Genomic DNA, 142292 nt, shown 5'->3' on the forward strand with positions numbered 1-142292 from the left:
AATTTTGCTATGGCGATGTCCAAGTAGACGTCGCTCGCAATACCTCTTCCACACATCGCTTTAAGCTTTACTTTCCATAAGCACACATCACTTTTAATTTGTTCAGTTTAGAGTCGCTGACGCTACATGTAACATAAATCACACTCTTATGTGTGTCTCGTAAAGTAAACCACAGCGTACTGTTGATGATGCGAGGAGAGGCCATGATGAAAGCCTGCCTTACAAGTCGTAACTGGTTGTTGTCATAGTTGCAGGATACATTTTAGGATATTTCTCACCTACTCTTACAATCCACATGGTTTTAGTTTTTCAGCACAGAACAGTAACAGAAAATGTAACTAAAAAAAATGGTTTGTCAGACAACTTATGACCAATATAACACAAAATAAAAATATTAAACACTTTACGACGGGGGGTAGGGGGAAGGTTTGCCTTCAAACACCATGCCTGTCGTGCTGAATTGTAATGACCAGTGCATTAGCAGCTGCTGGGTTGTTTAGTAGACTGAAGGTAATTGGAAAATCAATGGTCATCATTCAACATGTTTAAAGCTTATAATCGAATATGCTTTTTAAAAAAATAATAATAATAATCTTCTCAGTAAGCACTTCTTAGATTCCACACAGTAAAGTAGTTCTTTTTCAGGCGAATGTGATTTATAACCCAAAGTTACAATTTCTCCCTCTGTTATAGAGTGCCATAAACAGATGATCAATACTGACTTGTGTTAGCCTGTAGGCTTCAGTTAAATTCAACCATTTACCCACCATTTATTTGATGAGTGCTTGACCAGTTACATTTCTTTCTCATTTGTTCATCAACTGTAGTATTTTTCTTTTTTCCCTCATTTTTCACAGTCAAATTAGGAGAAATAGTCATAGTAAAAAGAAATTACATTCTGTCATGTCTATTTTATCAATCCGATGAATAAAATCGGAAAAATAGGGAGGCAAATCATTATCTTAAATTACCATAACAAAGATGGTTTGAATTGGGGTTTTTTTCTTCTTGGAAAATAAGAATTAGATATTGTCCCTGGTTTATTTTGTGTCATTTAGTGACCTTTGCACTGTTTGTGATGAAGTCTCTCAGCTAATTCATTGCACTTGCTAAAGGTTTGTCACAGATAACATTTAGATTACCTTTCTGCAATCAGCAGACCTTACATTCCAGTGGCTCATTGTTCAGATTGATCCAGTTTGATGCTTCTTGCTTTAATTTTCAGCAAATTGTAAATGTATAAAGCTGACTGTCATGGTCAGGACTTGCCAGTTTTGCTTACATTTACAGGAATAAAATAGCAGAGCGTTCTCATGGCCTTTTGACTTTGCCGTGACCTTTCCTCATAATGTAAAGAGGTGAGGAAGAGAAATTTATGAGGAAATTAGAACATTTCAACAGTTCGGTCACAGTGTGTTCAGCAGTTCACAAAACTTCATTACATTTACATGACAATGTGGACTTAAGTCGTGCAATTCAGACAATATACATTTTAGAATGAGTCTATTTCGCAAAACTGCAATGGAAACACTTTTTTTTTACTACTGCCAGAAAAGACGAAGAAGACAACAGGAAGTAGGACGATGTGATAAGTTTTTAAGGGCTTATCGCATGAACAAACTTAACGTGCGATTTTTAATTGTTTCTTATTATGTAATGGAAGAACAACAATTACAAAATAGTGTTTTTCTTCGACTTTTGTGGAATATCAACAAAGTTTTGCGCACATTTATAATGTAAATGCAGCCAGTGCCATTTATCATTACAGACATAACTCTTCTTTGATACAACACAACCTCCCAAGACATTTTTTTTCTTCCACTGCAGTCAATAGTTAAATGGGTTGTTAAAAAAACATGAAACATGTAATTTGTGAAAAGCGTTATTTTACTGCCATCATTTTTGTTTATGCATTTCATTTTCCATTTACGTCTTTCTTTGTGGAAATTTCCGGGTGGGAGCTATTTTACAGGATGTCGGTTCCGCTGGTGCACATAAAAGAGATTAATCACATTAATGACAACTTCACTCCAGTAAAATGAACTCTTTAATAGGTGTAAGTGACTTATTCACTGTTTACATTGACACAATGCTAAATCTTCGACTTCTTTACATATTACAACCACAACCTTCAAAGCGTTTTCAGGAGATTTTAGGTGGTGGACCGACAATGAAAAAGGATGGATGCATTTACAAGTTTATTGTTTCAGAATCTGGTGCAAGTGACCTAAAAATCGCCTTATTTGTAAGTAGAACAATGCATTCTATCACATTAATCCTTCATGTTTTGCAATTCGTCATGACGTGACAAAATGTGGAATAAGGTCAGGAGGTATGAAGACGACCCTGTGCTCTACTGCTCTGCTTTTCTTTGCCTTTCCCACAAAGTGATTTTATTTGCAAGTGCACACTCTGTCTGGGGAAGATTGCCAAAAGGGGAACTCCTCCTTCACATCCACTTTGTCAGACTTCCATCATGACATCCTCATGATTACATGATGTGTCACAGCGGATGCTCTCAATACCTCAAAACTTGGATGTACCTGCCTTGGAAAAAATAAAATATAAAATAAAAAAAAAGCTAGTCTGTCAGACAGAATCCGTATGTATTTGTTAAATAATAATTGTTTGTTTGTTTGTTTTCTCTGACATGTTACACCTTTAGGTTTGAAGTTTATACATTAAACCTAGAACTCCAGAGTGCCGGCTGCTTGGTGTGTCAGCTGCAAAATAGAAATTGTAGTGTTTTTCTTTTTGGAAATGAAAATTCACCCTCATTATTCATGACATCAAACGGGGGCCGGCTAATTTGCAGCTGAATGTGTGCGGCGGCGATGGCGGCCTGTTTAGCATGTGCTTGTGTCACAAAGGTGGCGGAGGGACGGAGGAGGAGAAGGCACCAGTGGGCCGCAGCTGGTGTGCCACAGTGTAAACCTCCTACCTGCTGCTCATCCGACTGATAGACAGGCTGGGTGATAATCTGAGATTAACAGTACAAGCTTGAGCGGTGGGCTGAGATTCTTTCTGTATCGGTCCATCTTTCTGATTACAACTTGTGTCCTTCCCTCGTTGCCTGTCCGCCTACAGCAATGTGCACACATGCCAACATGCATCCTCCTCGTTGCTGTTTTCTTCTTGTATCTGTGTGCTTCATCCCTCTACTTTGCTCTGCGAAACCAGCTGCATGTGTTTACTCTACCTGACTTACCTGCTCCGAGACAACCAGGCCGCCAGCGGAGCTGCCGTCATTTTAAATCCGCTCCCTCCGTCTGTCCCTGGCTGCGTGGGCGTACTGCCGGCGCGGCGGGTTCGCACGCACGTGAAGTCATTTGTTCCATCTCTTCCGACCTCGATCCGACCAGTTGTGCACGTTGACTTTACCTGCACAGATTTCACGGTCTACCTGTTCCGGAGGAGCGGAGGCCGCCGGCCGTGAAGCGGTCTGGAAACGTCAACGCTGTCCGAGTCGAAGCCGACTGAGTGACTGAGACAAGCTCTCATGGCCTGTTTCCCAGAGACAAGCTGTTGTTTCATCGGCCATGCTTGATCTCATTCTGGTATGATCCGGTTCAACAACCCCCATACACTAGCGATGTTCGACGCCACCGATTTCCGTTACGATCCGACGCTGAGTAAAATTCCGGCTGGTATCGTAGACACCGATCCTATACTGATACAAGCCAGTCGAATAATGTGTCTGGTAAATCTGAAAGAAGTGTTACGACAATGAAATACCACAATGACCTTTAAAATATACAATAAAAGTTCACAAACATAATGTTTCAAATCTACAAATCTGACTCAGTTCTGTCAGGAATGGGCCAAAATTCCACCAAACTACTGTGGAAAGTTTGTCGAAAGACAACTATATTTCTGAATTGAATAGTATATAACATAATCCTTTGAAAAATCTTTCTCTCAGTATTCTGGCATTGGATAACTTGAATAATTTCTGTAACTGACCTAAAACATCAGAAAGTTTATTCTGATTTACAGTCGGACATTAAAAGAAAAAGTTGATGGTGTTACACAGTGCAGGTCAATGTCTGGTTTCAGGTGTGATTGCATGGCATGATAAACACTTTCTCGTAGCACTTTTGAAAAATTTGAACTACTTTTGTGCTCTTGAAACACGTTAGATGTGGCAATTTGTGGCTGAAAGCCAAAGTTTTATATTTTCAATCCTTTTTTTTTTTAATTAACATCCTCAAAGATGTTTCAGAAGTTTCTCTTTAAACACAAATAGTTGGAGGGGGAAAAGAAAGGGTGCTTTCATTCGTTTCAAATGGCTCTTCCATTCACCATCCCTTACTATCCAAACATTCACACAAAGACCCAAAGTCACTTGAGGTGTGCTGCCGGTCGTCTTATTGTGACCGATTTCGACATCTATCTGTACGCCTCCGAAAGAGAAATTAACCAATTCACGTGTAACATCAAGTTGGTGTCAAAAGAAATCTTTGAACATCAAAACCTTCTCCTTGCCTATTTCAAATGTTTTTTTTTTTTCTTTTATTGTTTTGATTTCATGAAGAAGCTCGTGAAAGACGATACAGTTAAACATGCAGGGGGAAAAAAATCTTCTAAGGTCCAGCTTTCTTGTGCGAACTGTTCCAGTGCCAATATGTTTTATGTGAAAAAGGAGATGAATAAATGGCACAAAACATCTGACCTACAACTATTCATCATTACCATATTATTATATCCAGTCCAACATTACCTCTTTTCTTCTTTCAAGTCTACAGATTCTCTGTCCTTGCTGTGGCTTTCTTCTTATTTTAGTCTCCACAGATCCTCAGCGCTATTGATTGCTTTATCGGCTCTAGGCTTAGAAAAGCTTTGGGTTTGAATGAATATTTTATGAACAAAAAAAAAAAAAAAGATTTCCTTTCACAATGGACTAAGACCATGTCAGTATTTCACATTCATTTCTTTCAAACCGTGCAGGGACGCTGTGCCATCCTTGTCAATGCAGTCGATAATGGCTGCACTTGTCCGGTTCCCCGATGTGAGCATGAAGAAACGGTCACCTTTATCACGTCTAATCTGCTGCTTGGTGAGCAAGATTAAGAAGATGAAAAAAATTCCTTAATCAAGAAAGTCGTGTGTGTATGTATGTATGTATATATATATATATATATATATATATATATATATATATATATATATATATATATATATATATACCATTACTTTACATCATATATATACATATACAGTATATGTAAAGTAATGATAATAAAAGACCGCTGCATGTGCAAGTCGGCCTTGCGGGTTTTTTCTGCCAATGAAGTTAGGTTTTTGATTGGGTTGAGAGTCAAACTTCTTTTTTTTTTCGGCCTCCTGCAGTGTTCTCACTAATGATCAGCACTAATTGATTGAAAACGCTGAGCTGCAGCAAACAGGTCAGGGAGGAAACTTAAAGCTTTGATCATCTTACAAAGCAATGTTTAATTCATGATTTGAAAACATAAAGAGTGATGACAAGACATGGCTGTGCACTTTGCCTGACAGGTCAGCAAGAGACAGAAGGGTATCAATCAGAAAAGAACTGCAGAGATTCACACCTCAGGTGGGAGGATCAGTCAACAGGTGAACTATTGGTCATGCACTCTGCAAACCGGATCTTGGTGGGACATTGTCCAGAAGGAAACCACTGCTGGTAAAAAGCAATAGCACATTCTTTCTTCAGAATGTGTTATTCAAGTCATCAAGGGCAATGTTTCTCCAAACCACAGTATTTTGGCCCTCTGTTCTTTATGTTCTAGATGTTTCTCTACTCCAGCATATCCAGTTCAAACCCTGCACCAATTTATTTGGAAGCAAAGAAACACCTAAATCTCAACATTGAGTCCGGAAGACTACGACTGAGAGCCGCTGATGCAGAGGACACAGGAAATGTGTAAAAAACTATGTTCTTGTCAGTTTGGTCTACATGTAAAAAGCTTTGTTTGGTGGAAAACTTAACAGTGCACAATGTCATGATGCAAATGTCCCTAGAGCGATACATGGTGAAGGCAGCATCACCGTGTTTAGACACTACAGCTGATGTGTCTTGTTCAGGTTTGGTTTCAGCCATCTTTACTTTGGCCATGTCTCTGAGCTACAGCAGTTCTGGAATATTACAGAACTGGAAGATAATGGGTTCCTGATGGTGTCACGCTTACTTCTCCTCATGTCCAGAATAGATATATCTACTACATTCTGTCCTTTGCAGTTCCTTTGCATCCTGTTTTCTCAGCACGTTTCTTGCAACCCTGTTGATTATCTGTAAAACAAACACACACAAAAAATGTTCTGTGATCGCACCCCAACATTTCCACAAGACTACAGCATCCCTCTGGGAGACTTTTGAGTATTTTTAACTTTTCATAGTCAGTTGAATTTCTTTTTGGACCATTTTTCCTAAAGAAAAATGTCTGCCACATAGACCCACCTTAACAAAGAGCGCTGGTGCCCTATGTCAAGGTGCCGATCCTCGATGGCCAGCATCCTGCATGTTTTAGCTCTTCTCTCCCTGGTTTAACGCACCTGGATCCAACGATGGCTCATCAGAAGGCCTAAGAAGAACATTGACTTGCTGAAAAGGCAGTTACTACCACTAGGGAGAGAACTAAAGCATGGACCAACTTTGGACAACCCTGACATAGGGTGTTGATATCCTATGGTCATTCCACAGATATGCATCACCTGCCATTAAAACCATTAAGAATTCAAGTTTATCTAGGTTGGAGTTATAAAATACGCCTACAAATAATGATATGGTCAAAACACTCACTTACCTAATAATTTTGCACACAGTGATATGAATTTTTCTTACCTACTAAAAGATAAGCTAAGCAAGCAATATTTTAATTCAACAAAGATCTTTTTTTTCTATAGAGATGTGTGAGAAATTGTTGATCCAAAGCTCAAATTTGTTCATGTGTATTTTGGTTAAGTGTCTTTCTTTTTTTTCTTTTTTTTTCATTTGTTTATGTTGGTTGTTTTATTTAGATATTTGGAGGACCATCTTGGACATCGGCTCTTGGCTTCCTTATGTTTTTATCCTTGATGATGACACCTGACAGTGGTCTTAAAGTCCAAATGTTTCACTGAGTTGTGCTATAACAAAAAAAGAATAATCAATTTTTTTCAAAGTTTTTTTTATTTTTTATTTCTGCTTTATTAAGGCTTCCAGTTTTCAAATAATCTTGATCTTGATTTTAAAAAAATATCTATTTTCAGCAGTAAGAACAAAATTTGTTATAACTGTTCCTTTCTTCCTGTATTTAGCCAAGTTCAATACTTTACTGAAAAGCAGATTTGGGTGCACCAAAGTCTGCTTTTTTGAATAGGAGACACTGGTCAAATGTGGTCATATTTACTATGAAAATAAGCAGAATGTAAAAAGGCAGTTAACAAAACATATATATTTTGTGTTGTACATATTTTCTATTGCAAGAATTGTAAAGTATTAATTTTTGCCCTAATTAAAAATAAAAAAATTCTCCACCTCCATTTTTGAAATGCGAGAGAGCCAGAATCAATAAGGTTTAAATATCCACACTAGAGTTTACATTTGTAATGCAGTACTTCACTTTTTCTATTTTACAATTCTTTGCCGTGTTTTATTTTAACAATGTAATTATGTGGTTCTGGTAACGGTGTCGTTTATCTTGCACAGTTTTCATTAATTTTATATATTATTCTTAAGCTAAAAAAAGTCACAAAGCAGTAGCTAAAATGTTTAACATTATTGCATATGCATTTATCCAAAAGTTCTAAATATGTTTCATTAATGACAATATATTTTATTAATGACATGCCTTAGATAAGATTTTCAAAGTTCCCTTTGAGCGAATTTGTCTTGTAAATTATGATCTGAATAGTTATTTTTTTAGATTATTGTGTAATAATTGAATAAATTCTGTTTATATAAAGAATTATTTAAAAAAAATTGTATTAAATAGAGTGGGGGGGGAATAATTTTGCATTTTTTGTAAGTAGGATCGGAAAAAAATGATGCAGTGCAGTGTTACAACTTCAACCATTTTCAAACTGAAGCCAAAGCTCAGTGTGAACTATTAAAAATTGTGGAGAAAGAAAAAAATGTGGAAAACTAAAAAAAAAAAAAAAAAAAAACGCATTTCTTCAAATCTGGTTGGAAAATTTCGTCTCATTTGACAGAACACTTCATACACATTTTTATTCTTCAAATTTAATTTATTCCAATGGGAGAGAAAAAAAAACATCCATTTAATAATTAGGAGTATATTACTGTCCTCTCAGACAAACAGCACGTATAAACACACATACACAACTTCTCCAGCGGAATGCGAAATATCATCTTCTTCTTCATTTACAGCTTCTTTACATTTTGTATGACTGAAAACAATAGCTACATTTTTTTTTCTCTGGCAATAAATCCTTAAGTAAACCGGAAGCTGCTCGGTGCTCCCGTAAGAAGAACGGGTCGGAAAAAAAGTGCAAATTGAAGTACGGAGTCAAGTTCGGAAAGAGGTGGAGCTGGGAAATTATTTTGCAGCTTAGCAGTGGAGATGGTTTGTTTTTAAAGTGCAAAATGGAAAATTCGAGTAAGATTCACAATACGAACAAATTTTTCAAAAGTTGGGAGTCACGCTGATTTCTTGAATACATGACTGTGGACTTTATCCAGATTATTTTTTCCTCAAGAAGAAAAAGCAAACTTCACAAATGTCTTAGTCAACCTTGGCAGGTTTTTTTCTGTTTTGTTTTTGTGGCTTGAAATAAAAAATAAATAAATTTTAAAAAACGAAACATCTGTTACTGATTGCTTTTTGTTTTGCGCGCAGGTGGATTCAGCGTCTGTCTGCATGAAAACAATGTTTTTGTTTCGATTTAAAAGAAAAAGTGATGATTTGTAAATAAAATAAAACAGAACGGCTGCTGCACTGAGCTGCTACATTTTTTAATTATTATTTGATACTTTTTTTATCGTAAGAAACCTAAATGGCCTACTGAACGCATTCCAGAAACAACCGAGAGTGATAAAAAAAAATTATGAAAAAACTTGGATAGTTTATTTGAATATATTTTTCCCATATGTAACGGAAAATAACGATCAAGAAGTGACATTTCTTTTGCAGATATTACTTCATGCAACACCAAAGAGCAGGAGTGGGGGGAAGTTCCCATTAAATCGTCTCTGACAAAACTAAGTCATTGTTTTTGCTCGATTCCTGGTCGCTCTGGTCGTCGGTGAAGCACACGTCCACGTCGCTGTCGTTGTCGCTCTTGTGGTCGGCGTCGTCGAACGGGCCGCCCGGTTTGTCGTCCAGCTTCTTCAGAGTCTGTCCGGGGTGCCTGGACTTCACGTGCCGCTCCAGGTCCCGCCTCCGCACGAGCACCTTCCCGCAAAAGTCGCACCTGTAGGGCGTGTTGCCCTCCGCGTGCAGCCGGATGTGCTTGTTCAGGTTGCTCGGGTCTCCAAAGGGCCTGAAGCACACTTTACATTTGAGAGGCTTGTACCCCGTGTGAGTCCTCATGTGGATCTTCAGGCCGTACTTCCGGGAGTACAGCTTCCCGCAGTAGAGACACAGGTGGCCCTTCTTGGGTTTGCCTGAGCCTGTGGAGCCGGTGCTCCCGGCGGGCACCGAGTCCAGCCGAGCCCGACTCTTATCCGAGCTGATCTCCGACAGCTGCTGCGTGTGCATGGCGATCTCCCGGTCAATGTTCGTGATGGAGCCCAGGTCCTGGCTCAGCGGGGGGGCGCCAAAGTAGGGCACAGAGTCCGGGTACTTGAGGAGGTTGCTGAAGTGGAATTTGAGCGGGTAATAGGGGGAGCTGTACAGGAGCTCCCCGTTGTAGACGGTGAAGGGCATCAGCGGGATGTTACAGTCTCCGCCGTACGTCTTCACGCCGTCGAAGTGAGGAAGTGAGAACCTTTCAAAGTGCAGACCGGGGGGGATCTGGGGGTACCGGGAGGGGGACAACCCGGTGTGTATTCGACTCTCGACGTGCTTGAAAGCCGACGTTTCCTCCACGTGCGGCAGCAGTGGGAACCCCCGCATGGGATTCCCGCACGGTACCATCGGAGACGTGGAGTCCACGATGGCGGGCGCGCACTTTGGTGGGTGGCTCCCGGCCCCGTTAAGGCCCTCGCCCAGGTTGCGGATTGGCTTCATGTTCCCGATGAGTTTACTGAATCCGAGACCGCTCAGCTTGCCGCCGGCCTCCTCTCTGGACGACTCTGCGCCCGGGACTTTAGAGACCCCCGTCGGCTTGAAAGCGGAGCGCACGCCCGGATGGAAACCCATGCTACCCAGCACTGAAGACGCGGCTCCCAGTCCGAGCAGGTGTCCCTGGTTCCTGGCTGACGCGACGCTCATGTCAAGGGCCCGGTCCTGCTCCTCGGCGCTGCTTTTCTTTGACAGACCGCCTTTGTTGCTCGGGAAAGGCAAGGAGGACACCGTCCGCCGGTTAGAGTCCGAGGAGTTGCTGTGGCCGGAGGTGTTGGGGATGTCTCCGGACTTGGGCGACCTGCTGTAGGACTCGGTACCTCTGGCCTGTTCGCCGCTCACGAACCCCCGCCCGTTGCTCAGAGCACAGTGGAAGTGGACGTGGGCCTTGAGGGTGTTGGGGTATTTGAATATTCTCCAGCAATACCAGCAGATGTAACGCTCCTCACCTGTGGAGGAAAACACCACATTGACAACAAGGTCACCGCAGATCCAACGAGACAAAGTGGAGACTCTGAAATATGTTCACAACACATCCGGACATAAGCGACCTAAGATGCCCCAACACAGGCCTGTGTGAAGGGCGCATAACTTCACACAGAGAATCTTAAGACATGACATTTGTAAATGTATTTATTCAGTATAAAATTTAAACGTTTTTCCACTTTAAAATGTCATTTTTAAATGCTTTTTAGAAACTGACAAATGTTCTGCAGGGAGAACTCCTTACACTTTGGTTGTTATGTCAACCAGTGGCAATTTTATATGTGGTCCCTATGGCTCTCCGCCTTGGGAGAAACGTTAAAGGGGGCGACAGAGCAATTGTTTCACCTTTTTTCTATTGTTTCATTGCTTTTCCAGTCAAAGTAAGGAAGTGTCCCAGTGTGCTCTGTACAGTGGTGATAAAAGCAGTGACTTAGGCGCTGAAACTGGTATACGATTTGACAAGCCTTAGGCTGTCAAATTAAATGGAACATTTTTTCTGTTTTAGGGTTTCCAGAGCAAATTTGTTCAAAATCTAAAACACTTAGACTGATCAAACCTGAACTGGATCATTTCACACTGAAAGCAGATTTCTTAGAATAACAACAAAGACTGATTTTATTCCATGCACACCGTGACTGCAAAACATTAAAACAACTGAATAAATGATACATTTATTTAATTAGTGAGCACAGCTCAGTAAACTTGACCACTCTTCACCTAATCTACAGAGTTCGTATTGACTCAGACATAACAATCACATCAAAAGAGTAAATAAGAGAAATCTGAAAATGTGTTAATAAAACACATGAAGTTATTAATATTAAGGCTGAAGAAAATTATGTGAATTTACTTATTTGTTTTTGTTTTTTTTAGTTTAGGTTTCTCTTGTTTGTTCATGTGTTAAATGCAATTTAAATGACATTAGCATTAGGGTTGGTGGCTTCTGCTTTGGGCCCCCACATTTTTTCGGACTGGCTTTGCTGCGTAATTCAATTTTAAAATAAAAATAATCCGAGGGTAAATTTCATATAACTGTTTTGTTTACCTGTGAAACATTACAGCTCTTCAGAAGTATTATCAATAAATCACTACATCATCAAAATGACTAAAAATACATTTAAAAAATAAAGATCTCCACCCCCGCGTTGCACACCACGGGTAACGAAATCCGCTCCTAAGATCTGGTGCCAAATGGTAATAGACTCCGGGAGCCATTCTAATGGCCCCCAGTCGGGCACTCAAAAGATAATATAGATGTAATGATTTTGTAATCCTCATACGGGCCATTGTTTATGATCACCATCAAAAGGGCAAACGCCCTGCCCAATCTGGCGCTCCGGAGCTGGGACCCATTGAACGCGAGCCCTCTCCCTCTCTGCGCGCTTTCCCGTGGAAGTGACAGCAGCTGTTGCTTGAAATCGCAAGTCTCCAGAAACAATGGCGCAGGCCCATCTGTTGACGCCTCAATAATGGGGGACGGGGGGTGGAGGTGGGGGGTGAGCGCCTATGTCCAGGAGCGCACACACGGTGCGCGCTGCGCCAGAGAATCCGGGCAATATACACCCGACATAAAAGTTCGCATTCATTAGGCCACAATACCTTAACGCAGCCACCTAATTCAGCGTGAAGCACTTGTTTTTGAATTATTTGCTTTTGAATACATGAATATTAACGACGGGGTGACATTCGTTAACCTCCGATGAGCGACTGAATCGCTTCTTCCTCGACGCTCACCGAGGCGCGTCGGTTTCAGCGTTTAATTGCTTTTTATTATTATTATTCAAGCACCGTAATTACATCGCCACAATTTTTTGCCTTTTTCTTTTTTTTAATATACTGACTCTGATATCATATCAGTTTTATGAGGACTTCCCAGTTCGGAACAATACGTGTCATTGTCTGATGAAGGAATTTCCATGGAAGTATCTGTTGATAATCTGCTCTGTAATAGGATTAGGCTCTGATGAGGCGCTAATCCCCCAAGCGCAAACATCGGATTATTAATATTAACAGGCCGAACAAGAGGATTAACCACAAGAGCATTTGCTGATTCTCAAATCCCCGTTTGTTATCATTATTATTATTATTATTATTATTATCATTTGTCGTTGTTTTTACCGTATTTATCTGTGGAACAACAAAATATCCCCTCTATTTGGACGGGATTTTTTTTTCATTATCTGCGCGAAATTTCTTTTATTTTTCGATTAGAAACGTTTTTTTTTCTTTTTTTTGTTTCATTTTATTTTTGCTTAATCAAAATTAAACTGCAGCGGAAGTCGATAATTTACGCTCTCATTAAAATCAACAAATAAGTGGGAAATAAAATTGACCTGATGGATAAACGACAGGAAGCAATTCATTACCTCCTATTGGCAATACAGCGACAAAATTCACCGACTAATTGCGCAATGATGCCTAATAATAAAAAAATATATTATTTCTTGTTGCGTAAAAACACATATGCATGAAAAATTAACATAATTATTTTTGCACATAGCGATCTCGCTCACCTTTTTCGTCGTGCGTGGGAGTGGCCGTGGTGGGGATGTCGTACCACTGGGCGAGAGGGTTGGAGTACCACACACTCAGCTCCTCTCCCGCTGGGATTTCTCTCAGAACTCGGTAAAAAATCTAAATGAAAACAATAAAAATAATATTGATTTTTTTTTTCTCTGTATATTTTTTATGTGACTTTATTCCCGCTTAAAATCCACAGAATAAAGTGGGACGTCGTGGCATTAAAAATTCACCTGTTCGCCAGGTAAGTCCGACACTGCCTCCAGGTTTTGCTCCTGGCTATTCCTGGCGGCACGGATGAATCCGATCCAATCGGGCACAGGACAGCCCGACTCGTCCACGAACTCTCCGCGGACCAAACGGATCTGAGCCAGGAGAGGGAGAAACAAGTTGGGCAAATCCGAAAACACTAAAAAAAAAAAAAAAGAAGAAGAAGAAGAAGGCCGAAACGAGCCTAACGCACATAACCTAACGACAACTTGATTTGTTTCGATTTTCCGCGCCTTTCCTCTTCAAGATCACCTTTTCATTTAGAATTTTAAATAACACGTCTTTTTTCTTTTCTTCCCCCCCCCCCCCCAAATATCACGACTTTGCAGCCGGACGTGGAGGTGGAGGTGTTGCGGCCGCTGTTAGGAGCAAAGCGCACTTAACGCGTCTTTTATCCGCTCTGCTGATAATGTCCTAAAGAGAGCGGCGGACGGGCCTAATTGACTTGATATGGGAAACGAATTTGAAGAGTGTCAGAGCGTTTCTAAACTATTCTAGGAGATTAGGGATCGAGGCGTGACATTTGACACAGACATTGCACCTGATGATCCCCCTCTTCGCCGCGCCCCCCGGGGCCACGCATTTAGACGCATCAATCACAGTCACTGACAGCTTTCTGCGATTAAAAAAAGAAAACAAGCGAAACAAACACTCGTTTTGAATCGCAAAATAAAGGCGAGATTTTTTTTAATGAAAAACTTTTTTTTTTTTACAGAAAATAGTTTCTTGTAATTTTTTTTAACTATCAAATATTTTTGTTAACATTTCAATTTTTAAAAAGATTCAATATTTGTAACGCAATGCATGTGGACGCAGCTGAATAACCCATAGCAGTTTGTTTTTTCTTTTCTAGCATTTTTCCGCTTAATTTTTCGCCGCCTGCAGGCGGAGGCCCGACCCGGACACGCTGGCATCTTTCTGTGGCCGGATCCCATTAACAGTAAACGGCTCATCGGAATAACAGGCCCGGCAGGCTGGGAAACGTGAGGGCGCACACCCGGGGCTGCCCATTAGGCCGGTTAAGCTGACAAGTCGGCCACTAATGGAGCTCAATTATTTCTAACCTGACAGGCCAAACCAATTAATAAATCGCGGCTCAATGAAGTTTGACAAATCAGTTACAAAGAAAAAGAAAAGAAAAAAAGGATAAATTTTATTTTTCATCTATTATTTTGAACAGATTAATATAAACTGAAATGTCCAATATTTAATTTTTAAAATAGCAGCTATATAAATAGAAATAAATAATACTGCATAATATCTTTAAATACACACACACACACACATATACATATATATATATATATATATATATATATATATATATATATATATATATATATATGAAAAGTAATGCCAATTTCAAACCTTAACTGTCAATTATGCATATTGAGAGTTTACGGCTTACTTTTTTTTTCGGTCCGACGTCCTTGCGGTCCGACAGGTACTTCCCCAGCTTGAAGACGCCCGGTACCGGTCCTATCCGGAGCCCGGCCGGAACGCTGCAGTCCGCAAACACACTGACGGTGGTGGACACCCGGGTGGCTTGCATGGCGCGGGGTGAGATCAGAACCATGAAGACTGATGGAGACCCGAATGCGACAGAGCGCGCGCATGCAAGGGACGGGAGGAAGAGGAGGAGGAGAAGTAAGAAGAAGGTGATGATGATGAGGACAGGCCGATGTCCGCCCTCAAAGTGACGCGGTGGCGTTATGCTCTCCGGCTTTTCTAGTAATGGAGCACACCCCTGACACCCCTCTCTGTACACACACACCAATATACACACACACGCACATACACACACTCAAGATTATCTGAGGATGCAATGGGAAGAAGAACAGAGTGGGTGTTGCAGGAAGGTGATGCTGGTTTGCGTGGCGGTTTGGGGTGGAGCGCTCCTGAGTTTGCAGCAGCGGTGAGAAGGTGTGTGTGTGTGTGTGTGTGTGTGTGTGTGTGTGTGTGTGTGTGTGTGTGTGTGTGTGTGTGTGTGTGTGTGTGTGTGTGTGTGTGTGAGTGAGTGAGTGAGTGAGTGAGTGTGAGAGAGTTGGGCTCTCCCAGCAGCTGTGTGCAGAGGGGAAAACGGGCCGGGCCTGCGCTCACATGGAGACTTTCCCTCACTCCGCCGCATAATGAATTGCTCCCAAAACGGTCAAGACACACAAAAGAGCCCAGCGACCCTTCCCATCCCCGAAATCCAATTTGTCAAGGCCAGAGAAAGGAGAGCGCGGAATCAAAGGTCCGGAGCGGCCATTAATCCTCACCACGCGGCTTTGTCCTCCGGACAGTTCCGATATTTTCACTGACAAATCCACTGTATAATTCCTCCATAAATCCTCACCCTTCTCCATTCAGGTTTTTTTTTTCTTTGGCCATACTTTAAATCTACTTGGCTGCCATTCTTACGGCTTCTACTTACTTCAAAGGGCTCCTATCCCCTCCTCTTCCTCCTCCTTTTTTTTGTCCTTACTGTGAACAAAAGGAGCAGGAAAGTTTAGAGGACTTGTTAACTTCTATTGACTCTCGGCGTGTGCCGGGTTGAGATCGGGCAGGTACTGAAAGGGAAGGACCAGCAGCAGTAGGAGAGAGAGAGGGAGAGGCAGAAAAAAAACACATTTTCCCAGCTCACGCGCACACACGCGCGCGCACACACACTTGTGGTTTTCTTGTCTCCTTGTACAATGCGTTCAGCTGTTTCATTCTGCACTTTGACAAAGACAAGGAGGGAATAATCATTGCATGATTTTAATAATCCCCATCGGATAATATAAGTTGCAATTTATTTCGACTTCAAGATCGATCATCGGCTGGTTTCCGAAATGTAAATAACTGTTGTATAGACTTTTTCAAGAAGGCATTTTAAAATCGGCACCATTGCGATGTGAACGGACCATGTAGTAAATAGAAAAGTGTTTAAATGTAACAAATTTACTGTTTGGACATATTTTCTAGTGATTTCAACAAATATTTAAAACTAGGAGAGGGAAAAAAAAATCAGGATTAGCCATTAGGAGAGTGACACAGAGACTCGATTGACAAATTAATTGGTTGATGGATCGATTTGTTTTTGCAATTAACTTCTGAACAAAAAAAATCCTGGGAGCTGGGAGAGCCACTTAGTTGATTTATTTATATATTTGCAGGTTCTTGCATGGTGAGGTGAGAGGTTTTATCGAAAAATATTCGTGGAAGAGAAAAGATTAAATGACCGTAGTTTCGACATCAACACGTGGCCTTCAAAGGAGGATTTCCGATGTAAAAATTTCCGTCAGAGCAACTGCTTACTCTGTTTAGTTCTTGAAACTATGAGTTTTTGCGCTATTTGATTAATCTAGCAGAGTTTATTTATTTATTTATTTATTTATTTATTTATTAAAAAGCCACTTATTCGGAAAGAAAATGATGATAATCAAAGTGTAATTAAGATGAGAACGTGTGATTTAAGGGTTTGTTGTCGGGTCAGAGAGGAGCAACAACAACCTGTAGGCGGTCAGTCCAGACCATGCCTAAACTGACCTCTGACCTCTCCACTCTGGCCTCCCAATTAAAGTAAAACCTACTGAGAAAACCAGACTGGAGGAACGACAGACACTACACACTGTAAAAAAACGACTTTGGAAGCGTGTTACATTGTAGTCATTTAAATATGGTAACAATTCCTACACAGTAAAAAATGCTGGGTTATTTTCATAACCCAATTTCTGGGTTGGGTCAAAGGTTGGGTTAGTTTGACCAAATATTGGGTCAAAATTCATAACTCAAGAGTTGGGACAGAAATTTACCGGAAGTCTACAGCTTGAACACTTATGTTGGGTCAGGGGTTGAGTAGATTTACCCATCGGTTGGGTTAAAGATGAAACTTGGAAGAAGCCACGCCCCTCTTCACAAGCCTCCATTTACAACAAGATACCAAAAACATTTTCACAAATGTTGGTTCATTCATGTGTGCTGCATAAAATGGCTGATGTATTTACATGAGTAAAAGTAAATCGTACAAGCCTTGCAGTTGAGAACATTTCTGAGTTTGGATCATGAATTTAAGAAGTGGCTCTTTAGTTTGGCTGTAAATCTTAAAGTTGCTCTTGTAAGGACAGTCCTTGCCAACGAATGTCTTATCAGTGTCCGTCACAAAGGTTAGCCTTATTCATATATAATTTTATGCTCTAATTGCATCCGCTAATTTTTGTTGTCTGTTTCTGCTACTAAAATTGACATTTAAATTGACTTATTTGACCATCTTTCAGCTGCTAAATGTACATCTTACATCTTTTTTTTAATTCAGAAAAATCGATTACAGCCTAAAAGAAGTATGCACAGTAACAAGTTGTGTTTAATGGTTAATTCAATTTTTATGTATAAATGAATTCAGAAAAAGAAAAAAAAATCTATCGCCATATCTTATTTATCTAAAAGCGAGCCTTTGTCAGATTGTCCATTCTCCTCCCTGCGCCCTTTCAAAAACCATCCGAACGACACGCGAACAACCTAGTCAATGGTCGCAATGTTTGCGCCCGGCTGAGCGGAGGGGTTATTTATTATTGCCCGGCCTTTTGCGACTGGTTCTCATCCCATGCGTCCCGCACCTTACTCCACAGTGAAATTAATTAATCTCCTAAAGAAGGGGGCGGAGGGTGAGAGGATAGGAGGAGGAGAACAGAGAGAGAGAGAGAGAGAGAGAGAGAGAGAGAGAGAGAGAGAGAGAGAGAGAGAGAGAGAGAGAGAGAGAGAGAGATTTCCTTTCTGTTTTGCGGAGAATCCTCTGTGGTGAATCCCCGTCGCACAGTGCGCCTTGGAGCCCCGAGGAGCGGCCAAAAGACTCGGTGTGAGAGTTAAGGCAGCATTGGGAGCAAATGGGATGGAAAATTAAATGAAATTAAATGGCCTCACCAGGGGTATTGTTCATCCTCTCTTTTATTAAAAAAAAGACATTAATTACATGCTTGGATCTTTATTCGGGAACAATATTGTGGAGTCAATTAAATGCGCTTCTATATGCAGGAGCTCAATCTCTTTAATGAACTTAAATAACGATCTGAGAGAAGAATCGGAGCTGGGAGAAGGAGGGCGACGTTTTTATGGGCGGCTCTGTCCACTCCGGCCAGCTCCCCCCCACGATTTTTTTTTTTTTTTTTTTTTTTTTAAGGGGGAGGGGAATTCATCTGTCTAAACGGTGGGGCTCGCTGATTTAACTGGTTGGCCCATTAATGAGCCATGAATATAGAGGAACAACCTGCCTGCAAAGCAACGCGGTAAATACAGACCGCAATGCCCCACCAGGGATCTCCATTCAGACTCCGTGACTGCGGGGCCTTACTTCACTTGTGCCAAAGGTTCACCACCAACAACAACCACCTCTCCTGTTCCGCCTTTATTGGCCTTCCATTTGAGACCTTCCTGAGCCGCAGGAGAGAAAACACATTTTTTATGTCGACCCCATAAACTCTATTCAGGACGTTGGAAGGGCCCAATCATTGTCCCAGTTTACAGCGCGGCCCGTTTCCCACGTTGCAGAGATCCCTCCGCGTTTGTCCCAGATTCGGTTTATTTGCCACACATCTATTTCCCTGCATTGAAGCGAAGAAAACCTAAATCTTCGGTGCTTTTCGAACAACCAGAAGTTATTATCGTTCGCTTCAGATGTAGGAAAAGAGAAAAGAGATGGATGGAAGTGTTGGGTGGGAGAAGGGGTGGGGATTACACCACTTTGGTCTGACCAGATTTAAATCAGTATTTCTGAAATTATGTACATTTAACGGTGAAAAAAAATCACTCGGTTTTATAATCACGTTGTTTCTATTGCATTGTGTATCCTCCTTTGTTAAACAAGATAAATTGCAACATTAAACATTAAATGGTTATGAACTTTCATACACTTTTATACTGTCTGCAACAATGAATGGCAACGTTTGACAGAATCAATATTCATACAAAATATTTAGAATTTATTATCAAAAAAGTAGCTGTTATTCAAATTAAACCATTGTTGAGCATTGTATTTCCAAACTAAAACACTTCATTAAGACAATAAATATATATGTTTTGGAATAAAAGTGTTAAAAGTTCTTGTAACAATGAGGCATGCTAGCAAGCTTGACTTTAGTGTTAGCATAATCTAAGTTATCTAAAATGATATGCTCTCTGCTAGATGTTAAAACAATTTTTTCCCTTGGATATTAGATTCACAAACTAATAGCCTTTTAGAAATTCAAATTCAGCTGCTAATACTCAATACTGTTCAAAATATTAATTTTATAGCATACCTTGCTAGCAAATTTGACTACAGCTTTTTGCACTGATATTAAACATGTTAAAGATTTCAATTTTGTTACAGTCCTTAAATTTGACTAAGTTGATATAATTAATACAACTCACATTTTGCCTTACTGTTTCCTAGCACACGCCAAACAACAACATGGTGGTTGTCACCAAGATATATATATTTTTTTAATTAAAGAGGTTTGACTTTAGCTTTAGTGCTTTCACTGGACGGGTTAAAGCTTAGATGTAAACTTTCATTTTGCTCCATCAGGTTTCTCAAGCACGACTTTGAAGCTTTGCTAAAATTTTAAGCATTTTAATGACAACTATTTCATAGCAATTATTAGTCTGTGAAAGATTCCTTTTCACAGAATACTGTAAAAAGTCTGGCTTTAGGATCACTGCTAACGCTAAGCTAGTCAAAGCTATAACTTATATCTAAAATAGGGGACACGATACGGGAAAGTTGGCGATGCTATGTAATAAGGTTTTGCTCTGACACAGAAGCCTTCACAACCATAAGTTTTATGGCAGTTCTTAACGCTTAATTGACCCATGTGAATGTATCACTCACCTCCTGACTGCACATAATTGAAAAACACCTGACAACAATTTATGATAGAATTGTAGAGTCTCTGAAATTAGCCAGTGTTTGACCTGAATTATTATTGATTAAAGCATTGCACACCAATAGGCTTAATTGAAATCTTAATGGCACATTATTAAACACCCACATATAGTTTCTTTTTAATAGTGCATTGAACCCAAAGCATTGACTTAAAGATGTTTTGCTCCCTGGGAATCCAGGGGAAAGATGCAGCCTGCGCCCCGCAGGAGCAGACCAGCTGCCTGGGTGCGGGTGGGACATTAGCGACGCGTTTGAATAGTAATTATGCTTGTATGGGACTCCCACCAGATGACATGATTGGGATTTTAAGGCCAGACTAATATTCAAAATCGCATTAGAGAGCGGCCGAGTAAACGTCACCTGATTCAGCGCTGTTCATGCGTGATGTCATTCAGAATGCCTCCCCTCTCTCTGTTATTTTTTCCTCCTTCTTCTTCATCGCCTCCTTGAAGTGGGCTGCACCGCTTTGCATTCAAAGTCTGAACAAAGTTCCTCACTTAAGGCCGCTTCCTCTCGCATGAGGAGACGCGGATAAAGACGCGTGAGAAGTTGCGTGAATTGATATGTTTCGGTGTTTCCTTATAAATTCATACCTTTTCTCACTCGAGCGCCTCAGAAAGCAAGTGTCACTCAGGCCGATTCTCTCTGCTGTCCGGCGCATTTAGCGGCGGGCCCATTTAAAGGAGTTCGTTCCTAAGGCAAATTGTATGCAGGCATGGCTGCCGGTGAATGGAGCGGCGTGTCAGCCGACCCTAATTGGGGGATTTTTTTTTTAAAGTCACCCAAAGCATGTCCACAAAGTGACAGAAAATGGCTGGTTTCAAAGAGAACTCTCAACTTTTGCCCTCTTTGGAGAATATTCTAAGTAAATCCGCATGTTTCTCATGGGGATGGAGGTTATTGACCCAGCTGGGACTTTTGGGTTGTTTCTGCAACCTAAAAGTGAGAGCAAAACAAACTCCAGTGGCAAAGAGCACGTTTAGAGACATGCTGCTTTGACTTCCGTGTGACTGATTGGGTGTGTGATGAAAAAAATATATTGACCAGAATTAAGAATTTACGCTTGGAAATAACAGTCCTTATTGTTTCAGGGTTATATAGAGAGAGACTTATCTATACTAAAATTATGATTACAAACGTTCGAACGCGTTCAATGAAAAGATGCATGAGAGGAGAGCTGTGCGCAAAAAAAAGTGACAATTTGCGTCCTAGACAAAGCACCACGGAGAGCTCCATGCACGCAAGCACGCACACTCTGTTTACTTAGTCGCATCACTTACATTAAAGCGACGTCTCACTCTGTAATTTTGTAACCCAGACCGGTATTGTTGTTTTTGGACGTCCTTCGGGTTGGCTGCACACCGCACTCCTAATACGCTGCAACAAAATGTTATCTAATGGCTGCACCGTCCACAGACTCCTCATTATGCGGGGCCTGTATGCGCGACTGACAGTTCTGGGTTCAAACTAATTGACTCATCAGAGTTCAGGTGGGGTGAGCTTGTGGAAGTGACGCATGAGTGAAGTATGCAGGCTAATCTTGCAAATGATTTCCATGCACATGCAATGGATCAAACAGTGCAGTTTTAATGTGCTCCGTATATCTGTCTTTAAATTATGGCAAGCCCATAAGGCAACAAATAATGTTAATTTAAAACTAGGCATATTCAAGAAGGATGAAACAACTTAAAAACCTCTTTAAACGTAAAGCTTATTTTGAGTTATTTATGTATTTAATAATGTGAACTAACTTTGATTGGCTTAGCAATCATGAAACTAAGGGGATTTTATGTATAAAAATATTATAATAATAATAATCAAACTGCGACAAATTAAAAGTGATTTTAGGGTGACGGTTGGTTGGTTGTATGTGGGTAGAGGTGGACTTTACTGAAGTTGGACCACAAAACCCAATCCTGTTTGTGACTCCATGCGATCTTGGGCAGGCTCTGATTTAAATAGAATATAAAATAAATTATAAAAAATATTTTGTAATTGAATAATCTTTGTTTATATCTAGCGTGTGATTAAACTAAAAGTATTAAATGTTCTTTTTAAGATAATTTATTTACAAACACATTTTTTTTGCAAATAGCCCCCTCCCCCGACAATGCCTAGAATAAAAAAAAACCATAAACCTTTTTTTCTTTTTCTTCTTTTTTTTTTTGTCATTGTACAGTTTTAGAATCAAACATGAATTCTGCTTTTACGTGATTTTGATGATTTTAAAAATAAGTAATTAAATAAATGAATGACAGCCAGAGAAATCTCCCTCCGCCCTAACATTGATCGTCTAGCTCTTGGGGTTTGTTGCATTTCTCCACTCTGTGTCCCCGGAGCCGGACGCTAAGCGTGTTTGGCACATGGCGCCCAGATCCAATCTCTCCCAATCAGCAGCAGGAGAAGAAGGTGTGGATGTGGATGGAATGAGGACAGAAAACGGCTGTGAGCCGTCACTTCTCACGGCCCGGGATTTGACTGACTGATTCTTCAGCCCACCGGGAAGTGTCAGGACGTCCCCCCGCGACCCTCAGGTGTCTCTGGTCGCGTCTGTCTGCTCCCTCGCAATTTCCTCACCCTTTATCAGTCCACAGCCTCATGCAGCGCTTTGCTGAAGTACTCACACACCTTCAGTACTTCTTGAAGCTGACCTCTTTATGTTACATTACAACCACAAAACTCAGTACAGTTTATTGAGATCTTATGTGTCGGCCAAACACAAAGTAGTGCAGAACTGTAAAGGTCAAGGAAAATGACGGTTTTCAACAATTTTACAAATAAAAATCTACAGAAAAATGTGCAATCATATCAAGCTTCCTTTACTCTGATAACTATAAATGATATCCAGTGCATTCAGTAGCCTTTAGACATAAACCACTGAATTTAAAAAATAAAAAAATTGTAACTTTTTTTCCTCAGAATTCTGACTTTTAAACTTCGGAGAGAAAAAAATTAAAATTCTGAGATAGACAGAATTCTTTTTTTTTCAGTGGCCCTAGTTCTCTTTTGCATTTATAAGTCGTTTAAATTAATCAGATTTTTACAACTGGTTAAGGAATATTGGTGTACATCATTTAGCATCCCATAGACAAATAGGAACACAGTACATGGGTTGTGTTTGAGGAAAAAAACTAACCAAAACTTTAGACATCTCACAGTTTCATCCGTCATCTGTGCATCACCCTGAAGTCACTCTTCCACAGTAAAACACAGTTGAGGTAGAATCATGTTGTGAGGATGTTTTGTTATTTGTAAGGATGAGAGAATAGATTTGGCAAGTTGACGGTTGTAACATGACCAGTTGTGAATTTTGTTTAATGAACATAGCTTTGCAAAAGCACTGTATCTCTTTATGTTTAAAAAATTATCACCACTAGGTCAATTCACTAAACAGTCTTCTCAGTCCCGAACCAAAATTCTTTCTTGAAGAAATCAAATAAAAGAAAGACACGGTTATTGAATGCTGGTAACTTTATTTATGGCAGGTGGGAAACAAGGAGGGGGGAGTATAAGGCACATAAAAGTTGAGAAGTCATGGCTTTTTTTGTGTGTTTTGTGTGTGTGTGTATATATATATATATATATATATATATATATATATATATATATATATATATATATATATATAATATATATATATATATATATATATATATATCTTCAGTGTGTAGCAAGGGGTCATTCATGGTTCTCTTGTCCAGGCCATATGGCAAAGGTCAGCACCCAAACATGGGACCTTTTTTTTTTGGTCAGTGCAAAGCTCAAAAGGTAAGGAGGTTTAAGGGTGAGAGGAGGTCACTGGGGAGTTTGTGATCCTCACTCGACATCGGAGTCATCAGCAGCGCCAGTGATGGTGTATTTCTGTTCCTGGTGGTCCATCTCCAGCACATCATCCTCCTTTTTAACTGTTCTGTAGCGGAGGAGAAAAGACGAGACAGCATAATGAGGAATACTCTGATAACTGGTGGAGCTGTAGTTAAACTCATATGAACCATGAGGATCAGTGTTACCAAATTAGTTTGGTTACAGTGTCCGAGTTTGAGTCATGCGTTTTAAAGAGGGTTTATTCAAAAAGTTGAGAGCAACGGTACTTTTACCTAATAAGCACTGTTCTTCTCTCTGTCAGCTCCACAGCCTGCTCCACATAGGACTTGGTGTTGCTGTCAAAGCCATCCGATCCAGATCCAATCTTGACACCACATATGTCATCCTTCCCTCCACCAATCCTACCAACTCCACCACCACCTGACAGAGCAACACCCACATCGTCCCCACCCCTCGCTGCAGGTCCAGCAGCACCTGAGATTCCTCTTTGGGTTTCAGAAAGTGCCACTCCACGGGCTGTACCTCCATCACCACCCATTCCACCATCAGCCCTAGTGCCCTTGCCCTCAGTTGCACCACCTCTTCCAAGTCCCAATCCAGCTCCACTCACGCCACCTGAGATGTCACCATCCAATTGTGTGCCAACCCCACCGCTGCCACCCATTCCTCTGGAAGTAAGTGCCACACCACTAACACCAGTGTCCAGCCCAACACCCTTAATCTCAGCTTCAGCTGCATGTATACCACCTACTGAGCTCAAGATGTCTCCATCTGCACCTGTTTCAACTCCACTGCTGTCACCTACCCCCCCAGAGCCAAATCCTACCCCACCAACACCAGTATCCAAACCAGAACTTCTGCCTTCCTTCTCACCGCCGTATCCTCTTTTGAATCCAACTCCAGCGGCACCCACACCACCTGCTAACCCTGAGATGTCACCATCTGCATGTGCTCCGATTCCACTTCTGTCCCCCATTCCTCTTTGGATAGATCCCTCACCACCAACGTCAGTACCTAAATCTGGAGTGCCAAAACCTGAACCCTCTGGACCAGCGCCTAAAACACCAGCACCAGAGCCAACTGTACCCACTTTACCAGAACCAGGACCAAAGCTACCAGAGCCAAAACCACTAGCACCAGAAGCACTCATTCTTCCATCAGTGCCAAGGCTCCCATCACCAGCTCTGACACCTACACCTCCCTGTTCATGACCACCATGCATGCCGGCAATACCTGCTCTGCCAGCGGGACCTTTCATATCGCCGGTACTCCTGCCATCCGCAACTTTTCCATCGCCAGGGCGTGATCCCGTGACTCCAGCAACCATATCCACACTCAACCCCAAACCACCCGTTATGCCTCCAACTCCTCCTCTACTGCCTCCTATTGGTCCACCACCCAAACCGCCAACACCTTCAATGCTTCCTCCGCTAATGCTCACTCGAGTACCAATGGTGCTCATGCTACAACTGGTAACAGAGAGAGAAGTCATCATGCCAGAGAGCCGCTGGTCTTCCCCCTCAATTAATTTTCTGCAAAGAGAAAACAAAATGATTTCTTTGTCTCACAGTTTACTTCAATACACAGAGTTCATTGGAAAACCTTGCTGCTTGGGATGTACCTGTATGTGGTAATCTCAATCTCCAAAGCCATCTTGATGTTTAAAAGTTCTTGGTACTCACGCAGGTGCAGGGCAATTTTTGTCTTGGTGGATTTTAGCTCAAGCTGCAGGGCCTCAATCCGAGCCTGTGGAAACAGATGTGCTGAGGTGGTTATGTGATCGCTGCGGTGCAATCAGGTGTCCACCCAGGGACCACATGAGCCAACGTTTACCTGCAGCTCTTCCAGTTCCTTCTTGTGCTTTTCCAGTGTCTCTCGAATCCGTGCTTCAAGGGCTTCGTTTTTGGTCCTCAGGGAGTCCAAGCCACGTTCTTTGTTTTGGATCTAGCAGTGTTTTGCAATGAATGATGCAAAGTGCAGACAGAAGGCAGAATTTATTTTCTATTTGCGTATATCAAATTAAGATACTCACATCCTTCTTGGCCCCGGCTATTTCTTCCCTGACACTTCGAACTTTGTCTACGTGTCTTGATGTCTTTTTTGTTAAATCTTCAAACTTGTTCTTGTACCATGAATCCATTTCCTAAGGTAGGAAATTAAACTAATTTTAGGTATCAGTCTAAAACACAGTGCAGATTTGTCTTTTTGCACTTAGCAGCAACTCACTTGAAGGTTTTTGGCTGCGATATCGTCATACTGGGTTTGGATTTGCTTCAAAGCCCCAGCCAGGTCGGGCAGAGAGAAGGCGCTCTCGGCTGAGACCTGGGCGGCGTAGATCTGCTTCATGAGCTCTTCAATTTCCTATGCAAAAAGGAGACATTTAGGAATCATTTGGGCAGGAATCATTTCTCCCGCAGACACTTCATCTACCTGCTGATGGATCCGTTTCAAGAATTCAATTTCAACCTCCAGCTGCTCCAGCTTTTTCTCCAAAGCAATGCGGGAGGAAGTGGCTTTGTCTACATCCTAGAGAAAGCCATTGATTGTAACGTGTTTATGATTGCAGGCTTGTTGTTACAAGCAGAGATTCTGGATAGCGATAAAATAGCACTTACTGGACGGAAGGCTTCGATCTCTAACTCAGCCTTCTTTCTCAGCTCCAAGGCCTCCTCATATCGGATTTTGATTGCCTCTAGTTGACCAGCTGCAGCCTCTTTAGCAGCAAAAGAGATGTCCTGAAAATAACCAGAAGTAACTCCCTTGTGCATTAAAGGGGCAGTATTATTCTTCCAAACACATAGTGCCATATTATAGCAGAATCAAATAATTATGTTACCATCAGTTGTATACAATTACTTTATATAGCAAATATGACATTGTAATTTAACGCCTGCAAATTGGGCTTCTGTCTCTTTAAGAAGCTCCTGCTCTTTCCAATGCTCTGCCTTGAGCAGGACATTGCAAAATCTTCTTCTTCCTTTAGTGTTTTTTGGCGGTTTGCAAAAAACCTGAGGAGTCCACTACCACCACCAACTGGAATGGAGTGTGCACTGAAACAGCACTCTTTGTCAATGGCGGCACTTGATTATACCACCAGTGTTGCACAGTTGAATAGTTGCCAGTATTAAAGGATTTCTCAAACATGCATGAGTCCAGGCAGCACTCCAAGTATATGTTTTTGATGAGGGAATAATGTAAAGCTCCAAAAAAGTCAATCTGACATAATACTGCCCATTAAATTTGAAGGTGAACCTAAGGAGGTGTGCGGAATGTAGCTCATGCAACTCCATTTGCGCCTCCATCCCTTCTGCGTCTGGGTGACTGTGTGCGAGCGAATGCATGAGCAAGTCATCATCTGTGCATAAAGCATAACCGATGACAGCTGTACTCTGTGACACCCAAACGCACCGAGGCACCTCTACATTTGCCTGCCAGAAATCGACATGTTTTACCAGGTAAAGAACCCTGAAAACACCAAGTTGACGTCTTGTAGTGTCGTTCGAGCAGAGCTTCTAAGTCAGCGAGGTGTAAAGCTTCATGCCTTGCTGAACATTTGAAATGTAGAGGGAAAAAAAGAAAAAAGAAAAAAGGGGATGCAGTGTAAAATATTTTTTGCCTTACCCGTTGGACTCTCATCTGATCAGCAATCTTTTTCAGCTCCTTCAGCTGCTCCTCGTAGAGCAAGCGCAGACCCGTAGGCTTCTCAAACCTGTTCTGGTAGGCCTCAATCTCTGCTTCCACCAATTTGTTCTTCTGTTCAAGCATTCGAACCTGCCGGAACAAAAGCAAAGCTTTACTGAGATCAGCAATCAGTCTTCAAAATAGTCATTTTATTCTAGCCTGGTGTAACTAATTTAACACCCTGCCAAATAAAAATCTGAAAGTATGGCTAACGTTTTGAGCCATTTTTCTTTGTGTACAGTTGGTGTCTTTTGAAGTGGGTCTCTTCCAGCTTTGCTCATCTGGAGACTGGCATTTTTCCATGTTCTTTTTTGTAAAATAGAACATCTATAAAAACCATTTTTGAAGTACTGCCACTCTATTTGATTGGATTTAAATTTGGATTTTGACTCAACGCTGAGCACTTTACCTGACCTTGATGAAATCATATTTGGATTATATACATACAATTGTGCATGCTGGCCAAAATGAGATGTTGTTATGGCGTTCGTCTACCCACAATGGATTTGTGGAGCACACCAATCAAAATTAGCCTTTTGACTTTATGGGGTGTGTTTAAATTTTTATTTTTTAATATTCATTAATGGAAACTGTCCCTCTTTAGCAAAGAAAACAGTGAATCCTGCTTTAAATTTCTTCACAACTCTCTCCCTACCCTGTCTGTTGTGTTACTTGGTCGTCATGTCACCGTTTCTTCTCCTAAGGTTCTACAAAAAATAAAAAAATAAACAAATCTGAGACCTTCACAGAATAGTTGGCTTTATTCTGAGATTACATAACACAAAGATGCTCTATTTTCCATTCGCTGACTTCTGAAAGGCTTGGCTTTCAATTAGGGGTATCAGAGTAAAAGTGGATGAATTCAAAAGCACTCTAAACCTTTCAGTACTTTGTTTGTGAAAAAAAAATTGTGAAAACTTTCTTTAATTTTCCCTCCATCTGCCAGGTATGTGCTACTTTGTGTGGATTTATGAAACATCCCAGTTTGATAAATTTAACTTTTTGGGATGTAACATAGAAAATGATTTCAGTGATGGAAACATTCTACCTTGTCGATGTAAACAGCCAGTCTGTCATTCAGGACGATCATCTCCTGTCTTTCGTTTGTGCGGGTGCTGAGGAACTCCTGGTTCTCTGCTGCAGCAGTGTCCAGATCCATGGGAGCTTCTCCACTTGGCCCAACACACACCATGGCTCCTGCGCTTACGCTGACAACACACATCGGTAAAGCACCAGACAGTTTATATTAAACAAGAGCAGATGGGGATAAAATATCCCACACGGACTTGATTAGAGAGAGAAAAAAAAACACTGCAAAAAATCTTACCAAGTATTTTTAGTCTAGTTTCTAGAGCAAATGTCCTACTACATTTGAAATAAGACAAAACTAACTTATAAGTAACTGTTTTGTATGATATTGAAGCTTGTTTTAAGTAAATAATCACTTAATATTGATAAAAACTAATTCCATTAGGAGATTATTTCACTTATAACAAGGGATTTCCCCCATTTTGTGAGTGAAATAATATGCCAAACTACTCCATCAACATTAAGGAGTTACTTATTTAAAACAAGCTCCTATTTGCTAAAAAGTTATTTGTGAGTTAAGTTTTGTCTTATTCCAAGTATGCAAAAAATAAAAAAATAAAAAAAAATAAAAAATAATAAAAACTAGACTAAAACACCTGTTAAAATTGTGTGTTTTTACAGTGTAATTCAGCCACATTGCGTTTTTGTTGCTCTTTACCCAACTCCAGCAATGCGTGACCTCCGTGCCGCAGACACGTTCCTTCGTCCCACCGAGTCCACGCGCATGCTGCTGGACCCGGCTCTGGCAGAGTAGCCTGCGGAGGCATGGCGGACCTCCCTCCGGGTCGGGGACGGGCTGGACACCCTGACCTGGTAGGTCGAGCTGCTGCTGGTGTCCTCAAAGTGACGGCGGTAAGATGACATTCTCTCCGGGCTGCGACTCATTGTGTAAACTAAACTCAGCCGGGGTTTAACTGTGTAGAAATCCTTCGTTCTCCGTCCTGTCGGCCAGGAGTCGGGTTTTATACCGCCTTCATTGTCAGCGATGCTTCTGGGACCAGCAGAACCGCCCCGGCACATGAGATAACACCTTTGGAATCTCGAACCTCAGCACCAGGACGGGCAGCTCAGATATCTGTCAGCAGCCTGTGAGGAGCGGAGCTGGACTGGGAAAGCGGTTCGTAATGTCAAATGTTTCCTCAGAATGCTCATTGTGAGCATAAGGCTGGTTTTTAATAGAAACGTTGGTAATCTGTGGGTTGCAGTGCCGCGCACTATCAGCAGGATGACACATAGGGATCCAGTGAGAGAGGATGAAATTACACAGTACACTAGGTCTGGACGATATAGCTGCAAAGTATCACGATATACGTTTCATACCGGTCATATCAGTAATTTTTGATTAGTTTTTTTTTTCTCTCGGTTTGGTTAAATATCTGAAATACACGTGTGGCGTCACTTTTTGTGTCTTGTCCACAGTTTTCGATCCTGCTGTTTTCTTAATTTCAACAATTATGGGATGGTGAAACCTTAAACTGCTGCTGAAGGTTGTTGCTAGGTAACCAAAGAGCGAGTGAGTTAAGTTGATGCCACCAACCTCGGTTAGGTTGGTGGGAGTTTGAGAGGGAGTTGAGAGTTTGAGCAATTAAAGAAGGGGTGTCCAAATTGCGGCTCAGGGGCCATTTGTGGCCCATACACTGATTTTATGCGGTCCTCAGCTGCAATTAAAAAATTATACAGGTTTGTCCCGTAGATGCAGATGGAGACTTTTTATTCATAATCGGTGTAAAAATTGTTGCCAACATAATTTCTTACACAGGAAAATGAAAAACCCAACTTTGCTGCATCCAAATCAGCTTTTATTCTTGCTTAAACTCTGCTAAATATAGCAAACATTTTTGAAAGAATGTGACCCAAATCCTCTTCTTACTACTGAAAATAAATTTATTCAACAGAACCCAAAATAAACTGAAAACTAGACTTCTTTTTTTTTAATACAGCAAAGATACAAAATCTGCTATGGCGTACTATGGTGAAAAAAATTGAGAGTAATCAAAAAAAAAAACACTTGGAGATTTACTAGAATTTTTTTTTTAGATTAATATCAGAAATTTTCTACACAAAATGTGAAAAATTTTGAATTTCAAATGTTGAAAAAATGTTTTTATTTTTTTTCTAGAAGGTTTACAAGTTTTCTAGAAAATTTCTGAATTTTTGGGGAAAATTTCTCCTTTTTTTCTATCTACAAACGCTCTAATACACCTTGGTAAAACATTCCCTTTTTCCTGGTTTTGGGTCTACAATTTTTTTCCCATGTGACAAAAAGTTTGGATACCCTTGAAATAAAGACTTTCCTCTGCCTACATCCCCCAGAATGCTGTGCGGTTCTGGATCAGAGTTCAGTGAAATTATTGAACATTCTATCAGACGTGTTATCGATTTATATTGATTACGTGTCTGTCACGACACATATTGTTATTGATTTATTGTCCAGCCCTACAGTAGGTGCAGCTCTGATGAGCTCTGATTAGACCTGGTTGAATGCCGAGCAGAAGCTGGAGCAGTGTTTCTCAACCCTGGTCCTCACCGACCCCCTGCTCTGTATGTTTTAGATGTGCCTCTATTCCAGAACAGCTGATTCAATGGTTGCATGACCATCAAGTAATGCAGAAGCCTGTTAATCACGCAGAGGTACAATTTAGGTGTGTGGCAGAAGGGGAATACCTAAAACATGCAGAACAGGGGGGCGGTGAGGACCAGGGTTGAGAAACACTGAGCAAGAGGACGACCTGAGGTGTTGTAAAAGAGCCAGGTCAAGATTTGACGTGAATTACAACTTATTAGTCTGTTCTGTTTGAAACATATTAAAACTTGGCTGTGCAGAAAAAAAGAGATTAGAATTAACAGCTACAAACCACGTTTTGTAAGCAGTAAGCGGGCGGCCGTTCCTTCCCCATGACCTCATGTCTTACAGCAGCATGGAACACTGGAGGAGGAGACCGAATCTTTCAGCCATGTGTACTATCATCCTACTACTCGCCAGCTTGCAGTCATACAATGTTGCACATCACTATGATATTTTCCAATGTAGTTATTAAATATTTTAAGCTTCTAATTTAGTGAAGAACCTTACGTATGCGCTTTGGGTCGACTACAGACATGGAGTAGCTTCATGCGTCCTGGTGATATTGTGTAAAGCTGCTTGTGCACTTACCACACTTTTTCCTTCCTCTTAACTTTCCATGATTATGTTTGGACGCAGCACTTTGTGTACAGCTAGCTTCTTTAGCAATAATCCTTTATGAATGAAATCAGTGACCGGATATCAGCATTCTTCCATGTGATTATGTAAGCTGTCAAATCCCGTTTTTGCATTAAAATTTCTGGCTTTAGTCAGAATCATCGAAATTAACAGAAACTAATACGCAGAACACAACACTACGTGCGCAATCAATACAAGTTTCAGTAAGAGAATTAAAAAACTGAAAATGCTCCTTGTGTTCGAAACATTGAAGTCACAATAAATTGACAATTTTATGACACTACAGGTTAAGATTCTTTGTTGCCAATCACACGGAAAGATAACATTAAGAATAGTTAGCTAGTTTATAAGAAAAACAGGACAAAATCAAATCAAGATAAGCCAATAAATGAAGAAAGATTATGGTAGAAAGGCTACATCTTATTTAGACTTTACAGACGTGTTTTAGGCAAACCCAAAGTTGTCTTTCTTTAACTTCCTTTTGCAACAGTTGTTCCCAAAATTACACAAACCCCCAGCAGATTGAGGTTTAAAGCTCAATTAATTTGGACATAATGTAAAAAGAAGCCTTTACATTATTAACTCAAACTGAAGTCCAAATAAAATAACTTCATCTACAAAGCAAAATAAAGAGCAAATCTCATATAAAATACCAAATGATTTCTTTTTTCCGTATGCGCTTGTGAATGAAAGCAGTTTAATAATCACATTCCGCACCTGTGGCGTTTAACGTGGTCAGGAATAGTATCGGTGCAACAGAGCCAGATTATTTGCTCATATATCTGGGAAGTCACGCCGAGTTCATTTTCATTTCACTGCCAATGACTCAGAGTCAACAAGCTGCCTCTAAGATTAGGAATAAACAGAAACAATGACCAGAATAAACTAGACTGAGATTACCATTTGAGCTCTTCTTTGGGATTTTAAACTCTAGAGTGAACAACAGAATGACACCCCGTGTGTTTTATTTCAAAGACAAACTAGTCAGCCGAAGACAAACCTGGTGGTTGATGGGGGAACCTGTTTACGGTTCCTGGTGGGTCAGTGGTAAATTCATCCCCACGCGCACAGCGGCTATTAGATATGAACCTTCAACACAGTAGATCATCACGGCAACAGCGGCTGTCACCCCACAGCCTCTCCACGTCTATTTATATCTAACTCTGGACACTAAATGTCCTCTCAGGTCAGCTCCACTGGACACGTCCAACAATGTCCCACAAATGACCGGGGGAAAAAAGAAAAGACTAATCATTTTTTTTCATTGTTAAAATATGGATTTTATTAAATTGTTTGCTTTGGTAGAAGATACAGAGATTGTTTACTTTTTACATATTTAACAGCCAAAATTTCATACGTTTGTAGTGCTTTTTTTCTATGGTTTTTTGTAACACTGAACATTGGAAGATAAATATTCATCTGGAATAAGTAAGATAGCATATTAGGGCCGCGTTAAAAACACTTGCGAGAAAAAAAAATCTTAATATAGAAATTTTCTCGTAAATTTTCGACTTTTGGAGCACAGAAATTTCTGAGTTTTTTTTTTTTTTTTTCAAAAATTATCTGAGATTGATCCAAAAACTTCTTCACTTTTTTTTTTGCAAATTTTAAACTTTTGGAGGTCAGAAATGTACCAATTTTTTCTAGAAAATATCTAAGATTAATCTAAACATTTCTGAGTTTTTTCTCACAAATGTGCCCTATCGCGTCATCGTAAATAACCATCTCTTCTAGAAATAAAACAAAGAGCTAAAACCGGGTTTCAGAATGCTCCTTAGAGCCATTTCCCAGTTTTATTTTTGGCACTTGAACCGACTTTTAAACTCTAACTCTAACAAATCGGAAACATGGAGAGTTCCAATATTAATGCTAATTCTGTCAAGATGAGTTGGTGAATTTTGGTGCCTTTATGTCGTAAAGTTGACTCCATCCTGCCTGTTCAGTCTGTTCAACTGGGTCAGTTCAACCTGAGTATGAGTACGAAGGTTTCAAAAATTAGTGTGCATTTAGTAAGTAAGTGAATAAAAGAAACAAAAAAAAAATCAACAAAAAACTGATGGGTAAAATATTAAAATCAAGGTACAATGTGGCAAATCAAGCATAAAGTATAGCAATTAAAAATAAATACATGTGAAAATCACTGCAAATTACAGAGCATTGTTAGAGGTTTCTTTTAGCCTGTAAGAAAATTCTAGAAAAAAAAAGAATTTTCACAATCAGTTTCAGTTTCCAGAATTATCTAGACTTGAAAGATGATTGAATAAATTCCAAAACAAAAAAAGATAATTTCATGCAGTTATTCACCAACAAGAACATGTGAAAACAAATCAAGTAATTTCTTTCAACAATGTAAAGAGCTACATGGATAAATCTTCTTAGTGAAATTGTCAAGTGCAAAAAAAAAAAAAAAAAAAAAAAACATTGCAAGTGACTTCAAGTAGAAATAGATTGGATCCAAAACGTTCAGCAGCAGACATGTTTATTGAGCCCTCTGGTTTTTACTCTTTGGATTCACAGTCGGGTAAAATTTAAGCTCTCACACACACATGCAAACACACACACATTTTCAAGTAAAGTTGAAATATGAATTACATTCTTAAGTATGTGACTCTCCAATACGAGGTGAAACCTCCATAACTAGAGGGAGAATAAAATATCACATAGTTTATTAATGTCTTTTTTTCTTTTTTACAAATACAAATCTGAAAAGTGTGGCATGCATTTCTATTCAGCCCGATGAATACTGATACCTTAAAATGAAATTCCAGCGCAATTCACTCCTAAAGCCCTTTTATGATATTATTGTATAGCAGTAAATAGAATGCCACCTGCCTGGTCAACCGCAAGAACTCGGACTGAAGTTTGGAGGAACTGGGTTTCAATCCCTACAGCGGCGCTCCAGAGAACCGATACTGAGGTGGCAGAAAGCAGAGGAACTAGGTCACCAGTTTGTCTCGGCTGTGATCACACTCATCGTACACACTCAACTTCCTGTTTCCAAAATTTGTGGATCACTTCAGCTGTTCCTGTTCCGCCCAGTCTTGCCATCCACCGGGATAATGCTGAACACTGCAATGAAAGAAAAAAAAAAAAAAACCTTGAAGGAAATCACTCAAGTCTTTCTCAATGTTCACTGCTGATTAAAATAGGTTTCAGTTCAGTAACGAAAAAAATGAATTCTCAAGTAGTCTCTTTTTTGAAAGGCAATTTTATTACTTCGCGGTCCATTTCATTTAGAGTTTTATTTATTTAGTTCGAATATTTAAAATGTCTTCCAGTTAAATGTTTTATTATCATTTATCGCGATAATTTCAACAATTTATTGTCCAGCAAAATGTGTTATCGTGACAAGCCTAACTGCACATGCTTTGATGGCATGTCCTCTACCATTTCTCATAGTGGGAAGAGCAGAAGAAAAATGGTGGCTTTGTTACACATTTATAATTCTGATATAACAATTAGATGAAAACCCTGTGACACTTTGAGCAAGTTAAATTTTTATTTCTTTATTTCCAGTGTGAAGTTATTCTACAATAAAAATAAACTTAAGGTTTTTTCCTGTTACTAAGTGTTGTGGCTCCATTTGTTTGCTCTACTTTTTGGCTTGACGTGTAACAGATGTGTCGCATCTTTCCAAAGAACACCACATAATAAAGCTTTGTGCAACAACAGGGTGAAACCACAATAAAACACAGTCTCACATGACACTGCAAGGCAGCCTTTGGTCAGATAGGGAAAAAGATTAACGTCAGGGAGATCTGGAGTATCACTGGACACCACATTTTCAGATTTTTACTTCTAAACCAAATTTAAAATCACGTTTTCTTTAAAAATACAACTTTATTTTTTCTTCAAGTTTGTAGTTGTAACACAGGTTTAAAAAAAGTTGGATGAGTATGAATTTTTTTTTGCATTGCACTTTTAAATTTGGAGGTTTCAAAACAATCACTTACTCTGTAAAACCCAGCGAAGCAGCTGTGTTGAGGGCAGTCTTGCTTCTGACCCCGGCCAGACACATGAACACGATGTTATCCTTCTGCCTGGGCATTTCACCGTCATACTTTTCTTTGAATTCCTCCGGAGCAAGCTGGAGGGCAGTGTTCACCTGTCCCACTGGGCAGTGAAGGCAGCGCAAAGAGGTCAAGAGAAAGAGAAAGCGCCCTTAGATAAAAATAACACATTTATGAAGCTAGCTGCTTTTAAAGAACATTCACTTAAAGTATTTTCAGATTTTAAACCATTAATACCATATAATGACGATTAAATTAGCTTTTTCAACTCACGTGGGACGTTGACAGATCCGGGGATGAAGCCGTACTCTCGGAGCTCCCAGGGTTCCCGGACATCCACAAGTACAGTTTTGCCGACAGCCAGGAGCTGCTTCAGCTGCGCATAACTCACATCTGTGTTCCGTCCTTCAGAGCTGAATCTGCGGAGATGGAACTCTGTTTCTGAAAGCCAAACAAACACGGGGGGATATAAAGATTATGCATGGGCCTCGTTGCAAAACAAGGAGTCGTTTAGTGTTAAACTCACTTTTGCAGCCCCGGTAAGTGTCGACAAAGCAGGACACAGCTAGCCGTCCCACAGGGGAAGAAGACCCACGAGGAACGGGGAGTCTCGAGAGAACACCGGTCAACCTCCAGCATCTTCTAAGCGCCATAATAACCAGTGTGTGAACAGAAAACCACGTTACCGCACAAAACTAACACCAGAATGATTCTTCTGCGCTTGCGCAGTAGTGCAGATCATTTAAAGGACAAACTTCTGTAAATAATATCACCTGTGAATATTTAGTAATTCATTTATTTATTTATAAGCACATATTTAGGACAAAACCCCATTGAAAGTTTTAGAAAGAACATTTAACGCTGATTAATTCTGAAAGAAACGTTTTCCACTTTACGCGAATCCTTCATTTGATCAAGCTGCGCTCCCGTAGTTGCGTCACATGTTGACTTCTGCGGCTAAAGTTGGAGCTACCGATAGCTTAGCAACATCTTCTGGTGAAAGGGAAACCGACAGAGAGAAAAACACCGAGTCTGTGGCTTGTTCGCTCGTCGCTAGCGTAAACATTTGGGAGGTCGTAAAGTGAAAGTATTGTTCTGTGTGAAAGTTACGTGTTAGTTGCTGTATTTGTTGCGACATGCTAATCCAGCTAGCTGGTTAGCTAGCCAGGAAGAGTTGAGACATAACTGTTGGCTTCAGCCAACATAGACAGCAAAGGAGCGAGCTGAGAGAGGTAAGTTTAAACTGCTTTCTTCGCGTCTGGTCATGAAAGGAGGGGTTGTGCTTGAGGTGTAGGTTGTTCATGTTAACGATGGGAAGTTTTTAATGCATAAATCTGGACTGTCCACACTGTGTAGGCCTCTTATCTGTGTTCTTGCCCATTGTAGAGTAGGTATTCACTGTGAATTCACTCTCTTTGTTCACCCATCCTTTTTTTTTTTACTCTAACGTATTCATTACTTGTTCAGATAGGATAGAATCATTAGATTTTACATAAATATATAAAAACTCTAAATATCACGAGCAAATATTGGATAAATCATTTAAGGAAAGATCTCTTGGATTCCTGTGGCAACATGAGAATATGGTTGAAGTACTTGCTTTTAGCAACACCAGAAAAAGCAGTGAAGGTTTTTGTTGTATTAATTCATTCATCTGAATTATCCATTACTTGTTTATCTGTCTGTCATCCATCTATCCCTCTCTACAATACATTTGCCCAACATCCATAAGTACATCTGTTTGTCTATCCATTCATTCATTTCCTGAGACTGTTTTTTGTTTCATATCCCACATTTTAAAAAATGACAAGAAACATTTTTATGCTTTTAAATGTAATGTATTACAGAAATCTAAATGTGGAGAAATTTAAAATTTCATCATGGAAACTTGTTTAACTTCCCACAACTTCGTGATTAACATGGATATCTTCATCCGAAGTTTGGCGTTTATTCAACTTTATGTTGAATAAACAATGTGTTTTTATTAATTTTGGCTCAGTATCAGATAATAACTTTTGCTTTCACGCTCCAGTTTTTTCTTTGGCCTGGTTTTGGAGGCAGAGGAAGGGTGGGCTTAGACTAAATTATCTGCATTTGATCCATAAACTGTTGAAACAGCCTCATGTAGGAATCATAGTCAGGAGGATAACTTGTCAAAGCAATGATTCTCTGTTTTTCATATAAGAAAATGGGCTATGTCACACTTTCATAATTTTCTCTCCCCAATGTCTCATCGATGTGTTATCAGGATTGTCTGTGGACTTTTGATTCTCTTAGTGGAACAAATTAAAGAACACATATCCAAATAATTGTCCAATATTCACAAATTCTTAGACAGTTGACAAGAAATAGATGTCCCAGCAAATTCATCCCAAATTCCAGAGAAGTGACAAAAACCCAGAGCTCCTTCTCTGACTTTAAGGTCCTCAATGAATGTGTTAAATATTAAAGTTAACCTTGGTGCAATAAGAAAAAGACTAAACAAACTTTAGATGTAGCAGAACCAAGGTGCTTTGAAGTTAAAAGTGAAATCTCTTTCCAGTTTGTTCTTAAATGGACAGGATAACTCACTATAAGACTGGTTTATATAATAGTGGAGTGCTTCAAAACACAGCTGGAAGTCTGTGATCGACTGAAAAAGACATGGATCAACGTGCTGCAATGGTCCAGTCAAAGTCTAACTTACAACCTGATTGAAATGCTGTGGTAGGAGCTTAATGGAGCTCGCGGAATGAACTGAAGCAGCAATGTGTAAGGAAGACCGTTTCAACATTTCTCCATATTTATGATGAAGAATAATAATGACCATCTACTGAAACATGGAGATTTTTTAGCTCCCTAAATCATCATATTTTACTGTTCTGACTTATGAGCGGTTTGGGATTTTGGTTTTTAAGTTTTGTTGAGACATTTTTGCTCTTTTTAGCAAAAAACACCCAAACAACAACAACAACAACAAAAACTAACCTGAGCTCATTTTCCATCTGCACTTTCAGAGCTCCAGATGCGGCTAAAGGATCCCTTTTCTTTGAAAGCCGCCGACATGACAAAGCGGACTAATAAACCACGGAAACCTCGAGATGAGGAATCATCAGATGAAGTCAGTGGTAAGTCGAAAGCACTCAGCTTAAAACCAAACCTGCCATTAATGATCAGGTTTGGTTTTAACTGCTAACAAAATATTAACGTTTTCTGAACAGACAGTAAAGTAGACAGAAATCTGAAATGTTAGTTTTCTTTTGCTGTTGCTCCACTTTTGAAACTGCTACTACTTTCTATGTTTTTCTGGAGCTAAAACGATTAATTGCATCAGCAGTGATTAATCGGTTATTGAAATAACCATCAACTAATTTAGTAATCGATTAATCGTTAACTGGAGTATACAGCCTAAAAAAAACGGCAGATTTTAGAAAGAACAACTCACAGCAATAATTGAGCCAAAATTGTACAAAAAAATAATAAATTTTGCATTTAATTTGAAAAATGCATTATTTGTTTGTAACTATGTTTTACCAAGTGGCAAATTTTAGTTCTGTAAATTATTCAATAATCAATAAAATAATTGATTTACTGAAACAATTGTTAGTTGCAGCCTTAATTTTATCTAACTTTATTTTAGTTATGATCTGTTAAAGATTTTTTTTTCCAACTCCATAATTTGAATAAACATAACTGTAATTTGCATTTAGACTTGCATTCATAGCTGTTTTTAGAGTTTTCTTTTCTTTTCTGATGACTTATTTTGAAACCTTAATTGATTTTGACTAAAACCTTGACTCTAGTAAATGTGTTTATAACAGTTTTTAAAGGCCATGGTTCAAATTATCACTCCCATTTTGTTACTATTCTAAAATGTTGTTTTTAAGTTTCAGGCGGTTATTTGCTAAAACCATTCATGAACTGGTATTTCAAGCTTTTAGGAGCACTCTGTAAATTTGATCACTTTTTTAATAAGTGGTCCCCCTTTAAAAGTCCACGTATAGAAAACCTTTAACCGACTGAATGTTGTTTGTCGACCAGGGTTGACATGCCAACATGTTAACAAAGCAGTGGACCTGAGCTCGGTGAAGAAGTCGGTCCTGTCAAGTGTGTGGTTGGTCTGCTCCGAGTGTCTGAGGGAGAGGACGATGATCGACGGCGAGTCGGCAGCGTCCCACGACATCCTGGTCTGCCTCAAGTGTGGCTTTCAGGTCTGATTTGCTTCTCTTACATAAAACATTGTAAAAACATGATCAAGAACATTGTCTTTTTTTTAATCTTGCAGTATGTTTGAAGTTGGCCATTTATTTACTGCTTTTTTTGACTAAAAAAATCCAATTTTTTTTATTAAGGCTTTAACTAACAATTATTTTAGTAATTGGATGTGAATATAAGCGCATGGTCTGTTTTTAAGCTTTTTATTTGTGAATAATAATAATAATAATAATAATAATAATAATAATAAACATATTTCTTCCTTCCATTTCCCAAATCTGCATTACATTTTTGTCAGCCTGTCACATTAAATCCCTTTAAAATACACAGTAGTTTGAGGTTGTAATGTGAGAAAATGCACATACAAGTCTAATTTTTTTCAATCAGTAGAATGATATTTTAAACTTAAGCTGTCTCAATGAACTGTCTTACAGGGCTGTAACCAATCAGGAATCCAGCATGCCGTCAAGCATCACCAGACTTTTCATCCAGAGTCGCACTGTATCACGATCAGCCTGAACACGTGGAAGGCCTGGTGAGAATCCCTGCAGGTTACTGTGACGAGGAAAAAGTAACGCTGCACAACCAAAGGGCTGATTTATGACAATGTGTTTGACTTGCATAGATACTAAACAAATTTAGACTATTTTTAGTCAAAATTCACATCAACAGCTTTTACCAAACAATTTTCTTCCACTCATACCAAATTGTTGTTAAAATGATCAGCGCATCTGTTTTTGTCTGCTTAGCTGTGCATTTTTGTCATATTCTTAATGAAATATATTTTTTAATTGTCAACAGGTGCTTTGAATGTAACGAAGAGCTCTCTACACACTGCAACAAGAAGGCTTTGGCTCAGACTCTCGACTTTTTGCAGAAGCATTCTGTCAAGGCGACATCAGGTAATACTTACAGTTTTATTCATGAAGCTCTTTAAAACAACACCGTTGGTTGGTGCTGCACATAAAACAAACATGTCTACATCCCCGAAGTTTACTGATGTTGAACGCAGCTGTTTGTCATTTGATGATCATCATAACACTGTATAGCTGCATGACTGTTTTAACATATTATGTTATTTAGTTTTGTCAACTTCCATAGTAAAGAAAAGCCAGTTTTAAACCAATTGTTGCAGTAGTCTGCTTGCCGTACAGCGGCTCCCCCTTGTGGCAGGAGCTGTCTCTTCCTCCTGTCAGTCACAAAATAAGACAAACTGAAGTAAAAACCCGTTCATATTTCATTCTTCATTCTGAAGAATTATGTATTATGACTTTCTGTGTGTTAAAGGGAACAGCAGATACTAACAGACTGGTAGCTGCACTAAACATTCGGACTAAGCTGTCCTTTTCACCTCATTCAGACCACCTGAGTCCTCCTTGCTCAGTCAGCCATATAACTCCTGATAATCTCATGTATTCACACACACAGACACACACACACCTTCTGTTGCTGGCTCCTGGTGCCCCCCACTGCGTTGTGTTGGCATGCAGGGAGCTCTACTACAAACTGAATCTGATCAGGGTGGTGGGCAGCATCAGCACTTTTTGGTCTCAGTGTAGCCCACTGCCCGGTGCCACGTCGCCAGCGGCCAAGCGGCCAGTTGCCCAGGCCCAGTGAAGCTGGTCCCTCATGTCTACCATTGCAAGATTTATCTGCCCTCCTCTTACTCCCCATCCTACACCTCCCACCCCCCCCCCCACCTTGTGCATCGCATGACTGCACGTATTAAAGGAATTAAGCGCTCGAGCGACGCTTCCTGTCTGCGTTCCCTGAAGAACGCGAGCAGCTGCGTGGGGGTCCAGCTTCCCGCACCGTCGTCCTTTGTCTCTCCGTCGCTATCTGTAGCCGTCCTTCCCGCGGAGCCGATGCGCGTCTCACCACCTCTGGGCCTGTGCGCCGCACTAGTGGGAGCCAGGGTCCTCAACAAGTCAGAGCAACTGGATTTTAACAGCTGGAGCGCTCCAACTCTCAGCGGAGACACGCTGACGCACAGAAAGGGACGGAGGATGCTGAACCTTGAAAATATCAACTTCCATGTGAAAATATCGACTTTACAAATGTGTCGTGAGCCCTGCTGAAAAAATTAGTTGTGTTCTTATTTGGAGATTTATTCTTTTATGCATGTCTGTATTTTAAAATGCCGAGTTTATTTTGATGGAGGAAAAACACCAAATCTTACCAATTATTTTTAGTTTAGTTTCTAGTGCAAATATATTAATACACTTGAAATAAGACAAAACTAACTTACAAGTAACTTTTCAGCAAGATATAGGAGCCTGTATTAAGTCAATAATTACTTAATATTGATGACAAAGTACAAGTTCTATTAGCAAATTATTTCACTTTTAACATGGGGAAAATATCTTGTTATAAGTGAAATAATCTAACAGTGGAACTAGTTCTTTTTTGTAAATCAATTTTAAGGAATTATTAAGACTGACATATGAATACTTTTTTTTTTTTACTTTTTGTGTCATCGTGGCACAACAAACTAGAGTGTGGAAGCAGACTAGTTGAAGAGAAATATCTTTGTTGATGTTTGAGCGCAACAAAAAAACTTCTGGCTAATCACTCATCATTTCACAAACCTCCGGCACGGGAGGGGAGGCGTGTCAGCCTGGCCAGAGGCGCTGCACTAGAGTTCACATCAACCGAACTGAGATGTAGGATTAAAGTTGGACCAGAGTTCACATTTTTGGCTCTCATCAGAGTTGGATGTCGCATTCACACCTCACCGAACAAACTTGACGTTTTAGATAAACAAACTACAGTTTGATTAAAGCGGACTAACAAGGGCTGGTGTGAACGCACTTTCAGTCTATTTTTAGATGCATGGTTCCTGCCAGTTTTCTGACCTCTTTATTTTGTTTTTTACAGCAATACGTAGCATCAGTATCTACCAAAACGACACTTTTTGTTAGACCGGTTGATTCGCTCCAAACAAGTGGAGGGAAATGCATTTCATTAGCTTTTTTTGCAATATTTCAAAAGTTCGCTCATATTTTGCGTGACGGTTCGATGGAAACATAGTTATTGTTTTCTTAAAGCGTTATTGTATAATCTGATTAAACATAGTGGAGTTGCAACACACCACCTATTGCTAATCCACGATGACACCTGACAGAAATATCTTAAATTCAGAAAAATTGAGGGAAATGTGTTGGGGTCTTTTCTCATAAACCAGAACAAACCCGTTCTCTGGGGGAGCCATGTTGTGTGGCACCAGGTTCGCTGTTGACCCCCCCGAAGTGGAAAGTGACCTCCTACACCTTTCTTCTACATCTTCCTCTTAACTGACCTTTCACCCTTTCCCTGCCTCTCAGTTCTCCCACACCGGTTTGCAGCTGGGTATAGAGGTGGCTCCCTCATTGTCGCAGCAAAGTAGATATTTGTTGCCTGGTAAGCAGCTTGTGAAATTGCATTTGATTGTGAAGGCCAGGTTTTTCTTAAGAAGCCACTGTTATGGTGTTTTTTTTTTTTTTTTCCTATAGACCTCAAGCACAAAAGGAGCCACAGCTCCGATTTTTTTTTTCCTTCTTTCTCTTCCTTTTTTCAGAATCTATAATTTTGTACAACAACAGCTCCGGGAAGAAAGAAAGTCGATTAACTGTGCTCTCTCACCATCAAGGCCTTCAGCTCAAGTACCAGAGTCCCAGCAGAAATCGAATTGACCTCAGGGAGCCGGGCTCTGGAGTTGTAACACAGCTGGGGAGGCTTTGTTGAGTAAATTAAAATGTCGGCGCTGGAAGGACAGCGCTGCTTGTTTCGCATTGAAATATGACAATCCCGCTTCTGTTTTCAAGCTGTTGCCTTTCTTCCTCAGATTGCGCTGCATTGATATGCGCGCCATTATGCTCTTTGTTTATTCTTGTGTTTTCTGCTTTTACATCATACTGCAAAACTGGCAACATAATCAGATTATGAGCCGGTTTTGACGTTTGACCGCCAACATTTGGGTGTGGAAGAAGTCTCGAAATGAGTTTTGGAATGAAAGCTTGATTGTTTCTTCTGAAATTAAAGTTAAAGCTCATCTGAAGCTGGCTTATTGTGTGAGAACCAAGCATGTCTTTTTCCAGCGTACACTGGCAACTTTTATCATGTTTCCTCTCCTCTGTTAGATAATTTCAGAAAGTAAAACTTCCACACAAAGAGACATTCTGTAACTGATGGGTACAGCGAGATCCCGCTGTAATTACACGTCAGTATTCACCTGCAGCAGAGGTGTTAAAGCGGAGGCTCTTGGGCCACTTGTGGCCCTCAGAATGTTTTAGAGTGGCCCAGAGTTGCGTTTCAAGAGTGCTACAGATAAGGTTTACACAGACTGCTGGCACAGTTTACTCAAAATCAAACCTGGTCACACATTCTTTAAACGTTGTTGGTGAGAATAAACAAAAAGTGATTTCAGAGCAAGAAAATTGAAAACAATATCTGCAGAAATCAAAACAAGGAAGAATCTTTATGTTTCAGATCTATTACACATTGATCCCCAGAGGCGTCACTATGTTTTAAGAACAAGGGAGGCCTCAGCCCCCAAGGTGTGCAAGCAAGATTAACATTTCTTAAATGGCAACAAAAACGGAAAAATTGCTTTTCCACTTTTAAAATGGTGTTCAGGGTAATAGAAACCTCTTCTACTACAAAATATGACTGGTAATGGTTAATCAATGAATTAAAATTATTTTCTAGTAAACGTTGCCAAGTTAATTATCATTTTCTGTGGCTCTTCATTTACGATTGTTAGTTGCAAGGATTTCTAGCCGTATTTTCGAGCATGTTAAGATTATTGTGGTAACAAAATATGTCTTTTGCATTCCTTGTTCATATGTGTGATTTTATACTTCTATCATGTTTTAAATAAATGCATAAAATACATTTTACAGAAATTGCCCAGTATATTATAATATGAAATAATGGGAAACTGAGATTTCTCATCATATTTGATGAAAAAAAAAAAGAAAAAAACTTTAAAAATAGACACAATTTATTTTTTTAAGCGGTCAGACAACGGATAACGATAAAGTATGGCATGACTGGTTTAAATAATTTTTTTAGACTTAACACTGACAAAATTCTATGAATATAATCCAATCATCTGCAGGCATTTTAATTCTTGTTTAATTTTAGTTGATTTTATTTACTCTGAATTTAATTGACGAAAACATGAAGTCATAACTTGCTTCATGTTATTAAAGGAACATGAAGCTTCCCGCTCTTTCCTGTCTTCTGATGTCAACATTTATGCGAGAGCGTCTTCCACCTCCAACCTGAACATTACACCATCAGTCTCATTGGTTATTTTTAAATCGTGTGCCGCTTTTCTGCATTTTTTGTTCTATTTTCACTCTTTTTTTATTTAATTCAGCAACAATAATGTAAGTGATTTTTTTTGTCATAGTTTAATTTTGAGTTTTGATGCAGTTCTTCTCTTGGTTTTTGTTTAGGGCAAAAAAAGGTCATTAATGAAAACTCATGTACTAAATAACTACATGCTAAATAATATGCATTTTCAGTTATTAGAAAATTTGTTGTCACCACATTTATGTTCATGCTGCTGCTATTTATTCCAGAAGCTTTAATGTCAAATAAATTAGGATAATGTTGTATGGAGTGTGTTTTGGCTGAAATGTTGATGTAAATGTGTAAAGTTTGTTCATGTTTTGAAAGGGTTTCATCTTGGTGGAAAAACAGTCGCATTGTTACATGATGAATTAGCGCTTTGGCTTTTCGTTTTGGGTAAGCCGCGGTTGAATTCAGGCACCATGGCAACCGCTAAAGGCAAAGCATTCATGCACATCTTCTTACCTGTTTTTATTTGTTTTGCAAACGGCCATCTTTAGGAACTGTCACTTCAGCTTTGCCGAGTCAGTGGCTAGATGCTCGTCCCCTGGTGGTGCTTTCATGAAAGTAATCAAGAGTGAGTCTCTATTTATTACCACCATTGCACAGAAAAGTAGGGCAGATAGTTGGTAGCGCAATCTGTTTGCTTGTGTGTGTGTGTGTGTACGTGTGCGTGTGTACACGCGTGTGTGTGTCTTTAAGGAGCATGTCAGTGGGCTCTCTTGGCCTCAGATGGCAAGAAAGCAAGCTTTTTATGCCCTGCAGTCACAACAAATTAGCGAATGAATAAGACATTTGGTGTTGCCTGGCCTTCCTCTTGAGTGCCTGCTCTGCATGAAGTGAGCTGGCCTTGGCCCTCCATGCTGCTGTGCTGAAAGTGAGCATGGACGCACGGATGAAGCCAACTGGCCGTGCGATCCGGCTGCCTCTCTATTCAGCTGTGAAGCTTGTGAAAAAAGAAAAAGGCTGTGAAGAGTCTGTTGGAAAATATCTCTTTGCAGAGACTTGTTGTTGTTTTAGATTAGATCAGTATAGTTTTTGACCTCAAGTGCCAGTTGGGGGTGTGGGGGGAGGATTGTGGCGAGTTTGGTACTAAAAGCAGTAGATGTTGGTAAATGGCACACTTGAATGTCAGTTGTTGTTTCACCATAGAAAAGTTTAGCATATACGGGTGTAAATGTAAGAACTGCAAGTAAGTGGTATTGCTTTCTGATTAATAACAATGGTTGCCCTTGTCCAACCCAGGACCCGGACGTGCACATGCAGGTAAACAACGCAACAGGAGAACGTTTCTGTTTGACATTCGCTCTTTGTGAAGCCCATTAGGGGTACAGCCAATCATCCCCAAGAAGGATTGTTGTAAGATATCTCTGTAAACTCAGTGCAATCAGCTTGACTTTGCTATATAAGCTTCTAAATGTACAGAAACTGTACATTTAGAAGCAACTGGAGCTGTTGGTGCAAGTGCCTAGAGATAATATTCGACGTAATTTGACTCTATAAGAATTATCTGAATCAACAGGAGGATCATCAGCATCGTTTCTATGGGCTCTTGCTCTATCCCCTGTAAAGGAAAGCCAAGTCACTGGTTCCTCTGTCCATCTCTGGGCTGGCATTGCAGGAGGTGTTGGTGTGCATGCATGCCTGTGGTCGAGCTCGGGCACCTCGGTGCTTTCCTCCTCCCCCGGGGGAAAGGCTCCACAGTGTCACTGCTGCCCACACTCGGTGGCTGAGCAAGGAGGGCCAGGTGGTGGTGCCGAGCGCGGCACACTCAAGCGTGGACATGGCGCATGCTGACATTTGCCTTCGCCGACCGCTGCAGGGACAGGAAAGATCTGCTTTTCCATATGCTTGTGCTCGTTCCAACCCTCCCCTCCGCCCCCCACAGTCTCAACCAGATGGCTCCCTGAACATTGTTTACCTTGGGTGACGGTCCCAGATGCAGAGCGTGTCCATCGGCATCTTCTTTCCGCCCGTTTGGCTTCCTCATTCCTCTTTTACTTCCAAGTGCCAGTCACAGCTTTTTCAACTCTTGCCGATTCCACTATCTGGCTCACGAACACTCGGACACTCACGCTTACCCTTGTTGTTTTCTTTTTTTTTTAATCACTCTTTGACTCGTGCATGAGCAGATCATTTCACACCAACCTCAAAAGCACAGTTTTTCCCTTACCTCCCCATCTCCGTTTGTTTTCTTTGGATTCGTGTGTGTTGACATCTGGGAATTCCCTTATGGCAGCCTGACGAGGATAAAAAACAGGCCTACAGATGTTGCAAGCGCAGAGGTCCAGATGCAATTAGCTCTCCTAGACAGAGTGCTTCGACAACTCGTCGTCCCGACAAGCTGAACCTCACCTTTACCGTCGTTCTCCCCAAAATTCCAGGACAAGCTGAAGGATGTGTACACTGTTTCTCATCAACTTTTACCGAATGGTAGAAGGTAAAATTCACGCAGTCAAAGCATTTGTTGAAAACAAGACTGTAAACTTCCCAAAGAAGTCACCCTATTCTTTACTTTTCTTGTTAAACACAATGAGACATTCACGTTGTGTGTTTGTTAGAGCGTTAAGTCCAAGGTTTACATTCCAACGACTTTAGAGTTGTGGCCCCCCTGTGGAGAAAAGCCTTCTTGGTAGTCGCTGTCACTGTAAGTTGAATAGATCTGCAATAAAGATGTTGTGCACAAGAAGTGAATCCATGCAAAGGCAAGGCCATTTGGGCGCTGAAGCAGGTTCTTACAAAAGGCTTGCGGTTCGATTGATTTTCTTTGGTTTAGTGGTTTAGGCGTGAACAGGTCGGGCTTGTGACCTGTGTTTATGCATCCTTTGTGAATCCCGGCATTCCTTTGAGATCTCCACAGCCTGTAGCGCTGAAGGCGCCAAGTCCCTGCTGGAATCTGCGTTTTTGTGACTTTATTTTATTTATTTATTTTTAAATCATTATCATCTCTCTACAGAGTAATTTTAAGTTTTCTTTCTCAACACAAACCATTGAATACTTCAATGAAACGTTTCTGTCATTGTGAAACCAGAAGGAAGTTGTTTTTTTCTAACATGAAATTCCTTCTCCATTGAAAAAGTTTTTAACATTATGTTAGATTTATTATTTTTTTCCCTTATCTTTTCATGTCATACAATAATGCGTGGATAGAATTGTGACCTTCTGTACTGCAGTAAAGATTGTTTGACCAAAAAGCTCAGAGGACAAGTTGTATTAAACCTCTCTTCTTTTGACTTGTGGGAATGTTTGGTCTTTGTTGTTGAGACACGTGTGATTGGTTTGGACTCCAGAGGCCAGTACTTACAAATAATAGGAATATTCCGCAGTTCTCTAAAATGTGGCCAAGTTAAGTCAGAGCATCAGACCTAATAATTAGCATCAGGATTTGTCCAGTGGATGACAAAAGTACCTCCCTGAACTGCTTGACATTTGGAATTTTAAGTCATAGATGAGCAGAGATCAGCAGTAGGGAATTTGAGTAGTGAGTTGTTAAGAGGTTTTTGAATAAATTTTGAAAAGTGTGTTATGTGTATGGATGGAATTAGTGTCTTTTTTGTGTGTTTTTCTTTCAACTTTATGAACTTTAATACTTGTTTTTTTTTCTCGCAAGCTCGGTCAGATAAGTAATACAGAACATGCCAGTAGCAGGTTTAAGCTCTTTCACAGATTCTCATCAGGATTTGGGTCTGGATTTGCTATCAATACAAGCAAAATTTGGCTGTTTTTTGTTTGTTTGTTTTTTTTTGTTTTTTTTACCAAAAAGGGTTTTTGTGTAAATTCTTTTGTCAAAAAAAAGCCAAATTTAGTTGAACACGATTGATTTATTAAAGCACTAAAGAGGGTCAAACATCCACTGTAGCTGCTAGTCACTAACTGGAACATTGGTACATCAGTGTCTGCTAACACATGTTGGCGCTCCGTCAGTCAGATGTTAACCTTCCTGTTCTGCGATCGGCTCATGCAGCTGCAGGATCCGCTCCGGCTCGTCCCTCGCTCCGCGCACCACTTCTCACTGACCATCTGTGTCGTTGTTTCTGTCGAATGTTAGTTTTCAGTGGCGATCAGAAGTAACAGCTGGCTATGGAAGGGGAGTTCTCCTGCCCTAACCATCGCCCCACTCCCCCTCCTCCTCACAAACCAGCAGAAACTTCAACAGCTGTCATCTGCCTTCCCCAAATGACCCAGCTCTCCTTCCAGCTGCCATTGCAGCACCCTGCTCCCAACCCAGTTCTCATGTCAAGTCTGAGCCACTTTTTTTTTTGTATATATTTTTTTCACAATCAAAGTTGGCGAGAAACTGATTATCATTTTCTATGTAACTTTAATCTCAAATCACACACTTTCGCATCTCTATCTCCAAATTTGATTCCAGTTTTGTTCATGACATAACAGTAATGGAAAATACTACAACTTTGTTTTATTCACAAAGCTTGAAACAAAAATGCTGAATGTTGTCTGATTAGCTTTACTAATAAGTTCCAGTTATACTGTGTGCATAATTAGGCAAGTGAGCATTTTGACCTCATCGTCATTTTTAGGCATATTTTCTCACTCCAAGCTGGTTAAACTTGAGTATTTAATGGACTTAATCATGGCAGGTGGTGTGTAATGAGGGACGGTGTGGCCTATTTACTTGATATTTACTCACCCAATATCAAGGTGTGTACAATTAATAGGCCAGAAAATGGGCCAGAAAAGAGATTTAGCTGACTCTGAAAAGTCAAAAATGACCAAAAGTCTTGCAGAGAAACACAGCTCTGTTTTAACCACTCAATTCTTACCATATAATCTTACCATTGTCCATGTTGAGTCTAAGTTAACCATCTGTATATCATTGTGTGTGTGTGTGTGTGTGTGTGTGTGTGTGTGTGTGTGTGTGTGTGTGTGTGTGTGTGTGTGTGTGTGTGTGTGTGTGTGTGTGTGTGTGTGTGTGTGTGTGTGTTCCAGCAGCATCGCCCAAGATCATCAAGCTGCGAGAGGAACCATCAGATTACGCTGAAGCACAAAGAGGAAAGAATCCAGCCATCAACAGCACCTTGGTCCCTGTTAAGGGGATAATTAACCTTGGGAACACCTGCTTCTTCAATGCTGTCATGCAGGTTGGTAATAAAGATGTTTTTATTTTAGCTTGTGCAAAAAGGCTCAGTTAGTGACAGGATGCAGATGTTGGTGCAGAGAACAGTCATTTAGAAACCCCTCCCCCCCATCTCTTATTTTAGTTGTATTATATTAGAGCTGCAACTAACAATTGTTTTGGTAATTGATTATTATATTGATTGCTTAACGATTTAATAAATCATTCAGTTCTTTTTTCAAATAAGAAAATAAATATTTTACTCATAGAATACAATAACATAGTATTCCTTTAGTGTAAACTTGATCATTTGTGAATTAATTAATAATGTTTGCACTAACCGGTTAATAATTGGAATGCAAAAGGTGCTTGATAGGAGATTTTGTTTTTTTGCTCAATTTGAGCCAGGTGAAGCTTAAGCTTTGCTACTTAAGGAGTTCAGGGTCAAACGTAGTTACAGAGAATATATATATATATAAAAAAATATAAAAAAATATTCCCTTCTCACCCTCCGTGGGTGGTCTCTCTCTTTCATCCTCTGAGCTCGGGTCCTCTACCAGAGGCCTGGGAGCTTGAGGGTTCTCCTCCAGTATCTTGGCTGTGCCTAGAACTGCACATTTCTGGACTGAGATGTCTGATGTTGTTCCTGGGATCTGTTTGAGCCACTGCTCCAGTTTGGGGGTGACTGCCCCGAGGGCCCCTATGACCACAGGCACCACTGTGGTCTTCACCTTCCAGGCCTTCTCCAGTTCCTCTCTGAGGCCCTGGTATTTCTCCAGTTTCTCATGCTCCTTTTTCCTGATGTTGTGGTCACTTGGTATTGCTACATCCACCACAACGGCTTTCCTCTGTTCTTTATCCACCACCACAATGTCCGGTTGGTTCGCCATTACCATCTTGTCTGTTTGGATCTGGAAGTCCCACAGGATCTTAGCTCGGTCATTCTCCACCACCTTTGGGGGTGTTCCCCACTTTGACCTCGGGGCTTCCAGTCCATATTCGGCACAGATGTTCCTGTACACTATGCCCGCCACTTGGTTATGTCGTTCCATGTACGCTTTCCCTGCCAGCATCTTGCACCCTGCTGTTATGTGCTGGACTGTCTCAGAGGCCTCTGGTGTGGTAGATCTGAGCCTCTATTGCTCTGGTGTTTATATATATATATATATATATATATATATATATATATATATATATATATATATATATATATGTACACACTGCTCAAAAAAAATAAAGGGAACACTCAAATAACACATCCTAGATCTTAATGAATGAAATATTCTCATTGAATACTTTGTTCTGTACAAAGTTGAATGTGCTGACAACAAAATCACACAAAAATCATCAATGGAAATCAAATTTATTAACCAATGGAGGCCTGGATTTGGAGCCACACACAAAATTAAAGTGAAATGTTCCCTTTATTTTTTTGAGCAGTATATATATATATATGACCTCTTCTTAAGCTAACGATTAATCGATTACCAAACTAGTTGATGATAATTTGAATAGTTGATTAATCAATTAGTTGAAGATTATTTCAATAATCTATTAATCACGATTAATCCAATTAACTGTTTCAGCCCTTTATTATTTTATGACAATAACTGGTATAAATCTGAAGTAGAGCTGTGTAATAAAGTGCTGATCTCATCGCAAAGAACCTGCTTACAAGTAATCATTTTATTTGCCGACTGTTTACCTAACAAATCACAAGGATTTCCATTCTGCCACAGCAATAAATTCATGTCTCTGTAGGATGTGTAAACACTCATCTATTTATGAGGCTGGTCCAAAGCGACGCTGAATACAGTACCACAATAACAGAGTCCACTGGCCGCGTTGCACAGTGAAACACAGGGCAGCAGTTCACGCCGAGTTGGCTTGGAAACACCGACCTTGCGAGTGGTGCTCAGTTGGTGCAGAGCGCGTTGACAACACGGCCTCCTCAGCCGGCCCCTGGTCATGTCATGGTGACTGCAAACTGACATGCCTCTGCAACAATGAAGCTGTTTTTTTCAGCCATTTTGTTAATCACCCTCAGGGTCTCGGCCGTTGATTGAAATTCGAGCGAGCGCGCTTTGCATGCTTCTCCCTCTCCCTCTCTCTGTCTCTCTCTCTGCCTTGTTTGTATTGTCCCCTTGAAAATTGCAATCTTTTTCAGTGAAAACACATAATTGTCAGAGGATGAGCAGTGTCTGCATTCACAGTCCTAGCTTTATTGTGTGTTTTCCATAGCAACAGTGTTTATTGGCAGTATTTGACAAAACAAATAACCATTGAAAGGCAGAGGAGGAAAAAAAAAAGTGCCTCTATAATGTGAAGCAGCAGCCATTGTTTCAGGCCAACTCCTCACCAAGGTTCCTTCTCTGTGGAGAAACACCGTGGATCATAAATAACTTTCTGAAAGCCTTTTTTTGAAAGCCTCTTTCAGAATAATAAGCTCACCTGAATTTCCAAATGCTGCAAAAATGGACATAGCAATTGGCACAGGTGTTACATACAGCTTTTTAGGATCTCACAAGTAATCTTCGCCGTCATAAACCAGCGATGCAACCATCAGAGGTTTGTGGCCAATTTACAACTTTACATTTTTGTGACGCTCTCACCAATTTTAACAGATTAAATTTTTTCGTCAGGAAATACAATTAACTCTGTTAACATTTATTTGGTCCTTCCTGCTGTAAATAGAATCAGAGCCAACATCACATTTTGTGTGTAAAATGAAGAATTCACTGATAAACAGGATTTTAGTGTTGATAAGTAACAAAATGATTAGAGTTTAAAATTTTTTTAGCAATTAGATTGTTTAGCATTGCTAGCAGCAAGTATTCCTCATATTTTCTCAAGTCAGTTCCGGGTCAGCTTGTTTCTTCAGAAATTAGACAAAACCTCATCTAAGTGAGGCATTAATTGACGCAAATCAATAGCAAATTGTAAGAAATTTTGGAAACATTCCTCTGTCAAAATTAGTTTAATTTCAAATCGGTACTTCTGATTCTCTAAATATCTAACTTTGAGTCGTCTTCTGTCGGTAACGACTTCCACAATGAAGGGTGTTGCTGGTAGCATTAGGTGTTGTGGGGATCTTTCCGGCTGGCGGCCACCGGTCACAGCTCATGAAGTTAATAATTAATAGTTGTGTCTTAATACAGCTGAACATCTGTATGTGTGACGATAGTATGGATTCAGTGGAATCCAGTTTTTCGATGAATGAAATCACCAAAGCGTTTTTCTTTTTGGTTTAACAGAACCTGTCGCAGACGCACATGCTCATTGACCTCATTCAGGAAGTGAAGGAGAAAGGATACAAGCTGAAGATCTGTCCGCCTGTCGAGACAAATCTGGTACAGTCTGCTGTCATGTATTCTTCCTCTGATGAGACAAATGTAAACTCCGATTAGTCTTTTCTAATTTTCTAATTCAAAATTTTCATGATTTTTATTTTTTCTCACAGAGATGATCATTGTTAAAAACATGCCAAGGAAGCTTGAAAATGTGTCTAAAGTCATAAAAACAATGTGTTTTGCTTCTTGGAGCTCAATTAAAGAGACAGATTTTTGATCTGATAACTTGACATTTTCCCTCTATCACTTCCTTACTCCTCCAGAGTCATCTGACTGTGGTTCTGTCCAGCCCTGATCCGCTGACTGCAGCCATGATTCACTTCCTACAGAGCATGAAGGAGTCAGGGAAAGGCCCCGTCAACCCAAAGGTCCTCTTCAATCAGCTTTGCCAGAAGTACGGTGTAACCCTTTAAGTCAGCATCTAATGCCTCTCACTCCTGACCTCAACTGTCTTAACTCTCTTGATACATCTTCTATTTTTTTTGGTCAATAATGTGAAAAAATGAAACATTCAGAGCTTTGCAACACGTGAGGCTTTCGAGATGCAACAACAAAAAGGTACATTATTTTTTTCTTTAATAAGCCTGACCTGCTGATTCGGATTTTGACCAATACAGATTTTTGACGCTGTCAGGTGTTAAAAGTTCTCAGTCACAACACACTTTCAATGTCTCAATATATTAGGGGGGAAAAGAATCAACAGTACCCGCAAAGAAACACAAACTAGTTTTAACTACACAAAGTAGTGTTCTTAAATGACAATAAAAGGTATAAATCATTGCTGACCATACTACTACTAACTAAACTATGCTACACTTTCAAATTTTAAAAACAAAACTTGCACAACAGTTTAAGCTACAGATCTGTTTTGAGCATTTTATCAAAACTAGAGGTAGGGTAGTTGAGGACAAACTTAACAAAACAACCTGTGGTATCTTGAGTTTTATTTATTTTTTCTTGTAGTGCAAAAAGAAAATACCGAAATGCAGCAGCTTTGTGGCTATTTAAATGTAAATAATCGGTTTCACATGTAAATATCTGGAAATTGATTGGCACACCGCTAGTTGTAATCATTTGGATCGTACTCTTTCCCTCTCAGCCGTAGCAGCCTTTACTTCCACCTGCTTTCTTCCCATTTCAACAGTGATGAACATTACTAACCAGGTAACTCCTGCTCCCAGCAGTGCACCGTCATCACACTCTGCCCCTTATTAAATGATCAGCAGCTAACTTTGGCTAATCTCCAACACACTGTGTGACTGGCAGATCCAACAACTTTGCTTCTGTGAGCTGAACAGCAATGTTCTCTTTCATGAACAGGTTCAGTGACTTCCTGTAGAGAGTACAGCACACTACTGGTTGGGTAGTGTTGCCTGTGTGTGTATGTGTATCTGTGTGTATGTGGCGGGTCTCGCACTGTTTGTCAGTGCAGGTGGGTAACCAGGACGTTTAATGCCGGATGAGCGAGTCCGTCTCTGGTGCGGCTTTGACGGTTATTCTGGTACCTCGCCGTCATCAGACGGTCCGCCGTGTGCTTCTGTGTTGCGAGCGTAGTCGGCCACCTCACCTGGCACCATCTCGGGCTGCAACACACATGCAGGCAATTGTGCATTCAAACATCACACAATGCCCACACCTTTATGCACTCATTCGCTTAATTTCAGGTGGGGCTCATCTATTCATTCGTGAAGAGAGAGATTTGGTTTCAAGCTTCAGCACCCATCACCCAGTTAGACGTCATGTTTGCTTTAAAGGGGCAGTATTATGTAAAATTTACTGTTTTGAGCTTTACATTATGTGATAATGTTATTCCCTCGTCAAAAACAAACTTGGAGTGTTGCTTTGATGCGCTTATGCAGGTTTAAGAAACCATTTAGTTTCCTGTGGCAACCATTCAGCTGTGCAAAACACCTAGTGCCATTTTCGAGGCAGAACTGCAGTTTCCAAGTTTCTGAGCTTCTACCTCACCTCTACTCCCCCTCTCAGTTCCTTCAGACTAGCCAGCAGCAATTAGCAAACACCTGGTGGATCTACACATCTGCTGAGCTCATTATGCCTTCTTCTTCTCAGTACAATGGTGGTAAAAATGTCGTTAAAAGGTTAGTAGAGAAGCCATGTTGTGATGACTTCCTAAAGGCGGAGTTTCAGAAAGAGCAGGAGTTTCTTAAAGAGCCAGAAGCCCGATTTCAAGGTGCTAAATTATAAAAACAAATTTCCTTTAATTAATATTTTATATACATAGCATTTTTCTAACAACTCAAGGTAACATAGTTACTTGATTGTGTTATAAATTGATACTATGTGCCTGGAAAACACATAATTCTTCCCCTTTATTTCAGACTGTAAAGTAATTGCTGTTTTCTTCCAAACATAACATATAGATAAAAATCCAAATCTTCTACTATTCACTGAGAAATAGTTATTTTTCTCCTTGGTGTGAAAATCGAAAAATAACAGATTAAAAACATAGTTTCACCTGTACACTGGAACTCTGTACATGTATCTAAACTGAGGCAATTTTGAAAATTCCTTAGTTTAATAAGTTTTCAGACAAAGCACCATGAAAGAACCAGAAAACCTGCAAAGTCTTTATTTGTACTCTGCGATGCAGGTCTAGACATTGTGTGCCAGAAATTCAATTGAATTCCCCAATGTGACCTTGTTATTTAGAGGCGATACCTCCCAGTTTCAAACAGTGGCACCTATTGAGTCGCACTGGAAAAACAAATGAATATTAACCAAATCACTGAATTTGCTTCACACCAACTGTGAGCATATTTTTTGTTTTTGACAATGTGTCTGTGTAAAATCCCATTTCAGATTACAAACATGTTGTAGCTCTCCGTTTTCATTCTTTTAAGCAGAAATCCTTGAAGGTGTTTGCAAATTTTTGAAAGGAAAGCAATTTTTTTTACTTAATGCTCCAGATAGAATAATTCCTCCTTCTCCAAAATCCATCATAATCACTGCTGAATTTCTAATATTTGTATGTGAGTGTTACAGGGAACACTTTTTACAAGGTAAGAAGATTCACATTTACATACTTCCTAAGTAAGTAAGATACAACTAAATATTGCAATATGGAGAAGGTAAGACATAAGTAACCATAAGGAACAAGCCCCACAATAATGTAGCCCACCATGTACGAAAAAAAAAAAAAAAAACTAACATCGCTTTTAAGTCTGCTCTGGCGTAAGAGGAAACATTGTTTATGACATGGCGGTATTAAACCATGCGGCATGGATTCAGGAAGATTTGATCAAATCAACAAACATGTCAGGAGGGAAAGAGGTCTGTGTTTCTAAGCTAACTACTTCCAGCTTGTGTAGATACTGCTTTCCAGCCCCAGCTAGGCGAGCTACTTCCACAGACAAAACAAGTCGACTTGAACAAGTAGAAGCCATGGCTACACTAGCAAAATCAACTTGGGGAAACTATCGCAGTCGCTCTGTTCAATAATCCGTGTTGCGTCCGACATCCATCATGGTGCCTCCACATGATCAGGTGAGATGGATGCAAAGATTCAATAGCAGGCCAAGTTATGAGCTGTGCGGTTCCCAAAGCAAATAGCCTGATTGATTCACCTGCTAATACCAGCTTTTTGTGTGCTACTGTTACTCCTTCTCATTTAAAATCAAACTATTCCTTATTAATTCATGTGTTTTGATTCCTTGTGGTTTATCGCCATGCTTGGGTACGCATTCATTCCTTTCTTAAGCCATTTTATTTTATTTTTTTATTATTATCAGCCTCCTTCACAGAGTGGCTCGTCTGCATTCTTTCAGGTCTTGAGTTTGAAAATAAAAAGTTCAGGGTCAAGAACATATTTTTTCATAGTGGTGACCCCGTGCGACAGCAGCACTCTGTGAATACAACCATCCGGAGCTGCTGCCGCTGCAGGGTCTTCCCTTTCAAGGAGGCTGGGTTTGCCCTTGACCTGCGGGGGACTGACATTTCTTTTACCGCGTCTCTTTCAGCGTCTTTCTCGATGTGCGCCATGGCAAGCAGGTTAATAATGCTTTCTGGCTCCGAATCGAGGACTGTTTGAGTGTTTCATGTGCGCCAGAGCCCTTCTTGGTTTTGTGTGTGTGTGTGTGTGTGTGTGTGTGTGTGTTTTTGCGCATGGATTCACTTGGATTTGACCTCGACCAGCTGAGTTCCCTACAGCCTTCTTCCTCGTCCTTCTGCCAGAGCGCAGGGCTCCGGTCGTCGCCTGGACTGGCGCCAGGCTGTGTGTGGTCAGCACCACGCTGTATCTGGTGCCAGGGACGGTCCCAGCTTGTAACCAGCGTACTTCAAAGCTAGTCATCAGCTAGCTTGTAGCTAATGGTGAGACAGAGAGGACAAAAATAGGAGCTTGCCAAGGTTTCAAATATTGGGTTCCACCAATCTCCCAGTCCAAAGCAACATTTACATTTTTTAGTACTACTTTCAGTATATTTCTGTACCTGGATATACACTCCACGCGTCACCAATATGTTAGCTGAACAGAATTATCCATACAGATATCAATCTACACCTGCTTCTTTCAAGGGCTGATTCAATTTCAGGATAGCCACTGGACATGTTTTGTGTTGGCGTGCGCCTGCGTGTGTGTGTTGCGAGCGTGAAAAGTACGCAGGCTCCCTCCTCTCTTCTTCCATTGTGGATTAAAGTCTGCATACCCACATCATTCAAATATTTTTGAGGAATAAGCTTTGTGAGAAGCCTTTCATCCCTGATAGAAATAGCAGAGGACAACAATGAATTCCATCATGAGAGTCTCACAAACGCCAGCGCACACATCCCGGGCCACATACTTTTAACGAAGCAGATATTCACACACACTATTCAATTAGAGAAGTGTTAGATTGCGCATATCTTCCCAACAGAATATGGACGATTTTGAGTGTTTTTAAATACATTTGTTCGTGTTAACCGTGAAATAAGACTGTGTTTTTTGGGGGGAGGGTTTGTCATGGTTGGTATTTTAAGCTATTCACGATGTAGCAAAAGAACCAAAAACTAATTGTAAAAAACACTTTTTAATATTATTTGAAAATGAATAAATATGTGTGAAACATTACACTGTGTTATTGCTTCGCATTAAAAATATATAATAGAGAAGCACCAATCAGAGGTTATGTGGGTTATTAACGACCACCAATTTTATAAAGCTATGATAAGCCGAAAACCAGTGTTGACCTATTCAGCTTTAAGTTTTTTTTTAACAACTCTGTCTAACCACAAAATACATTACTGTTTTCTGCTAACTCAAATTTAACAACCATAAGGAATGCGTTTTTCATAGTGAAATTCTATAAAAAGTTTAGTTATAGAGTCGCTTCTGTAAGTATACACATGCAATAAAGTTTTCTAGGTTATGGGACAGATCAAATCAAAAATGAAATTAATGTTTATTTGTAGAGTTCATTACAATAACAGGGCATTTAAAACGCTTCACATCATAAAAACATTAAAAAAACATAGTAGAATCACTAAATGTGAAACCAGAAATGAACCGCTCTACAATGAATAAAACCCAAGAAGAAATGTATCGGACTTTATTTTCTCCTTTGTTTTTATTTTTGAACTGTTTAAAATGTAGTTCATCATATCTAGAAAAAAAAAGTGATTTACTAGATAACAGATGTTAAGTCATTTACTCATTTATTGTTACTATCCAGAAGCAATCAATATTTATCTTAGGACCAGAGGTGACGTCACACTGTGTGAGAGAGTGGAGTAATTTTTCCTCTGCTACTAAACAAGACTTCGCTAATCATTCAAAATAAAGACAAAATGACAACGCAGTTAGTATTTTAAAACTGTCTTTTTATAAATTGACATTTGGCACAGTTAGTAAGGTTAGCATTACTAGTAATTAGCATTGTTGTGTATTTTCTGTAGATTAAGTTGGTCTTTACGTTAGGTGATTTTAAAAAGACTTCCTTTAGTTCTATGATAGAATTGAACTTTTCAAAAGGATAAAAACGAACAAATTTGGAATAATACGGTGAGCTTCCTGTTATTTGCTTTTATCAAGTGCTGTCCTAACGTAATATCTCGCATGCCTCTATAGAAAATTGAGTCTTCTTTCCTGAAGCGCCTAAAACTTTTTGTGCTTCCCTTGACTTCCTTTATGCTCAGTAAATTTCATGCAATATACACACCAGAGAGAGTTGTTGTGAGACTTGTTGAAGTCTAGGTGTGGTGCATTCACTGATGTGTAGAGGGGATTAAGTCAGATTCTTGTTCCTTGCATAAAAACCGGACAAATTCTGTCACCAACCCCTTTCTGAGCATTTCCATTGCAAAACAGTTTTCACTAATTTACATTATTTGATATGTGTAATGCAAGATTTAAGTAATAAAATTGTGTTTTCGGTTTCAGAGTGGCACTGAATACAAACAAATTTTTATGCTACATAGATTTTCAGCACGTTTTGAGCTTATAGTTTCAATTCATCGCATTCTGATGTATTTCTGTATAATATGGCTATTTGTGGGCAGAGGATTACTGTATTGTGTGAAGTGTGTGCCTCTGTTTTGCTCATACATGTATGTGTTCTGACTGGGTGGATGGTTGGGGAGGGGAAGCTTGTGTGGCCTTGTGTCTGGTACTAACTCATCCGGCTATTAATTGTGTTAGCACCGCAGCTGTTTGCATTGGCCAGATTGAGAGCAGCGCTACAGGGCCCTTCTGCTTCCCTCCACTGGGATGAGCTTCCAGACCTCCTCATTCCCACTGATCCCAACAATGCTTTTCATTTCCAGTTCCATCTCCTTCTTTTTTTATTTTGTCTATTTATTTATTTTTTTACCTCCACTTTTGTATTCGTGTTCGAATGTGCGGTATATTTCAGTTTTCTTCAGACCAAGCCGTTACTTCCTATGTTCTTTTGTTCTCTAATTTGGAATAACTACATGTATGCCATTAGCTGGTTAATATCTTCATCTGTTAACCAGCAAACTTAATGTTCATGCACAACCAAATGTTTTGGGACCTTGTCTACATGTTAAATTTTGAAGGTCCCCCTAATCTTCTCCAGGCTTATTACCAACAATGTGTCAGTTTTCTGCAATTTGTTATAAATTTGTACATTTTGTGAGCTCAAAAACATTTTGAAATCTTCTCAAGAGTTCATACATTTTACCAGGCAATGAAATAAATTGTTCTATTTCACCAAAACATCTAAAAACAATGTAGCACTGCTCAACCACTTCTCTTCTGATTCTGATTATTAATAGCTGATATTTATATTTTGACACTTTATTCTAATGATTTCTTTTTTATGTTGCTATAATTCTATTTTTTATACTTAAAAAACATAATAAAGTTGAACCCCAGTAATGCTAAAGCAGTTAGGCATCCAAACATCCTTGGTATTGTTTGATGGCATCTCTAATCAATAAATACTCCTCCTATTCAGCGAGCTGGCCCGACCAACCTGTCTTTAGTTATGTGGCTGGCTCGGTCCAACAGGTTGCCATGGCTCCAGTCTCGGCTGCCCATCTGCCCCTGGCATCTGTCCGCACATCTGCTTCACCGTGGACAGCCAGGGAGGAACCCAAGGAGAGCCTCCCCTCTAATTCCTTTAGCATTAATAACCCTGTTGGAGGTTGACTTTGTTGATAAAATGTGAAAGAAGTTCCTTACTATATTATTGCCGTCTTCATTCCAAGACCTCTGTGGTTTAGTAAATTCAAGTATTTTTGTTATTATTGTAAGTGGGTTATTAAACCCCTTAACTGTCAGCCCCAAAACACTTGCATGTGAGCCAATGAATCGATGAGGACACCGGCGTCCTATCGACAGTAAAGTGGTTCGAATTCACAAAATTAAATGTGTTATTAAATGTATGGTAGCAAATCTGTAAAACCCCAGTAATTATGTTAATTGCAGTAAAGGAGATGAACTGGTCTAATTTGGGGAACAATTGGAAAGACCTCAACAGCGTCCTTCAAGAAGCAATTGTTGCTGCCAGTCAATCTCAGAAGGGTAATATGGCCATTTTCAAGCAACTTGCATTTTATTCCACAGTGAGAATAATTATTAAATTGGAAGACGTTAAACTAGAAAATCTTAATAGTAAATGCTCCAACCAATCTCAGATAAATTATAAAACAACCGACGCACATCTCATACTCTAATAACCTTTTTGTATATTAAATGTTAAATCGCTTCTCTGTACCAAAGTGTTGCTTCTTTGGGAGAGTTTCCAGGAGAATAACAGCTCAGTATTTGCATATTATTTTCTGAAAACTTTGTATTACATCCTGTTTCTATTCTGATCATTGTTTTGACTCCTGACTATTATGAAATATGACAAATTATACCCTGATCTTGCAAAAACAACTCTAAATGACCTACTGCAGGTAGATATTACGTACTAGATTAATAAAATAACATTTCCTTGAAGCAGACCGTGAAGACAGAATAGAGAATCACTGGAAACCGCAGGTTGTCGAGGCAGGCATGAAATGTTCCCCTGACATTCATAAAATGTCCTGCATCAGAAAGGGTTACTTTTGCACCTGGAGAAAATCCAAATGTAAAAAAAAAAAAAAAAAAAAAGGCAGGCAGCAAAAAGAGCAGCACCAGTTTCCTTTCTAAATATTGTCTGGAGTCTGGTTTGTGTTTTCGGTCATTTTGGAGCCAAATAAGCATGAAATGATAATGTTCAGATACATAAAGCTGCAGAACTATAGAAGGAGAAGTGCGGCTTCTTTTTGCCTTGGCTACATAAACATGTTCAATATTCGCACTTTTATGCTCAGATCTGTGCCAGTTGGTTCCGAACGGAACAATGCAGCCGTCATCGAAGTTTATTTGCCTGATAGTCTGTCATGTCTTCTCCTAACACACATGCATTGTGTGAGTAATCTGAGCTGCTTCCAGCCAGGATATCATCCAACACTGAGAAGATGTGAAAAGGCCTTCACTAAACCCAATTGTAGATTCATCTTTTGTTCATGTTTCTTTTGTTTCTCAGCTCATTGTGTGATTTAGTTCTTTCTGACTTCATTGGGTGTTTGTTTTGTTGTCTGCCAATATGTTTGTTTTGTAAAATGTTGAAGATTCACTCCCAACACTGTCCGTTCACTGTACTGTTTTTTTTTTTTTTTTTTGTCTCTTTTCCAGACTTTCTGTTTCTCTGTTCAGCTTCTTCTTATTATTATTTCACCTGGTCTCATAGTTTCGTTCTGTTGCAGAGCTCCACGCTTCAAGGGCTACCAACAACAAGACAGCCAGGAACTTCTGCACTACTTACTGGATTCCATAAGAGTAGAAGAAACTAAAGTAAGTTTATAATTTGTGAATTCAGAATCCATTTTACAAGGAATCTTTTGCTAAGTTCATTCAAGGTTTGGTAAGGTCTTAGGATGGCAACTATCGGTTATTTTTGATGATTAATGGAATGAAAAATTGTCTTGTTCTGCAGATTTTTTAGTTTGACCTTACAATAGTAGAAATTCATTAAAAATCACAATAACACATAAATAAGAAAATGAACATTTTCATGGTGTAGTGCCTAAAATGCAACTGCACCATTCCTTCATTGGATGCTTAATAATTTGCAGCAAAGGGCGCATCTGCACCCAAAATAAATACTTCTAACATCAACGTGAAAAGCTCAGCCCTTTTTGCTTGACTTATCAACAGTGTAGGGTTGATCTGTTGATTATTTTTGGATTAACCAATTAGTAAATATTTTAAAAAATTAACGATTAATTGATTACTAAATTAGTGACAATTATTTCAAGAATTTATTAATCTGATTAATTGATTCTTTCTTATTTACTCACTCACTTTTAGATAAATTCATGTATCTGAAAGTAAGGCGTTAATAATCGTCCCGCAGTATTAGCATGATGCTCAGGAGGAGCGTGGTAAATGTCACAGTCAGACAGAGGGGATTCAGGGGGTGGTGTCCCGTCAGACCATCAGTTCCCGAAACTACACAAAAAAAGCTTGTAAAATGCATGTGGGATCAGTGCAAACCTGTCAGACTGTGCACATTGTAAGAAGCCTGCAGGTTACGCTGTGACCTCTGTCTCTTAAGATCTTTGTTAATGTTAATAAAATAACATTTCCTTGAAGTAGACCATGAAGACAGAATAGAGAATCACTGGAAAATATCTTAAAATACCTTAAATTCATTAGAAAAAATGTAAGTTGATCTTAAACATGCTAATGAGAGGTCTTAAATTTTGTGGTGGCAGGATTATTTTGTATTTTTCTTGTGGGACTTCTCTGTCAGACAAATGTTTGAGTCGTATGCAGACATTTTCATTATGTTTTGACTCGAGGTGGTTGAGGCTATCGCTAACCAACTTGCTAACACACCCTTGATAGTGTGCTTGCTAGCTTTTTGCATCCATAATGGGTAAGTATAAATTTAACACCTGTTGGCAAGATGGTGTTTATCTTTGCCTTTGACTGACTTATGTTGCCAACCCATATTATGCAACATTCATTCTGTGCAAAAAAAGCTTGACACTACCATTACATAAAACATACTATTTTCATTTGTACATTTCTGTCATGATACAAGTCTTAAATTTCATTCATAATGGTTTTTAAAAACCTCATATTTGAGTTGGTGAAACCTGCAGAAATCCTGGTGGGGTTTTTTCTTGGCAAACACAGCGGTCCCCCCCTTCCCTCAACCCCTCCACAGGGCAATTAGGAGACCCCACAGCATCTCTTTGGAAGGGGCCCACCAGTGCCTACGTGAACCAAGGAGGAGAAGTTAGCGGGTGTATTTAGTAGTCAGCCTCAGGCCCAGGAGGAGCCACAGGCTGGGCTCCCTCTGCTCCCATTCAAACTTGTGAACGCCATCAGTTGTGCCACTTAGGGGGCTTGCAAGTGGCACTACCGGCATCATTGTGTGATCTTGGGAAACCCACAGCTGCTGAATGAGCTCCAGGGCCGTTCCATTGTGCTCGAGGGTCACCCAGAGCCCCCTCCAGCACACACACACACACACACACACACACACACACACACACACACACACACACACACACAATCACCGCCAATCCAATCAAGGAAGCAGAAAGGAGGGTGTGGGGGGGGCACCTCTATTCATCCACTCAGAAACTCATTTTTACAGCAAAGATACAGTGGCATTGTAAACCCCAAATTGTGGAATATTTTTAATTGAACGCACAGATTATCCCAGTTTCCTTTCTAATGACTGAGTGGACAATAGAAGACAATCAAAGTGGCTTTGGTCGCTTTTGCGTGCCAACATCAAATTTTAACCACAGTTTGAAATGAATCCGTCTTAATAATCAAAGAAAGAATTAAATAGAACCGCAACTCAAACGACGGACCGACCCGTGCTTTCCTTGGCCGTGGGTCAGGAAGAGACCGGTGCTTTTCCCACTAGGAGGTCACAAAGCTTCAAGTAGCCCCAAGTGTTTGTGTTGATCGCCCATTAGGATCAGCGATATGAATATGCTAATTCAGGCCCAAGCCATTATCGGCAATTAACCGAGATGGGGAATATTTCTCTCGTCCGGCGCTTCTTCGCCTCCATCTTCATGTTGGCTTCCATGTACCAGTCCGACGGCCCCCACCCCTCCCCTCCTATCGTCTCCGGGACAGTGCACTCTTATTTTTGGGAGGGAAAGGAATCGCAGGGAAGGGGGTTACTGGTAATTAATTAGTAGGCGAGCCACAGCCTGGTTTGACTTTGGTGGGATTAGCGGGGGCTTTTTGACCTAAATAGCCAGTTCTGTGCGTGGGTCCCGGGACAATGGGGGTCGGTGGGGCTGATTGGTCATGACTCAGACATAGACCACAGCCAATTATCTATTGATTGGTCCTTTACAGTGGCTGTGCCTCTTCACAACTCTCTCACCAACACACTCACTGACCATGTCACCTTCAATGAAGGGGGTCCTACCTAAAACCTACACACACACACGCACGCACACACATATATATTTATACACAGTTCATTATGAGATTTACATGGTAACAGTTGTAGACAAGCACAATAATTATTTTACACTAATGATGCCTATAATGGGTATACCTGTCAAACTCAGCTGCAGGCTAGATTCTGATATCTCACTAATTTGTATAATAATAATGAATACTTTAACCCAAACCACCCACATATCATCATGGATGAAAAATGTTTAGTTTTACACTTTGTTTATATTTCTGAACAGTATTTTAAAGTTTAACTGTCACTGTTTGTGATTTTTTTTTTTTTTGCTTGCAGAGAGTGAAAGCGGCCATTTTAAAGGCATTCAACAATCCAACAGAGAAGACGGCAGATGAGGAGACCAAACGCCAAGTCAAAGGTTGAACAAACGGCACTAAAAAGATGTCCAAGACCAATAGTTCCACCTGGTGGTGGTAAATGAAAATGCAGTCACAAGTCAAATCAGAAGATAGTTAAAAAAAATAGATGCACAAACACTGTTTCACTGGTGGTTTTTTTTTGTCTTATTTTCTGATGTTTTTGTAACCCATCTTAATTTTGTAAATTGTCTCTTTTTTTTAAGCAGGTTTAAATTATTATGTGTCTGAACATTGATCTGCGCTAAGCTAAAGCATTTTATTAGCATTACAAATGCTGGGAAACATAACTAAAAACGTTTGTTTTTTCATCAGCATATGGAAAAGAAGGTGTGAAGATGACCTTTGTCGACCGGATCTTCGTAGGCGAGCTTACCAACACCATAATGTGTGAAGAGTGCGAGCATGTAAGTGCATGTGGCAGGGAAAAAAAAAAAAAAGAATAAATGGGCGATGAAGCAGCTTAGTTTCGCGTGTTGTGCTGGATTCAGCCACCATGTAGGACTGAAGCAGCTATTTAATTTGTCGTGAACTTCTTCCTTCTCTTTATTGTTTAGTGTTAAGTGGTTGCTAAGGAGGACTATTAGATTTCCAGCTGCAAAGGCATTCCTCATTAGCCTCATTTGTGGTGAATATTTGTTGTTTTTTTTTACTTGAAGTCAAGAGAGCTTAAAAAAAAACAACCAAAAAAATAAGTAATCATCTTCTTTACAAGGTGTGGTAGCCATTAAGTGTTTCTAAGTTAGTTATGTACGGAACAAATGTCGATGATATAATAGAATAAAAAGTCAGAGGGAAAAAAAAAAAGACAGGAGGTGTTGATGGGGGAAGAAACAAAGAGCACTTCAATGACCAGCTCCAACACCAACTGTTTACAGCAGGCACTTACTGTAAGAGGCTGTTTAAGAAAACGAATGCCACCATGAAAAATAGAAGAGGATGCCTACAGGAAGAGAGCGCCAGGTGTGCAGCTGGAGAGAGAGAAGAAAAAAAAACAAGAGATGCTGCAGCTTCTTCACTTAAATGGGTGCAAAGTCTGCAGCTGAAGTTTGAGCCCATGTGGAGCTACACTCATGTGGAACAAAGAGCCTTTGTTTTTCTAAAATATTTGAACATGCCATATTTTCTGGACTATAAGTCACTCTTTTTGTCATTATTTAGCTGCTCCTGTGACTTGTATATGTTTTGTTCTTTTTCCTCTTTTTCTTGTCACATCTCTTGATTAATGTGACTCTTATTCCAGAGCAACGTATAGTCTGGAAAACATTATAAAACTTATTCAAAAGTTTGGTAAAAGAGGGAGAAATAAATTTAGAGACATCTACATGTATTTCTATTTGAAATGGATAAAATCAGACATTTAAATAAAGCACATTACATTATATATAAATCATCACGGCAGCACTACTCAGCAGTTTGAAGGTTCTTTTTTTTTTCTTTTTTTTTTACCTATTTGAACCATGGATATGTTATAATGATCAATAAAAAGAGCAAAATAACCTTTAAAAAAATCAAATCATCAATTCCACCGTACAGAAACTGGTGTAGAAGTGGTAGATATTTCCAAACAGCCAGAGATCCTAGTTCCTGTTAAGTGGCCACCAGTTTTGAAGTTGTCCAGAAAGAGACTGCACAACTTTTATTTTTGTAATAAAAACACAAAGGCCAGGATAAAGGATAGAGACCGACAAAAACCAAGACTTCTAGATGATACTCTTTGAACATATGACTCTAAAAATAAATAACCTCGTTCCAGCTGTGAAGCACGGTGGTGGAAGTGTCATGGTTTGAGGTGATTTGCCCATCTCACCATGATAAAACCCACATTGACCATGTATCAGAGGAATGTGAGCTCATCTGTTAAACTAGCGTTTTTCTTATCTCATGAAAAGCTTATCTTTTTTATTATTATTATTTTGTGGACATTTTCTGAATCAAGAACTTAATGAACATATGCAGACATGTTTTTATGTTCACGTATTGAGCTTTTGTGTCATTTCTTTTCCAGATCTCAACAGTAAAGGAAGCCTTCATAGACATCTCTCTGCCAATCATAGAGGAGAGGGTGAGTCGTTTTGATTCGTGTTCAACGCCAGTGGAATTGAAAGTCGTTCTTATACTTGCTTTTAATATAATATTGACAGTTTTCCTTAATTTATTTTTTGTTTACCCTTACCCCATCTCCTCAGATATCAAAACCGTCCAACCCGGGTCGCCTGGGGAAGGGCAGCCGGGAGCAGGACAGCCATGCAGCCCACAGTGAGCAGGTTCTTTCAGCAGCGCACTCTGTCAACAAGAACTCCAGGAAGCCCAGCGGACCGGTGAGGCCGCCGACGCAACCTGCTTCCTGCTGTCCTCCAGTCAGGACATCAAATTTAGTCCTTTTTTAAATGCATTACCTCCAGCACTAAGTCACAATTATTGAGTATCTTTTTTTAGTGTAGATTCACACGTTGTTTTTAGCAAACTGGCTCTGTGTCTATTAAAATTTGGTTGCTTGAAACGGTAAGCTTTTTCTAAGCTGCATAGAAAAGTGTGGAGTTTGAGTCAATAATTATTTCCTTGTACATAATAAATAATTTTGTACAAGGACACTCATGATGAAAACATACTATTATTTCCAAATATTTCTATCTACCCATCCACCCATTCTTTTCTTTCTTCCCTTCTTCTTTTCTTTCAATATTTCTTTCTTTAATTAATTAATTAATTAATTAACTTTATTTACTTTAATTACTTACCTTACTTACGTAGTATAATTACTTACTTACTTTACTTATTTACTCAACTTACTAGCTTAACTTGCTTAGTCCAGGACTGAGATTGCTACAATCTATAAAGTATGAAATGTTCACATCAAAATTGTCCACAAGTAATTAAAGCTAAGAGCTAATTACTTTCACCTTTGGAAAAATGTCTATTTTTATTCACCCTGCATCTTTTTTTTTATTTTTTATATACAAAAACAAATGTCCTGAGAATCACATCATGTTTCAGAAACATTTTTAATTGTGATTAGCATGCATTTCTATGATTTTGTTGTTGTTGTTGTTAAAGTATCTATTAAAAGTGAGATGAAGCTCACAGTTCTGCGTTATTAATGGTTCCAGTTCATTTGTGCACAAATCTTGAACAAAGAGCTGCTCTGCTGTTTCAGCTGCTCATTTTATAAAATGGTCAAATTTGTGAAAGGCCCTGACTCACATTTTGTTTCTTCTCTTCCAGAAGCAACTCAACAGACGACTGTCCAGCTCCATGGAGGAGAAGGGAGCGGCCTGCTGTGCCGAGCGGGCCGAAGAGGAGGCGATCGCTGGCGGCTCGGCACGCGGCGTCTCTGTGTGCAAGATGGCGGCGGCGGGCAGCCTTTCAGACGGCAGCGAGAGAGATTCTGGAGCCCAGGACAGCAGCAACGACGCCGACAGCGAGGCGTCTGAGAACGAGTGGGCACCGCGAGGCGGCGCCTCCGGTCACGGCCACGCCTCCACCCCGTCGTCCACCTCCACCCTCACCCTCACCCCGTCCCCCACAGCCGCCTCCTCCTCCCCCGCGTCATCGTCGGCTTCCGCTAAGCAGGGCGGCGCCGTGGAGCAGCTGGTCACCGCGGTTTCTAAAGTCAACCTGGGCTTCTCTTCTTCTCCAGGGGACACACCCGCGTCGGGTCACTGTCCCCATGAGGAGCAGGGGGACGGCCAGAGCCGAGACCAGCTCCACCACTACCACCACCAGAGGGCTTTCCAGGCCCTGTCCCACAGTTACACTCCTACCTCCAAAGAGTGCTCCATCCAGTCCTGCCTTCACCAGTTCACGTCGGTGGAGCTGCTGATGGGCAACAACAAGCTGCTCTGTGAGAACTGCACCGAGCGCCGGCAGAAGCAGCTGCGCAAGAGCGGCGCTGCAGGTGAGACCCAACGCCCGGCACGCCCGAGTGGCTCTGTGATCATAGCTCTGCAAAAACAATAAAATCTCACCGAGTACTTTTGGTCTAGTTTCTAGAGAGAATATCTTAATACACGTGAAATGAGACAAAATTAACTCAACTGTAGCTTGTCAGCTATTGTTTTATGTCAATAATTCCTTAATATTGATTAAAACATTCTAGTTCCATTGGCAAATTATTTTACATATAACAAGACATTTGTCCCATGTCTTTAAAAAATCTGCCAGTGGAACAAGTATTTTTTTCATCAACATTAAGGAATTATTTAAAATAAGCTCTCACATCTTGCTGAAAAGTTACTTATGGGTTAGTTTTGTCTCATTTCACAGTTACTGAGATATTTGCACTATAAAGTCAGTAAGATTTTTTGTTTTTGCAGTGAAGTAAGAGTAGATCTGTGATATCATCAGTAGGATGGTTAATCCTGTGGTCTGCAGCCCTGAACTGTGATTCTTTAACAGAGATTACACTCTGAAACAGGATTATAATCACTGCAGATGAAGATTTCAACCTCCACGTTTCACACTTAACTTCAGGCTCTCCTAACACATAATATTTCCACAGATAAAAAGATGGAGAAGATTTACACCAGTGCCAGGAAACAGATGCTAATATCCTTGCTGCCTCCTGTCATCACGCTGCATCTGAAACGCTTCCACCAGGTAGGACGCCTCCTGCTCAGCAACGGCCATTGGTGTTGAAATGTAGTACATATAGCTTAATTCTGTATTTGTGTGTGTGTGTGTGTGTGTGTGTGTGTGTGTGTGTGTGTGTGTGTGCGCGTGCGTGTGTGTAAAGGCAGGGATGAACCTCAGGAAAGTGAACCGTCATGTCGACTTTCCTCTCATCCTGGATCTGGCTCCCTTCTGCTCTGCGTCCTGCAAGGTAGCATCATATTTCCATATCTCAAAAATTCACTTATTACTCATCTTTAATTGGGGAAACATCAATTATTTTGTATTTGTTTGAATCTACCAAGCAAATCTTTATATCAAATAAGTCAAACTCACTTTAGATGTATTTAGTCACCAAAAAACAAACTAGTAACTTAGTAAATAACATGGCAGGCTGTGAAAGCCACTCTAAAAAAATAATTAAATAAAAAATTATGAGAATAATATGAGAATAAAGTCAAAATATTCCGACTTTATTCGTGAAATATTATGACTTTATTGTCATGATTTTATAACTTTATTCTTGTAATTGTATGATTTCTCATGATTTTTTAACATTTTTTCACAGTATGGCCTTGACTCTTAGTATGGTCACTCACTGTATGGTGACTTTATTTTTATGTAAAATTCCTGGTTAGGTTTCAACCATATAAACATTCCTTTAATAAATTAACACGACATTATTCCAGTCTCTAGCGCCACGAGAATCTGTCATTTCGTTGCCAATTTCACTGTGGCGTCTTTGTGCAACGATAAACTAAGTCTTGAGTCTTCATCTGTAAATCTAATGTCTTTGCTCAGAATTCAATTTAGACTTTTGCTCAGTTTTTGTCTTTCTTTCTTTCTGTCCCTGTGTGGTTTCAGAACCTGGCTGCCGGCGAGCGCGTCCTCTACAGCCTGTATGGGATCGTGGAACACAGCGGCTCGATGCGGGGCGGCCACTACACTGCCTACGTCAAAGTGCGAGCCCCTCAGAGGAGAACGGAGCAGCGCCACAAGAACCTGTCAGGTCAGGGGTCAGCTTCTTTACAATCTGGCATTGTTCTGTGGAAACCGAGTGAAAGTGGCATCTTTTTTTAATTTATATTTGTCCATTTTCACTCAACGAAAACTGCGCGTATTGGGAAAGGTCATGGAAACCCGAAGGAAGCAGGCATCCTTAGAATAACATGATGTCTTCTTTGTTCAACCATAAGAGCTGCTAATAAAAGCTCATCTGTCACAGTTTGTTCTTCTCTCCGCTCCAGCTGCTTTCCTTTGAATTTTAAAACTACGCCGTCAATGCGAGCGCCACTTTCTGAAGTGCCGGGAAAACTGGCATTTAAATTGTGCTTTGTGTGTCAGGTCAAACCATCAAAGGCTGGAAACTCAAACAGAGCCGAGGTGGCATCCGCAAACTTTAAAACAATCTCAAGGCCACGGATGATTGACTGTAATATTTACACTGTGTCTCTTTTTTGGGTAAAATAAAAGGTTGCCTTCAAGTAGTTCATTTCAAAGGAGGTTTAACAATCGGGATTGCTTCACTTTGTATAGAAGGATGCGTTTGAAAGACCTTTGCTCCACTGTTCTTTTTAGTTCCATCACATTACCAGGCTTTTGAGTGTGAACAACCATTTAAAGTCATTATGCAAACTCCAGATGTCAACCAGGCCAATCCAAAACTGCTTTTGTTTTTATTTGAGACATTCTGAGGTGGAACTACTGAAGTGCTTTGGGTTATTATGCTACTTAATAAGCTAAGCACACTAGAACGTGAGGTCAGGACCTGATGACCAGACGTTCTCCTTGAGGAGCTTCTGAAGCTCACTACCACCTTCATGTTTAACTTTCCATATGACGTTCTTTTTCTGAAGTGCTGTATTGATTTCCTACCAGATTTTTTGCACACCTTCTAAAAAAGCTCTACTTTTGTCTCGTCAGTCCTCTGAATATTTTCCCAGAAGTCTTGGGAATCATTCAAATGTTTTTCTTTGCCGTTGCTTTCTTCTAGATTAACTTTCCTTGGAACTCTTCCTGTTTTTGAAATTAAGCAAGTGAGGAATCCACTGCCTTAGATGTTACTCTTTATATGAGCTTGTTTTAAGTCAATAATTATTTAATGTGTTAAAAAACAATTTTTTCACTTATTACACTTATCTTTGTAAAAAAAAAAAATCACTTGTATACAAGTTTTGTCTTATTTTAAGTGTAGTAAGATATTTCCACTAGAAACTAGACAAAGATCCTTGGTAAGAATTTGTGTTTTTGCAGTGCAGGACGGATCTAATGACCTTTAATAAATATAATTGTCACTTAAATCTGCAGTTTATTGATCTGAAACATTTCAGTTGAACACAAAAATCAAATGCAGTCTAACTATGAATACTTTTTCTGTTGAATTTAAATCAAAGTGATCACTAAAAGGTCTTAATTTTAATTTACTGAATGTTTAATGTACAAAAAAAAATAAAATTCTTGCTTGTTTTTGTCGTGATCTCCAGATATTTTCCGAGTACCTCCTTATAGAGAGGAGCCTCGCTCCTTTATGATGCTGACGATTTCCATGTTTTCAGGTGCAAAGGAGGCCGGCGGCAGCTCCCAGGGCCAGTGGGTGTACGTCAGCGACACCACCGTTCAGACTGTACCCGAGTCCAGAGTACTCAGCTCTCAGGCATACCTGCTCTTCTACGAGGAAATGCTGTGATCCTCCGCATCGCTCTACTTCTTTTGATATATTTTTGGTATTTAAAAAAAAAAAACTCAATACAGCTCCTCATGCAGTTCGAATACAGGAAGAGAAGAAAGAAAAAGGGAAGCATTTATCTCCTTGAACAGACATTTTCAAACACACAAAGGATATGCAAGGAATAGGAGAAAAAGTAAATGTCGATATCATCTGGATTTTACCTAGAATTTCATTTCAGATCCTGAATTCAAACCCCCGTCTTCTGGGAGCGAGCTTAGGAGAAAGACTTTGGAGCTGGTTAGTATTTCTAATTAATCTCAGTCTGAGTACCTTGCTGAAGGTATAAAACGCATGATGGAGTTTGCTACCGTAACGAACTAGCAGAATCAATGCATGCCTAACCGCAGTCTGCACTGACTTGTTGATGTCGATACATTGTGTGTCAGAATGAAAGAGCGAAAGACAAATGAATGTAGCTGAAAGGTGCTATGTCTATCAGTTTGGGTGGTTACAGTAAATATATCAATATATTTCGTCTATATTGTCTCCATGTTTATGCTAGTCTGAATTACACGATAATGTTGCCAAGTTGCTCTTTGAAGTTCTGTTCATCTGCAGCTCCTTTAACGCTTGTATCCCATCATGCACTTGCGAGAGGAGAATCGCCAACTGTTTTTGTGGCGCTGTCGTCTGGTATGAGATTAGCTGCTGCTGCCCTAAAAATTTCAAGGTCACTGTGGGTTATTATGGCATTTATTAAAGAGTTATTGTAAAAAGAACACAGGGTCCAATTTTGTTTGTCGTTCAGTAATGCTGTTAAAATGGCAAAAAAATGTATTTTCGTTAAGCTAATAGTCTTCAGTTTATGTTTTGAAGAATTCAAAACAAATCAGCAATTTTACCTCATTTTTATTTTAAAATATGATTTATGTTGACTAGAGGTATGTGTGTGGCTGTGTTCGTCCCGCCTTGCGAAGAAAAACCTCACATTGAGTCATTACATGTTTCATCAGCGGGGAAACAAATAAGAGGAAAAAAGAAATAATAATGTTAAGTCTGCTTCCCTCTGAAACAACTTCTGTACTGAAGTTTGTTTTTAATTAGTGCAACCTGGTAACACTCGGGTGTGGGGCTATTGCTTATCACCATCTGATTACCGATTGGTCGAGTCTAAGGTCCGACGACTCCTCATTTCTTGATGTCTTTTACATCTATTTTTCTACTTTCTGCTGTACAGCAAAGACAAGACAATTCATTATGAGACAGAAACATATCAAGTATAAATGTAAGAAGTTCTTGCATTGGTAATATTGAGAAACCCACTAATATTGCTAAAAACTAATATTTTCATTAATAGTTTCGCCCGTTTACCACTACAAACAGCTGTCGGCGAACACTGATGAGAACTGCTACACATGGCACCTTTTAAGCACATATCACTCTGTAAGCCTATTTGCTTTTTATTTTATTGGAATGTACAAATATCAGACTTTCTGTGATCGAGTTTGCCAAAGACAGGTTTTGCCAAACAGAGGCGAGTTGTACTTTATTTATGCATACTATTGTGAGGTCACCAGTTCAGCAGCATTGCTCAAGCAAACATGGACGACGTTTGTGAAATCAACGGTACCTCATCTGCCTTCGTCGGGTGTGGATCCTGCTGTAAACTAAAAGCACACAAGAATGTGTTTTACAGAGCAGCAGATGTAATCTTCCTCCATGTCACAGGGATGAGAGCAAAATTAAACATTCTTCATATCAATTTGAAGAAATCAGTGAAGGCTGGTTTGGGGGAAAATGAATGTATTGCCTAATTTTGGCATCAGAATACTTTTTTGTTCTCGCTTTGCTCGCCAATCATTTGCCACAAATGTATAAAGAGCGATCAGACTATCGGGTCACAACCTGGAGTTTAAAAAAACAAACGAAAAAAGGATGAATTCAGTGCCTCTGCCTTCATATTAACAAACGTGTGTGATGATAATAAAATATTTGCAGAGTGTAATTTAAACAGGGACATGTGTGTTTTATTTATGTACAGTATAGAGATTTCTGTCGGCAGAAACAGTACAAAGTGGTATTTGTATAAAAGAGAGAGTTAAAAAACTCATGGTGCTTTGGGTGTGAAAGATTCCCCCTCCCCCTGGAAATGAAAGTAAGAAAAATTGAAATTCTGTAACGCTTCAAAAAACGTTTTGGAATGAGTAATAACACACATTGTATCGAAATAAATCTGATTTATGAACTGTACAGTCTGCAGGACTCCTTCGTTTTTCACATTCCATCATTTTGTGGAACAGTGCTAGCTAAAGAGAAATCAAGACAGATTTTATGTTTCCTACTTTGAAACTGCTGTCATACCTTTTTTTTTTTCTGTCCGGGCTGTCAGTGCGCATCCCGCCGAGCCGCATCCAGCCCATCGTGGCCTGTTCCCGGCCATGACGGGTGCAAAGCAGCACTGCTTCGGAACATGTCGCGAGCTGGTGAAGAGGAGGTGGGTGTGGAATCATGAAAAGGGCAACGTCGAAAAGCATCGTCCCGCGTGTCCTCTTGACTCGTCGCGCGCGGTGACATGCCTGTCACACAGCTGGAACATTGGGACCGGTTGTCACGCGGCCACCAACGAAAACGGCAAATCCCTCCTGAAATGTGTTTTTGTCTTTTTTTTAAGAGGGCAGGAGGGCATCTAGCTGGAGGAGATGATGCCGAGGCGTTTGACGTGATTTAATCTCACTTAATGAAATGTGCCTTCTTCTCCCCCTCCTCTGCCCACCCCCCAACATTTTGTGAGACACTGGGATGAAAGTAATAAGGTGCTGCTGGAGTGCTGCCTTACCAGCAGTGGAGGTTAAAATTGTCTTCTTCACCATGCAATCTGCTGTCACTGTCGGCCTCACCTCGGCAGACGCAGGCGCCCAGCACTCAACACATTTTCTCATGCTAACGTCGACACGCTTGGACTGCACGTGCCTGGGGCTTTGTTCTTCTCGGGGTGCCGTTCACCACGAACACAGCTCAAGATAGCATCGGACAACACCTGCAAAAGTCCTTTATCAAAGGTTGGCAAGTGATTATTTTAAGACTGCTGAATAATACTTGTGTGATACATTTAGTGTAGATTAAAGTTACAACATATAACTTTTGTATGAAGAAAAAATAAATATATATAGGTAATTTTCATATTTTCTTTACTTGTTCAATCTGTCACCATATCTCGAAGAGGATTAGGGCCACTGGTAAAAAAAAAAAAAGTCAGAATTTTTTTTTCAGTAGCTCAGAAAAGAAAGATCTCAGAATTCAGAGGGAAAAAAAGTAAATAAATAAATAAATCAGTGGCCCAAAAAAAATTAAAAAAACAACTCAGAATTTAGAGGGGGTTTGACATCTGAGGTTTGACAAGAAAGCTGTGGGTCAGAGGAGGATCTGGCTGGTGACAGGAGAGGATGATGATTGATGAGCTTGTTCCTGGACTGCGCCTGTTGAAGAATGTGTTCAGGTCATTTGCTCTGTCCAGAAAATAATATTGTTAAAGAAATCATGGTGGCATGTTTTTATGTAATAAGTATGTAATGTTTGGATTGAAGAAGATATGCTGCATAATCTGATGTCATTACAATAGAGTATTGTGCCTCAGTGCAAAAACACACATTTTGTTGGTTTCTGAAGAGTAAAAATTGAACAAATGTATGCACTTAAAGATTAAGTTCATATTTCACAGTCATCAATGCTAAAGAAAAGTCTCACAACAGTGTGAAAATCACAGTGTTTATTTACAAGACAAGAAGCGGGAGGAAGAGATTAAAAAATGTAACATATTTCACAGTGTCAGGTTATTTTTATGTATGATGTAATTATACATGTATTTTTGGGCTTATTGTATTCTGTTTTATACTTGTGTGTAACTTTCACTTGATTTATGAAAGCATGAAAACTAATTAAGCTGATCATTGAGTTAAATAACATGAAGTTATAAGCAAATTCAATAAAAGCTTTTTTGCCCGTCACTGCTTTGGTTTAATTCAGATATCAGATTTGGATAATTTATGTTAAATCTCTGCTTTAGAGCAGCAGAACAATCATTTTATTTATTTTTTTATGCTATTTAAACTCCAAAATCCTGGGCTGTTTCACCTGTTTGCAGCTCGTTTTGCTGTTTGCTGCACATTTACAGTTGTAGGCCACAGTTTCTGATCAAGTCACCATCATCTCCTCAACCTTCACCATAATCTGTTACAACCAGTAGATCAGTAGATGGATGAAGTGACCTGCTTTAATTGTTGGTCAACTCATGCTTGGTTTGTTACTGAAGGACAAACCAAGGACCCTGATACAACAGGAAACTTCATCTCGGGATTTCCAGCAGGATTTTCTGTGTCTCCTCAGTCCTCTGTATCTTCTCTCTCCTGATTGGTCCAGTGCTGTTGTCTGGTCTCAGTGATGCTGGAGAACAGACATGATCAGACACCTATTCCATCATTTCTGTCTAAATAACAGATGATTGAAAGAGACTTTCTGATCAAGTCATCATCATATCCTCACCTTTTCCACAATATGTTACAACCAATAGATCAGCAGGTGGAGCAGGTTTTCTGTTTTAATTGTTGGTCAACTCGAGTCATGTGACATGAGTTGACAGAGAAATTAAATAAAGAGAAAAGGTAGCAGAGTTAAAAAAACAGAGAATATACATCTACAGAAAAAAGAAAAGTATGAAATTTGATCTCAATTTCATCCATATTTAAAATTGTTAGTCAGGTAAAAATAAGTTTTCTTACTTTTTTTGTCAACTGGGTTCTCTTATCTACCTCCATCTGACTGGTGTTGTTGAAGGTGGAGGTTTACAGGCTGAGGAGATCCAACCTGGGACGATCAGAGACATTATTGATCTGCAGAATCTGAATCTGGGATCAGAAACCAATGCTGGGTTCTCTACAATGTTTCTAAAATTGTTTAATATTCAATGTCTGACTGATGAACAGGTGAAATTTCAGCATAAGATTTTATGGCAAAGTTTGGTTTGTTGTTGAAGGACCTACTTCACATGGTCTCTGTCTGGTTATTCTGTGTCCTCAGGTGTCCCCCTGTCCCATCAGGAAACTCCATCTCGGGATTCCCAGCAGGATTTTCTGTGTCTCCTCAGTCCTCTGTGTCGTCTCTCTCCTGATTGGTCCAGTGCTGTTTTCTCGTCTCATTAATCCTGGAGAATCAACACCTGATCAGACACACATTCCTTAATTTCTGTCGAAATAACAGATCACTGAATCAGACTTTCTGATCAAGTCATAATCATGTCCTCACCATTTATAAAATCTACTAGAACCAGTAGATCAGCAGGTCCTCTGCTCTATTCCTGATCCTCTTTCCAACAGCACAAAGCACATCAAAGCTCTGCTGTTATGAAAAGACTCAATAAAAAAAAATCACACAAAACAAATGTGTCAGTGAGGAGAAAGTACAGCAGAAAATAGGAAATAGATTTGAACATTGACCTCAAACTCCTGCATGTTGAACATTGTTTGTTGTGTAAAAGTACATGTCCTTACATTTTTTTCCAACTGGGTTCTCTTATCTTCCTCCATCTGACTGGTGGTGTTGAAGGTGGAGGTTTACAGGCTGAGGAGATCCAACCTGGAATGATCAGAGAATCAGAGATCTGCCACCAGCAGGAGGCAAGCAGTATCATGTGAAAGCGGAATGCAAAAACTTACAAGCAGAGTGAAAGACAAGGGATCCAGAAGGCAGGAACCACATGGACAACGACGAAAGGATCCAGCGACGAGCAGCTAAAACCTGAAAGATTAAAAACTGGGAGACTGGATTAGTAGAGGAACAGGACAGAATGATTTACTATACTGGAGAGCACTATGTAGGGAAGCACCACTATTAAACCCTGAAACATGGGGGAGTTGAGAGGAAACCGCAAAGATGAAGAAAACCCTGGTGCAAGGCGCTACCTAAGGCTTCCGCAGTCCTGCCAGAATCCTTACCATCTAAAATGCTAAGTCTAGCAGCGGGATAAAGAAAAGCCCCGGTGCAAGGTGCTACCTAAGTCTTCCACAGGCTTGCTAGGAAGCCATTGGATTTATTAAAAAACAAAAGAGAAATGATGTTCTAATGTGACTTCCCAAATAGGTCTTCAGTTTTTACGGATCCCAATCTAATCAGAATCACTTGACAAGACGTAGCGAGGTCTAAACCACACGTATCTGGAACTCGCTCTTGCTGTAATTCCACTAGATGTTGAAGGTATTGGTTCCTCTTCAACGTCCTCTTCAGTCTCCATCCAGAAACACGAGCCAGGGAATGGAATTGGAGTTTCACATTGTGTTGAAGGTGAAGAACTGAAAACATGGGGTGACAGAATGGGATCTTCACAGTACGTCAATGATAAGGGACTGAGGACAGGGGATGACAAACCAGGACGTTTACGCGCCATTTCACAAGAGGGACTGAGGACGGGGGATGAAAGTCCAGGATCCTCACACGACGTCCATGGTGAGAGACATCTCCATGCCACCTTTCTGAGGGTGCTTTCAAGGACCTCGTCCCCACTGGCATCATCACTATACTTGGTCCTCTTGGAGGGGAGCTCCTCTTCAGCATCACTGTCCCTAGTTCTCTTGGCTAGGGGCTGCTCTTCAACATCACTGTCCTTTGTTCTCTTTCTGTTTATGCCAGTCACAGATGTCACATGAGCCGCGTCCTCTTTCAAACCTACCTGATAATGTTGCAAGGTACCAACAGGTCTAGATTCCTCTGGACGCAAAATGGGCTCTTCCTGTTTGTCAAGTCCAGATGTGAATTCAAGTGAAGTAGAAGGAGCTGTGTCTTCTTGAGGCTTCTGAGCCACCCCGATGACTTATACGTATTTGAAATTTGGGGGAAGAATCTCAAGAAGCTGTGACGCAACATCGGCCACAGTCAGACTACTGTCAGTGGAGCACAGCTGATGAACCGTCGAATCCAGAAGTTTCAATGACTGTTCAAGCACTTCTATGCCCCACAGGAATTTAATGTTTGGTCGAAGGACCTGGACAACCCGAAGTCGGGATTTAATGTCATCCTGGTCTTCATTACCTACCTCGTCTTCACTGGAGCTGATAGAACAGTCCACAGACTGCGGAGGTGAACTATACCTCGACTGCTCTGAATGGTCTTCAGAAACCATGTCAGTTTCATTTAACCACACCTTACCGTGTTCCTTACCGTTGTCTGGAAGTCCCTCCAACGTCGGGGATCCATCTGCTGGAAGCACCATGGTATGAGCTGTGAAGGAAAAAAACAAAGCAAAACAAGCTATAAATCAGTATCTTGACCTTAACAAAAGTCCAAAGCAATGTTTAGAGGGAACACTGAAATACCAGCAATACAAAAACCCAGGTTTGTGAATGTGTTTGTTTTTCTTGAATATATTTAATTAACAATATTATTGCTATGCCAGATGTGATTATACAACAAGAATGGGAATTAAGAGATAAAATAAATAAAGCTTATCTTTAGTCACAAAAAACAGCAAAAAACACAATTTTACATAAAAATCAGAACACACTCTAAAACTCAATGATCCACCATCAACACTCAAACAAACTTGCAGTTTCATCTTGGTACCAATCAATCACTGAAGACAACAAATCAAATTTAGACTTATTGGTAATTCATCCCTAGCCATAACCTTTTAAACATTTGGGAACATAAATTAAAGAGCTATACACTGCGTTTAGGATTTTTTAATACCGAATGAAACACCTCTAATCTTAGATTGTGCCATTAGTATGAATGAAATAAAACCCTATAACAAGTTACTCAGTTTACCCTTCTATAATAACCCATCCTCACAAATCTTTGATGCTACAGGCACATTTTATCATTCTTAATAATAGCCAGGGATAAGATACGTGATCTATTCATTATTATACTTAAATCACTGCTTTCACAACTTTAATGCTTTAAAAGTATAAAAGTAAAAAAAAAAAAAAAAAAAAGATTTCCAATAGCATTTGAAATGATCAAAATCTTAATTGTAGCTAATCAAACTAAATTCCTTTGAGCTCCACAATTTTTCACAATCACAGCCACAGCTACTCTGACACCCCGTCAGTACTACCTTCATACGCCCACATAGCCAACAGCTGAAATGTACATCTATAAAATCAAATGTTTTATAGATGTACATCTTTTAAAGTAGGAATCTACATAAACAGGCCGACATAAGTGGCCTTTCCTCCGTTTCCAGGGGCTCCTACAAAAAATGAAACCGTTTATTTGGTTTAGAAATCCATATCCAGTCTGTTAATCTGCATCCCTTATGTGTGCATGATGCTTCAAAGTCTTATTATCACATGTTAATATTACTCCAAATGGGTTAGTTATGGCTGAAGGTAGTGTTATGAAATTCATTACATCAGACTGAAAATCTGAGGTCTGCACCCAACCCAGCAATAAACTCAGATGAATGTTAACACAATTATATTGCTCCAAATGCTTCTTTCAATATTACCATCTCCATGGAGACAAAGAACATCAACAAAATAGATTTTCTAAAAGTAATTCCCTCAAACTAAAGTTTTCCAATTACCACACCTCTATAAATATTGCCGACTCTAAAATGTAATCAACATGAAAATATATTAGAACTCCAAATATGCAAAGGACCAACACAACTAAACTACTTAGAAATAATAATTCAAGTGTTAAGGTTTTATTTCAAGCAACGTATCCAAGGAGACCAAATGTGTTATTGAGGCACTTTTTGAAATCTGGAACAGGCATTGACTTCTTATTCCAAAGATCTGATTAAAACAAAACAGATCTTCTAAAACCAGAAATAACTTTTTAAACCACATGAGCAGTGTTAAATCCCCACAATCCCCCCAAAACTTTAACTAACAAATGAATCACAACTGGACCAACTGGAACCAAGATCATTGTTTTTCTAATGAATTTTAACACTCCAGTAACTTCTGAAAATGATACGTCACTGAAATGCAATCGAATAAAAACACTATTTTCAATGTATCCATGGAGACTACATATACTGCATTTTTCAAAAAGCTGATTCCAAAACTTTTTTCAAACCAAAACAACTACAGTCAGCTTACTGACATTTTCCAAAATTTCAAACTAGCATATAAAAGTCACAATACAAATTCAATGAATTCACAAATATGTTGCGTCCCAAAAATGCAAATCATACCTTCCTAACCAGTCAGAATTTCCAAAAACTGAGCACCAAAGTCATCAAAGCTGATTTTATAACCAACTCAAATCATGTTTATTTTTCCTTTTAAAATCAGTTCACCCATGTAGGAAAACTAAACACATATATTATAATCTGTCACTAGAAATTAATATTATGTATATTTTAAGTATTAGGTTTATTTATTGTATTCAGATCACTGCATCCATGGAAAACAAACATGCTTGGCAGGGCATATTTTAAAAGTAGGTCAAGGACAATCTAGTTTTGTTCATCTGTTTTATATAAATTATTTTAAAAATGTATTGTCTGAAAACAATATAAGATCATCACTGTAAGCATTCGTGACATTTCTAAAATTGGATCTAAAAGAGATAAAGTAAATAATTTAGGAATATTACAGGAGGCACGTGTTTTAAAAGTGTTTCTTCATTTTTTTATTGAAGTCATTTTAAATAATGTCACCAGTGTATCTATGGAAACTAAATACGTCTGTCTGGGCATTTAAAAAAAAAGAAAACAAAAAAACAACAAATGGACAAAAACCATCCAGCTTACCAATAATTGAACTCCAAAGTCGTCAAAACTGATTTTCACAAAGAAATCATTATTTTGTTTGTGAAAATCAGCTTTGATTGATGATCACTACGACTATACATGATTCACTGCCTATTAATGGTCTATCATAAACATACACACACTTATAATGCTTACTACTGGGACAACAGTGGTAGGAGTTTGCCCTGCAATGGCCCGCCTCTGTCGTTGTGTCCTTGAGCAAGACACTTCTCCCACCTTTAGCTGGAGTTTATTGCTGGCACAATAGAACATATGTGGCTACAATCCATTAGCTTATTATCATCAGTGTGCTGTGCATGAATGAAAATTACTGATTTTATGTAAACGTCTTCGAGTGTCCTAATAAACCGCTAGTCTGATGTGAATACCATGGAAACCACATATGTTTGTCAGGGCATTTTTTCAAAAAACAAAACAAAATAAAAAAAAGTAAAGACCAAGAATTGGACAGAAATCTGACTGTTTTTTTTTTTTTCAAACCAGCATAACAATTAATATCCCAGAAATTTAGTAAGTCACTCATGTTAGCATTCCTGGCTATGCTAAAAACAAAGAAACAAAGAAACAAACAAAACAAACAAACAAAAAAACAGATCAATGTGTCATGTCTTGAAAAAATACTGAAAACTAAACAATTAAAATATAGGCTATTATAAGGGTAAATACTATTTTTTAATGTATTTTTTAAAATAATATTAAATATTTAACTTATTTCATTTAGCGTATCCATGGAAACTGAGTGTTTATCACGGCATTTTTCAAAAAATAACGGTAAAAAAACAAGCTAATTTTCCACGAATTCAACGTTAATTTAACTAATTTGACTATAATTAAGTAAAATACATATATTTCTTAAATCACTACACCACAGTTTAACATTCCTGACATTTCCAGCAAAAGTCAGTTAAGAAAAAGGCTCATTAGTTAAGAAAGATCTATGCTAGCAAAGAATGCTACTTGTCTTTTTTTTGTACAGCAGTCAGAATTTCTTTAAAACACACACACAAACACAAAATAAACTAAACAAGTCACTAATATCTTAGCAATAACTTGCTTTCGTTTATTAAAAATAGTAGAAGAATGATTTTAACCTTCCAGCTGATCACCCTGGCCAGGAACCGTCTTCCGCAGGTTTGTACGGTGGCCGACAGGTGCAAATGCGCACCAAAAGAGAAAACACCCCCGAATTAGAAAACACCCCCGAATTCGAAAACACCCCCGAATTAGAAAACACCCCCGAATTAGAAAACACCCCCGAATTCGAAAACACCCCCGAATTAGAAAACACCCCCGAATTAGAAAACACCCCCGAATTAGAAAACACCCCCGAATTAAATGCAGCAAACAAAAAAGAAAACACCCCCGAATTAGAAAACACCCCCGAATGAAATGCAGCAAACAAAAAAGAAAACACCCCCGAATTAGAAAACACCCCCGAATTAGAAAACACCCCCGAAGCAGCAATGGCGACAAAATAATTTTTGCTGTATTACACTTAAAATTACACAAATTTATTTTTTACAATGTTTTTAGGCGAGAATGTAGATGTGTAGATCTGAAATATCTGCTCGGTTCATTAATAAATCACCTACTTCAAATATTGCTCCGACGTTTTCGGAGATGTCTTCTCCCGCTGCATTAACAGCCAGCTTCACTCGCAAGCTGTCAGCTGGCCGGGCGCTCCATGTAGATATTAATAAAGTATTTAATTTATTCCTGAGCAAATGGGTTTGACTGATTAAAGTTAAGCCTTCAAACATAGTTTATTTAACTGTAATGTCTTACTACCTGAGATCTGGAGAGTATTTGAAAATGAATAATATCCCTTGTATACATTAAACATTTTAGAATCAGACAGATTTTCTTTTTACTATGGAACAACTTTTATTACAAAAGGTGAAGAATAATACAGAAATAAAGAGTAAAAAACAACTGAGTCCGTTTTTTTTACTTCGTTGCTCTGTGCTTCACGTTGTCACGGTTGCTAAGCAACATAACGCCGAGATGGAGGCTAGGCAGCTAGCCGGAGGCTACAGCTTCTCTCTTCTGGTCGTCCATATTCGTGGCCTTCGAAGGACCCGTCTTCTGTAGATCGGGCCGTTTCTCACATAGACATAATAAAAGGACAGACGCCTAATGAACCGCTCTCGTCTTATCAATACATACTTATATAAGTATACAAACATAAATAAATAATCATTAATACTGAATAATATACATTAGGCTATGCATGATTATGCACGCACACACACACACACACACACACACACACATATATATATATATATATATATATATATATATATATATATATATATATATATATATATATATATATATATATATAATGTTTTCCAGCCTACGAGTTCTGGTTTAAGAGTGATTCAGCAGCTGAGATTGGGTCCAAAATCCGATACGAGATTCATCCGTGCTGTGCAGTGAATCTGTCTCTCCCTTCTTCCTCACGTCGTAGGAAACCTTCAAAACAAAAACGGGACATTTTCGAGTTATCTTACGTTGACTGAGTTAAATAATTAAATAATAGCCATTGTCATCTGTGTAAACTTTGCTGGTGAATGTTATGATTTTTATAATATTGTTTCATTTCTATAGTAGGCTCTTGTATCAGATAATCTAAATGTTGGAGAATGACTGAAACATTTTAAGATTTACGGAATCTCGGTTAGCTGTCAGAGCGGGGGCTGAACACCAAGCACTATAGCTAGCATTAGCTGGTATTTCGCCAGTGGACATAAATACAGTATAGTAATATTCTAATCACAAAAATACACAGTAATATGTCCATCTTACTTGCGAAAAGTCTGTCGAGCCCTCACGTCAGTAGTCCGTCGATCCGATCAACAATATTCCGCAGTGCTGAAGGCATCTTCTGCTGTTTTGGTTGAGCAAAGCAAAGTGTATTTGCGCCGGAGCAGCCAATCGTGGGGGGGAGGGTGTACTCTTTTATTATGTCTATGCTTCGAAGGATCAGTTTCTCAGGGCCCTTGAAAGGATGCAGAGCCTGAATTCGGACACAGCTATTTTTTGTTATAGACTCCCCATAGTGGTCTGGAGCACTTCCGTTTTCAACACTTTTTGTTTGCTGCATTTAATTCGGGGGGTGTTTTCTAATTCGGGGGTGTTTTCTAATTCGGGGGTGTTTTCTTTTTTGTTTGCTGCATTTAATTCGGGGGTGTTTTCTAATTCGGGGGTGTTTTCTAATTCGGGGGTGTTTTCTAATTCGGGGGTGTTTTCGAATTCGGGGGTGTTTTCGAATTCGGGGGTGTTTTCGAATTCGGGGGTGTTTTCTAATTCGGGGGTGTTTTCGAATTCGGGGGTGTTTTCTAATTCGGGGGTGTTTTCTCTTTTGGTGCGCATTCTAATTCGGGGGTGTTTTCGAATTCGGGGGTGTTTTCTAATTCGGGGGTGTTTTCTAATTCGGGGGTGTTTTCGAATTCGGGGGTGTTTTCGAATTCGGGGGTGTTTTCTCTTTTGGTGCGCATTTGCACCTGTCGGCCACCGTAGGTTTGTTTACCACAGGCTTCTTCAGCAAGTGCGTATTTCAGCAAGTGCTTCTTTCACAAGTTTTGCTAGCAGACTTCTCGACAAACTCAAACCTTCCGAGGCTTCAAATGCTTCTTCAGGCGTCTCTCTCAAAAGTCCCGTCGCAAAGGGGAAGAATTCAGAAGGTCAGCGTCATTTATTGAGTTGAGAATTCTAACCTCGTTTCCATAGACATCAATACGTATTAATGTATTAATGTCTATGCTCGTTTCCATGACTTTCATTGACGAACGAACGCACTGGTGCGTGAGAGAATTGGACTACAAATAACGCAGATAATACAAGTATCGCGTTGTCTTGTTTATCACTCCGTATGCTGCCACCTACTGGCCAACCAGTCTAAGTTCACAGTGACATTTTTAAAACTTTCACTACTGGTGTAATGATATTTCTGCTTTCATTCTTAACTAACTCAGTTTCGGTCCTCCAAATGGGAAAACTTCTCTCTGCCGTGAAGCCTGCATGGGAAGAAAATTCAAATTCAAAATTCAATTCAAAAATACTTTATTGATCCAAAAGGAAAATTGTTATTGTAGCTCATTCATTCAGATTCTTCAACGAGTTATTGTAGATGGATGATTGCTGTTGGCAAATTTGAAGAAGTCTCTGACTGATGATACTATGTTTTTTCAAGACGGTCTCATGAAGATGGCCAGAGACGCCCATAATTTTCTTAATTTTATGAAGAATCCTCCATTGTTTCTGTCTTCTCTCTTCTGATTGGCCCAGCGTTGTAGTCTTGTCTCAGTTATGCTGGAGAATCATCACATAATAAGACACACATTCCTTAATCTCTGCCTAAAAAATTATGATTGAAAGAGACTTTCTAATCAAGTCATCATCATGTCCTCATCTTTTCCACAATATGTTACAACCAGTCGATTAGCAGGTGGAGCAGGTCTTCTGATGTCTTCTGTTTTAATTGTTGGTCAACTCAAGTCATGTGACATGAGTGTCACCAATGTAACCTGGCAGAGTTTTTGACGGATCCGTCATATTTGTGGAGTTGCTTGAGCCACGCCTTCAAACACAGGGGATATTTACAGATGAAGGAAAGCATTATTTATTTATTGTCAGAACACAAAATTTTAAAAATAGAATTCAATCGATGTAAAGTAATGTAGCTACACACTCGTGTACAGTAGATAGCAGTATGCACCTTAAAGTTGCTTGCGATCCACCAAGACAAGAAGAAGCCGGCCTTTATGTAACTCTTGATAGTGCACATGAAGAACACATTCTTTCCTAAAGGTAAGCTAAATATCCAGAGTCTACCACTTCCAATGCACCACGCCTAAACAAAACCAACCAATCAGAGCCAGGAGGAAGGTCTTAATGCTGTCAATCAAGTGTTCAACATGCTAATGCCTGAGAAATTACTTACCATTACAGGAAAATTGTTTATCCGTCGTCACTGGTGGTCATACCAACTGACCTCAGTATTCATGACATTCTTAGCTTGCTACAGCATAGCAGAGAGCAAAGGGGGAAAAGGGAGTCCAGTGTTGCTTTGGGCCCGCTACAATTTTGATTCGCCTGTGATGGCCATGTAAGCCTTCATTCACCAAAGATTGTATTGGTGCTGCGTTTAGGTGCTATTTGCGCTCGTCGACTCATTTACTTCGCATAGTGAAATCTAACAGAAAAAGTATTTAATTCATCCATCACTAAAAATTGAATAAAGAATTTTGGACTGGCTCAATATTTAGTTGACTGATATTCTTTTTTTTCTTGTTTGTTTTATTTAAGTGTTTATTGAAACAGAAAATCCTGAAATATGAAAGCTATATACATTTTAAGTAACAAAAAAACCCCACCTCTTTTTAGTCTAAGCAAGTCCCACCATTTTTTTTTTTGTTTTTTTGTTTTTGCTTTTTTCTTATTGAACATACAATGTAATTCGTTCTGCTCACGTGCAGCGTGACACATCTTTACCCGCTCCTAAACTTGAATCTCAACATTCCCAGTTTTATGTGAAGGCAGCATAGCTCCTCTTCCTCGGTACAGCTTCTTGCTAACTGCAGCCATTTTGATTTGAACCGCATCTCCGGAGAGAAGCAGACTGGAAAAGGTGGGAATTGTGTAACCCTAAGAAAAGCACGCGTGTTTAATTTAATGTCTACTCTCCTTTTAACCGTTTTGCGAACCGCAGACTCGCTCCTGTGTTGCCTTAGAGATAACAACCGAGTCCCCTGCGAGCTCTAAATCTTAGCTAACATTAGCCGACGTTAGCTTCCTTAGCTCTACATTCGAGGCTGTCTTGGAGATTGGCATTTCATCTGCTCGTGCGCTTTATTTTGGTCTCGCACGTCAACATGACATAAGACCCGTCGCTTCACCTCGCCTGTATCCAACACAACAGCTGAAAAAACTGTCAAATTTTTTTAGGAATCCCCGGCGTTTTTAGCTAGTGAGCCAGCGGCAACGTTGGCGCTTTTCTAGCTGTTAATGGGAGGCTGTCTTGTAACGTGTGTTAGATTGCGGATGTCGTCTTAGCCGAACCTGAATGTCACTTGTTCGGCATATTGCAGGTGTTACTGCGGAGAGGAGAGATGTGGGACCAGGGAGGACAGCCGTGGCCGCAGTGGCCTCTGAGCAGCCAGCAGCAATGGATGCAGTCCTTCCAGCACCAGCATGACCCAGGTCAGTGAAAGATTCATTCACGTTCTAAACATTTTTTTTTCCAATAAGAAAAAAGCTGCACGATTGTGTGATTATCTGTTGAAATGTTGGGATTATTTGGTATTTATTTAGGTCAAGTGGACTGGGCTGCTCTGGCGCAGGCCTGGATAGCCCAAAAGGAGTCGACAGGAACACAACCACACAACATTCAGCCTAATGGTCAAGACCTCCCCGGCCATGATTCTGGTCCACCTGCTCCGCCGGCTAACCATGGAGCCTTTCAGGGTGAACCGGGATTTGGACGGATGTGGCAACCAGGTAAACGCTGCTTTGATTTGACTGTTGGCTTCCCAGAGCGCCACTTCTCAGGTCAATTCTGCTCCAACTAAAAGATCAGAACTCTAAATGCTTGATGTCTCTGATTCAACACATACCTAGAGTGCTAGGCTAGCATTAGCTTTTTTATACTCTTTGTTTTGATATGACATTTTAAGTATTAAATTCATAGCATATTTCTAGTGAATTGTTTGGAAAATTGTTCAGGAAAGGCTGTTTTCCAAGTTTGTGAACTTAGTCCTTTTGTCGTGAATGTTGTAAAATTTAATAACTCGTATTTCAGCAGTTCTCTGTCCTGTTGCTTCTGAGAAATGCAGGGCATGTGACGGCGAGAACCAAAAGTAATTGTAAAAGGTGAAGATAACTTGGATCAGAGAAAACCCAGATTTGTAAGATCAGTGAAAAAATTTACAATATGAATATTTTATTATTAATATAATAATTAGTAATAATAATAGCAATAATAATATGAATATTAATATTAGTATATTAATCAATACATAATACACAATGTAAAAGTATTACTGTGTAATTATATGTTACGGGAAAAGATCTCCAGTGAAATGCTATTTAAACCCACAACTAGTCTAAAAACAACAAATTTGCACTTCTGTTTAATCCAAATTAAGTCAACGGCTCCATCAGGCCCCCAGGGCTTCAGGGGCCCCATAGACGCTAATATTTTAAAACAGACCACAGATACATAAATGTAACGTTTGTTTATTGAGATTATCAATCCTGTTAAATTTTATTCAATTGTTTAGGCATACATAAATTAAATGATTTTAAATTGCTCAGCATTTAAATACAAGATTTTAAGGAACTGGCAAGTTTACTTTGTAAAACTTCAAAGAACAATATTCATATTTAGATTGTTTTGTTACCATAGCAACAATCTGATATTGTGAGTTTAATCTTTGAATTTACAAATACAAATTAGTAAACTGCGATTATAACTTATTGCTTTTTAGGCTGGCCAATTAAACTACTCCCTTCTCCCATATTTCACTAAATCTAACACAGAAGCTGTTAAGAGGTGCTGATATTATTAGCAACAAAAGGGGCCCCTAAATCAAATTCTGCTCAAGGCTTCATACAGCCTTAGACCGGCCCTGCATGATGAGGTAATCTGCTGCACTACGCAGAGATGCGCAACAAACGGGAGATTTAATTCAATACTGCTAATGTGGCTTTAGTAGCTCTTCCATTTCGTGTCTGTTGAGTTTTTAATCGTCACAGAAACTATTTTGATTGGTCGAGTTTATGGGACGAGTTTCTCAGAACTCTGTGCGGCCGCGCGCATTAGACGACGCATTTGATATGGTTTGATGCATCGTGTAACTGGAAAAATAATACTAAAAATAATAATAAAATAATATAAAATCAGTGTGATGCGTGACTCCGAGGAGAGCGCGAAAGCGTCTCACTGGGCAGAACCTGCATGATGAGGTTAGCGCTGCTCGTTATCCACAAACGCTCCGGCCAACCGGGACCACAGACATAAACTTTACAGGGAAGACAGACACAGAGCCACACACTGTGTTGAGATGTAAACGCCGCATATAATTGTTCGTTCACAAAGATAAATTATTCTCACTGCTCCACAACACGCACCTCTGAATTCTCTACAACTTATTCCAGTGGTTCACATTGAGCTGTGCAACCAGAGCTAACGCGGCGGGTTTTAAACTCTTACCTAGAGTTCCCCAAAGGATCATAATTCCTCACAGTAGGTTTATGTAAATATCCATACAGGTCAGCCTGAGTCCAGTTTGAGTGAAAGGAGGCACGCGCGTTCCCGCTGAGGTAAAGCAGTGGCAGCGCGCGAGGCGCCAGCTGTGTGATTGGTCGGGTTTAAATGCATAAACTATAAACCTATCTATTATATCTATTATAAACCTATCCTTAAGGATAAATCTGCTCTGCTAGTAAAATGCTAAGAGCAAAAGAGACGCTTGCAGCCTGGCTTATAAAAAAAAAAAGATTTTTTTTTTTTTCTCGTAGAAACGTAAACAAGCAACGCTTAGCCTGGGGGTGGGGTTAGTAAAGCATGGCAGGCCGCCAGGCTTATGATACACTGGGGGAAACCCTGATATGTGTTTCAAAAAGTTACTCAAGTAAATCTGAGTAAATGTAACTAGTTACTACCTGCCTCTGCCTATAAGGTAGCTGTATAAATCGTGCTCATGAAAACAGGCAGTGATTTCAGTTTCTATTTTTTTTTTTATTGTTTATGCAAATTTCGTCCAGGTGACTCTTTAAGGGTGTGGCAGATGTACAATCACAGACGGAAGATCAGGAGTGTCCAAACTTACAACAGAAAGCATTTTCTCTATAAAATGTTTGCACATTCTTTTGTGTTCAATTTAATTAAATAGGGGAAAAAACTGCAATAAAACCAGGATTTGGATCATTATTTTTTTTTATTTTTTATGTGCTCATTTTAATAAAAAATAAATAAATAAATAAGCAGATTTTGGTCCACCAAGGTCTGCTTTTGAGTAAAAGTCACTGGATGAATATGTTCATATTTACTATGAAATGAGAGAGAATTTAAAAAGTGGATATTAAAAGACAGGTGTTTTGTGTTTTAACCTAACCTGTTTTTGATTGGAAAAAACTAAATTTTCTCCATGATAATCTTGCCTTAATTAAAATAAAAAAAGGTCTCCATCTCTGCTGGAGCGCAGTCTAGGGGCTGCAAATATTACATGTTTAGCTATTTGAACTCGTTTTAAGTGAAACCTCAATAAACCGTGAGCTCATCCAGAAATCGGTGTGAACAAATTAGTATAAAGAAAGAGATTTGCTGGAAATCGTGGAAAGCATATAATGAGTAAATGGTGACATGTTGTCTTGCAGAGTGGGGGATACATGGTCAGGGTCCTCCCCCTCCACCGCCCCCTCCACCCGAGCAGCCCTGGATCCCTCCAGGGTCCGGCCCGATGGACGTGGTGGCCCCGAGCGAGGACAGCAACAGCCAGGACAGCGTGGAGTTCAACACTGAAGCCCACCGTGGGGGTTACCCCCAGAACAGCCATGGGTATGGGGCACAGCCCGACAGCTACGCCATGGCCCCCATGGCCATGAACCAGTTTGATTATCAGGTATGCAGATGCTGCGGTAGAAACTGTTGAAGCTTGTTGGGTTTTAGTGTGAGAAGCAAGTAGCAGAGGAAGAGGCGGTCCGCAACATCTGTGCTTGACGCCAGCATCTAGCTGCGTCAGAGACTCTGTCCACATGTAATGCTTCACACTCTGCATGTTTGGAGTGTTTAATAAAATGTTAAAGTTTCCAGGCTGCAGATGTTCTGCATCATTTCGCAAATTTCAACTTATGAGGTACCCGAACTTTTTATAGAAGTTGGACATCCTGAATGTTATTAGGCAAAACGGAGACGATTTGCTGAGACAGCAAAACCTCGTGCTGGTATTTAGTGTCAAAGTGCAAACACGTCTAGTTTATGTTCCCCTAAGAACAGAGAAGGGCTGAGACCATTAATCGGATTAATTGTGATGAATTTATTGTTGAAGTAATTGTCAACTAATTTAGTAACCGATTAATTGGATTATACTAATTCAGACGTAGAATTTGTTGAAAGGAAAACACACTGAGAGCAGTGATTAGGCCAAAATTATACCAAAAAATATTTACATTTTGGAGTTAAGATAAACAAAAAATCCTTCTTTCTCTATAAATATGTTGACCTAAACCTCCTCAGGTGGCAGTTTTAGCTTCACCTGGTTCAAATTCTGTAAAATGATGTTTTTTAAAAATGCCATATTAAGCACATCTTTATATGTAATTATTAATCAGTTAATTCCAAAAATAATCAGCATAAAAGATTCATTTAAAGAATGCTATGTTGAATTCAAGCCATAAAATATTTATTTTCTTACTTAAAAAGGGAATTGAATTATTTGTATACTTGAATGAATTTCTAATATTGTATAAAAAAGGTCTTAAATGAAAAATCTATAGTGCGTGGTATTTTTTTAAGTCTGATTAATTGTCAGAATAATTGATTGATTAATCAATCACTAAGGTAATCGTTAGTTTTGCAGCTCTAGAACAGACGTCATTTGATTAACATCTTAAAATCACAAGTAGGAGTTTATAGCAGAATATTTCTGTTTGTAACTGAGCCTGAATCAAAAGCAACTTTAATTCTCTGAATATAAAGTAACAAATGACAACCAGATGTAAAGATGAAGCCCTTTGAGGGCCACCGTTGACTTTCCAGAAGGTTCCGGTAGGAAACCTGGCTGTCTAGCTAACGACTACAGTGATGGAAGAAACGATGAGCTCCATTTGCTTCGGTCCAGTTTTTAATTTCCAGCCTGTTCCGTCTCTTCTCAGCACGGTGCAGCTCCGTCCTTCCCCCCGACTCCCACGGGGTTTCACTCCCCGTACTGGCAGGGCCCCCCTCAGAGCAGGCGGGACACCCGACCGCCTGGCTTCAGGGACCGGCCCCGATCCCCCATCCAGCTCCCCGTCAAGCCTCCAGAGGCCCCAGCTCCTCTGGCTCCTCTGGCTCCTCTAGCACCTCTAGGTGAGTTTCACTATCCATTGCTTTGTTAACCTGGTGGAATTTAAATACATGTTCAATGCCTTGCTAAAGTATTCAGTCCCTCAACCTTTTCACATTGCAACCACAAATCTCTGTGTATTTTTTGAGACTTTATGTTGCAGAGTAGTACATGGTTGCGAAGAGAGCAAGTGCGTTTTAACATTTTTTACTAATGAAAAGTGCAGATTAGTGTTTTGTCCTCTTTATTCTCATATTCCTAAATAAAATCCAGCACAACCAGCTGATGGAGCTAAATACAGGACAATCAGGAAAAAAAGCAATTAAACCATGACACAAATATTAGTAGAAGAAGAAAGTGATGTATTTTCCTTTTGATTTGAATTCAACATTTCAGTGTAATTCTGTCCAATATTTATATAACCCGACCTGACCAGTCTGGTCAGACTTTTCACATATGAGTTTGTACAAAAGAACATACTGTTTTTCAGGTGTTTTTATTTTATCTGTAGATAATTCATTAATTTACAGTTTGATTTTTAAAAATATTTTTACATTCAATGGGGCATATTTTGTTACTGTTTTGCTGTAACAAATTAGTTTCTGCACTGTAGGACTATTCTTTTTTATTTATTTATTTTGCGCATGATAGAAATTCTACTCTATTTTACCTAAAGTATGCACTAAATTGCGTTGGTTTATGTCAGATTACTCCAATAAATACATGAACATGTGACAATATGAGCATCAACTCTTTGGCAAAGCATTGCAACATACCTGAATTAAATTTCTAAATGTTTCAGGTGTTTTTTAAGTTTAGTTCATGAAAAACATTGAAGTTTATTACAACTCTAAAAAGAAATATCCGTTTGAAATGATTTACAGTCATTTGTTCTGCACTAAAAAGTCAACAAGCTAAAAGAAAATCTCATGTTGTCGACAGGAATGTAATTATTCGATGATAGTTCCTGACGAATGAAGTACTTTCATTATTAATGTCGACTTTCTTCAGATGCTGTAAAGCGCCGCACGCTGCCAGCCTGGATCCGAGAGGGTCTGGAGAAGATGGATAGGGAGAAGCAGAAGAAGCTGGAGCGAGAGCGGATGGAGAAGGAGCGCGCTGAAATGAAAAAGGACGACAGGAAAGAACACGAAGTCAGCATGGAAGGGGATGGGCCCCGTTTGCCCCGCAAGAGCAAATTTGTAAGAATTTTTTTGGATCTTGATCCTGGACATTTTGCGCGTTATTTTCTTTTTGTTATCAAGTAGTATCGACTCCCAATTCCTGCTAACCTTTGAAATCAGGACAGCGACGACGAGGGCAATGACGAGCACGAGACCGAAGAGAAGATAATCGTGAAGCGAGAATTTGCCGCCCGCAGCCCGTCTCCGCCGGCAGAGGACAGCGAACCAGAACTAACCGACGAGTTGAAGGAGGAGCTGCTGGTCGGTTCCTCCATCACAACATCCCCACATCACAAACAACCAGCTGCAGCCATGTTAAACATGAACCTGTTTGTTTACATCCCTCCTACAGATGGGCATCACTAAAACTCTCCTGACTGAGATCCTCCTCACAGTCACCAACGAGGAGATCATGCACGTTGCCAGGGATACTCACAGAAAAGCCACTCGAGGTCTGCTTGCCCCTTTCCCTCTCCATATCATCACCAGTTGCTTTTTGTCAACAAATCTGCAGATAAATGATGTGCATAATAATGTTTATAATCTAGTCACATGTAAGAAAGTTGATTGAGTTGATTGAGCATCATATGGAGTTTATCTGATATGCTTCTTTTTTTTTTTAACCATTCTCTGCTAATGCACCAGACGGAGAGAGAGTATGCCTCTGATAAATGATGTCAAGAAAAATCTAAAGCTAAATGGGAAAAAAAGTGTGTAGTCACTGAATTCACCTCTAGGGGGAGCAAGTGACATGGTTTATTGAAGTTACTGCATTAGTACAGATTGGTTTCTTTCCCTGTTTGACTGGAAGTTTGTTGTTAACACTCTCTTTTTTTCTCTATTTTTCTTTCTTTCTTTCTTTCTTTTTGTATATATTTTCATTTTTGCTTTAATCTCTTGTTACCAACGGCAGCTCTTGTGACTAGTGCTAAATCTGTGGCCCCTTCTCTAGCAACTCTCTTCCGTTAAGAGACAATGGCAGTTTGTGTTTTAACATGTTGTTCCTGTTGTTGATGTGAATCAAAGCTCCTGCAAAACAGCTGGCACAGTCAAGTGCACTGGCTTCTCTGACCGGTCTCAGTGAGTATCCCTTTTTCTGTCGCTGGGGAGGGGGGACGGGAACTGCATAGAAATCATGGTTTGGAGTTAAATTGGGCAAAACAATAAGAATTTTAAGACATGACGGCAAAATATATTAGTTTTTTAAGATTGTTCAGCACATGTTTTCTGTTTAGTTTCACAAAAGCATGCTTTCTTTTTCTTAGATTTATCAGTGAAGACTGCAGATTTACATAGGATTAAGTGCCTTTCGTGGGGGTTCCTGTGTTTGAGTCGGTTTTGTTATTTGGAACCCAATTGTGTGAGAATGCATCTTGTTTTCCTTCCAATGATTGAACGGTCTGGGGGGGCTCTGTTGTGGCAGGCGGGATTGGTGACTACGGCTCCGATGAAAGCGAGGACGACGCTCGCAGCGCTCGAGGGTCTGACTCTTCGGAGACAGACGAGGAAGAACTGCACCACCGCATCCGAGCGAAGCAGGACGCCTTCCGCCGTAAAGAGCAGGAATTGCAGGAAAAACTGGCACAAGAAGCTCTGATTGCACGTGGTGAGTCTCAGTTTAGGTTTTTTTGGGGTTTTTTTTAAGCACTTAAAAGTAATTGAGGTTTTTTTCCTGTTGTCTCACATCAAAGCAAGGAGAAAAAGTTTCCAAAGTATAAAATTATATACGTACAAGTACAATAAAATAATTTTTATGACTGTCTAACCTCTTATTTCTTAGATATAAACTACATTTACAATGTGATCCCATAAATGACATGATAAAAGAACAATGCTACTTTAGACATTTTACGACTGTAGATGTAATTTGAAACATTTTATAAAAAATACAGTTACAGTCTGAAAGTGTGGAATTTCATTTTGGTGTTTTCCATGCCTGGAAACGTATGAAAAGATATTTGTAATTTCTTCTCTTTGACTAAATATGATTCTTCCTTACTTTGTGTCCTTACTTTTTTTTTCCTTTTATATAACTCTCCTTCCTCCTCTGTATATTTTTTCTTTCATTGCTTCTTTCATTTTCTTACTTTCCTTATGTCCTTTATCTTAATTTAATATTGAAAGAAGCGTTTACATGAAAAGAAATTAAAGCTTTAACAGGAAACATTTATAAAAATGTGATTTTTACATATTTGTTAAAACTGTAATTATGTCATGACAATAGAATGACACATAATCTGTGAAAAAAATGTAGCTACTCTGTCTTCTGCCATTGCTTCCTGTGTTAACTACAGATTCTGACTAAATTGCAGAAACCTGTTTCTGCAATTTAGTCAGAAACAACCAATCAGAGCCAGGAGGAGGATCTTGGCGCCGTCAGTCAAGCTCTTTTGATATTTTTAAGAAATATGTAAAAAAACATATTTTTATAAAAGCTACCTACTGTATCTTTAATGAAAAAACTTAAATTATACAAAGTGAGACCCAGTTACTACAACTTTATATAAAACTAAGGTTCTTCTTACATTTGTTTTTAATCTTTCTTTGTGTGTTTTCCAGAAGAGATGGCGAAGGAGAGATTGAGCAGAGAAAAGGGGGAATATAATGAGGGTCAGTTAGAAAATGCACACAAACAGGAAGTAAATGAGAAGGAGCTAGAGTCTGTGGTAGACAGGCGTGGGTCCCGTAGTGATGAGGCCAAGCACTCGGGCCGAGGGAAGGAACAATCAAGGCGAGGTGGCAGCGACTCCCCGGCCAACGGTCACAGCAGCAGCTCCCGCTCCACCTCCAGCCGCAGCAGCTCCCGCTCCTCCTCCACGTCCTCGTCTTCCTCTGCATCTTCCCGTAGCTCTTCTCGGTCTTTGTCCCCACAAAGGAAGAGGCGGCGTAGTCGCTCTTCATCCCGCAAAGCCCGGCGGCGCAGTCGCAGCCACAGCTCCCACAGGCACCGCAGCGAGAAGGTCAGGGACAGGAGGAGGAGCAGCGCAGAGCGGTCAGGTCGCCACAAGAGGGAGCGCAGCGCTTCCAGAGAGCACAGGAGCCGCAGGAGTAGGTCCCGGTCCAGGGAACGAGACAGGGACAGAGGCAGGGGTAGGGGCAGAGACAGCCGCAGTCGCAGCAGAGACAGAGCTAGAGACAAGGACAGGAAGAGGAGCCGGGAGCGCAGGGACAGCAGTCACAGTCGGAGCAGCAAACACAAACAAAAGGCCTCCAGCAGGGACAGGGAGAGGAGGAGAGACAGAAGTCGAAGCCATGAAAAAGATAAGAAAAAGAAAGATAAAGACAGAGAAAAAGATTCAGACAAAAAGAAAGAGAAACCTAGATCTAAAGACAAGGAGAAGGAAAAAGGAATCTCCGTTACAGAGGAGAACGACAAGACAAAGAAAAGGAAAGAGAGCGACTCGTTGACGGACTCCCAGAGCGACAAGCGCTCTCGGCAAGATAGCAAATCATCTAAGAAGGGCTCCAGCAAAGCTAGCAAGAAGCGCTCAGACTCCGACTCAAGTAGATCCCCGACCCCTGAAGTTAGCAAGGAAAAGAAATCTAAGAAATCCAAACGTAGCCGGTCAAGGTCGGTGGAAAAATCTCACAAGTCTGGTAAGAAGGCAAGCCGCAAACACAAGTCTAAGTCACGATCAAGGTAGTATTCGTTTTTTATTCCCTCTACATACTCTGTTTGTTGTCTCACTTGAATTTGTATTTTCAGAGAAATGTTGACTGTCGTTGCCGCAAAGTGCTCAACTGTGTAAAATCAAGTGTTATGCAATACAGGGCTTATGACGGTTTTCTATGCCATATGTTCAGTACACCTTGGGTCATTTTTGCCTTTGAGGATCTTCGTAGTACAATGTAAAACTGTTGCTTTGCACTGTCTTCATGGTAGTTTCCTATGTAGAGACCTATAGGACATTAGTCTCTTTGCTATGATGGCTGGGAAGCAGAATTTGTCTTTGCATGTTGTAGCGTATGCTTTGAGCGCTAAATATATCATTAATGTCGCTCCATCCGCTTCTCTTCCAGGTCCGCATCCCCATCCCATCGAAGCAAACGCTGAGGAGCACAGTTGACATCTGGATCTGTGCTTTCACCCGCTTAAAATTCCATGAGTTGAGCAGGCTTGTCTCATTATAGAGGCAGTTGTGTAGGTGAACACCCCCCTCATACATTTATTTTATTGTAAATATGCTGTAATTTTTAAAGTGTGACTGACGAACAATACATTTTGAATGCTAGATTTCATTATGCAGAGTTTAATCACACTAAAATCTGAAGTTGTACCGTTTTAAAACATAATATGAACATTTCCTTCCCTTCTCACGTTGTTGTACGATGTCCAATAAAGCCGTTTTCTTCCTTGTTTTGTCTCATGTGATTTTAAATTCTGCTATCGTCATTGCTTTAACAAATCAGAAGATGATTTATTAGAAATGTGATTAGGTAGTGGCCTTCGTCCATGTAGATTTAGCTTTAGCAGGTGAGGAAAAACAAGCCACTTGCCTGGTCTTACAAAGCCAGTTTGGATTGTGAGAAGTTAGTCCTGTTTTGAGATTTAAATGAAAAGAAGCTCTTAAGTTTATGTGCAGATCCTTTATAATTGGAAAAGGTGTACTCAAAATAACTGCAGAGTTCAGTCAAAGAGTTCGGAAGAACGGTGTAGCTTGGATTTAAAAAGTTGGGTTAGAGAATCGAAATGAGAACCTAAATATGCTAGGTTGTCATCTAAAATCTCACACGTTTCAAATGAAAGTCAAGACCAGAGAAACGTACAACAGTTTCAGTTGGATTGATAAAAAGTCACTGAAATGGTGAAGGCTCATCCAGCAATCAGCAATTAGAAGATGCCAATATGAAGCCAAACTGACATTTACAAAAGATTCAAATTTGTTTAAGATGAAATCAACTGGGAAGAGAAACAACACTTGAGGACCAAGGGTCCAGGGATTACTCATCAGTTGATCCCCATAACTGTCAGAGAGGGGGGTGAAGGAGAGATGGCAGCTGTTATAATACGGGAAATTTATGGGAATATACTAATAAGGGAGAGCAGAGGGAAGGGGGTTACATATGATGTGTTTCAAAAAGATATTAAAAAAAATTGTTAAATTGTAACACCAAAAGAAAAATATGACCATATTGCATTATAATGTGAAGTGTGTTAGAACAAAATCAGTTACAAGTTTTTGTCATGTTTGTACAACACTGCATTACTGTATTGTGCATTTCAGTTATAAAGAAAAAATACATGGACGTTTGTCAACTGGCGTTAATAAATGGCAGTTCACAATAGTAAAGGTGTCCACTCTTTGAGAGCAAAAAGTACCTAACAATAAAACTTATTCAGAATGGAAAACGTTAAGAAAATATGTAAAATTGGGAAATATACCAAACTGGGTGACTATCACATCCAGGTGATGGAGAGACGTGTTGACACCCACAGCTCCAACCAGACAGCCAAAGAAGAAAAAAAGCATTCAAAGAAAATTTAAAGAAAAATGCTAGAAAAGGTGAAGGAAGGAAGATTGTTTAAAAATTCAAAAGAGGGTTGGAAATATTTTTATGTTATATTAATTCACACTCCTTGCAAGTTGGTGGCGGTAATGCACCGTGTTGTAGTTCCCCTACCGCGAGGCCATTAAAACCGAGTAGAAGAAGAAGAAACAAACAAGAAGGGTTACACAGCTGACGACTGTAGGGAGATGTACTCCAACAAGCTTGGCCGTCTCATGTTCGGGTTGAAGGGCCTTAAAGTGACCTCCGCCTGCGGTGCCTTCGAGAGAGCGGCGGCTAGGAGCGGATTCAGCTGGGCTGCGGTGTGTAAGCAGCGGACACTGTGGCAGCAGAGGAGCGCCTGTGCAAGGATGCACCAGACCGGGTACTTAACAGAAAACCGAGGGTGGGGGTGGTTTGATCATAGACATTAATACGTATTGATGTCTATGGGTTTGATAGCCACTTGAGCCTCTCGTGTACGGTGTCCGTGTGAAAAACAAGGTCTTCCAGTGAGCTTTCCGACGATTTTTGGTTATCCTAACGTGGACCAGCAAAAAGCCGAAACTGATGGTATATATAGCAATTTAATTACATATACCACCAGTTGTCATAATCAACAACAGTTGATTGTGACTGTTGCTAGACAATATTTTCCACTGGATTATATTAACACTACCAGTGTGCACACCGCTTTTTGCCCGACGAGTCCTCCATATGGGTACCAAACTCAGACCCCTTTCACTACTCTGTTTTAGTTGTCATAAACATACTAATGCATTTGCAAATTATTTAAAAATTTCAATGAAAAATCTACTTAAAATGATCCCAAATACCATAGAATTTTATAGAAACAATTCATTTTTGATTATCTTGATTACAAATAGGCTGAGTGAGGAAATATCAGATAAATTTGCCTCCTCCCCCTAATGGGATGGGTGCATTAACCTCATTACTAGCTAAATTTATATGTTGATAAAAATACATATATTTTTAGACATATTATGTTCCATTTAACCAAATTCAGTTTAATTACATGGTGCCTATTCGCAAACCAGTTAAAAATTCAGTTCAGTCAAATCATACATGTACTCCAACTGATTCCAGTTACCAAACAATTCAGTCAAGTTCAGTTTATTATTCAACTTAGTTTAAAAAAAGCCTTATATATAAGGAAACCCAGCAGATTGTTCCTGTAAAATAAATAAATCTGTTCTATATACAGATCAATGCGACACTGAGAAGTAGCAGCATTAAATTCACGCTGGTGTAAAATGAGACTCAAAAGCTACATTTAATATCTTTTTGTTTGACATGATAATGACCACTGAACCATGTGCAGCGTTAGGTCAGCCGTCCACACCACTGTGGACCACGGTGAGGTGAAGAGGTTCCAGCTGCTGGCCAACAAGTGGTGGGATGAAGAGGGAGAGTTTGCTGCCCTTCATGCCATGAACGACCTCAGGGTGCCTTTTGTACGGTGAGAGTTTGTCAGTCTTTTGGTTTGGTTAGTTGTTTGTTTTTTGCAGACTTTAAAAAATATATATGTAGTAGATCAACATAATTGTGGAATGAAAAGAAAAATGCGTGATGTACATTTGTATTCAGCCCCTCTGAACCAGTACCGCATGGAACGGAATGAGATAAGTGTAGTGAACTCAGACTTGCTTTGTTCAAGTTCTTAAGATGTATTTGAAATACAACTAAAAAGTGTTTTGAATCTTGGGTTTCCTGCTTCTTACAGTGTGTCCGTTGATCCTTAAAAAGTCTTACATTTATGTATCTAACATGAAGGCCTTAAAATGTCTTAAATTCATTTTTAAAAAGGAAGTTGGCATTAAATATGTTAGTCAGAGGTCTTACATTTTGGCATGGCAGGACTATTTAATCTTGTACTTCTCTGTCAGGCAGAAGCTTGAGATATCTTTATTGCGTTCTGTAACTCGAAGCGGTTCAGGCTACCATTAACTAGCTGCTAAAATATCTTTGCTAGTTAGATAGTTTTTTTTACATCCGTCATTGGCAAGTGCAAATTTATTGCTAGTTGGGCGGACGACATTTGTTTTCTCTACTTTTGTTCTGCTTGATTGAAATACATCATCATCCCACAGCTATTCCCTCGATTTAGTTTTTTCCGTCTTGTATTCAATTCAAAGTGGCATTAAAAAAAGATCCTAAAAAGTCTTAAATTGGACTTATTAGACACCATGAGCTAATTTTTATCCAGATTGAAAGAAAACTTTTCTGTTCTTCAGCAAATTTAAATGTGAGACTTTTGACGGTTCCGCCATCTTTTCAGGGATAATCTGTTGAATGCGCAGAGAGAACGTCACCCCGGACAACCGCTGGCAGGACTGAGAATCCTGGATGTGGGCTGTGGCGGAGGCCTGCTCTCAGAGGTGAAGATCTTTTTTTTTGTCTCCCCTCTCTGTTTGGGGGAGCAACACAGTGAGCACAGAGACATCGAGATACATCCTGCTCTGTAGTATCTGTCTACTTGCTGTTTTATTTATTTACTTTTTTCTCTGTCGCATTGAAGCTTTTCATTCACGTTTCAGTGGCAGCCGACTCCAATCCGCATGTGAAAACACGCTCTCCGGTGTCGTTCCGGTTCTGCTCTCTTGTGGTCTAACTGGTCGTGGTGTGGTGGACTGGACAGCTAGTCGTCCACAGTTGCTTTTTCTGTTTGTTATTGTTGATAGGTGGACAGCCGTGTTCTGAACGGAGGACATAACCAGCTCGGTTGTGTGATCTGGGATGACAAAATCAGGCCTCCGTAGGGCACATCCTGTCATATCTATGGAGACTCGCACGCACGCCCATATAAGGTCATGTTAGGATCACAGATGTTTACTGTGTGTCGGGTTGTGTTGCCCATCAGAGTGGATCAGACATGGGGGTGTATGAATGAATGAATGAAGCCTCCTGGGCAAATATTTGCATCTCTCCACAAGAGGGCAATGTAGTCAACACCTAACATAGCTAGATTGTCTAAATAGAGAGCTGAATTCATGGTTCCACTTTTTTCTCGACAGAATATTTTATCAAAAGTTCAGAAAATATGAGATGTCTTTTTTTTTGTTTGTTTGTTTTTTTTCTATCAGCAGTGGTTATTGATTTGGAACTCTCCTGAATGCTGTTATTTTTCTTCAGTCTCCTTTCTTATTGTTAAATCATGACTACTGACCTTAACTGAGATTTATGAGACAATTGTAAATATTATCACTCCCAGAGTGCTATAATGCAGAGATTTAGCACTCTAGCTAAATCTCAGGGGTGTGGCTTATTTACTTAATATAAGTGAGTCAGAGTACGTAAAACCTACAAACACAGATTGAGTGGAAGCAGCTTAATACTTTTCAGATTTTGTGGTGTTTTGTCACTAAAAAAATGCTAATATTGCTTGACAGGGCAGCAGTTATTATACGAACTCTGTTGTTTCTTAGGAATCAAAAGACTAAATCTTTGGATCAATATTAACACAGGGCCAAATTCTGGTAATAATGAATGGTTTTCTTCAATAAAATCAACAGTTTGAAACTGCGAACTGATGTTTTGTTGCTTATTTTCTTTCCCCCCTTCTCCTCCACAGCCACTGGGTCGCCTGGGAGCCACTGTATTGGGTATAGATCCAGTAGAAGACAGCGTCCGCATCGCCCAGCTGCACGCGGCTCACGACCCGGACCTCCGCGACCGGGTGTCCTACCAGGCCTGCACCCTGGAGGAGCTCTCCGGCGAAGGGGAGCCGCAGCAGCAGCCGGAGCAGGGGGTGACCCAGTTCGACGCCGTCGTGGCGTCTGAAGTGGTGGAGCATCTGGCCGACTTGGACACTTTTGCCATCTGCTGCAGTCACGTTCTGAAGGTGCGTCGTCTTTATGTTTGTCATTTCACTTCCCTAGCTGTTTACATCGCTATAGTGATACACATTCACCTGAGGGCCCAGGTGAATGTGGTTGACTTCTTATCTCAGGTAGAGCTGCAGCTAGCAATTATTTTAGTAATTGATTATTCCACCGATTATTTTGATGATTAATTGAATCTTAAAAATTTGCCACGTTCTTCAAATTTTTCATTGAAGCTTATTTTCTACAATATTAGAAATGCAATAAAAATACAATAAATAATTTCATTCCTTTTTAAAAAAATAAAATAATCATTTTATTGCTTACAATACAAGAAAATAGAATTCCTTTAGTGTACGCTTGTTTGTAGCAAAGGAAAAGTCTATACACTAGTTAACGATTAATCAGTTACTAAATTAGTTGATTATGATTTCAGAAGACGATTAATCAGATTACTCATTTCAGTCCTAATCTCAGTTTCTTAATCTCTTTGTTCATCTGATACAAATTTTAGCTAGATTATCCTTATGAACCATAAAATAAGATTTAAAAAAAATGTCTGTGTATGTATTATAAATAATGTAGGTATTTACATTAACTTTGAAATGTCAAAAAACACCTGGCAGCATTTTCCAAATCAAACATTTGCTATACTATAGTCGTCTTTCCTGTTACCTGCTTCACTTTCTCTGGCGGAATGAATCAAAGATGTCTCAACGGGTGACAGAAAATACAGTAGCTTATTACATCTGTATGTTTTTGATGCATTACGATCCAGAAATGTCAAAAATTTTCTGATATAAGCCTGTGAGGTCCTCTGTCTGTGCAGCCAGGAGGCTCACTCTTCATCACCACTCTAAATAAAACCAACCTGTCGTATGCGCTGGCCATCGTCGTTGCCGAGCAGCTGCTGCACATCGTTCCCAGAGGGACACACGACTGGGAGAAGTTCATCAGCCCCGTGGAGCTGGAGCGCCTCCTGGAGTCCAGTGAGTCTCAAATATCCATAAGAGGGAAAAGTACCAACTAAGATCCCATACAGATATTAACTACTTGTCTGCATTTTACCCAAATATTTTATTCCAATTATTTTGTATGATAAAGGTTTGTCTCTTTTGCCTTCCTCTTCCTTCTCAGATGGTTTCTTAGTGCAGTCTGTCCAAGGCATGCTGTACAACCCGATCTCTGGAGCCTGGAGCTGGACAAACAACACTGAAATCAACTATGCCCTCCATGCTGTCAAGCAGGACGATGAAGCTCAGGATGGCAGCAGTCCCTCTGGGGGCCACAATGAAGCTACAAACAGCTGAACCACTTTGTTTTAAAAAAAAAAAAGAAAACAGGGATTGAGGTGTGTAGCTGGGCCCTTGGTGTCCCTCAGGTCAGCTGTGAAACACCAATTAGAGACTTGAGATTATTCGAGGATTAAAGACAGACTTGGTATAGAATGACCTGTGCCATTCTATACCAAGTCTGTCTTGGTATAGACAGACTTGGTATAGTCTGTCTATAGACAGGTATAGAATGACCTGTGTCATTCTATACCATTATGTCATCATTCTATATCTCATTATGTCGTCATTAAGACATAAGATTCAATCTGTTAATGTGGTCGATATATGGAAAGAAGCTTGGTTTGGAGTAATTCTAAGACTCCTCTGTGTCAGAGCATATTGTTATTTTCATCAAATGCCATTCTGCATCAGTGAATATTTATCAAATGCATATTCCTCTATTAAAATATACCTTTTCACTGTTATACATCTTGTAATTCAGATTTTTTTGTCTGTCTGCTAAAAACACAGCTTCCCAGTTTCCATATATAGCTTGTAAACCCACTCAGAGGGGGAGGGGGTCGCTTCCTCTGGGATTATAATGGGTCTTCTTTGGAGATATTATGTAATACAGAATGTCCCCGCAGCAGAGAATAAGTCATGTTTGCACAATGTTCTAACGACTCCAAGGACATAACTGTGACTGCCTGTTAATAAAAAATATCACTCATTCTATATCATATAAATGAACCCACAAGGCTAACAATTTGGCTGTTTTTCACGGTCTAGCCCCCAGTTGTGAAGAATAACAAAAGCTCGCGCTGTTCATGTGCACGTTTCCAGAAGGCGCGCGACTGCGCAGTTACCATAGCAGCGCTAAACGTCTTAAAGATTAAAGGTCCACAATTAGTTCTCCCATTTCGTGGTCGTCGGAGTCTGTCTCCCTGACGTGGACGCAGACACCAGGTGGAGGACAGCAGCGGGACATTTTGGAGTATGGTGTCTTGACTATTAAGCTCCAGGGTCGTTTTCCTCGAAGTTGCCTCCATCTTCCTGTCCTCGGCATGCCCAACGAACAAATTCCCAACTCGGCTGCTCCTGCTGGAATAAGCCGTCAACATGACCGTCCTCGTTCACTTTCGAGGTTGTTCCAGAGTGAGTAGAAAACTTTGTCAGTTTCTAGTGATATTTGCTCTTACTTTATATTTTAACTTTTGTTACAGTCTAGACCTATTGCAGCCTTCCTATACTTCATGCTTCTTTGAGCATGTTTAAAAACGATGTTTAAGTATTACAAAAGGTAACACTATAGCATTTAAGTTGACAATTTCGTAAATGTAAGTAAATTATGCTTTATTGGCGTTTTTGTCGGTTACTTTTATGATATTGGGAAGTTGTTTCGATATTATCAAAGATGCAGGTGACGTACGTTTATTACAAGGAGCCCGTGTTTTCACTGTGATCCTGCTGGAGGCTCGTCAGGGCGGGGTGACCCCATCAGACAATAGGAAAGCTACATCAAGGTGACAGAATTGAATACCTCCACACCGGAAATGATGTCACAATGTTGTTACAAAGTAAAAGAAGGTTTCAGAACTCTGTTACCGCTTATTGCCAGCCTTTCTTTATCTCAAACTTGTTTACTATTTGATTTTTATTATTAGTCAACACCTTATACATTAAAGAAGAATTGCAAATGCAATATGTAGCTTGGGTGAGACTCATCTTCATTGACATCTTATTATTTGTTTCATTTATGGTGATTTTGAAAAAGTAATTTTTGATACTGCTAAAACTTCAAATTCTCTGCATTAGTTAAATGTCAGTCAATGTGTCAGAGTAGAGTTTTGACACAAGTATTCTACTGCACACTGTATTTTTGTTGGTGTTTGGTAAAAGCAAATGTCACTTTAGCACCATACCATTAATTATTGCTTTTTTTAATTGCAAATCAAAACAATTAGGTTGTGTTTAATATTTTGTGTTAATACAGTGAAACTGTTTATTTTTAGCCACATCAGACCATGGCTAGCACAAAATATAAGATGTTGAATAAACTAATTTTTCATGTCAAACTATGGAATTTTAGTATACTTGTCAAAGTATCATTGAATTATTAGGTAAAATTGCAACCAAAAACAATTTTTTTAAAATCTCACTAAATCATATAGTGAACCTCAGGAAATAAATATGTCGTTGCTGATTAAGAGTTATTAAAGTCCCCTCCCCTCAAGCACACAAACACACATAGCTTCAGCAGATTACATTTTCAACACTTAGATTTTTTTTTAACAATAATTAGGATATTTTAGAAAAACACAGCTTAATGCATCTTAAATTGGTAATTATAATGGTCTCAAATATTATGAGTTTCACTATATTAAGAGAAGTATAGTCACAGTTTATGATATTTTGGAGCGTAAAATAGCCAGCCAGTAATGGTGCGTTCACACCAAGAGCAATACGTGCATCCAAAACGCTCCAAATTCGACTCGTGTGCACTTTTGGTGCGTTCACACCAAACCCGTTTTGAGCGTCAGCGCGTCCGGTTTACAGTCGCTCAAAACGGTTTAAATCGCGCTGCGCTAGATGCTCGAAACGCGCCGCAACAACGCGAATCCACATAAACTTTGAGTGTAAATCAGAGGCGCCTGACGCTCAACAGGCGCACCATAAGACCCTTCACACTGCGCTGGTCTACAATGCTTAGTTTTTTATTATTATTATTATTATTATTATTATTATTATTATTATTATTTATGTCTTAGGTTTTCAGGATATTTATTTGACAATGAGTCGATAGGAAAGTGAGTTGTGAGCATCGGGGAAGACATTCGTCAACCGGCCGGGATTCGAACCTGGCCTTGTACATGGGTCGCCCTGCGTCACCCCCGCGCCTTCATTGGATTTTTTATTTATTTATTTATTTTATTTTTTTGACTAACCTGCATATTTAATGAAAGGAATATTAGTAGATTGGGACATTGTGAAACTCTCGACTAACCTAAGCCGTGGCAATTATTTAGAAAAATACAACCGGAAGTAGCGCTGCTGTTTTTGTAGTATGCGCAACAATGCTTTGTAGAAGGCGCAGAGGGAGGTGAGCGGGGCGCTGAGCATCTTCCGAGGAAGAAGGAACCGCAATGTTTACTCCAGACAGCTTTTTGGATGAATAGCTAGCAGTCCCGCCGCCGCCAGGCTGTAGGGTAACCCGCTGGGCGCTTGGATGAAGCCGAACGGGGACCGCAGCTGGCAGGAAGCCGGGTGGTTGTAACCGAAGGTGGGAGGATGCACTGGGCTGCTGGCTTCGCCTCCTCCCGGCCGTGCGTGGTGGAACTGGGGCGGAATCACAGCCTGCCGCTCGGGCTGTGCGGCTCCGAGCAGCAGCAGTCTTTGTATGGCTACATCATCGCCTTTCCCCTGCAGGACTACGGCGGCATCATGTCGGCTCTGGGCTCGGAGTCCTGGTGGAAGAAGACCCTCTACATCACCGGGGGGGCCCTGCTGGCTGCTGCAGCCTACCTACTGCACGAGCTGCTCGCCATCAGGTAGGTGGGCACGCAACCTGGACTGTCGTGTTTTTATTATTCACCAGTCAGTGTTTATAATCCCATAATCGGGATTGATTGGGTTTTATAACAATGTTAAATGGTATCTCAATTAGATGGATGTTACAAGAACACTTCAGTATGGACTCTGTTTCCTCCTACTAAGGACAAGACATGTTTGCTTGGAGAAAAAAAACAACAACAACAAAAAAAAACATTACGTCTAGAGTCATAGGTCGGTTGTGAGTGAGTGTAAACTCTGGAGCTCTGCAGTCAACCTGGCGTGGAATGCATGCATTTGCAATGAATAGATACCGCAGCTGCTTATGAAAACGACAGAGAAGACCCTCAACAAAATTTAATTTCTAACCTCTCCAATCGCAGTACGGTGGATAACACTGGACTATTGTCAGAGCAGCAATGAGTGCCTGACAGGAGAGGGATTATATATTTGGAGCAGCCCAGTGCCAGGCAGTAAGTACATCCTGTTACAGTGGCCTGATAGTTTGTGCTTTCTCTCCCTCCTCCCATCTCCTGTAAGCTGTGTTTGGAGCCGCTGCTAAATCACGTGCAGGCTGCTGATGTCGGCTATGGAGCCTGCTGGAATCATCTGTTTGTACCACGTGACGCGTTTGTTGGCAGTGGCAGCAATAAACCACCTTAGATTACCCTGCTCACCTAGAGATACTTCCTTGTCCTATGTCTTCTAAATATATATACAAGTCTGAGGTAGTTCTTCATTTCATCTCCTCCTTTGCATGAACATAATTTCAAAGCAAAGGATGCTGACGGCATATTTAATACTGTAATATATCAAGGTTGAAGTTTCTTAGTGTTTGGAGTGCTTTCAGCACCACAAGTGTGTGGACAGCGATTTATGAGCCACTCAAATCTGACAAATGGAGATTCAGCACCTCAGCATGCAGCATAGAGAATTGCATACGATAGTGATAATTTATTTTGTTTACTTTATAGTTAATAAACATATTGCCTTTTTTCATTCAAACTTTAGGCTAAAAGTAGGAAAAATACAGCTCAACATAACAGCTTGTAAAGCATGTTTAAAAACCTTGAAGTTTATTGGAATTTGTTTTCCCTATAATTAAATGGAGGAAACCGTCTAGAGGCTTGCTCTAATACAAACACCAGCCTGACTACAAAATGCAGGATTGCTTTTAAGACCCTCATTGAAAAACTGTAACACATTTCACAGGAAACATTTCCGATATAAAAAAACTGTTTTCAATTGAATCAGTAGAAAGTGATTTTTAAAAATTCCTCTCAAAAGGTACCAGACAGCCTGTGTGGCTACAGCTTGTTAGATGGCAATTGCAATTAAAGTGGAACAGCTGCAAAAAGGGGAACTTACAGGACAAGAGCAATCATTAACAACCAGCCGCCATTGAAAGCTTTGTCATCATTTTGCAAAAAGAAGGACAAACAAGACAGAGTCCAACAATAGTTTGAAGTTTGCCAAAACAAATGCTGAACATAAAGTGTTTTTGTAGTTGCGAACAAACTAGGCAAAGAAGCAGTTCAAGGACAGAGAAGAGCATCTCGTGTGTGGTGCACTGCTGAGTTGGGGAGATTGTGAGGACACAGCAGCAGACAGCCCTATGTTACACAAATCAATAACTAAAGAGAGGTCAGTCTGCACACAGACCAGATTCTGGGAACTGTTCCATGATGTTGAAGTGCCACTGATGTAATTCAGCTAAAGTAAAAAAATAAAGTAAAATATGAATCTTTGTGACATAGAAATTAGCTTTTAATTTTGAATTCTGTGATAATACAATAACAGAACAGATGGTCAGAAACATGACTCAATATTTGCTAGAAACATGTCTCACTGAAAAGCCAAGCATGGGCCATTGGCCATCTCTGGAATAGAATACTTTCCAGCAATGATGTCATTCTATTGCAAACACATGTAAACAATGGCAATACTAAAAATACAAAAAATAGAAATTGAAAACTACAATTGTAGTTAAAAGTTAAATAAAAAACAAGATTGCATTGAGCTAAACACAAAATGACTGTTTTTAAAACCGCAATTTGGAATCTAATTGATAAGAACGGCAAAAAGGGACAAAACTCTCCATGTATACTTGGAAAAATACTACTACATTTTTAAAATATATTTATTTTAGAATTTAGCTCAAGTCTGTGTATCACAACCAAAATAAATGTTAATCAGTGAAGAAATCATCAAATTTCCAAGTAAATGTATTTCTAAAGGTGCAGTTGTATAAGATACAGGAAAAACTCCACTGGGAAAAAGTATTGAGCATGTGAAGAAACGGGGTTAAGAGGGTGCAAGGAATGCCATGACACCAGCTGAAATCCATCCGTAATTAGAAAGCAGTCATGACCCAGCAGTCTGATTACCACGATGTTGCACAAAAAACTTTTTATAATTGGCAAAAATAATGAGTTCTCTCAAGACCTTTGCAACCTAAACAGTTATTACACTGGTTAAAGAACACTTTCTAAACTACTAAGTTGTCCAAGAGCCAAGGACTATTTGTGAAGAGCTTCAGAAAGACCTGGAATTAGAGAAGGCAATCAACTACTGATCAGATGAGACCAAAATTGATTGGATTCCACATTACGCTCCTTGTTCAGAGGTCAAAAGTTTAGGTAATAATGTCTTCTAGGAACTGTAATTGGTTTTTCTTCTATTTTTTTGTTCAATGCCAGCTGGCGAATAGCTTAATGGAGCATTACCGCCATCAACTGGTAAGAAGTGTGGATCAAATGATGGTAAAAAAAAAAAAAGAAGAAAATCCTCATTGCTTCTCCTTTACATTCTCATCATTACTGTGATTTGTCACAGTTTTTCACCATGCTGGACACTTTACTGTGTCATTTATATGATATTAATGTGGATGCCAAAACTGTCAGCAATTCACTGTGATTGACTGCTAGTATAACATTTTTTTAACCCCTTTGTGCTAACACAGTGTAACCTTTGTGTTTTTACTCAAGGTCGTTATTTCTATAAAATCTAAAACAAGCCCTTGCCTGCTTTTATCTTGCCTTGCATACCAAAGCTATTTCCTCTACTGCGTTTTATTACTTCAGCTTTAAGAAAAATTGAGAAGTCGTCCTGTTGGAGGAACTAAATTAACAGTTGCTTGATTGAATATTGTGATGTGAGCGGGAAAATGAGGGAAAATGTGACTGATTTCTCCTTTTCCCCCTCATGACGTTTTCTTCTTCTTACAAATGAGCACACCAATAAGTGTTTCCAGGCTGCAGGTCTCAGATCAGATCATTATGTTTGCTCTGAGCTGGGGGAGAATGACTCATTTACTTTCCATATTCAAGTCCTTCACAAGCCCTTGATACCGCTCAGCTGATACACTGGAGCAGGACATTGGCATATCAGCTGTATTTTCAAGCTAGCTTAAAATACCTATCGCTCCATGACCCTCCATGAATAAATTAACTCCTAGAGTGCTGAACATCTCAGACTGATAACTCAGAGACCTCTCTGTGTAAAACGTGAACCAGGTGACAAAATATATTCGTACAAATCAATTCATTGAAAGAAACTGTCATTTTATTAACAATGAGCTCAAAATAATTGATTAAATAGAATAAAAATTAACTTTATTAAATGCATACTTTTATTTATTTGTGTTCTGCCTCTCTCTGTGTGTAGGAAGGAGCAGGAGTTGGATTCTAAAGATGCCATCATCCTCCATCAGTTCTCCAGACCAAAGAACGGCATCCCCAGCCTCTCCCCTTTCTGCCTCAAAATAGAGACATACCTGCGCATGTTGGATCTGCCTTACCAGGTAACACAGACTCTCCACAGTTGCTGTATTTTTTCATCCTTAGAGAAAGTGATTTCAAAATAAAGCCTGTGTACCAATGACAAAGGACTAAATATACCTGAGTACATCTTTTTTTGTTTGTTTGTTTTTATCACCTGCAGAACTACTTTGATGGGAAGCTGTCACCGCAGGGAAAGATGCCGTGGATCGAGTACAACCATGAGCAGGTGTCGGGGTCAGAGTTCATCGTAGACTTTCTGGAGGAGAAACTGGGGGTCAACTTGAACAAGAACCTGACCCCACAAGAAATAGCCATGTCCAGAGCAGTCACCAAGATGGTCGAGGAGCACCTCTACTGGTAAGGGGGTGACCCACAGAAACGCTTACAGAACATTCTCTTAGACAGTTTGAGATTATTTGAGCAACAAGAAATCTTTCGTTCTTCCTCGGTTATGTTAGCTTTTTGCCACTGAATACAAACATATTTATATTTTCCACTCTGGAGACAATAGACAAAACATCTACTGAAATTTATTAACAGTGTGGAGACTTGGTACATTATGAAAGACTGGATGTATAACAGCTTGGTACAAACTTAGATCACATTGTTTTAGCTACATAATGTCCACTTTGTCATTCTGATAAAAAAATAGGCTTGTTCCCTGACTAGCCTTCTAGCTTTACTTAAGGATAATACTCTTCATTTTTCTATGGGCTGATCCGGCCCTGAAGGTTCCTGATTTGATGGCATGTTGAGTCACACCAGATCGGCTGGAACAAACGCAGGCTATTTCTGCTTCTAGTAAATTGTTTTCACCCCTCTTCCAACACACACACAGGTTGTTTTCCATTACCTAAAAGCTGTATCCATCTTCCACCTCTCATCCCCTACACACACACACACACACACACGCGCGCACACACACACACACACACACACACACACACACACACACTGCTTTAACCTGCTGTTTCATTTCCATTACTTTGATAAGATCAGGACACAGCATCCAGAAAAATCTTGTTTTAACCCTACACTCAGTGGATTCCTCATAGCATTAGCTGAGGTCAGTCTTGTAACCCACATCCTCCTCCACTCCTTCCTCCCCCCTGACTGCTTTCTGTGCCACTACATCCACCTGCCACATTTAGACCCACATTTAGACCTGTGGACTGAATTATTGATGAAGGGCACTGTGACAGATTGTTGCTCGTTACGTGATGAGATGCATGCAAGCATCTGCGGGCTGTTTCCTGAGCCCCAGAGGCTGCAGCTGGCATGTTGCTCTTAAATACCACACAACTGCCGCTGGGGGTTTTTATTATTAGTATGTGTTTTATGGAAGGTAACCATATACTGGAAGCCTTTTTAGAAAGCAGTCGCTTTAGGTGACTGTATATACTAGCCAATGTCTCACATATCGAACAGTTTTTATTTTTATTTTAACAAAGCTGCGTCTGTCTTTGGGATATCAGATACAAGCGTCAGTGTGCAGTCAAGACATGATACTGCCCAGAGTCTTTGATTGAATTTGTGTCAAGGAACCAGTCATACACATTATATTGAAGGAGTGCTGCAGGACATTTGGAGTTCTTCCATCTCCTTACAAAAGGGACTTTGACATCAGGCTTCAGATTTTGTAGATGAACTGATAGGATGAAGCTCATCATAGTATATCGTTTAAGAGACTTCAAAGATCTGACTGGAGATGTACCAACCAGAGATTTTGAGTTGATTCCTGATTTATGTTTCTCTGTAAAACTTTGACCTCTTATTGCTCATTGCAGATTCTCTGAAAGAGCTAAAATAATAATTAGCGTTAGAAATATTTGTTTTTCTACCATTTCTGACATTAATGTAATTATTTACTTTAGGTGGTGAGGTGACATTTTAGCATGTTGCTTGTATGAAACAAATACACAATTATTATGAGTTTAAATTCAAAGGTAACTTTAGCATCCAATATTAGCACCATGGTAGCTACTACTAACGGTAAACATCAGTCATTTTTATGAAAAAGCTACATGAAATTAACCAACAAAGTATCACTCTGTTATAATAGCCTGGTTAGCAGGTGCTTTTCTTATTTTTTCAGTGTGACCTGGTAGCGTTCACATATGGCGAGTTTACTGATTAAAAAAAATCATACATTGTAACTTTGACCAGCCACTCACTGGTCAGGTTCAGTCAAGCAAAAAAAAAAAAACTGTTTTATAATAAATATTGAGTTTTCGGTGAGCAAAGTAACTGAAACATCAAGCATGCACACAGAGCTTGATCTAAAAATGGAGAAAAATCAATGTATCAAATAGGATATAAGCACTAAAAAGCAGTCATTCTTTTAGTAGTTTTGTCAATGTAGCTCTGTAATAGGCACAAAAATCTAGGTGACGTTATAGAGGACTATATAGTTGGAGAACTGAGTTAGATCTGTTTATTCTTACACACATACAACACAGTTTATAGTAATGGTGCTATGAGACAAATTCTAATTTAAAATCAGGATAATCGATGGATTTTTTTAGTGCAACTTGTTTGGTTTCCTCTTCTTTAAGAGAAGATGATAAGCTGCAATGTGAAGATGTTTTTGTTTAAAAACAATTCTCCTTTGTCACCCGTTGTCACTTTTTTTTGCCATCTTGCAGCTTGGCCTCAAGTACATAACAAGTAGCAGGCAGGATACGGAGCTGATAAGATGAAGCGAGCTGGCAGGCAGCAGAGAGAAATGTGACTGATAGTGGTGCACTTCTTTTAATTAGACTGAACTTTGTGTAGACACAGAGGCAGGATCTGAGCCTCCGGTTAAAGTACACTGAAACTGAAAAAACTCTCTGCAGTTTTTCCATCAGAGCTGCACAAAATTAGCAAAACACCACACTGCATTATTATTACTGTATCAAATCTATCGGAGTAACTCCCATAAAATAAAAAGTCAAATCTCACCCAAAGTTTCATGCATTCTTCTTTTTAAAAAAAAGTTGCACATTTAAATCTGTTTTCATAGGGCTGGACGATTTGGCTTAATAAAATATGATTATATCAGTATTTCACATCAGTCGATATTGATAATTATTGATTAGTTTTTGGTTTTAAATATCTGAAATACGTCCAAACTGGTGGTGTGACCTTTCCTGTTTTATCCAGTTTCCTCTAGAGCCGTTGTAATAATTTTCTCCTCTCACTCCACACCTTTGGTTTTTTTTTATTATTAAGTAGTTATGGGGTATGGTGGGGAAACTGCAATCGGTGCACCTTTAATATTAGATGCGCATGATTTGCCAAATCCAGCAGTGAGAAGCGAACATTGTGAGATTTAAGATAAATTGTAAATTAACCCTGTTTGGGCATGCATCAAAAGCCATCAACAACTACCTTCCTGCTATGTTAAGACACTTAACACTTATTCTTCTGCAAACATATTATTAGAAGTACATTTAAGAAATACTAAATCTGAGATAAAAAAAAAAGAATTGAATTCATCTAGGGGATAGTTCTAATTAAAGAAAATTACTGGTGGAATTCTTTATCTTAACATGAGATTCCTATTACTGCAGTGAACTCAAAGTTGAGGCAAAGCAATTTTTAATTCTCATTAATATTTTTTAACTGTATTTACTCCATGTGTTCCCTTAGGACAATAGCATACTGCCAGTGGGTGGACAACGTGGAAGAAACCCAGAAGCTGCTGGCGATGAACGGTCCTCTGAGTGACACGCTGAAGTGGCTGCTGAGCCACCTGAACGGCAGCATGGTGCGCAGAGAGATGTACGGCCACGGCATCGGCCGTTTCTCCAAAGAGGAGGTCTACACGCTGATGGAGAAGGACATGAGGACGCTGGCCACTCTGCTGGGTAGGAGCAGGAAAGCATCAGCTCATTTATCATCAGCATCATCATGATCAGTGGGAGAGAAGTTGGCTGGAAAGTAACTGGCCCAATCCTTAATTAGGATAAAGATAAAACGGTGACATGTGATGACGTGATTTTATGGCAGTGGAGCAGCTGAGCTCATGCTGTAAAATCTCTGCATTTAACGCATCTGTTGTTTTCTCATGTAGGAGATAAGAAATACTTTATGGGCTCCAAGATGTCAACGTTAGACGCCACAGTGTTCGGCCATCTGGCTCAGGCTATGTGGACTCTACCCGGGACCCGGCCAGAGCAACTCATCAAAGGTTGGAGTCCTGTCAGCACCTTTTCACATTTTGTCGCATTGCAACCACAAACTTCAGTTGTATTTTATCGCGATTCTTTTTAGATAATAGATGGTTTTACAAATAAAAAATCTAAGTTTGGCCTGCATTTGCATCTGCTCCACTGAGTCAGCTGAAAGGGAGAGCTTTTGGGAAAAGCAAATTTCAATTCTTGCCAAAGTTCTTTAAATTAGATTTGGGCTTGGCTTCTGTCAGACATGAATACGCTTTGATCTAACCCACCGGGGTGAAACTGCAGCCCTCAGATGGATTTGAGATGTGCCACTGTTCCAACTCACCTTAATCTGTCATTAAGTCATTAGCAGCACTCTGTAGAACTTGATTGTAAATTACTTTGTGTTGGCTTATTACATAAAATTGGTTATAAGCTTAAATCCCGATACACTATAGGGTACAAATACCCCTATACTTTATAGGGGTAAAAAGTATATTACTACTTGTGTCAAAGTAGGTCAACTAAAAGGTTTTTGATAGATAAATGGTCATCAAGACAAACATGTATGAATATATATATCAGTCATTATCATTCAGGACCAGTGTTTCACCTTTTCCACCACAAGTTAAGTTTAAATAAGTATTGATTCATACCAATCAGAAAAAATATATGAATTTAGAACTTTAGCTTTTAAATTTGATACGCACATAATAAAACCTAATGAGGGCAATGTTACACAAATGTTATAAATACCATAAAAAAAATAACGTTCTGAGATTTTAGTCAGGAAAAGTGTGAAATTTGGAAATGAAAAACTTGTTGGAACCCTTTCAGTAGGATCTGTCAAACCAGAGACTCCAAGGTCTGATTAAACAGCTTCAATATTTACAGCTTATTCCAGAGTAAAACACATATAAAAGGTTCACACAGATTCACCACCTGTTTAAACTTTTTTTTTTTTTTTTTTTTTTTTTTTTTTTTTTAAGCAAAACATAAATAATGCTTTGTTCTGGATGTTTTGTTCCGAGTTTTGTCTTTTAGTCTAATCAAACCTCTGTTATGTAAGCCAGTGTCTCAGAGTATTGCACATGTAAACTTATCCTCCGAATTGGATTGATTTGCTCTAATAAGCCATACAACTACAAAAGTGGCCAATTGAGATAGCTATTTGAAGGGTAAAGATAAAATGAGGTTATGCATGAGGTTTTCTACAACGTTAGAAAATCCTGAGGAATATTTAATGATGTTTTACTTTTGACCACAAGATGGCAGTGGTCTTTTGCTCAACAAAAGAAGTTTCTAGCACTTTGGTGTTTAATCCTTAAACTCATCTGGTAGGAGAATAATAAATCACTTTTTCTAATTAGAATGTGACAAAAAACACTAAAATAGCTCTCCGTCACAGGGGCAATCCTTTCTCCTAATGATGAGAGAAACAAAACTTTTACAACCAGATCTTTAAAAAAACAATAAACTTGACGGGAATCTCTAAAATGATCTCTCTACAGATACAGAAGTTTAAGGATCAGTATAACAATCGGAGTTCATGGAGAGCTTCTGTGAGCATCAATTTTCAAGGCTTGACACAGATTCCCAGTTTGTTTTAGGTCTGAACTTTGACTGGGCCATCTTAACATGTAAATATGCTTTGATCTGGAAAGTGAAACTCTGCCCCAGTCTTGTCTTCTTGTTTTCTGTGACATGTTTCCATCCAGAATCAAACAATAGAGCAGAAATAAACCACACGTCCATACCTTTAAAAAAAAAAAAGCAGCAGTCACTTGGTCAAAAAAAATCACCCAGAGGAACAAGCGACTGAATGCAGTAACATTCTAGTTCCGGAATTATTTATTGTGCCAGGATGTGGTACCAAGATCAACTTATTGCCAAAAACAGCAGGGTGGGTTTTTTTTAAGTGCTTGGGCTGTTTTTAGAAGCAGTTGAGACACAACTTGAAGTACAAAATCGTGTAAAATGTGAATTTTGCATAATACATCCCCTTTAACAGTTGTGAAAAGAACAAGACAAAAGTCCTTAAACCAGAGTTTTTAACTCTTGCTCTGAAACGCCGTGTCTGTGGTTAATGTCTTCTCAGGAGAGCTGATCAACCTGGCCATGTTCTGTGAGCGGATGCGAAGGAAGTTCTGGCCTGAGTGGTTCGTGGAGGTGGAGGACCTTTTTTACGACGGAGACAGTGAGAGCAGCAGCAGTAGCACACCTGCAGGCCTGCTGGACTTTGGCCTGTTCTCTAGGACTGACACTCTGGATGACAGTGACAGTGGCAGCCAGTCCACCAGACACACACACACACCTTCCCCCGAGTCGGATCACTCGCTTTTTGACTCGGACGTGGGGACGGGCTCCGAAAACGACATTCAGCTCAAAGAGGAGATGATGCCAGACCTGGAGGTTTGAGTTGTGACCAGTAAGAGCGGGACTTAACAGGAAAGCGAAATAGCGGATGCGGCAGGCAGCTACAGTCAGCTACAACCTGTCCAGATGACGCTTTGCACATCTGGAGAAACTAGTCCAGTGTCTCCACTCGCTAATTCCAACTTCCCCCAACAGACTGGGTGTTTATATGCAGGGGATACAAAGTAAACCTCATAATAGCGTACCCATTCGTCCCCTTCCTTACCATCCGAACTGTCGCGTTGGCAGTTCTTCTTTGCCTTATTTGTCTCGTCCTCAGATCCAGAAGTCGCCGGCGCAAAAGTTACACAAACCAAACGTCGTATCTCATGAGAAGCGCGGCGACGGAGGAGGAAGTGTTGCAGACGTGACAGGTGGCACTTCACTTGCTACGAGATGATGCAACTAATCACCACTCTGCCATGTGTCAAAAACGCGTAAATCCATTCCAACAGGTGCAGATTGATCATGTGGCTCAAAAGGGAACAGCTGCCGTGTCTCTACTGTTTACCATCCGTGTGCTGAATAGTAAACACAGACAACAGTGAGTGCCACTTCTTGTCCATCACAGATCCTAGTGTCATTTCCTTTATGCTGCTGTGTATTGTGGAAATCTGATTAAAGACTGGGGAAGGAGGCCTATGACTTCATCATCTCTAACCCAGGTCTAGTCGCAGGTTTATTGGATTGAGAGCAGAAGAAAGAATTTGTGCCTGTATCAGTTACCAGATTTCATTTTGAGTAATTATTTACATGCACTTTATGTTTAAGCTTCAATTTTATTCATTTATTTATTATAATTTCAGCTCACCTCATGTGTCAGAGCCATATTCGACCACTAGATGGCGGCATGAGACATCCCTTTTGCCCTTCCTTTGCTGTAACACAGAGCAGACCTCTGCAGGAGATATGAGTCATTTACTGCTACAAACAAAGTATTTGTCCTTCATTCCTGACATTGTAATTCCTATTCATTGGTGACTTGTCATACAGCGTGTAGGTGTTGTGTGTGGGTGCATGCGTAACTGCAAACTGAAACTGAGCACACAGCAACAAATCAGCCTTAGTGCTCAGAATATTTATAAAGTGGTGACATTAGTCATTTTTTTGTTCTATCATAATTTATTAACAGTGCCATTTGATTTTTTTTCTAATGAGTTTATGTTTACAAATATATATTTTTTATTATGTTTTTTTTCTTATTGTTGTCAGAGATATATTATTTTTGCAATAAGGGATTTTTTTTTCACTTTATGTTAAAGGAAAGTCTGCTGTGAGAGCCAGAAAGAGATGCTGTGATGGATGTAACATGGGAAACTAAAGAGGTCCTGGTAATGATTATTCAGTGAGGGAGAATGCATCGCTCCTGTTAGCTGTGTGGATGTGAATGTTATCCTGCGTGAATGTCATCAGTGAGACCATTCATGAAAAACTCTTTTTGGACTGAGACAGGATTTCAAACCAAAAGTAGCTAGATGAGAAATGTCTGAGTAAAAACATGGACCAGAAGTACCTGGGGAGCTTTCAGGTGGAAGAGCTCAAAATGGCAACGGGATGGATGTAAAGATGATTACACAACATGAAACTAATAGTAGACATGTGGATACATTTGTTGCTACTGCCGGTAAAGATACGTGAATAGCCTTAAAGTTAATTAATCTTTCCTTGCTTTACCATAATTTCACATTACCATTTTTTTCATCCATTTCTTAATTAAAGATGAGGGGAAGTCCAACATTGGAAATAAATATTAGTCTTGTCCTGTTAAATCTAATGAAGTCGGCGTGAACAGAGAGATCTTTGGTCTCTTTGAACAATATGCCTAGATGGCCCATTCTGGGTTTTATTTTTTTCCCCATTACAGTACAGCAGATTGTCATGTAAAATCTCCTGGTATTTTAATGACTTGATGTTGCCTGGCACTCTAACAAGATTCCCAGGCCCTTTGGAAGACAAGCAGACTCAGCATCACCTGTCCTCTACCGTACCTAATAACGGGCATGAGATCCTTTTCTGCAGTTTTTTATCCTGCATTTATGCCGGAAATAAACAAGTGACTTAATATTTTATGCTGAAAAGATAAGTCATTGTCTTGTCTGACAGAAAGCACAATGCTTCATTGTGTTTGAGTAGTACTAGTGAAGTTAAGTAAACCTTATGTTTACATTTGTGATGGTTGGACAAGTTTTTTTTTTCTGCCACGCTTCACAAATGAAATGTAGATTGTGTGTAATCACAGTTCCCCAACAGTGAGCTTTGAAGATGTTTTTCTTCTTCTCCTGTACAATACTGCTCAATACGTAGTGGGAAGATAAAATGAATTATCATCAAGTCTAGTGGCTTAAAGCAACAGGTTCCTGTGTCAAATCACATGGACATCCCAGGAAAACAGAAAGTTATGATCTATTAAGAAGTTCCTAGAAAGTTAGCTAAACAACTAAAAATAAATCTATTTTTTAAAAAAAGCTTCAGCTACATTTATGTCAAAGGAATTGTTAGGGGCACCCACAAGTTTGATTTTAATAAACACAATTACATTTTTAATTGGATTATCCTGACTTTTTTTCTGTGTAAAATTATGCCACTGCAATACAATAATTAATTTTAGGGTTGTTCACACATCTTTACCACTGTTGCCAATAAATATGTACATGTCTGTACTTAAAATTGGTGAAATTAGAGAATACATTTCCCACACATAGTGGTTTATAAACCTCCATAAAACAAATGATATGAGTGGAATTTTATTTGCCACTTTTTTTTACACCTTCTGCTGCTCTGAATTGTCTGGAACAGTCATCACCAGATGAATGATTTCTCAGAGTAAAGCTGTTACAAACAGTGAGAAGCTTGTATATTGGGTAAAAAAAAATGGCAAAGAACTCTCTTTCTGAAATGACAAGTTTGTCAAAAGCTATCTGCGAATCACTTTTTTTTCCAGTGACACAACCTCTCTGTTTTGTTTTGGTTCAGTATCACTGCTCTCATTAGCATCCTTCCTAGAAGCAGCAGGCCGCTCATTCAGCAGAGGGAAAACCGAAACCCCATGTATGATGATTGCTCCAAAACAAATGACTCGCCAATTAAGCCAGTGCCTGGCTGGTAAAGTGCACCAACTGAGCGTTTGGCAACCAAACAGGAAGATATGCTGCTCGAGGTTTCTGTTCAAAACTGGAAATAATTAAAAAGTTCATGTTAACCCTATTTTTTTTCCGAAGTAAGGGGCCATTTACCGATATGAAAGTTTTAAAAAGTTTAGAATGTGCTTAAATTTGCGGCATCCCTTGGCGGCTGGTTAGAGCGGCGACCCGCATACAGAAACCACAAACCTCGACTCGTCCATCCCAAGGTCGACCCCCGTTATTGGTTTTCTGCCACATTACTGTTGAATAAAAGACAGTGTCGAAATAATTCTTACAAAAAAGAAGTTAAAATTCACACCATTGCGTGCGCAGTGGTGTGATTAGAGTGAGCACACAGAGCCTCACACTTGTCTCGAACTTGGTTTCTACCACCATAATCCCTGCCCCATTACGGTGGAATAAAGACGGTTAAATGTTTTACAAAAGAATTGGTAAAATGTCATTATTTCAATGTTTTAAAGTCCTTTTTAACTGGATAAAAGAACGACTGAAATGACATGTTTTCTCTGGCTGTTTGGACCATGGATTAATGTAGAGCTGACTGCAGCTGGTTGAAAAAAAGGTGCAAACATCTCTATTTAAAAAAAAAAACAAACAAAAAAACTAGATTATATACTCTTATATTTTTGTTTAAAATAGTTGTGTAAATGACATTCTATAAAATTCCACTCATCTTCATTGGTCTGGGACAGAATTGGTCAATTTTAGCAGCTGGACACTGAAACCAAAATTATTTTCATGTCACCGGACCTTTTAGTAATCTGAAGGCTGCCTAGGTATTCTAATGGCTTTAGCTCAGAGCTTGATTCTTGGACTTAACATGTTGTCTTGTCTGACCTGATCGATGCAGTCACCACAAACCATACAGTTGGACTGATTTAATCAAGCCATATTAAAACTAGATGTCTTGTTTTTGGAGAAATGTCATAGCAGTTAATGCCGGTGTAATGTAAATATCGTGTGACAATGTGTATCCTGCTGTATGTAGGTCTGACTGACTGATCCAACTACCTGTGGCTGTGCAGTCATAAAAAGTGAGGCGACTGGAGGATTTCAATAAAGCCTAGCTGTGACAATTTTAAACATCTTAAGATTTTTTTTCCCCCATCTCCTGAGGGAGTAAAGATGGTATGGCAGATGTTACTTTTTTTTTTAAATATTCCTAATTGTCATACTTCTGGTTGTATTTTCTGTGTTTGATTGTGTTATCAAACAGGCAAACAAGTTCCAATCATTCAGGTGCCAAGGGGACCTGCCAGCTGCTGGAGGGTGAGCCAGTAGCAGCAGAGATTTACTGAAGGTGAAAAGAAAGGAACTAGGGGCTGTAGGGAAGACAAAGTTCAGCAGGGGCAAATGCAGGAGTAACCAGGAGCAAAAAGTGAAAGGAGGGATAAGAGGAGGAGCAGGTGGTAGAGTGGAGAGAGAGGGTGGAAAAAGCCAGAGCTGGGGATGGAGGGATTGTTGGGAGTCACAGGGGGAAGAGGAGAGAGGGAATGAAAGAAGTGAAATATAGAAAGAGAGAGAATTTTCAGTGAGGAGGAGAGGAGAGATGTGGAGGGGATGAGGTGGCTGGGCTACAGGGGGCCTGAGGAGAAGATTCGAGGGCCACGGTTCAGGAACCAGGCTCCCGGGGGACGGAGCAGGTGCAGGCTGCGAGCGAGGCCTTTGGGCCTGACGGGGTTGCCAGAGCTTAAAACAATCTGCACTGCTCCTTTTTTTTTTTTTAATTTGGCTCTGCGAACAGCCCACCCTCCTCTCTCTGACTGTCTCTCCCTTTCTCTCTACGCTTAACAGATCAGCGATCCACAAAGAGGGGTAAACACACACGGAGCAAAATTAAAATCAGAACTCCCTTGGCTCGGCAAAACAAATTAGAGCAAACAAATTACGGAGAGTCAACACACAAAACGGAGAAGCATCTGTGGCTCTCCGGACCGCCGGAGTCGGTGGCTGATTCCGACACCGCGAGTTCGACGTGTTCCTTTCTACTCATCCTGTCAACAAGGCCCATCCTGCTCTACCTGGCTTTAGTACTATGTGTTTTCCAAGCACAGTGGCCGAGTTTCTATTGACAATATAGTTGCGCAATCGTAACATTTTGAAAATAAATTTGCTTAATGCCAATTTACCAAAGCTTGTTTTTTGATTAAAAAAAAAAAAAAAAAAAGTTTGCCACTAAGATTATCAATAACCGGATGTCGCCACTGGCACAAACCACAAAGAAGAAGACGACAGGAAGTGGTAGGAGGATCACAACACACCATGTTTTTTTTAATGACTTATCGTGTTAACAAGGCTATTTCTTATTTAACAAAAACATTCCAATTTGGAAATTGTGTATTTTTGACAAAGTGGAATATTGACAATGTTTTGCATGCATTATTTAAGGAAACAAAGCTTATGTTAATGTCAAACATGACTTAAGAGAAATTTGACTACAATTTCGTCACTCTGCCTTCAGCACTTTGTCACAACAGTTCCTCCATTAAGGACGAGAAACACGAGACTGCCCCTTTAAATACTGATGCTGTAGAGTTCCTTCAACTTTTTCCATAGTTTCACATTATAACCTTAAACTTTGATGCATTTTATTGAAATTTAACAACCTAAACTAAAATAGTGTGGAAGGAAAATCATGTGAGTTTTTGTTCTTTTTTCTAGTAAAATTTAACATATCTGCAAAGCATTTGTATTCAGCCCCACGTAAGTGAATATTAAATAACTACTTTTCATTGTACTTATAGCTGTAAGTTTTTTCTAGAGACAGAAATTTTTCCCAACACATTTTTGCAAAATACCTCAAGCTCAGCCAAACTGAACTTTTAATATCAATTTGCTGCAGATTCTTGGTTGCATTTTGGTCTGAACTTGAACTGGGCCGTTCTGATATGCTCAATCTGTGTCTTCTATTTTCTCAACCATTCTTACTATGTTGCCTGTCGCTGCTGAAGAAAACCAATCACATAGCATGACGCTGCTAATACCATGAATTATGGCGGGGTTGCCGTTAGTCCTCACCTGCTTGTCCATTCTGCAGGTATGCCAAAAAAGTTTCATTTGTTACATGGTTTGTGACAGTTGAGAATAAGATGTCATTTTGCTGTAGATTTCAAAATGTGACTTTTCTTACCTGCCGTTTTTCAATTTAACTTAGATTATTGTGTCCACAACTCAACAGATTCTCCCTTCTGTTAAGTGATGTTGTGTGTGTGTCTTTCTATTTTCAGATGATGGATTAAACATTACTGAGATGTTGTAAAAGCTTACTATGTTATTTTTCTTCAACTTTTTTTCCACAAATGTTCTCCAACAACCCTCTTGAAGCCTTTGCAGAGCCACTGTTTTTATACTGAGACACACAGGAGGAATTTAGTGATTTGGTTCCACTGGATTTTATTTAGGGTTATCGGAGTAAGAGGATAAATGTAAAGGAATACATACTTTTCATATCTTTATGAAAAGTTACTAATTACGGCTTCCTTCCAGGTTATACACTGCAAAAACACAAAATCCTACCAGGTAACTTTGGTCTAGTTTTTAGTGTAAATATCTCAGTGCACTTGAAATAAGGAAAAACTTACTAACATGTAACTTTTCAGCTTTTTTAAAGTCAATAATTACTTGATATTGATGAAAAAGCCCTTGTTCCACTGACAGGTTATTTCACTTATAACATGAGAAAAATATCTTGTTATACAGTAAGTTAAATAATCTGCCAATGGAACTATTAGTTTTTAAGTCAATATTTAAGAATCATTGACTTTAAACAAACAAACTCTTATTTCTTGCTAAAAAGTTACTTAGTCTTAATCTTATTTCAAGTGCACTGAGATATTTGCATTAGAAACTAGACCAAAGTTACTTGGTAAAATGTTGTGTTTTTGCAGTGTAATTATGTGCTACTTATTCATCACACTTAGTCGTATTAAGATACTTTAAAAATTTGTGATCGAAATGTGACAAAACCCTGGAAAAGTTTATGGTAGTTATTTTGCGTTTTTACTTATTTTTTTTGCAGACTGATCTCACTTAGCTCCCTCCCTGAGCCCTGTGGCCCTCTGGCAGTGTCTCTGGCCTGTCCATCTGCCTCCTGTACCGCCTGGTTCTGGTGGGACGTAGGCCATGGAAGACCCCTCTCCACACACACTCTCTGAGCACCGTGAAAAGCCCCCAGGCCAGCTGCTCCGACTCCAGAATCTGCCCGGCGCTGCCAGGTGGGTCCCAGGATGCACAGTAGGACCTTTTACCCACCCACCCACACACACACATACATATTGAGCACGGGCACACTCCTCACAATAGCAACACATATGCTCAGTAAGCCTCTTTACAAATGGAGGCACTGCAATACACATGGTTACATGGGTGGCCCAGATGAAACACCGCGGCGCTGGCGGTTGCCAGCTCTTTACACAGAACCTTTGCAGGCTCAGGTGCGTCCCACAGCTCACTATAATAGCCTGAGTTCACAAGGGTGGGACGCCAACAGGTGGCGCTGTTTTCTTTACTAATTACGGCTTTATTTATTCATTGGCATGTGGAAGCTTCCAGATGACTTTGGCCGGCCTTGTGGTTTGCAGGATAAAAGCCAATGTATTTGCGTTTGTGTGTGTGTGTGTGTGTGTGGGTGTGTGTGTGTGTGTGTGTGTGTGTGTGTGTGTGTGTGTGTGTGTGTGTGTGTGTTTTGGGCTTTTTTCCCTTCTTTTCTATGAGGCACAAACCATGAGATTCTTTAATAAACTTTGCAGAAATTTGTGCTGGGTTATTTTGTTGGTGCAACAGTGCGTCCTGTTGGCAGATCTTCACGGGGTGAATATTTTTCTTTAAAATGGCGCCTTGTTTGTAAAGGACAGACAACTTAATCTGCTATTGACTCTTGTTTGGTGTCAGTTTTTAAATTGTGGTTGATGTTTTGAAGAAAGGAGACATATTGGTGTTGATTTAACACATAAGAGCCTCAGTAGAGCAAGGATGAACCATACACAACCACAACTGCACTGTTATCATGACTTTTTCTTACAAATGTTGCACCATTTACAGAAAAATAAACAGCCTTTTAATAGCTTAAGATTTATGCTAAAGGGAAACATGGAGACAACAAATAAATAATCAACTATACAATGTTCCTAACTTTCTGTTCTAAACTTCTATTTTTGTAAGAATTGAGGTCAAGGCCATTCTACAGTGTCAATTTACATCTCAGTCTACGTTCAAAGGAAATACGACTTTTACTTTCCCACTTAAAAACTAGAGGTATGTGATGCTGCATATTTTGGTATATATTCAATACCAAGTGAATACAGGGTCCATATCGCAGATATCAATACCGATACTAATATCAGTACTGATAGTCAATAAGTATGATTCATGATCAAACTGCTGCTGTTTTTGTGATTTTACCTTTGAATTATTCTGCTAAGACCTAGGACAGAATTTAGATAATTTTATAGGCGTCTATAATGCATTTTAACGACATATTGAAATGATAAACGGAAACAAATGGAAAACTGCATTGTTTTCTAAATAAACAAAGTCCACAAAAATTATAGTTTGAGAGCAAATCTAAGCAACCGATCTTATCACCCCAGGATTTATCTGATACCGATACCAACTTGGTATTAATACTGTCAATAGTTTGGCTCGATCTGCCCACCTCTGTTGTAAGAAACTGTCACGTATGGTTGCAGCAGCATCATGGTGAGGGGCTCTTTCATCGCCACTGTTCTTATTGAAGCGGAATGGAATAACGAAGGAGGAAACTACATCAAAAGTCTTCAACTTCACCTCTAACCTGGCATCAGAGGTTTAAAACTTGGACGTATTTGTGTTTGGTCCAAGAGAACAATGATCCCAAACGTAAATTAAAACTGACTTTTGAATGGATAAAGTTAAAATTAAGTTAAAAATTAAACATCTTAAATGTCTGTTCCAACGTTCTGATTTCTACCCCGTAGAAAATGTCTGGACTGTTGTCTAAAGCCAAATTTCTATCAGGACACCAGACGACATACATTAGCTGGATATTTCCAAGCTACGGAGCTTCTGCTTCTTATAGAGTCCCCTTCCCTCACTCAGCTCCTTCAGACTATCCAGCAGCAATTAGCAAACACCTGGTGGAACTGAGCATATGTGCTGCTACTCAGTGCAACGCTGGTAAAAAAGTTTGTTAAAGGGTTAAACTCCTGACGGTGGAGTTTCAGAAAGAGCAGGTGCTTCTTAAAGAGACAGATGCTCAATTTCAAGGCGTTAAATTACATAATCAAATTTCTTTTAAGTCATATTTGATGTACGTAGCATTTTTAAAACAACTTAAATTGACATAGTTTCTACAATTTTTTAAAATGGCATTGTATGACTGGAAAAACATAATACTTATCCCTTAATAATTCCATCTGATCATTAAAATTACAATGAAAGCCCACACAGAGCATCAGGAAGTTCTTCTGCATGCACATGCTGCCACTTTGTTCTCAATCACACAGTTTCAGTACTGTCTGTTTGTCATCATGTTTATGTCTTAAGCTTATCTAACAGCTGAGCAATTTGAACTTTCACAGAGTTTCTGCATTCAATCCCTTGACGGATCTGACTCAGGAGTTCCCAGAGCGCTTTGGACTCCCTTGGCAACAACAAGAAGTCTTTACTTGCTTCAGTAACGAGGCCTCAGAAGAAGATTTACAAAAAATTGGCTCAGCTACACCTGCCAACAGAATCATTCGGACGCTGACGCTTCAAATGGAAGTTTTTTTCTCCCTGCACTCTTCTCAGACACACAACCTTTTCAGGTGAGGTCTGTTTTTTTACAGCTCTCTTCTCTCCCTTTGGTGCAAAGCCAAGCACCGTTTAATCTTTCACATCTAGATTTGAACCCATCTATTTTTCCTTTTGCCAAAGGCTAAGCATGTTTACAAGAAGTTGCGCACGTATTTTACAAAGCCTTTTAATTATATTTTGCTGGCAACAACGGCGCCGCTGACTGGATCACGCTCACAGGGCGGTGTTTGGAGGAAGCGTTTCGTTCATTAGTCGTTGCTGGGAGGCGATGCGGTGTTGATGGTGTCCTGCCGTGTGAGAGACCTTGGTTAAAGTTCACCCTGCAGATGACGGGTTTGAGTCGTTACACTGGATCAGGATCAGGAAAAACAACCGAGTTTATTTCAATTAGCTCTGTTGAGGTATATTTTGAAACAGTTGACTTTTTTTTTTAATCATTCTCATAAACTGGATTAATAATGCTGAATTATCTACAAGCAAATACTGGTCGTACTATTTAGGTAGTTGTTAGGAATGTACCTACATGTTTTGATGTAAAATTTATTTACAACAATGAAAACAAGTTGATGAGTTATGCCTTGCAAAATTATTCATGCTCCCTACATTTTGTCACATAAAATCCACAAAGTTCAATATATTTTTTGGGAGGATTTTATGCGATTGATCATAAAATAAACATGAAGTAGTTCATATCTGTGAAGGGGAAAGAGCTGAAATGTACACTATAAAGAGTCAATAATCTGAATCAGCTTTGCACACTTTATTGGTTATGTTTCTGCCAGCTTTTTAAAATTTCATTTTAAATTATATGTAAATGTACATTTTTAAACAAGAAACGCCTGCAGAAAAGTGAAAACTAATTTTGAGGAAGCTGTTTAGAAAAGATTTTAAAATGAATGTAAAAGGGAAAAAAAAGAAAAACAAAAAGTGTCTTTTGGGACATTTTGTGCCTCTGTACATTTGTTTCCACTTTTTTTTGTGGGTGTTTCTTGTTTAAGTATCTAAATTGACATTTAATTTCCACACGTTTCTTGATTTGAGTGAAGAGAAACTTTTGACTCTGACAATTTCTGGCTTGTTGGTTGACCGTTCAGTGAATGTGAATGTTTTGCAGTCTCTGCCAGGTTTTCTTCCACCACTGCCTGACTCACCTTCCCATCAACTTTCTCCAACATTTCCATCCCCGCTGAAGAAAAACATCCACCCATCTTGACACTGCCATCATCATGACGTGTCTACACGGGGATGGTGCGTTCAGGGTTTGCAGTTAAAATATCCTACGGCACATCATGTTTTGTATTTGGTTAGACGGTTCTGTCAAGAGACTTGCTCACCTGAGCTGTAAATATCAAAGCTGCCACAGGCATTTTGGCTGCTTCTCTTTAAAAAGAAAATAAGATCAAATCTTGGTAATTCCTTGGTAAAAAAAAAAAAAAAAGTACTTGTTCCATTGGCAGATTATTTCACTTATAACATGGGGAAAATGTCTTGTAATAAGTGAAATAATCTGCCGGTGGAACTTGAAAATTGACCTGTAAGTTAGTTTTGTCTCATTTCAAATGAACTAAGATATTCGAACTAGAAACTAGACCAAAAATACTTGATAGGATTTTTGTGTTTTTGCTGTGCAAATTTTAAACTACTGAAATTTGCTATAAACGAAAAACTATTTAGCAAGTGAAAAAAAAAAGTTACAGCTTGTAGCTGGTACCTGGTGGGCTCCTTTCTGAATTAGCATTCAGGGCTAACAGAAATCAGTATGTAACAGTTGAGAAAAATAGGTTTTTCTTCTTTTTCAAAGCCAACATTTAACATTTTCAGAGAAGCTCCAAAGACCAAAAATAAATAAATAAATAAATAACTGGCTAAAAGCAGTTTAAGCTCAAGTTCAGTTTCACAGTTTGTGGGTTTCTAAACTACCAGAATTCACTTCACTTCTCACAGAAATGTTGTGACATTGAAATGTGTGTAAATCAAGAGTTTATAGCGTCAGAGTGAATCTGGACATTATTCAACAATCTAAGCCTAATCTTTAACATCATAAAAGATTATTTCATCTCTGTCTAACATCATGATGAATGTCTTCTGAACAGCTTTGGGGGTAAAACATAAAAATGCCAAAAGAAGTTTGATTTCTCTGGTTCCAGGTTTTTAAGCTGTATTGATGTTCCTGCACAAAAACATCTGTATCTATATGTAGACTATAAAACTATCTAAAACTGTTGATTTGATGCAAATTAATAAATGAATCGGTGAAATTCATTTTAAAGGTTGTTTTCATGTGCACTTTAGGGAAAACATTGTTCCCCCCTCGATTTTTTTAGCTAAACATTTTCTTTAACGGTAAAACATCGAGCCCAGCACCATTTTCAACCGCAAAAATGATAATTACAATGCCATCTAACCACAAAATAAAAATCCCTTAATTTTATGGTGGAATATTTGTTGGGGTTTTTTAGCAGTCTGGATCAATTTCTAATTCCTGTTTGTTTGTTTCTCTGATCTTGTTTGACTTTTTAAACTTTCGCTTCACTTTTCCAGACATTTGGAGAAGGACTGATTCATTGTGTCTCCTTTTATTCTGTTTTTTTTTTTCTTTTCACAGCCCAGACACAAACATCCATGGTACCAGGCCTTATTATACCTTCCCTTCTGTCAGCCTCTTATCCATTCCCCCCAGTGTACCTCTCCTCTGTTCTCCACCTTCCCTCCTCTGCCCTCCGCCTCGGATGTTATCTCCATCCGCTTACGCCCTAATACCCCGATTGTTTAGCTCTAAAAACAATAATTAGCAATCCCAAAACGACAGCCAGGGACGTGAATTTAACAGATTTTCTTTTTCTCTCGTGTGTTCATTTCCCCCCCCTCTCTCTCTCCTTTTTTTTTTTTTTTTTCACAAGAGCAAAGTCAGGTTGAGGGAGGACTCGGGGAGGTGTTGGCAAAGCCTCTTTAAACTCTCTGGTATTATGGAGGATTATTTTGTGCTGAGATCCTGGCTTGTGAGGCAGTTTTCTCTCTCTCTCTCTGGTCCCTTTCTCTTTCTGGTTGTGGCAGACACGCTAGGTAAACAGTTTGTGTCACACTTGATTGCGTTAGAGAAATTAAAAAATGGCAATCACAATAGGCCAGGGCTGGAGGGCGAGGAGCGAGGGGAGGGGAACGGAGGAGCGGTGGGGCTCTGACACCATAAGACCCCGGCTCTTTGGGGACCCCTGGTACGCGGTGTGACAGAGAGGCCGTCACAGCCGCGACAATGCGGGACTTCGTCCTTCAGAGAACACACCTCGCTTTCAGTGTCAGAGTCTATCTGCTCTGGGCCATCTGCTCGCCTTCTCCTTTCTGCAAAACAAAGTGTTTGAATCTGGCTCAGTTGCTCCAGTGTTTACTCTCTGCCTGTTTGAGGTGTGTGTGTGCGTGCGTGTGTTTTAAGACATATTCCCTTTGTGATTTCTGTATCTATACAGCCAAAGCATGTAACATCTGTGTCTCTCTCACCATGTCATCTGGACAAAAGTAAAAAAAAAAAAAAAACACCGCTTGTTTACAGCTGACCCAGGAAACGTTCAGCTCAGGACAGTGTGGCTGAAATGCTCATCGCCAGATTGTAATTCTCTCCGTGTTGGAATATATATGTGGATATAAGGTGCTGGGGAAACAGCTGGGCAGGGTGTATGAGAGAGAAATCCATGTCTGTGTTAGGCAGTAACAGTGCAGGCCGATAGAGGGCAGTGTGTTGCTACATTAGAGAACCTGTAGCGCGTGACCTTATGAGAAAACTCACTGCCTTTTATCTCCAAGTTTTCTAATGTGTCTAAGTTACACTCCCTTATGACATCAATGTTTAAGTTTTTACTGTATTCTATGAGCTTTTTCTTTTTTTATCTTTTATTTTTCATTAAAAGATAAAAATTTCATTTTTTCATTTTGATTTAAAGTTTTACTCTGCTTAATTTGTTGATATTTTATTATTGATATTTTTCTTTAGACCTCAGTGTTTTGAGTTTACAACATTAGACAGTTTTGATTTGGCAGGGGGGTTTATTTCTGTGTGCCAAAAAAAAGCTTAATAGATCAAATTATTAGGATTATAAATAGTTTGTAGAACTATTTTGAGTTTACAAAAACTCATATTTGAGTTTTTGTAAACTCAAATATGTTTACAAAAACTTTTTTTCCTCAAACCAACACTGAACACATTGTCTGCAGTCTTTGTCTCTCCCTCATAGCTTCGGTCAGTTTATGGCATCAAGGCGATCAAGTTTTCCCTGATTGGTTATCTTACTGCTCAAAAAAACTTCTTTCTTTTTACTGGATTTGCCAATCTAAGAACATTACATACATATTGCATATTTGTGCCACAATATTTTTACTGTTAACTGTACCAACAGAAAGGGAACTCCAGAAATCTTGAGATCTAAAATTGAGCAGGAGCATACAGTTCATCAAAACTAGATCTGACAAAGCAAGTCACAGCACCAGCAGGGGGAAGAACTGCCTACACTAGTACAAAAAAAAACATTCAGTTTTAAAAAAATGTGAACCTCTAATCGTCCAGTTCGGCCCTAGAATCTACAAACAAAATTTCTTTAAAATAAGCAACAAAAAAAAATCTTTTAAGATTTCTAAACATAATAAAAAAAACATGTTATCTTACATTGTACAAATGACTCATGAGTTTCAAATTATCCAGTCTTGTGAAGTTTTCTGGTTATTTTTGGTTATTTCCAGGTGTGAACTTTAATGTGCGTTAAGTGATTTGTGTAAATACTCCACCATTGAAAATATATACAGATATTAGTTAAGTAGATTGTGGAAGATATTCCACTCAAATTCTATTCAGGGCCCCAAATCATCTTAGACTCTTAAAATGACAACGAAAACATTTATGTTAGATTTGAGATTACTTTTTAAATATAAACCTGTTCACACCTGCACATTATCAATCGCTTTGTTATTCACCCATATATGCCGAAACGCTGATGTGCTTTAGAGAGAGCGAAAGTGTCATAGTGGAGGAAGATTATCCAACATTTGCTCATGTAACACTTTTAGCACCTTTAAATGTTTAAATGTCACAGCTACAGCAAATTATACCTGCCTCACATGCTGCCTGCAATGTGGCATTCAGGAGAATTACATAACACCTGAGCTGAATGCGTTCTGCTCACAGAAAACCAGTGGGATTTGCTAATTGCTGTGGCGCTAACTAACGTTAGCATTGCGAGGAGAAACGACTCACATCTTTCTGTTTTATGCTTTCAGACGTTTAAAGGAGCATGTTCACGAGGAACGCAGTGTCGCTTCTAAAACTGCCAGAATTGCTAATAAATAGTTTATATCTACAGGATTTACTACATGTCATATGTGCAGCACATGAAGTTGGTCAAAGAGAGTAGTGGATTTTGAAACGGTTGATGTGGCTTTCTTAAAGAAAACATTGAGGGTGGCTTAAATCAAGCCCTACGGCCTATAGCCTAATGATCTGATGCTAAAGGGCTTTTAGATATTTATAGTTAGATCTTGTGAGACATAGATCCACAGCTAGATTTTCATGCAGAAGCTGCTAGGAGATGTCAACATTTCCAAATCAGAACTCCTACTTCAGTGAACGTTGTTGTATTTGCGGCTGGAAACTTGGAAAATCCGACTTCTGAGTTCAAACAGAATGCAGCACAATGGTGCATTAGAGTTTTCTCAAAGTCAGAACTCGAGTCTGGGAATTATGTCACATCCCAAGTGACTGCCTTCAGAGTTTCAAGCTGGGAAACGGGTGAGATCTACTAATTGTTGGTGTGTGAACTTCTAACAGCAAGACAAGCTGATAACTATGCATTTTGTTTGGTTTGTGCATTCAAACACTAAAGGAATGTGAAAAAAATATTTTTTACAATTAAAAGAACAACAACCCAATAATATGTTATTAATTAGATAAAAACACTCAGGAGGTGCTAATAAATAGTTACCTACAGCTTTAAGCGTGTTAAATGCTCTGCAGCCATATTGGATATTGAACTTGGGCCTGTCCGGAGAGCCAGGCTTTCCAAGTCAAGAAGTCTGATTCCAGACACTGTTGCATTTTCATCTGGAAACATAAAAAAAAAAAAAAAATCTAACTTTCAAGTACAAACAGTGCTCAGCATGAGTATCCTATTTGTCTCTGACATTTAAAATTTAAAACCAGGAATTGCACTACACCTGAGTAGAACGCCCTGATACAAGCCAGGAAACCAGGGGGAACTAGCTTGTTGTCAGTGAGCGAAGAACATATTTCCCCCCATGTGTGTTTAAACACTAAGAAACGAGATAGAGAAGATACAGTATCGTATGTCTGCAATGAGATACAAGAGTTAAGCTCTATAGTAAATAGACAACTTTAATGGTGTATTTTGTGTTCAGCAGCCATGATGGATATTGGACTTTTCAAAAAAAAAGAATTCCAGCATGTCGAGGTTGGACTTCCAAGTAGGAATTGAGAAAATTCAACTTTGAAGTATTTCCACCACTGAGCCCTGTTTTAGCCACCACCAAAGTTAGCTAGCTTGACCATAAACCTTCTGCTTATTGCAGCCTTTTCAGATGACTCTTTACCATAGCTGCGCGCGCGTTCTTCAACCCTGGTTCTCTTTTCTGAAAATGTAAAAAATAATAATAATAATAATAAAATAAAAAAAACAGCAAACAAACAAACAGAAAAAATTAGCTCAAGTAGCTGACTGCTGGAGGAGGCTAGAAGACTTCCGAACAAACTTTAGTTAGCTTCAGAGAAACTCTGCTCCAGTTCATTTCCTTCAGTCTTCAGCTCGTGTCGAAGCGCTTACTCGTGCTGAGCAGAGTCGCAAACACTAGCTTAAAGCTAAACGCGGCCACCAGCCCATTTATCACCATGGGCTTTCCTGCCTCTGTTTGTGCGCTTTTCCCCCGCCGTGTCACAATCAATCATGTTTAATTCAATAGGCCTCCTTTTTGCTAAATCAAAATCTGGAGTTTTGGATAAGAGTTTGTGTGTTTACTCGTGCAGCGCGCTTGTCTGTGAGTATTTGCATTTGAACTATTTAGCAGCAGTAAAACCTGAGACAGGTTCCACCCAAACTGTCACACCTCTGTCTGTCAGGGGAGCAACCAGCACTGGCCTGCCAGCAGCTCGCATTCCCCTCCCCAATATATAATCTGTTGTTACACTGTCACCACAAAGGAGAGCCGCCAGCCCCACGGAGACGCCACCGAAATTCATTAATCTAATTAAATATGTCGTATTGCCCAAATGAGACGGCGGGTACGGCTTCGCTGCAGGATAAGTGCAAAGTAAGGCTGGGTCCCACAAGAGTAGCATAAAGCCGACTAGCGCTAACGCTACTGCGCTTCATTACACTCTTAATTACCTATTGTTTCTAACTAGTTGGTGGCGTTTTAATGAGAATCTACAGGCAGTTAAATGTAATCTAAATTTTCTAATCTACTGGTCCATTACCAGGGAGTCAAAATGTTATTGGTTTTGTGAGTAATCAGACTTTTAAATGGTGCTGATATCACTCCCCGAGGGCAAAGAGTGGGTTTCGACTGTGTAATTGAATTCAGTTTTTTTCCCCCTCCTCTTCTATTCCAGAAGCAGAGAGGAAGATTTTTTTATTTTTTCCTGTGGTGGCTGCCCCCATTCGGGTCAAGGAGCGTGTCTTTCGGTTCCGGTTGGATCACAAGTTTTTATTTTTTTATTCCCTGTGTAGGGGTCACCATGGCGACCCCTCAGAGGAAATTTGTATTTGTGTGTGTGTGTGTGTGTGTGTGGGGGGGTGTGTGTGTGTGTGTGTGTGTGTATGCATATGTGCGTGTTCCTGCTCCCCCGTCAGCGGCATTTCTCTGCTGTGCTGTCACCTGCAGCCAGATAAGCCAAAGGATTTATCACCCACTGAATTGCCTTTGAGTGGTGGATAAAATGGCTCCAATACATTCTGGTATGAAAACGCTGCGAGGTTAATGAGAGCCAAATTCACAGAGGGCTAAATCTATTAGGTTTTCATGGACGGAATCAATCAACATGCACCACACCAGCTGATTTGTCATATTGAGGCATTGCCCGTTTGAATTCCAAAACACAATCCTCCTCGCAGAATGATTCACTTTGATTTTGATTGCCTCTTCATCAAGAAGATGACAGCTATGAACTAATTTTCTTTTCTATCATGTTACACACTTATTAGCTCCGGCTGTCCTTGGCAGATGACTGATTTTCTCCTTTTGTGGAGCTACAGCTGGATTTTCCTCAGGTCTGCTCAGACAAATTGCAAAGCTCCCGTGTTCGGTTTGAGTCAAACTGTTTGTTTTCTGTTTTCACTTCGCTTAGAACGGACCCTGCCAGACTGTGGCAGGAAGGCCGCTTTTGAAATTTGGTGATATATTTTGGGCTGGGATTATGTACAGTAATTAACATTCACTGTAAATGTGCTTGAATTAGCCAATTGGTTATTTTTCATCTGTTTTCCCTGGACAATTTGAAAATTTGTCTCACTAATGAGCTTAACTATCCAAATTCGGACTATAAATACAATCAATACAAAACAAAAAATACCTACAATACCATGATTGTAATCTCAATATAAAATTACTTACGTTTTAAATCTAAAGTAATGTATTAAAATATGATGCGATAAAGTACAAAAGGAGTTCTGTATACTGCCATACATCAGCCTTTACAATAACTTTAATTTTATTCAGACATATTACAGTAGACCCCAGCCTATTAAGCATAATGCTACTTGACATCCTATTGGTTGCCGATTGAGGAGCGGCATTCATTTTCCTTGTGACTGATTGGCCGTAATCAATTGACAACTTCTCATGTCACTTTGTATGAATAAACTTAAAAAAAGTTTCTCACTATCTTAGTAATATTTACACCTTATACGTAAAATTACTGTGGTAACTGGTAGGAATTTCACCAAATTATCCCAGCGTTTTTTTTTCTCTATTTCTTTTGTTAAATTTGGAAACTTCTACCCAGAAATACAATGAAATTTTACAAGTTCATTTCTGTTTGTCTTATTAGTTTGTTTACCTTATCCTTATCCTAATAAGGTCTTAATGTTAGACAAATACAACTTAAAATGAACATTAAATAGTCCATAGTCTATTAAAAACCCAAAAGTCTAAGTGTATCTATGATAGAGCTAGAAAACAGCATAGATAATCATTTTCAGTACAACCTTATTGTTCTCTGATGAATTTGGCCTAGCCCTCTTCTAAAGAGTAAAAATGCTGGGAATCAGAAACACAAAGATCAACAAAGACAAATAGTTCAGTTTAGAGATGAAATGATAAAGAAAACCGCATAACATTTTACGTGTGAAGAAATAAAGATGACCCATTAAACATCTTTATCAACATGTCCTCTTGTTGAAATAACTAGTGAGAAATGTCTTGTATATTCAGTTAAGTGATGCTGAGGAAACATTGCCTCAGCATCACTTTTAGCTGCGAAATGCTTGAAGGATTTCTTGCGTGTACAGCTCATTTCATGTGAACCTACAAGTATCTCAATGAGATCAAGCACTGAGTGTTTTTTTATCATTATATTATTGCTTCTGTGACGGACTGACAACCTGTCCAGGGTGACCCCGCCTCTCGCCCGTTGACAGCTGGAGATGGGCACCTGCACATCTCCAGCAATATTTCAATATTTATGCTTTTATGTTTCACCCAAACTGTGTTGTGTTAAATAGAAGACAAAGCATAATCTACCAAAACTTTGTGTACTCATTTTGGTCAAGGAGACACGAGTCAGCTCGTTCTTCTCTGGACTTTTATTTTAAAGAATCAGAGCATTGGGATCATGGTCACACAAAAACTAAATCCAGTCTGGAATAAGCAAAGTCCTAATGAAATCAGGTCTTAGTCAATTTACCTTAGAAAGATGTCAAACGGGATAAAAGTTAGTTATTTCCTAACCTAAATAAATACGTCACTGATACTTAGCATATAATCCAAGCATAATTGGTGTGTGTTTTTAATAGATACTGCATTGATACGTTTCATTATCAATGTAGATTGTCTGGACAGAGGGCACCTGTTGGTGTTTGGGGGTGAAGACCGTTATCTGCTGAAATCCTGTCCAGTCTGACACGGCTCCAAACCTGGTACTTATAAAACCATCCACAACCCTCCACTGCCCCTCCTTCTAAATTATATTTCTTCTACCTCAACATTGAGTTTTATTGTTGTGTTTGCCTAATTTTAAGATCTGACAAGTGAACGCATATCTGAGATTTGCTTGGACACAGAAAATCTTCCATTTCAGTAGATAAAAAGATGAGAAGTGAGAACTATTTTTAACTGTTATAGGCGACCGCAGCACTTTTAACAGAGAAAATGGACAACGTGATTTTTCTTACAAACTAAAGACCAACATCAGAGTTGATTTAAAAATGTTCCCACTTAGGCAGCGTCTGAACAGAGCCAACCTTGATCTTTTCATTCCTTTACATAGGAGAGCCGACACTGTCTAGACATGAGGGGTTACTGTGTGAATTTGTTTGCCTGAACGTTGGGAACAAAGCAAATACTGTCATTTAATTATTTATTTCATACACATTTTAAAATGTACTTGTCACATGTTGACATAAACAAAAATTTGAACAAAAAAGAGAAGTCTGAAGAAAAAATATCTTAGATATTCTCTAAGGTCAGTTCACTGTACCATAAACATCTAAAAATGAATCAACCATCCATGTAGATCCATCTTTAAACACAAAACTGACGATGTGTATAAACAACGAAAAAAATGCACTTAGTAGAACTCTACTGAATCAATTTAGTTAATTATACCTTGATAGAATATTATTTTTATTAGTTTTAAAACGGATTTGGAAAAAATCTATGTAGCATCCACTGTTTTCTCAGACTATGTACTCAACTCTTCACCAACAGACGCTGTCTTCTACAACCTGTGAACACTTTGGTACTATAAAGGTTTGTGGACTGAAGACCTGACAATAACTGCTGTTTTTCCTTTTTTTTCTTTTTTTTTCTTTTTTTACTGTTTGGATAGCAGCCCGTTGTGATGTTGAGTATTTCACGGTGACTTGCGGAGTTCATTATCCTTTCCTATTGTGAACCTCGACTCGTTTTCCAGCAGCTTGTCTGCGCTCGGCTCTCAGATCCTCCTTTCACCTGCATTCAGTGGCCGGAGAGAGCCGCCGGCTCTTTTTCCCCCCTCTGCGCGTGTGCTCTTGGAAAGAAAGCATCTAATCACAGCAGAGTAAATAAACCCCACAGAAAGACGCATTTGTCACGGGGAATCTCGCGTGCAGTGATGGACGACGTTCCGGCGGCGCTGTGAGCGATGTGCGCGTTTGTCCGTATCGCGGTGCCGCAAAGTGACCGGGGACAGGCGGCAACAGAACAAGACCCCCCCTCCCCCCAACCCCAACTCTCCAGCCCTCCCTGCTAGCTAATGAGCAGCATTATTCAAATGGAGCCTTTGTTGTCGACGCACCGCGCTGTAACAGGCAGCCTTGCGTGATTTTTGACGCTCTGCTCTATCAGTTTGTCACCTGCGACAGCACAAAAACCGAGGCGCCTTGAAACCGTCGGCGAGTTCCGCCTCCTCTCTCCTGAACTGTTGGATCTTCCCGACTGATTCAGATTGATATTAACCCAAAAGCACAATGAGCGACGGTCAGTTGAAAGGAGCGACCCGTGTGCTTCTTCTTCTTCTTCTTTCTTTTCTTTTTTTTGCCAAGCAAAAGGCTCAAAGCTAGGAGCCAAAACAGTGGGTGGGAAAAAGGCCCGAATGAGACAGGAAATACAAAAAAATGTCAACAAATAGTTTATATGTCACGCTAAGAAATCACACAGCAAATAAAATGGAAGGGGAGATGCTTTATGGGCTGCACCGGCTGACAGGAGGAAAGGCGGTGAATAAAGGAAGATGGAAAAAAAAGATGGGACTAGAAAGAGAAAAACGTGCCCTTCTACAAAGAGAGGGACGGGGTGTGGAGTGGGGAGGAAAGGGGAGAAGAGGGAAATAAAAGAAGGCAGAGCGTTTTTAGAGGAAGCTCCTCCGACAGAGCCCATCTCCAGCTGTCACAAATCATTTCTGCTCGGGAAGTGAGGGGAGGCGAAATGTCAAAATATTTGAATAAATTGCGCAGAAGCCTGTTGAGAGTGGGGAGCTGC

The 142292-nt window shown here is 39.6% G+C and overlaps 7 protein-coding genes and 1 pseudogene across 16 annotated transcripts; 4 read left to right on the forward strand and 4 right to left on the reverse strand.

Annotated features, from left to right (window-relative positions):
• Positions 1-8184: 8184 nt before the first annotated feature.
• On the reverse strand, positions 8185-21869 carry prdm13 (PR domain containing 13). Of its 2 annotated transcripts, XM_014967449.2 has the most exons (6): positions 21642-21869; positions 15895-15944; positions 14887-15059; positions 13442-13573; positions 13202-13322; positions 8185-10651 (listed from the first exon to the last, which is right to left on the reverse strand). In XM_014967449.2, exons 3-6 carry the CDS (start codon positions 15052-15054, stop codon positions 9159-9161), a joined length of 1914 nt encoding a protein of 637 aa, XP_014822935.2. In that variant the 5' UTR covers positions 15055-15059; positions 15895-15944; positions 21642-21869; the 3' UTR covers positions 8185-9158. The 2 variants fall into 2 exon arrangements, with proteins under 2 accessions (XP_014822935.2, XP_014822934.2); XM_014967448.2 differs by lacking the exon at positions 15895-15944.
• Positions 21870-24157: 2288 nt separating this feature from the next.
• zgc:172323 (uncharacterized) lies at positions 24158-30779 on the reverse strand. 3 transcript variants are annotated; one of them, XM_088014170.1, is made up of 12 exons: positions 29615-30779; positions 28916-29075; positions 27808-27957; positions 26802-26921; positions 26617-26712; positions 26413-26547; positions 26219-26329; positions 26020-26130; positions 25808-25932; positions 25600-25718; positions 24459-25551; positions 24158-24271 (listed from the first exon to the last, which is right to left on the reverse strand). In XM_088014170.1, the coding sequence occupies exons 1-12, from the start codon at positions 29974-29976 to the stop codon at positions 24178-24180; spliced, it is 2676 nt and encodes an 891-aa protein (XP_087870296.1). In that variant the 5' UTR covers positions 29977-30779; the 3' UTR covers positions 24158-24177. The 3 variants fall into 3 exon arrangements, with proteins under 3 accessions (XP_087870296.1, XP_087870295.1, XP_014822937.1); XM_088014169.1 differs by having other exon boundaries at positions 24459-24594; positions 24637-25718; XM_014967451.2 differs by having other exon boundaries at positions 24459-25718.
• A 2633-nt stretch (positions 30780-33412) lies between these two features.
• tstd3 (thiosulfate sulfurtransferase like domain containing 3) lies at positions 33413-36900 on the reverse strand. Of its 4 annotated transcripts, XR_015765744.1 has the most exons (6): positions 36695-36900; positions 36442-36609; positions 36112-36271; positions 35147-35227; positions 34991-35070; positions 33413-34125 (listed from the first exon to the last, which is right to left on the reverse strand). XR_015765744.1 is itself a non-coding variant. In XM_088014324.1 (5 exons), exons 1-4 carry the CDS (start codon positions 36819-36821, stop codon positions 35170-35172), a joined length of 513 nt encoding a protein of 170 aa, XP_087870450.1. In that variant the 5' UTR covers positions 36822-36900; the 3' UTR covers positions 33413-35070; positions 35147-35169. The 4 variants fall into 4 exon arrangements, 2 of the variants coding, with proteins under 2 accessions (XP_087870450.1, XP_014836554.1); XR_015765743.1 differs by having other exon boundaries at positions 34991-35227; positions 36695-36898; XM_088014324.1 differs by having other exon boundaries at positions 33413-35070.
• Positions 36901-37033: 133 nt separating this feature from the next.
• On the forward strand, positions 37034-75953 carry usp45 (ubiquitin specific peptidase 45). Of its 3 annotated transcripts, none has more exons than XM_088014321.1 (18): positions 37073-37400; positions 39165-39275; positions 40189-40358; positions 40797-40897; positions 41164-41264; positions 50647-50798; positions 54028-54123; positions 54387-54517; positions 63319-63406; positions 66345-66426; positions 66740-66831; positions 68433-68489; positions 68614-68745; positions 69650-70322; positions 70926-71023; positions 71160-71246; positions 71900-72044; positions 73591-75953. In XM_088014321.1, exons 2-18 carry the CDS (start codon positions 39173-39175, stop codon positions 73719-73721), a joined length of 2439 nt encoding a protein of 812 aa, XP_087870447.1. In that variant the 5' UTR covers positions 37073-37400; positions 39165-39172; the 3' UTR covers positions 73722-75953. The 3 variants fall into 3 exon arrangements, 2 of the variants coding, with proteins under 2 accessions (XP_087870447.1, XP_087870448.1); XM_088014322.1 differs by having other exon boundaries at positions 50650-50798; XR_015765742.1 differs by lacking the exon at positions 73591-75953 and having other exon boundaries at positions 37034-37400; positions 71164-71246; positions 71900-71962.
• Positions 75954-79860: 3907 nt separating this feature from the next.
• Positions 79861-80961, reverse strand: LOC106914338 (uncharacterized; annotated as a pseudogene).
• Positions 80962-88882: 7921 nt separating this feature from the next.
• Positions 88883-100070, forward strand: pnisr (PNN-interacting serine/arginine-rich protein). 2 transcript variants are annotated; one of them, XM_088013637.1, is made up of 12 exons: positions 88883-89113; positions 89574-89685; positions 89797-89982; positions 92863-93107; positions 94360-94552; positions 95541-95731; positions 95834-95974; positions 96066-96165; positions 96740-96793; positions 97137-97319; positions 98276-99353; positions 99734-100070. In XM_088013637.1, exons 2-12 carry the CDS (start codon positions 89595-89597, stop codon positions 99765-99767), a joined length of 2496 nt encoding a protein of 831 aa, XP_087869763.1. In that variant the 5' UTR covers positions 88883-89113; positions 89574-89594; the 3' UTR covers positions 99768-100070. The 2 variants fall into 2 exon arrangements, with proteins under 2 accessions (XP_087869763.1, XP_014836559.1); XM_014981073.2 differs by having other exon boundaries at positions 88891-89113; positions 98273-99353.
• Positions 100071-100193: 123 nt separating this feature from the next.
• Positions 100194-106801, forward strand: coq3 (coenzyme Q3 methyltransferase). Its single transcript, XM_014981080.2, has 6 exons — positions 100194-101585; positions 102543-102680; positions 103500-103599; positions 104793-105062; positions 105872-106031; positions 106180-106801. The coding sequence occupies exons 1-6, from the start codon at positions 101410-101412 to the stop codon at positions 106350-106352; spliced, it is 1017 nt and encodes a 338-aa protein (XP_014836566.1). The 5' UTR covers positions 100194-101409; the 3' UTR covers positions 106353-106801.
• Positions 106802-109182: 2381 nt separating this feature from the next.
• faxcb (failed axon connections homolog, metaxin like GST domain containing b) lies at positions 109183-124728 on the forward strand. Its single transcript, XM_014981078.2, has 6 exons — positions 109183-109864; positions 113532-113667; positions 113808-114004; positions 117281-117498; positions 117705-117821; positions 119891-124728. The coding sequence occupies exons 1-6, from the start codon at positions 109605-109607 to the stop codon at positions 120208-120210; spliced, it is 1248 nt and encodes a 415-aa protein (XP_014836564.1). The 5' UTR covers positions 109183-109604; the 3' UTR covers positions 120211-124728.
• The last annotated feature ends 17564 nt before the right edge of the window (positions 124729-142292 follow it).

Source organism: Poecilia mexicana, unplaced genomic scaffold, assembly GCF_051168715.1.
Source record: "Poecilia mexicana isolate PSO_F unplaced genomic scaffold, ASM5116871v1 scaffold_16, whole genome shotgun sequence".
NCBI classification, from domain to species: Eukaryota; Metazoa; Chordata; class Actinopteri; order Cyprinodontiformes; family Poeciliidae; genus Poecilia; species Poecilia mexicana.

Excerpts from the sequence above, each read along its gene's own strand:
- prdm13 (XM_014967448.2), bottom strand. The coding sequence starts at position 15,054 with ATGGTTCTGATCTCACCCCGCGCCATGCAAGCCACCCGGGTGTCCACC. Across the intron at positions 13,323-13,441 it reads CGGACTTACCTGGCGAACAG|ATTTTTTACCGAGTTCTGAG; the intron begins GTGAATTTTTAA and ends GTTTTCATTTAG. Across the intron at positions 10,652-13,201 it reads TCCCACGCACGACGAAAAAG|GTGAGGAGCGTTACATCTGC; the intron begins GTGAGCGAGATC and ends TTTCCTCCACAG.
- faxcb (XM_014981078.2), top strand. The coding sequence starts at position 109,605 with ATGCACTGGGCTGCTGGCTTCGCCTCCTCCCGGCCGTGCGTGGTGGAA. Across the intron at positions 109,865-113,531 it reads CACGAGCTGCTCGCCATCAG|GAAGGAGCAGGAGTTGGATT; the intron begins GTAGGTGGGCAC and ends CTCTGTGTGTAG. Across the intron at positions 113,668-113,807 it reads TGTTGGATCTGCCTTACCAG|AACTACTTTGATGGGAAGCT; the intron begins GTAACACAGACT and ends TATCACCTGCAG.
- zgc:172323 (XM_014967451.2), bottom strand. The coding sequence starts at position 29,976 with ATGTGCCGGGGCGGTTCTGCTGGTCCCAGAAGCATCGCTGACAATGAA. Across the intron at positions 27,958-28,915 it reads TGGCTGTTTACATCGACAAG|GTTCGAATGCTTGAACAGAA; the intron begins GTAGAATGTTTC and ends TTGTTCCGGCAG. Across the intron at positions 24,272-24,458 it reads AGAAGAACAGTGCTTATTAG|AACAGTTAAAAAGGAGGATG; the intron begins GTAAAAGTACCG and ends CCTCCGCTACAG.
- usp45 (XM_088014321.1), top strand. The coding sequence starts at position 39,173 with ATGCGGCTAAAGGATCCCTTTTCTTTGAAAGCCGCCGACATGACAAAG. Across the intron at positions 50,799-54,027 it reads TCTTCAATGCTGTCATGCAG|AACCTGTCGCAGACGCACAT; the intron begins GTTGGTAATAAA and ends TTGGTTTAACAG. Across the intron at positions 54,124-54,386 it reads CGCCTGTCGAGACAAATCTG|AGTCATCTGACTGTGGTTCT; the intron begins GTACAGTCTGCT and ends TTACTCCTCCAG.
- pnisr (XM_014981073.2), top strand. The coding sequence starts at position 89,595 with ATGTGGGACCAGGGAGGACAGCCGTGGCCGCAGTGGCCTCTGAGCAGC. Across the intron at positions 89,983-92,862 it reads TGGACGGATGTGGCAACCAG|AGTGGGGGATACATGGTCAG; the intron begins GTAAACGCTGCT and ends GTTGTCTTGCAG. Across the intron at positions 94,553-95,540 it reads GGCTCCTCTAGCACCTCTAG|ATGCTGTAAAGCGCCGCACG; the intron begins GTGAGTTTCACT and ends GACTTTCTTCAG.
- coq3 (XM_014981080.2), top strand. The coding sequence starts at position 101,410 with ATGTACTCCAACAAGCTTGGCCGTCTCATGTTCGGGTTGAAGGGCCTT. Across the intron at positions 101,586-102,542 it reads GCAAGGATGCACCAGACCGG|CGTTAGGTCAGCCGTCCACA; the intron begins GTACTTAACAGA and ends AACCATGTGCAG. Across the intron at positions 106,032-106,179 it reads GGAGCGCCTCCTGGAGTCCA|ATGGTTTCTTAGTGCAGTCT; the intron begins GTGAGTCTCAAA and ends CTTCCTTCTCAG.
- tstd3 (XM_088014324.1), bottom strand. The coding sequence starts at position 36,821 with ATGGCGCTTAGAAGATGCTGGAGGTTGACCGGTGTTCTCTCGAGACTC. Across the intron at positions 36,610-36,694 it reads CACTTACCGGGGCTGCAAAA|AAACAGAGTTCCATCTCCGC; the intron begins GTGAGTTTAACA and ends TTTGGCTTTCAG. Across the intron at positions 36,272-36,441 it reads CGGATCTGTCAACGTCCCAC|TGGGACAGGTGAACACTGCC; the intron begins GTGAGTTGAAAA and ends TTCACTGCCCAG.